The sequence below is a fragment of the Pyxicephalus adspersus genome, chromosome 11 (genome assembly GCF_032062135.1).
Source record: "Pyxicephalus adspersus chromosome 11, UCB_Pads_2.0, whole genome shotgun sequence".
Taxonomy (NCBI): Eukaryota; Metazoa; Chordata; class Amphibia; order Anura; family Pyxicephalidae; genus Pyxicephalus; species Pyxicephalus adspersus.
In genome coordinates, this window is record NC_092868.1 from 42895166 (window position 1) to 43016891 (window position 121726).

At 39.8% G+C, this 121726-nt stretch overlaps 3 protein-coding genes across 10 annotated transcripts; 2 read left to right on the forward strand and 1 right to left on the reverse strand.

The window, feature by feature from the left end:
- The first annotated feature begins 17896 nt into the window (after positions 1–17896).
- On the forward strand, positions 17897–22192 carry B3GALT6 (beta-1,3-galactosyltransferase 6). Its single transcript, XM_072425851.1, has one exon. The coding sequence runs from the start codon at positions 18129–18131 to the stop codon at positions 19167–19169; it is 1041 nt and encodes a 346-aa protein (XP_072281952.1). The 5' UTR covers positions 17897–18128; the 3' UTR covers positions 19170–22192.
- Positions 22193–26069: 3877 nt separating this feature from the next.
- LOC140341372 (uncharacterized) lies at positions 26070–52554 on the forward strand. Its single transcript, XM_072427076.1, has 9 exons — positions 26070–26328; positions 28323–28416; positions 34697–34850; positions 38737–38882; positions 40064–40240; positions 44701–44820; positions 46751–46837; positions 47679–47826; positions 48534–52554. Exons 1-9 carry the CDS (start codon positions 26315–26317, stop codon positions 48563–48565), a joined length of 972 nt encoding a protein of 323 aa, XP_072283177.1. The 5' UTR covers positions 26070–26314; the 3' UTR covers positions 48566–52554.
- Positions 52555–61814: 9260 nt separating this feature from the next.
- On the reverse strand, positions 61815–119428 carry NADK (NAD kinase). 8 transcript variants are annotated; one of them, XM_072427068.1, is made up of 12 exons: positions 119236–119428; positions 105547–105766; positions 96093–96176; positions 80274–80403; positions 78702–78810; positions 74195–74280; positions 72475–72577; positions 71398–71549; positions 70746–70845; positions 70395–70552; positions 69605–69687; positions 61815–67055 (listed from the first exon to the last, which is right to left on the reverse strand). In XM_072427068.1, exons 2-12 carry the CDS (start codon positions 105723–105725, stop codon positions 66902–66904), a joined length of 1338 nt encoding a protein of 445 aa, XP_072283169.1. In that variant the 5' UTR covers positions 105726–105766; positions 119236–119428; the 3' UTR covers positions 61815–66901. The 8 variants fall into 8 exon arrangements, with proteins under 8 accessions (XP_072283169.1, XP_072283172.1, XP_072283171.1 ...); XM_072427071.1 differs by lacking the exon at positions 119236–119428 and adding an exon at positions 115155–115280; XM_072427070.1 differs by lacking the exon at positions 119236–119428 and adding an exon at positions 105977–106159.
- Positions 119429–121726: the final 2298 nt, after the last annotated feature.

Genomic DNA, 121726 nt, shown 5'->3' on the forward strand with positions numbered 1-121726 from the left:
AAGCATTCTGTCCACCTCATCATTCACCACTGCAAGCCTTCTGTCCACCTCATCATTCACCACTATAAGCATTCTGTCCACCTCATCATTCACCACTACAAGCATTCTGTCCATCTCATCATTCACCACTGCAAGCATTCTGTCAAACTCATCATTCACCACTGCAACCATTCTGTCCACCTCATCATTCACCACTACAAGCATTCTCTGCACCTCACCATTGTAAACATTCTCTTCATCTGACAATAGCAAGAATTCTCTGTTGTAGATTTTTGCATTAAGATTTCCACTAAAGACAGCTTCTGCTCATATGTGATATGGGAATAGTTGGATGCCCATAGCATGCATCGGGTGAACAGGAGGGCAGCACAGTTACATGCTGGGCATTCTATAATTGGAAGGTGTAATGCTGATTCCTTCTGTTTAGTCCTCATGGGTAGGAATCGCTAAATGTTGCAGATTAAGTTTTTATGTGCAGAATCCCGGGCTGGAATTATGGTGAACCTTCAATGGCTGGGTCTATGATGAGCCATTGAACCCAAAAGAGAGGCAGAATAGAGAGTCTCTGGGGGCCGAGGTAAAAAGGTGTTGGGTATTACAACAAAGGCGACACTTTTCGCTAATTTGGGCAATCAAGAGGTTGGCAGTGGACAGGGCAGTGGGGGGGGGGGGGGGTCACTGAAGGAGGGCAAAATAATGGGTAGGTCCCATAGTGCCATAGTTTTTCTACAAGTTCACATAGTCTTTCATTCTGCTCTCAGCAGATCCAACTCACAGATCTTTATCTCCTTAAGATCTCCTTATATAAAAAAAAAGAATATAGATTACCTAGAATTGTTTTCTTTATTCTTCATAGATGGAGACAGGTTGGTGATCCCAGCATTGAGAACACTCTGCTCTCACCATGAATTGTGCCTCCTCCCTCCTCTATGCCCTGCAGGCAGCGCAGGAAGACTCATTGTCGCCTCGCATCGGCCCCACATTCTCTCTTTCATTGCCAAGAGGAGGATTTTTGATTCTAGCAATAGAGGATGTAGAGTTTGTTTATGTATTCTGGTTATACAATCACTATACAAGCAGTGGTTGTGCCAGTGGTGTGTTATGATTTATATCAGCATACAATGCTTGGTACACAGGAAATACTGTACACGACTGTTTATGTTTACCAAATAAAGCTTTAATTATTTCAGTTTTCCCAAGCAGATCTTTAACCTATGGCACCATGCCCTTTCCGCCTTACAAGTTTGAGTCAGATATGAAAATTTTGCCTTTAAACTGAATGGAAGCACTACTTGCTGCACGGCTCCAGTTTGCACTCTGAAAGTTGTCATGTGCAGCCATTTGGGTAACTGGATCCATTTGGGTTTCCAACATTTTATTATTCTGAATGATCCTAATTTGTGCCCTGTAAAAGAAAAAAAAGTTTTCAGGTTCTAATTCATGCACACCTATCTCCTAGGGCCATGTTATGTTAGTGGTCCAGACACTTTCGAGATCAGCAACAGATTAGCTAAACACAACAGAGAAAATACCTTCATGTCAGGACCAGTTTTTTAGCAGGGCACAAGCTTTGAAAATGCCCAGGTCCCTCATTCTCTAGTTACTCAATTTATAAAATGGAAGGGTATGGAGGGAGCTGGAATGCTATACATTTGGGATCCCCACTCCATAATTACTCCGGGTTTCATTTGGCATAAAACCATCCCTGTCCTATGTGTTGCTTCCTCGCTGGTGAAGTAAGCAAGGTTCAACTGATGATAATGTTGCAGAATAAATCACCATTGCAGTGTTTAACCCAGAAATTTTTAAAGCTGGGTGAGAAAAAATTGTAAATGGGTTGCAGCCCCTGTATTGTGACCCAACTCTTAAGTAGCCACCCAAAAACAGCCGATGGTAACTAAATATTGTCGGGTGGTGCACCCAGCTGAAAGGGGCCGGGGAGATCACTGCATTGGGAGAGCGACATCCCAGTCATCATAATGAGAGGGTATTTCTCCTACCCTGTTTACCCCTTTATAGATATCTCGTTGCTGACATTTTAGTGGACTCACTGTCATAAGGGGTGAGAGCCACCCAAGGCCTAGCACACCAGCTGATCTGCTGCCAATTCCTAACTTGACTGACCAATCAGATCAAATTTCCAGTTAGGCTAAGTACACATGTGTAAATTGTTGTTAGAAAACGAACGACTAACAACAGATCAACGTATATTCTCAATTATTTTGAATGATCATATTGTGCATGATTCTGTACATGCTATAACGATCGTTTACAAATAATCCACCAATAACGTAAACACACTAGATATGATCATTTGAACCATGCAGAAAGTGACGTGTACCGGAGGAAGTGTACCGCAGAACAATCCACAATTACTGAACGACTGTACACACAATAGATAGGGAACGATTGTCGCCCAAACAGATCCACCGGGACAGTCGTTCGTTTCTAATGACATTTCTGGTTCATCATCGTTGTCGTCCGCTGTCGTGCACTTGTTTTGTTAACGATCATCGAATGATCTGTGGTAAATCGTTCTTTTACAACGACAATTATTGCACATGTGTACGTAGCCTTGGATAGAAGGCCTGTACAGTATAAATTATTATGTGCTGTAAGAGCTGTTCTTTTACTTTGTATTATAATGGTTGGGAATTACAGCCGAGGGACAAAAAGTATATATATACATATAAGGTGATTTTGCTTTATATACCTGAAAACATAAGTTTTAAAAATAACTAAGGATACAAATGAATTGCTATGTACATGGAGGGAGCCCTCCAACTGACCAGTGCACCAGCAATAGGCATATATCTTCCCAGAACATAGCAACTTTCTGTATCTGCTTACCCGGTCCAGGTCCATATCTAAGAAGGACCAGGAAGCCCCAAGCAGCTATAATTATCAGTTCAGTAATGGAAACTACTTGTTTTTTTTTAGAAAAGGTTTATTTTTTGGATAACTAAAGAACGTTTTACTTTGGCACATTTGCCAAGTTCCCTTGTACGTATTGGCAGCTCATGATTGACTTTGATTAATGCCTTGCAAATCTCTATAAATAGGAATATTCTGAATTTCAGAAAACCACCAGACAAGTAAATAAAATGTTCTTTATTCATTTGTTTATGCAAGATATTTTTAGGATTACAAGGTGAAAGCTGATCAGATTTGCAGTATTTGCAGTGCCTCCTCTGACAGGTGCAGTGAAGGGGGTAGTAAAACTAAATTGTACTCCTACCCTCATTTCTTGGCTTATCCTTATTTTACCACCTCCTGGGGAATCATTGGTGTAATACAACCTGGTGGGGGTCTGGTTCTAGATCTGGTGGATTATTGTAGCACAATCTGCTTCTTTGGTTTTTGACTTGAGCTTTAACTGGGTATAGAGCTATTATAAGAGCGGAATTCCCCTAAAAGCATAAAGTACAGAAAGTAGTTCAGTGGTATTGAGTCTACAGGAATTATTGTTAATATCTATACCCTGTATACATGTAAATAAAGGTAGTCCCCAGGTTACATACAAGATAGGGACTGTCTTTTGGTTTGTTCTTAAGTTGAATTTGTATGTAAGTCAGAACAGGTACAATATTTTAATATATGCAATTAGGACAGATGTTTATCCAAACAAAATATTAGGCAGAGTGGTGTCAGTTACTGTATAAAATACTCACTGTGAGTTAATCACAAACAAAGCAAAAAAAAAATATGGAGCCTAGACATTCATTACCTTCTAGAGCAATCTATGATATGCAAAAAGAAACAACTGCAGACTTTGACTTAGTCATTAAAGTTACAAGAGGTTGCAGAAGCGCTCAGTCCTTAAGATTACCCACAACTCAGCTGTGTTTAGCAAAAGATTTCTTCTGCAAGTCATGTAAACCGCCCCCCTCCCCGCCATAAAGCTCCGTCCTGCACTTGTTGGAGCAGTAAAGCCCGGTTCGTATCTAGCAGTCGTCCGTATGTCAGATGTCCTTAACTTGGGGACTACCTGTAGATCTAAAATTTTCACTTATGCTATGTAATGCAGATATTGTAGCTGGAAAGTATCATTAGTGCCTTCTTGCAAAAGTGGTAGCAATGGAGCGCTATTCATTTATTAGTAAAGGAAGGAAGCCATCACTAGCTGTCAGTTGTTCAGTAACCTGTTCTGTTGGATCACTTAGTGACCATGTGTGACCACTATACAGATCATAAACATTCATCTTGAGTGATGAAAATTGAGCATCTGTACAAAGATTTACTTTACAGTTCTTAGCTAAATATAGTTTCTATATACCTGTGTTCAACAAATATATGCACCAGGTTGGAGTTGCCCTTTAATTACAGTAAAACAGAGGTGTGCTGTGGAGGGAAAAAGCATTAAAATTGAAGCATATTACAGGGATTACTGTTCTTGGGAGGAAACTTGAAGGATGAACTGTTTAGATAACATATGTCTGGCCTGACCTGCATAGCAATCATCTGACTATGGAATTTGTGTCAGAGGTAGAACATATGTCATATTTACGGAACATATGAGGTCATCTTTATGAATTTGACAGACATGCTAAAGAATCGCCTTTTTCTTACTCGCAGAAGTAGTTTCATGTGGCATATGTATTTATTTATTTATATATCCCTTCGTAATAAAATATTTGCTATTCATTTGAAAAAAACAGTAGAATATTGCTTTCAAATCAGATAATGAGTTAGTTATTGCAGCCAGATGCCATTGCTTTTTTTTTTGAGAACAGATAAATTTCAGTTTACTAGATGACTACACCATGCTGAACCAAATGTTACCAAGTTATTCTCATGAGTTCAGTTCTAGGAGCCAAAAGGACAGCCTTAAATTAAATCTTCTTCCACATCAACAATCACATTTTTCTTAGTACATCATATATTAAATATTTGGATTTTGTTACCTCTTGAATTCTGTAATTACCTTCCAAGTCAATCCTCTGATCACTTATCAGTGCCCCTAAGAAAAGCTAGAAGGTTGCTATAAGAGTAAACTGTATGCATTGACAAATGGCAGAGCCATTACAAACTTGTCCATCATTCTTAGCCCAATGTCCAATCATAAGATCCTCGTACCTTTACACAGAGCTGTCAGTTTGGCCGTGTAGATGTTTTATCAGCAAGATGTTAGCTTCCCATCAGCCCACTCTATTGCGATTTAAATTGACTCCACGGAGGGCATAACAGGGATCCTTCACATGCTGGCAGGATTTTATATTTAAGCTATGGATGCTTTCTAAAATTAAACTGTTATACTATCTGGATTCTAATAATTACAAATTAAAATTAAAGTTCAGCTGAGCCTTTTGTATTTTCCGCTAACAGTTAAACTGCTACTTTCTAACACTGACTTCTTTGTGAACCCATTACTTTGAAATTACCAACAAAGGGGCTGCAGGTTTTGGGGCAATTAACATTGAACTTATTCAGAAGTCATTTGTGCAATGGAGCCCCTTGTTTGAAGAAGAGTCTAGATTTTTCATGTACTTTACAGACAGTGAACTGTAAGACATTGCTCACATTTTACATCATATAAGTTATATAACAGTTATGAAATAAAACCAATCTGTAATACTCCTAGATTGTAAGCTTTTCGGGGAAGGTTCCTCTCCTCCTCCTGTGACACTCTCTGGGCCTGATTTATTAAAGCTCTTCAAGGCTTGGGAGAATACACTTTCACCAGTGAAGCTGTGTGATCAAGCAAACCTAGAATAGATTTCATCAATGTCATTTGCTATTTGCTAGCAAATGCTTTGAATCCTGGACCGGATCCATCCCAGGTTTGTTGGATCACCCAGCTTCACTGGTGAAAGTGTATTCTCCCAAGCCTTGGAGAGCTTTAATAAATCAGGGCCTCTGTATCTGTCTGTCATTTGCAAACCCTATTTAATGTACAGCGCTGTGTAATATGTGGTGCTATATAAATCCTGTTTAATAATAAAAATGTAATGTTAATATTACATGAAAATCACAAACTTAAAATACCAAAACAAGCATTTAAAATGTATAATACATACATACAAGCTGTGTGCTCAATAAACCTCCGGAACAACCTTAACAAGAAATGCGCTGGGATCAACTGTACTACAGACTATCATAATCTTCAAATCTAAAGACTTCACATATCATCTTTCCAAGTCTACAAACAAACTCAACACATTTCATTCTTGCATAGAAAAAGTATGAAATTTGCAAATCACACATGAGCTCAAATTGATAGTAGACCCTAACATAGCAGAGTGATATGAATGCCATAATTCATCATACACATTTTGCAGATCTAAATTCTCTGCTTCATCAGGATATGGAGATATTGAAACTTAAAAAAAATCAGATAACACTAATGTGGCAATCACATCTTTAACCTTTTACATGGTGGGTATTAGTCCTGCTCCTTTACAAACTACTCTCAGACAACTTTCCCTCAGTTTTTATCCAGTTTTTGATTTGCTGATTTACCACTTACCTTAGTTTGTTCCTTTGGAGTTAAGGTTATCCAGACCTAGGCCACATAGAAGCCCAAATTTGTATCTATGGTATCCTCAAAAGGGTGGCGCTAATAGATATTAGGCCTGTAGATAGGTTGGATATCTGGGATACAAAATAGGACGCATTAAAGGAGTTCACTGAATCTGATAGAACTTTATTGTATTGTATATAGATGATGTGTCAACTCCCCAGCATTCATTGCTGATTCCAAATATAGTCCTACCCAGCAAAGCCCCATGAGGCCACATACATTTTTTAACTATATATATATATATATATATATATATATATATGCACACTTATGTATTGAAAGCCTTTTAAGCTGAGCAAACATACATTTGCAAGATACAATGAACCCAATATGTTACAGATAGGACTTTAGTGATCTCAAATCTGATTGGTTCTTATGGTTAATCTTGTCACCGGTCATCTCTGCTCTGAACTGCTTTGTTACCTATGTAAAGCCCCTTATCAAAAGACTGCCCTTGAACATTGAACCCTACACAGACATGACCTTGCAGAACTGGCATTTAGATCTTTATCTGGTATTTACATAAAATGCAATGTGTGTTATATTTAAACATGCAAAGAAATTTTTTGTTGTTGTAATACATTTTAGCCAATACACTTCCAGGAAATATATTTGTTAATGTAGTATGTATCTTGTTGTATGCTGATATTCTTCATCTAAAGTAAAGTAAATCTGCAACATACATGGTGCACAATGCATATACCAAGTGCGCCACCTGCTGGCCAAATAAGAAATGGCACAAAGTGGTTCTCAACACCTGAAAAAAGATTTTATACCCCTTTCCTATTGATTATTGATATTGTCAGACTCATTTATGAAAATGTCTGGACCAATGCTTCCCAACCACAGTTTCATGAAACCCTAGGGTTCCTCCAAGAGTGCTAGGGATTCCTTGAGCAAAAAGCAATTTGTGCCTCTCAGAAGTTACCACTGACAGCAATGATCTGTTTGGCTATCTGTAAAGGTGACATTCTTAACCCTGGCCAATGTAGGAGGCATTAATCTCATTGACCAACTCGCTAATGTACTACTGTGAACTGGGCATATTATAATTATTTGCAGGAATTCCCTAAGCCCTGAAAGTTGTTGTAAGGGTTCCTCCATGTCAAAAAGTTTGAGAAAGATTGTTCTGAACCCTTAATACGCCATAACAGTGATATGCAACACTTTGTTCTTAGCAAAAGGACAATGCTGATGACATAAAGCCCCACAATTTTCCCTGCTGTGTCCCAGGTACTGTACAGATTGCACCGCCAGTAATACATGAACCATTAAGAACAATGTTCCACGTAGTAAGTGATCAATTGAGGAATTAAATTGACTGTCACCGTACTATGACCTAAAGCTAACCATACTAATAACTATGTGGTTCAATGGCCTATTATGGAGTTATTACAGAATAAATGGGTTGTTTGGATTTGTCTTTATATTCCTTATTATGATTTATTTAAAGAAGATTGTACAATCAGATTGTATAGTGCTTTAAACTGGAAAGATGCTGAACTAAAACAGAGAATGGTCACCATTGATCTAGAATATGTAATACAAGGTCTTCTTTTATTTCTTATATCCATACATCAACAACATGAAACAAACACATGGAGAAATACCCCACCACACTCTCCATTTACTCATCCCATTACCATTTAATCATTAATGAGCAAAGTCCCTGACCTCGCTCTATGATATGTAAAGCCCCCTGTATCTGCCTACATTGCATAGAGGGGTGTAGAGACCCAAGAGAATATAAAACAAGCTATGTAATATAAACAGAAAGGTTTTATTTTATAATTAGGTGAAAGGAAGAAACTAGGAAAAGTAAAGTATAGACAAATCAAACTAGTAGTTAGTAGCGGCAGTTCATTTTTCAAACAAAGTTAAAGAAAGAAGAAAGTATTAAATTATTAGTTACAGGGTTCATATTGGAGCTTTACATTTTATTTAACATTTGGGTGTCCATATACTTTTGAGAGATGTATTTTTAAAACAACCTTCTCTGGTGAAGAATCTTCAGGTCCACAGGTTTCCAATGGCAGAGATTGTTGCTGAATGTCAAACTCACATCTGTATAAATGGACCCCTAAATATCAGTTTTGGGTGTATTTATCCACCAATCCCTACATGGCTCAACGGCCACAAATGATGCACATCTATGGTAGGCTATAAATGTAATATATATGATGCTATAATAATAACCTTGCTGGCCCCCTTGTCTCACCCCTTTTGTATATTTCAGAGGAACACAAGCGTATCCCTTACATGGAAATGAGCTTTCTGATTTTAACTTGTTATTACAACTTAGGAGAGGTCATTATTTCCTGCAATGCACAACTTAAATAGGACCAGAAGTGAATTTATTTTGCACTTAGTCTAAATCCTTCTGAAGCAATTTAGGACTTGGTAACGATCACATAAACAGGTAAAATATGTTTCCAATTTCCAGGAGGGTCTTAGTTCAAGGACCGTGCAATTCCAAGCTAAGTCTATGGGGCAGATTGTGATTGATGTGCTTACAAGCAGAACCCTGGGATAGAATTACAAAGTGATTGTATTATCTGTTGATGGCTCGTATGCTGGAGCATTCAGTTCAGCTTTTATTAAACACTGATCTTGTGTTCAGGTCATTGATCAAAGTCAGATTACCCAACATTGCCGGCTCCAACATAAATTTAGGATGTTAGGAAACAAAACTGTGGCAACAAGCTGAAATTATGTCTAATTACTTTTTTGTAGATCATGTCATCTGCAAGGAACATAAATAGAGCCCTTTCTTTAAAGGAATCTTATCGATCAATCAGTGAAAAAATAGTATCTGGTTTTGGTATATTTCTAAAAAGTCAGGCTAATGGTGTTCAAGTTAGGTTATCCTTCTTAAATCATTTGTTTCTCTTCTTTCATGGTTTTCTCAATATTTACCAACATGTCTAATCTGCCCAGGTCCACTTGGTGACCAGGGCTGGATTTCTTGTAGGACAGTGGCTTAGGGTGGCATGGTCAATATTGTGGCATTTGTACTTCTATTGTGGCTGTAATATTATCATTTATCTATGCAAAAGTGATTAGCGTAGGGCAGGGGTCTGCAACCTGCGGCTCTTCAGCCTCCTTGTTGTGGCTCCCTTCGGCTGCCGCGGGGGGATCTCTGATGGGGGATCCCCTTCCTCCCAAGACACTGCGGAGGAGGGGGATTCCCTATCCGGTGTTCTAATGAAAAAAATCTACCAGTGAAATAAATCTACCAGGGGGCGTGTACAAATGGGTGTGTACAATGACATCCCCCTCCTTTGAACCCCAATTCCTCTGGAATGGGGAGATGTACAAAACCAAAAATGTAGGTGCAAGTGGGGGACACCTTTGACTAACACCCCCTAAATTTAATTGTTAGGCTATCATCAGAACATAAAGAACTCTGCCCATCAAAAAAATCTACCGTTACACATTGCTGGAGGCACCTGAACCCCAATTTCTCTGGAACAGGAAGGGGGTACAGGTGAACAAAATTAGAGGTGCAAGTGGGGGACACCTGCGGCTAACACCTCCTAAAAACTCCACCCATCAAAAAACCCCTACCCTGTTACACATTGTTGGAGGCTTCTAGCACCTAAACCCCAATTTATCTGGAAACGGGGGTACAGGTGAAAAAAATTTGAGGTGCAAGTACGGGACACCTGTGGCTAACACCTCCTAAAAATTCATAAAAACTCTGCCTATCAAAAAAATCTACCCTGTTACACATTGCTGGAAGCATCTAGCATCTGAACCCCAATTTCTCTGGAACGGGGGGGAGGCGGTACAGGTGACCAAAATAGAGGTGCAAGTGGGGGACACTTATGGCTAACACCACCTACAATTGAATCGCTAAGGCATCGTCAGAAAATAAAGAACTCTGCCCATCAAAATAATCTACCCTGTTACACATTGCTGGAGGCTTCTAGCACCTGAACCCCAATTACTCAAGATTGGGGGGCACAAGTGAACAAAATTAAAGCTGCAAATGAGGGACAGCTGTGGCTAACACCCCTTAAAATTTTGTCGCTAAGGCATCGTCAGAAAATAAAGAACTCTGCCCATCAAAAAAATCTACCCTGTTACGTTAGAAGCCTCCAGCTTCTAATGTAACAGGATGATACGTTAGAAGCTGGAGGCTTCTAGGGGCAAAGTTCAGTGTTTAATTTATAAAATATTAAAACTTTTAAAAGTTTATAAACTGTGTTATGTTTTACGGCTCCAGACTATTTTTCTTTAGTGGAAAAGGAGGCAAAATGGCTGTTTTGATAGTAAAGGTTGCTGACCCCTGGCGTAGGGCTATTGTGACCACAACCATCATGATTCCCACCAACCACCCTCCACTATAATCATGGCCGCCCTCCCTCAAGCACAAGCTTGCAGGCCCAGGGGAGAAAAAAGTATAAATTCGGCCCTGTCAAGGACCCAAGAATCAGTTGCTTGTGATTGGTCAGCTGTTAAATTCACTTTATGTTCATATGATATTTTTGTGTGTGAGTAATGTGTACTAGACCTAAGGAAATAGTGGACCCTGATTACCCCTGACACATACGACCTGAATTATTAAAGCTCTCCAAGGCTGGAGAGGATACACTTTCATCAGTGAAGCTAGGTAATCCAGCAAAACTGGAATGGATCTGGTCCAGGATTCAAAACATTTGCTAGCAAATAGCAAATGACTGAAGAAATATTTTCTTGCTAGATTAGCCAGCTTCACTGATAAAAGTGTATCTTCTCCAGCCTTGAAGATCTTTAAAAAATCAGGCCTATAGAAAACAGTGATTTTCCACTTTGTGTCTGTGGTTTTGTTTGCAGACATTTCTATGCTCTAGATCAGCCCATACCATATCAGCCTTTCTCAACCTTTTTTAGGGGGAACCCTTGCAAAAACTTTCAGATCTTACCAAACCAACCTGACGTGTCCAAATTGCTCAGCGAACCCCCTGCTACCTCTGGAGGAACCCCAGGATGCCACAGAACCCTGGTTGAGAAATTTTTCTCTAGATAGATGCAATGTCCTTCCCCATGTGCTGGTGCCATCTAGTAAACTTTGTTAAGAATGAATCAAAGGTAACGTCAAGGATTTCCTAAAACAGCAAGCACCAAATTTTAATAATAATCACATTATTTGATCTAAATATTGTTCATGGGGGTTGTAATTCTAATGACTTGACTTCCTCCATTCAGCTTCCCGGCTTGACCTTTCCCTAGACCATAACCCTGTCTGAACGAACTGTATGTCCCAGTCTACTGGTTTACAATTATCTTTGAATCACATGTTCATTAAATCAGATTGCAGACTTTGCAGCTTGGTAGTTGACTTCAATCTTTGGCCTGGTGTTGCCAATAAAAGAGATTATGGATTATGCCCTGAGAATAAAATCTATATCAGATGAAGATAAATAGTCCCTAAACTGGAAGCCTTAAGAAAGACCACTCTTTTCACTGTATTCCCCCAATCAACACTGGCAGAAATCTGAATATTCTGTCTTCTTATACTTGTGTAGGTTTATTTTATTTTTATATTTTCGCATTATTCAGCTTGATTTGATTCTTCTACTTGAGAACCAGGATTTGGATTTTATATGAAGTATGGAAGCTACTGCCTGACCCCAGCAGTGACTTCCAGATTCTGAAAGTGCTAAAGTGTATTACATATCAGAGGCCTCTAGCTGTTTACATTTCTGTAAGCCACAAGGATATGTTATTTGACATTGTTTTGGCCTCTCAGCGGCTGGGAAGCAGTGTGTGAGGTCAGGCAGATGACAAGGCTGCATCCGCCAAACTTCAGATGACCCCTGCCTCTAAATCATTAGACTGGAAATATGTAAAGCTAAACACAGGATATAAAAGAAAACTCTGTATAAGTAAGCATGCACAAGAAAAATAACTAAATCACTTATTTCCCTGCAAAAGTCCAATTGTGACAAGTTTAATTATTTTAATATAATTAAATCTGAACTCCGGCTGTGGAGTTTTGCACATTTGTACAGGCTCCTCTCCTGTAATGCAACTATGCACTCTGATTTCACGCTTTTTTTTTTCACACATTAGAAGCTGCAGCATTCTCTGGAGAACAACCGGCATCATCTAAACTTTTAGCTATTGCTGATCAGACTAGCAGCAAAGTTTGCTTACCTGTGCAAATAGTTTCACCGTAGCTTTTTGTCATATTTGTCATTATTCAAGTGACAAAAAACACAGGAAAAGGGTTTGTTCTACTTTCCAGGACTGGCTCTTGCAGCGCTGGGTCCCAAGTCCAAATCTTGGCCAGGACACTGATATCTACATGGAGCTTGTATGTTCTCACCTTGGGTTTCCTCTGGGTACTCTGGTTTCCTCCCATATCCCAAAAACATGCATTTAGTTTAATTGACTTCCTCCTAAATTGTCCTTAGACTGTGTTAATGATATATGACTATGGTGGGGACGTTAGATTTTGAGCCCCATTGAGGAACAGTTAGTGAAATGCCTTTGGAATTTACAAAGCACTGCACAATATGTTGGTGCTATATAAATACAAGTAAATATAAATAGGGGTAGTGATGCTTTAGTCAACCAGAATTTGCCCGGCCTCGATGTAGATGGGTCCAAGAGCCTGGAAGACCACTCATTCATTTATAATCTTAGTGCATCACCATCATTGAAATAGACTATTTGGCCAGCTGTTTAAACACTAGATTTCTGAAATGTAATTACTGTTCACATATATAACTAAATTTTGACGAGTATCATGCCACCGCAGTATCATTTTTCTCTTCTTTCCAGACTTTTTTTGATGATCTTTTCATGGCGTTACATTTTTGTCTTTTGGATATCTGATTTTACTTCCAAAACAACTAATATGCATGTGACTTGGACTGTATAAAGTCTATGCATGTTATATTTAGAAACCATTGCAATGTCTTTCATGTCTGAATTCAATAACCTAAAGCTGCAGTGTTGTTAGCTAAAGCCCTGGCCAGATCAGATATCTTCTAATCTTTCCATTCTGATTACATTTTGGCACTAATTACTCTTTTTTTGTGTAAGAAAATCTGCAGACAGTGATTTTCATTCAAAGGATGTTGTTTTTTTCTGTAAGTGCATCAATAATGGTTTGAAACCAAAGAGGGCTGAAGAAACCAAGGTTCGGTACACCCTGCCTTTTCCTAATCTTAGCTGGAAAGCGCCAGTCTGAAGATCATAGTATTAAGAAAGCATTTCCAAAACGGCCTATCATGCACCCTTCTGTTCCAACTACAGATTGTTGAATGCAGATCTTCATGAGAGAGCTGCCTTTTTAAGAAGCTATTTGGATGTTTTATTCATATAGCAAAATAACCATTACACATAATATAGGAGATAGGATTAAACTTACACCTACATTTTGATCACTTTTTTAATGTTGTTGATGCTAAATTTTGACCCTATCATCCAAATGTCATAGAAGAAACCAAAACTCATCAGACCAGGCAAAGTTTTTCCATTCTTTTTCTGTCCAAATTTGGTGAGCCCATGTCAATTGTAGCCTCAGGTGCCTGTTTTTAGCGGACAGGAGTGGCATTTGGTTTAGTCTCCTGCTGCCATAGCCCAACTACATAAAGATTGGATGTGCTGTGCATTCAGAGACACTCTTTTGCATACTTCAATTGTAATGAGTGGTTATTTGGGATATTGTTGCCAATCTATCAGTTTGGACCAGTCTGGCCTTTTTCCTATAACCACAAGGCATTTCACTCACAGAACTACTACTATTTTCCATTTTCGGAAACATTTTCTGTAAACTTTAGAGATGTTTGTCCATGAAATTCCCAGCTGATTCAGACCAGTCTGCCTGGCACCAACCACCATGCTATGTTCAAAGCCACATAAATCACCTTCATTCTATATTTTCATGCAAAGTTTAAACGTTAGCAGGTCGTTTTGACAATGTCCACATTCCTAAATTTATTTAGTTGTTGTTGTATGATTGGCTGATAAGATACTTGCATTAACAAGCAGTTGAACAGACGTACCTAATAAAGTGGTTCCAAAGCAACGGGATCTTTTAAATAAAGAAATTGTACCAAAGCTGTCAACTTATTGCCTTTATTGACGTTACATTTGGCTATATTCAGGTGGTGGATTAAATTTGTAAATGTTGGTTTGCTTTGTTTTTAGTAATACTTTGCAATTGTATTTTCAGATCCTGGTACTTGAACTGATTGAGGCTAACCAAACACGTACTGTATGTGTTTGACCAGCTTTACCTATGTGTGTCCCATTGGTAGATTGTGGTCTCCAGTGTGTATGTATGTGTGTGTTCCAGCACCTCCTCATTATTTCTCCATAATATAATATAAAATTACAAGAGAGCGTAGGATCCTCCTATTATGACCACGGCAGGTGTGTAGACCTAGTAGCTGAAATGTGAAGAGCTCACCTACAGAATCCTACAATACATATGTTGTATAGTCTCTACCAGTGGAGTGATCCTTTAAAATGACATGGTGTAATTTATCATGCCCTTGGGTGTTCCCACATAAAATCAATCTCTAAGTGATTTGTTCTCTGTTTCCGCTGATTCCAGCAGGATGAAACAGATATGAAAGTGTGGTTTGAAAAAAATGCTGGTCAACAAAATGATATGCAGCTGCTTTTCTTCAGAAATGAATCTAGTTATTCAGCCAACTTCTGCGAGCTGATCAAAGAGACACTTTCCTACCTTAACAGAACATAATCACTGATTTCTGTGCTTGGAGCTGGGAGGAAGAGAGAAGTTTACAGCCTTAATCCAAATGACTGTGATGAAAAGCTTAAAGACTTGGCTCAGAATCATACATACAGTATCCTGATACACTGACGTGCAAAAATAATTCTGCATGGCCAAAAACATAAAAGGGATCATTAAATACAGAGGCAAAAAAAAGTACATATGGGGGCATATGCATTGGTGGTCCTACTCTATGTAATAATATGGTGGTCCTACCATCATGTACCACCAATTGTATCAACTGTAGGATATCACTTTGATGCACTGAGGGTCATCTAACTTGGGGGTGTTGTGGGGTGCTTTGTACACAACACATTGGACTTGGTTTATTAAAGTTATCCAAGACCAGAGAAGATAGACTATTATGGTTGAACCTGGGTGATCCAGAAAACCTAGAAGAATCTGGTCAAGGATTGAAAACATTTGCCAAATAATAGGAAAAGATTTTATGAAATTCCTTCCACATTTGCTGGATCATCCAGGTTCGCCCATGATAGTCTATTTTCTCCAGTCTTGGAGATCTTTAAAAAATCAGGCCCATTTATTACTTATAGCCACACATGGCACTGTCTACCCTTACAGCCACACCAACAAAGGTGTGGCAGATAGCTAATAGTCTGAAGGGGAGGGTAATGTATGGTGTGAGAAGGGGGTATAAGCAAAGAGGTAGACTACAGGGTTGCTGAAGCTGTCAGCTATAATTCCAAATGCCAACACCCCCTCCTTTTCCCCAGCCAGATCAGGCCAGCCGATGCTGATCTAAGCTGGCAGTCCAGAGATTACACTGTCTGTGTAGGGCACAGCGGAAGCCAAGGGGGAAAAGAAGATGGTGTGAGATCATAGTGTCATAAATTAGAGGGCTACATCCCTATGCAACAAATACTCACCTACTGTGGGGACTATACTGGAATGCTTCCTGTTGGGTATAGCCATTGTGGATAGTGCTATTTTACATTTCAGTGTCAATACTACCTGACTTGTGGTGGCTACAAAATGTTATGACCTTCCTGCATACTCCAGGTTTGTAGCCTTTTGGTTTATCCCAAAATACACCTAAAGCAGTCCTGGCACTAAGTGACTGTGCTACTGGTCTTCTAAAACCTCCAGTGATCTGTCAAATCTCAGGGAACTCCTGTTAAAATTACTAGATCCACAGCTCACAGTACATTAGTGTGATGTGCAACGGGAATGAATGTTCCGTACATTGTTGGCCATTGGAAGGAATGTCACCCTTACAGATAGCCAAAAAGATCAATGTCAGTGGTAATTTGTCTAAGAGGCACAAATAGCTTTAGGAATTTCTAGTAACCTCTGGAGGAACCCTGGTTGAAAAACACTGGTGTACAGGATCCACTAAAAAGAGCCACAAATAGGTTTGATTGATGGGATATGCATGGTTTGCTGGATGTTGCAATTATCGTTAACCCCGTACTTTTCTCACTATATTAAAATCTCACTTACCTGGTCCCGCTGTGCTCATCCAGCGTCGGGTCCATGTTCCAGCGTCGGGTCCATGTTCCAGCGTCGTCCTCCAGCGTCGATCTCCCTCTCCAGCGTCGGGTGCCGTCTCCTATACCAGCGGGACCGGTAAGATGCCGGCCGGCTCCCTGGTCCCGCTGATCGTCCCGCGTCGTTCTCCTTCCAGCGCCGGGTGCTCTCTGAAACAAGAAGCCGGCCGGCGGAGGAAAAAAAAAGCCGGCCGGCTTCTTGTGCGTGCGTGCGCGATGACGTCGGCGCGTGTGCGGGAAATTCAAATTGAAACTCATTCATTCATTTTGTATTGGATTGAATACAGGAGTTTGTATTCAATCCAATACAAAATGAATGAATGAGTTTCAATTAAAAATAAATACAAAGTATGTATTTTGTATTGGATTGGATACAGGAATTTGTATTCAATCCAATACATAATGAGAGTTTGAATTTTGTTCTCATTTTGTATTGGATTGAATACAAAGTCCTGTATCCAATCCAATACAAAATAATAGAAAATATATTTATGTGGTTTTGTCTATAGGTATGTGACGTTGGACGCTAGGGAGGTGTTTTAGAAAAATATATTACTATACAGTATACCGAATTATCGCATTTTCAGTATTTTTCATTTATTTATGTATTCTTGTTTAAGCTGAATTTTGTGTTTTTCCTTTATTTTAGCAAAAGTTTTTTTTTTTTTTTACATGATTGTGTGTTTCAAACATTTTTTATATTCATTATATCTACTAGACCCCTATTCGGACATATTTCTGTAAGTTACAGGTCCACAATTTAAAAAAAAAAAATTTCATGAAAACCTGTAACGCTTTTGGTACAGAAATCTAGACATCAATGTAACGCCCAGGTGGTTAATAATGATAATAATAATAGTCATTTTTAATGTGATAGTTGTGGCTGGAGTTTTCCTTTATTGCTTTAAAAGATATAGGCAAGTCGCATTTTGTTGCTAAAGTCAGGTCAGTATACTATAGAGGATTTGGTTCCAAAACTGAGGAATAGTTATAAACTAGGAGTGTTGGGCCTGGGGGCTTTACAAGTAGAGTCTTTGTTGTCATGGTAACTAGACCCCGCTGGCTGCCCGAATGATGAGAAAAAACTACATTTCCCACAATGCAGCGGGGGCGTCACCCGGATGTGCTTCTCGGTGGCCTATAACATCAGTTTCCCGGTGATGTCGGATGTGGTTGGTTCTGCAGCTTGGGATAGAAGAGCGCTGACACCGGGCAATACAGGTTTGATGTTCCGATGAGATTTTTGGGCATGGCTCGCGCGCCGGTGCTGGTCACATGACCCGGCGAACAACAGCGCGGGAAATCTAATCGCCTTTGTCGGGGGAATGACCGGCTGAGACCTGAGAGGAATTCGGTGTCCGCCATGAACGTGTTGCGGCTGGTGTGCCGCCACAAGACGGCCCTAGGCCTAGTCGTGCTGGCTCTCTTTGGCATGGTGCTGGTATACCTGGCAAAATGTACCTCAGAGAACCTGAAACCTGTGGGTCCCCGGGGTCTCCCACATCCAGCTCATACCAACCTCCGCCTGCCCCTTCCACAGGGATTCGGTGGGCCTCCGCCTGAGAAGAGTGCCAGCGCCTTCCTGGTCGTGTTAATCGCCAGTGGGCCCAAATACACTGAGCGGCGAAGCATCATACGCAGCACCTGGCTATCGGCTGCCTCCCGCGGGGGAGGGGAGGAGGGCGGTGACTTGTGGTGCCGCTTTGTTATCGGGACGGCCGGTTTAGGGGAAGAAGAGTCCGCTTCATTGGAGATGGAGCAGCGTCGTCACGGGGACCTCCTGTTGTTACCGGAGCTGAGGGATTCCTACGACAACCTGACGGCCAAGTTGCTGCTCATGTACACGTGGCTGGACCACCACGTCGACTTTAAGTTCGTGCTTAAGGCTGACGACGACACGTTCGCCCGGTTGGATGTGTTGTTGGAAGAGCTGAGGAGCAAAGAGCCACGACGCCTCTACTGGGGCTTCTTCTCGGGACGGGGAAGGGTGAAATCCGCTGGGAAGTGGAAGGAGAGCACCTGGGTGCTGTGCGACTATTACCTGCCATATGCATTGGGTGGGGGGTACATTCTCTCCGGGGACCTGGTCCACTATCTGAGCATCAATAAAGACTACTTCGCCTATTGGCAAAATGAAGACGTGTCCTTGGGGGCCTGGTTGGCTCCGGTGGATGTTAAGAGGGTTCACGACACCAGATTTGACACGGAATACAAATCCAGAGGCTGTAATAATAAATATATTGTCACCCACAAGCAGAGCATTGAAGATATGCTGGAGAAGCACCAAACACTGGCCAAGGATGGCAAACTATGCAAAGAGGAGGTCAAGCTGAGGTTATCTTATACCTATGACTGGGGGGTGCCACCGTCACAATGCTGCCAGAGGAAAGATGGCATACCATGAACAAAACGCTGACAATCCCTGCTCCCGTCAAGGGCTGGGGATGGGGCATTTTTCTAGGAAAGTTGTATATGTTGCTTAATCCTTTATTTCAGACTTTGGCCGATGACTAAAAACCAAAGTCCCTCAGCAGCTTTAGTTCCCATTCCAATTGTTGCCAGAGGGAAAGACATGTCATGGATTGGTGGAATGCTGCAGTTGCTGCACCTTATGATGGCCAAGGTGGTTCAATATTTATTATCTGATGCAATAAAGATTCAAATATTGCTGACAATAGTTCACTGTATGGGTGACAATCAAGTTTGTACAGACTTATTTGGGAGATTCAGGACAACAACATTTGTTCAGAACAGAAACATGGGAGAGATTTAGGGCAGAGTACGACATTGTGGAAGAACATATTTGCTGCACACAACAAAATAAGAGAAACATTTAGAACCTAAGCACATTTGTTCTCATACTTCATGGTTATGGTATTTAAGTTATTCTGTACAGAATCCTTTCAACGTGGCCACTAACAAATCCTTCCGTTGGGATGTCTCCTTATGTTTAAACAACCAGTACAGAAAATGATTCCTGGATGAACATGACCGACGTTTCTCCACAAACAAGATTTCTATTGATCCTTTGGAAATATCTCTTGATCAAAGATGTCTTCCATCAACCTGTTCTGAGCTGAACTGAGACTCAAAAAGTAATTTTAAAGGGACACAGTTGCCTGAGCAGTTTTGTTGATGCTTTTTTTTTTTTAAAGAGGAAAATTAAAGGAAGAAAATGAAGAGCAGGTACTAGTATTAGGGTTTGTTAGTCACATAAAGAGGAACTCTATGATTATGCCAAAACCTTGGTTCTACATTACAAAAGTGTATAGACTTCGAGCTTACTATAAAAAGTTGGCTCTCCAGACAAAGCAACAGTATATTTTGTTGTAGATTTATTGGCACCAAGCACTTTGTGTGACTCAGGTCTTAAGCAAATGGATCTGAAAAGGCAAAAACTTTGAATATAAAAGCAAAGTTAAAATATGTAACACAGCAGACTTTACCATTTTCCCTTCTCCTAGGCTATGTACATACAGTGTAAAGCAGTCGTCCGATGTTATTCATGAATCTCTCTAGATCAGGGGTGGGCAAACTTTTTCACTCGGGCCAAAATCCGTTCTAAAATTTGGAAGAGGGGTTATGCCATCATGACGCCACGTAACATGATGGCATAGCCCCGCCCACTCTCCCATTGCAGATCTGGGCCTGTGATGGGAGAGTGGCCGGGTTGTTCTGCCTAAATCACTCTAAGAAATATCACTACAACAGCATTTTGTTTTAGGCTAACACAAAAAAATAAAATACAGGGCAGCTTGAAAAATAACTTATGCACTGCATAGGTTTCAATTCTTAGAGAAAACCTATTATTCTCAGTACTATCAGGATCTCCAAAAAGGTTGAAGGCAGGTTGGATATCTCTGACTTAGTTGCAGTTGTAGTTGAGTGGTTCGTAGCACTTAAGCACCATGTTTAGAATAATAGACCTGCATGGAAAGAATACAGCGCTATCAAGTCTCAATGGTTGATTTGCTTTGTGCTCCTGCAATATCATCATGATTGCAACCATTCTCCTAAAAAAGTGCAGTAAAAGCTCCTGACCAATTTTCTACACTGGTCCATGAAAAACTTACCTTTTTGTAAGTGGTAGCGACTCTTTCAGCTCTCGGGTGTCATTTCATGATGACATAACCCCGCAGTCTCAGATCCGCGATTGGAAGAGTGGGCGGGTTGTGTCCAGAGACAAAACCCCGCCCATTTCCCTGAGCCTGGGACTTGTATAGGGGACATGGTCCCCGGCTCTGGCCGGTGTGCCCCCCCCTGCGGGGTCCTTCTCCTTGAAGGACCCCGCTTGGAGTGGCACCGGCCAAAGCCATGGACCGCCGAGAGATTTAAAAAGGGCCGCATTTAAAAGCCTAATGGGCCTTAGTTTGCCCATGCCTGGTCTAGATGGATCTAGAACCACTGGTGTACAAGTTAAGGGAGGAGAGCACAACTGGGTGCAACTCCCTTTCCTTCCCACCTATCCTCCCCTCTTTATAGAACACAAAGGGAAGCTGTGTGTAGAGAGCTCGTTCATTCATCTGTCACTCATGCTGCCTGTTTCATGATTTTGGCAGCATAGAGCTGAAGTCCATACCATTTCTTGCTCAGTCCTCCGGCTTTCATGTAATTAATAGGCTTGCCTTCCTGTTCCTTGCTCAGCTCCTCAGTAACTGCCAAGTCCGAGTATTTTAGCATATAGCAGTACAACTTCTGAATACAAGAAAGCAGCTATTTGGGGTTTGGAGTGTTTTAGAGGTGTTGCATTTGCAGACTAGCTAACAAGCATATTATGCAGGTACTTGCATCACGCACCAATGTTAATTCCTCTGCAAATGCTGAGTCAACTTTGCACTAAAAGTCAGTTACCTTTACTTGCAAGCCAACTAACCATGCTCCCCCTCCACAATGATAAAAAAGATACTTCTACCAGCTTTAAGTTGGTTTGCCCTGGCACCTTTTATGTTGTGTGGCCTTTCCCACAACCTATTGGAAAATCTTAGAATCCAAGATATAATTGTTCTACACAGTGCAAGGTTAGATTTAAAATACATTCTGGATGTTATCCAGAAAGCTGTTTTCAATTTATATATTAGGATGGTCTCAGGGGGAAAAGTTCATGTATACTTGATTTGATCTGGTAACTTTTTGGTCTTTGTTGTCTGTATTTCTCAACCATACCAACTTTGTATAACCCAGAAATGTGACGGCATGTAATTGTAATTCATCAACATATACGTCTCCATCCTTGTAAACCTATTTCAAATCCAGGGAAAACGTGCAGTTTAACGTTTTGCATGTATGTAGTAATTTGAGTAATTTATTTTGTGCAGCTACTCATTGTACCTCAAACATTTTAAATTATTAAATGTCATTTGTCTTCTTGATATTCATTGTTTTTATAAAAACTGAAAATAAAGCTGGCTAAGAAGTCTTTCAACACAACAGGCAGGTTGGTGGTCTGGCTCATTGTGATGTCATCAAAAAACTATCATAGGAAAAAAATGTCTATTTCCTAAATAGACTTCACAAATTTGTGGCGTGCCTCCCTGCTTTTCTCATATGCTTGAGGTTTATCTTTTAGGCCTCGGATCACCCGGGAGACCGAAATCTAAAACAATGGCCAAGTGGCAGGCGGAAGTTTTTATTACGATAGTAAAAATTACATAATAGTTACATAGTCTCAGTAGAAGTATAGATCCTTCCTCGCCCTGAGACGCCATATCACACGCCATTCTCCTGCATTACTCACATTCTGAAAATAACATGTTTGTCTTAACGAAGCATGAATATATATTCCCTTTCCCAAGTTTCAATAAATTGTCTCCTTTCTGCACCAAATTTTCTCTTGTTGGACATATTGGGAGTGATTACTTTTTTGTTCTTAGCCGAGGTTGGTGTACCTGACCTATCCTAGCCTGTCTTGGTTTATGTGAAGGGAATGGAGCCACTGATTGTTCTGAGGTGGAGGTCTGAGTCTGGAGACCGCTAATGTAACACCTCACTGAGATTCCATACCTGGAGAAGCAGCAGCATTCTACTGGCAGCAGGACTCTGGCTCAGTTCAGCTTAGTGATGGGTCTCGGCAAGTACCGTATTTTTCGCCGTATAAGACGCTCCGGAATATAAGACGCACCTAATTTTAAAGGAGGAAAATCTAGAAAAAGATTCTGAAAGATTATTCCCCTTCTGATCACTCATGTGCCATTCATACCGTATTCCCCTTCTGATCACTCATGTGCCATTCATACCGGTATTCCCCTTCTGATCACTCATGTGCCATTGATTGTCCCCTTCTGATCACTCTGTGCCATTCAAATTCCCCTTCTGATCACTCATGTGCCATTCAAATTCCCCTTCTGATCACTCTGTGCCGTTCATATTCCCCTTCTGTTCACTTACCTTTTTTTCCACTGTACGGCCAGATAACTCCTTTAGGGCAGGGATCAGCAAAATGCTTCCTGGTTCAGAATCGCGGGGGTGCGTGTGCCGGCTTCTTAGTTTCAGTTTGGCTCTGCACTGCAGCCAGGAGGAGACACACACTGCAGCCAGCATCGAGGAAACACACACAGGATCGGCTATCGGGGGATGTCTTATTCACGGGTGAGTGTCTTATTTTAATTATTTTATCAAAAATCGGGGAAACACCGTATTTGTCGTATAAAACGCACCAACTCCCCCCCCCCCGTTTTGGGGAAGAAAAAGTGCGTCTTATACGGCAAAAAATACGATATGTGAAGAAGCAACTGGGGTCCTTCTGCCTGCAGCACAGGCAGATTTTGCCCACAGGCCTTGTGTTTGACACCCGTGGCCTAGACTCATGTTCCTAGGATCCAGCTTCACAAAGGTTTCAGCAAGAATGTAGTGTGAAGCCAATAGATTCCATGTGCCATTGTCTTTTCCATGGTGAAAGTCTGAAAACAAAACAGATTCTCATTGGTTTGTATGGGCAGCAAAGAAAAAAATGCTTACTTTTCAGGTGTAAGCACCAGTCTGTCTGAACAAAATATCTGCAACATATATTTAAATGAAACCTTGATAAAGACATTCCTCTATGTGCATGTAGATTAAGACAAATCTGTAGGTGCAATATTTATTTATAATGATATAGATGCATGGGTTACTAATTCTGTGTGGGCGTTTTCACATGGAGGCTAAAATGAATCACTTGGTATGTTTTAAGCCTGACAAGTGTCATTGAATCACCATGGAGGAAAGGCTTTAATAATGGCATCCTTTATTAGTACATCTGCTTGCTGTTGTGACTCCTAACACAGTACTTAAACCATGTGCAGGATTTACATATCTCTGTATGTGGCAATGCCATTCATGGCACATGGGCTGTGCAGTGTAGGGCTAAAACAAAAAGCCACAAAATGCCATTTTATTGACTTTACTTGTCTCTTTTGCCAGTTAGCTTTACCTCTTGGTAACTTTTTGTTTTTTCAGTTCTAGTCCTTTTTAACCATCCTACTGTCTGCCCATCTGTCTTCCTGTTTAAATACAGAACAACTTTTTTCAGACATGTGGGCAGCAAGATGGTTGTCTAGTACATGTGACACTTACACACAATCACTGACTCATTGGCATAAAGCAGACCTAAACTGAAAAAAACAAAAAGTCACTAGGAGATACATTTAATTGACAGGAGCGATATGCAATTTTTTTTTTCTAAAAACACCTGGCTTCGGGTGGCATTTTGTTTTAGCCCTGGACTGCATGGCCATGTAGTGTAACTTTTGCACAGAGTGACAGGATCCTGGACCTGTGATCACTGCAGGGTGCCTGCAAACAGGTAAGTCTGTGCCATAATCAACAAAGATCATGAGCATGCTTGGTGAGTATAGCAGAAGCTCACCGTGTACATACAAAGATTTAATTTAAGGAGGATGAGAACAAAAGAAGGAGCATGTTGATTGGAGGATGATCATGGGCTTGAAGAGCGAAGGAAAGTGTGCATTGTACAGAGAAGCACAGAGACCGCCTGACAACATAACTTGGTCTTAAGGTATTATTGTAAGGGGGAACCAGGGAAGTCAAAATATAAACAGATTAAACTTTTGATTAACCTCCCTGGCAGTATGAATAATGGGGATTTTTAAATGTAAAAGCAGTACATTTTTTTAAATCCTCATTATTTAAATTTTCCCGCCTGGTCCCACCCTCCAGCCTAAGGCTCGTGAGCAGATGCCTGGCTGGCATCTGCTTCCCCTGTCCTCACGTCCCCAATGTTCACATGCCAGGGGCGCAGATGCCGGGCATCGCTGGAGGACGCTGCTGAAACATGGGAACCAGGTTGGACTTGGTAAACTCCCTGGCAATTCCACCCCGAGTGTGGCTTGGGGTTACCGCTTTTGGCACTGAAAATTAACCCTGAGCCACACTCGGAAATACAGCCATGGAGGTTATTATTTTTGTATATTATGGGAGACGAGCTGCTGTGTCCTGAAGGATCTGTGGCCTCAAACTCAGGGGGCTACCTGGAAGTGTGCAAAGGACACTGAACAGCTATGAGTTTTTGAGAACAGAATGCTTCCCACGGTACATTAAATAGACCAAGAGAGTAAATGCCAAAAGATTGTTAGCATTTACTTGCATTTAAATTAAATACTGTACGGGAGGAACAGATGAAAACAAACCCATTAAAAACCAGGACATTCCCTAATGATGTTGGATTATTAGGTCAGGAATTTTTTTTCTTTGCCTGATGGAGCTCTGCAAATTTCCATACAGCTAATAAAAACCAGCAGGACATGCCCCTAACAACTAGGATATGATGGGAGAGCTCTCTGTTATCTTCTTTAACTTTATTCTAATAAAAAGTGATCACTCCCTTTAATATGAGTTTTAGGTGTTCCTGCTGATTTCCATTATCCTGTTGGATTAGAGGGAGGGAGGTTTGGTATTGATTGGTCTAATTAAAGCATGCACAATGCTTCCACCATCCTATGATGATCATTATCAGGGAAATATCCATCCTTTATTTTATTCTGCACCCGTCTACCTGTGTGTAGCCAATTGTAAAGGTTATATGCCTCACACTGAAAAGATTGTCTTACTTCCTGCAAAGTCTATAGAACAGGAAGTGAAATCTCCTTAGGGGGACACTAATGGCATAAAAGGATTAACAGATTTATTAAACCTTAATTAAAATAAAAAGTGTGGGCTTTACTATAAAACTAAATGTATGAGTGTCCTGTAGAGCTATGTAAGGGTGCACCTAGGGGTCACAACAGGCTCTGGTTTGCACACACTGTAATCCTGTTGTAGGATTGCACCGCCCCTGATCTCAGGAACACAAAGTGTTATTATTTGGATGCAGCACTTCCCCATTTCTCCGGGCTGGCTGCAGCTGACCAGTTTGTGTCACTGGCTGTGAGCAGAAATCATTGTATAGGTCAGCCAGGGGTGAGAGACTACAAGTCCCATGATGCTCTGAGTGCACAGACACGATCCGGGTAACAGATCGCTCTCCCGGGGAAGCCCAATACACAGACGGTGTTTGCTGTCCGTGGAAGTGACGTGTGGCCGAGTGTGATCTGCAGTGAGCGGGCGCCGGATCTTATCATGGAAGATGACAGGTATAGGAGCAGCATAGCCCCGGGGAAGGGCTCATATGGGTGGCTGTGGGGTGACTGCATAGCTCTGTGTACTCAGTACTGCCTGGAACTTCCTGTGTACATATCTCACCGACATAGTCAGTAACCCAGGGCAACCAATCAGATTCCAGCTTTCACTGATGAGACGACAATAACACAAAACCTGATTGGCTTTAGGGTAGCCATAGATACGATTAAAGAAAGGCAATATGGTGGATGCTTTGCTGAAGTTCTATTTACATAATTTGCTTTTGTAAGGAAGCCAACTGTGGCTGCCTAATATGTGACTGATATTATTATTATTATAAATAAACAGGATTTATATAGCGCCAACTTATTACTAAGCGCTGTACATTAAATAGGGGTTGCAAAGACAGACACATAGAATAGAATAGGCAATGGTTCCTAGTGATGGACGTCATTGGTATGGATAGTGTGGAAGGGAGTTCATAGGATAGGCAATGGTTCCTAGAGATGGACGTCATTGGTGTGGGCAGAGAAGAAAGGAATCCAAAGGATAGGTCATTGCCCCGAGTGATGGACATCATTGGTGTGGGTAGCATGGAAGAGAATCCCTAGTATAGGTACATTGAATTTTAATTGGTGATGAGCCTGGAAAAAGATCTGATGGTTCTCACTATGAAGCACTGGCTGGGTGAGCCGCCAGTCATCAGCCGATGGCCCAAGGAGAGTTTGTCACTCGAAAAGATCCCAAAAAGATCATTTTCAGCAGAGAAATTTGAGTCTGTATGGGACTTAACTGGAGTTCTGCTCAAGCTAGGTGAGGAAGCAGCCGTACACCCCTCTCACCCACAAACCGTTTTTCATATTCACTTCATATTCTCCCAAAATATCAGAAAATGAATCATTTATCTATCATGTTGGTCTCCATAATTTCACTTCTGCCTGTCACAGGAAGCGGTGTCTATGAGGAAGAGCCGCATGGTGTGACTGCAATTGTTGGTCACTGCATTTAAGGACTTGGAGAACTTACAACCAATAGGGTGCAGCCTGGGAGAATTAACCCTAGAATATTCCTTTTCTTACCCATATGTTAAAAGTCTGCATTATAGTGTTGAAAAACTAAAAACAAGAACAATATATTAAAAAAAGCAGAGAACCTGTCTTGGCATGATCTCTGCACAAGTTATTTTGAAGTTTATATTTAAAGAAAAAAAGTACACTGATATTTTACTGTACACACACACACACACACACAACATGATCCCCAAATTTTCCATTAAACCCAAACCCAAAAAAACTTACCATGGTTGAAGCAATATAACCATCCCTTTCTTCAAAGAACAAGCCAAGCCATGCATGCTGCAAATCTGCTCTAATACATTAGGATATCATTGTATTTATGTGTACTGCTCAGATGTCAGTGCTAAAGCTCTAAAAGACCTCCGAGCCAAAGTTGCGTCCCCATCTCCCTCTCCACTTGGCCAAGCACAGCACAAACATCCCCAGGTTGCTACAGGCTTCCAGGTTCAGTTGCTTTCCATCAGGAGCCAGATAAATTATGGGGTTGGAAGGAGGTACAATGCTATCAGGTGGCTTTACAGCTACCCAAACCATTTTGCTAAACCTACCTAGGCTGCATTTTTATTGATGCTGCCCTGATTATTTCATAATTATTGGCACCATAAATGATATTTGCTTCATTAATCATTTGCAACCCCTATTTAATGTACAGCGCTGTGTAATATGTTGGTGCTTTATTAATCCTGTTTATGAAAAATAATAATATGTTTGCACATGATGAACTTGCTCCAAGAAATTTGTTCAATTATACTGTGCACAACACTTACATTAGACTTCTTTCAGTAAGGACCCCAAGACACTCCTGATATTGTGTGGATTTTTCCCAAGCATTGTATCTATGGCCATAACTCTGTACAGGGCTGTTCAGTCCATTAGCTCAGATGGTTTTGTATTATTAACATCGTCTGTAGTCATTTATTTCTTTTTTACAGGCCGGTGATGTCACAAAACAGCGATCAATGTGACGTGCCTTTGCCAAATCTTCAACCACGACACCAGGAGCTCATCCCTACACCATTTGGTCCTGTAAGTACTTCTCAAAGGCTTGGAACCTTACATTGGATGAGTAAAGGGGAGCTGCAGGCAGGGCAGTTTTTTCCTGTGCAAAGCTATCGATCACACTGGAAGCTGACTGTTTGCCGTTACAGTCACTTCCCCTTTTTTTTGTTTTTGGACATCAGCAAGTTTGTGTAAATATGATCCACTTGCTGCAAACAAACCTGAAAGCATGTGATAAAGTTTTTATATTCCTTTTTCGTTAATAACAATAATAAACAGGAAAATATATTTGTTTTCTAAATAATTTTATTTATTTTCAAACAAACAAATAACAGTGGAATTTGTAAACCATCAATTACAACATACCAGCAGATATCAACACAGGTGAATCAGCATACCATATACTAACAATTTACCAATACTGAGATACAGACATTAACCTAACATTACTTAACAATTATCATGCAATTACATTCAAGTAAACAAAGTCTTACAATAGAGGATTCATTAGAAAACCATCATAAAGGAGAATATATTTGATTGATTTCCTCTAAACCAGCTTTTCTTGACTTTTTAACATGGGGGAACCCTTGAACAAACTTTCAGGTCTTCAGGGAACCTCTCCTTTATTTATTATATCCACAGCTAACAGTAAATAGGTTTGGTGGGAAGAATGTCACCCTTACAGATAACCAAAAAGATCATTGGTGTCACTTAAACTGATCTGAGAGGAACAAATTGCTCATCGCTCAAGGAACCCCTAGCAACCTCATGACCAGAGAGCAGCATGTACAGAGGGTAAGATAGAGAAGATCTTGTGAGCTTTGACATGTGGGGGTTAAGCAGGGGCTGTGATTAAAAGAAAAGTCCTGTACTGTATTAAAGCGTACCTAAACTCAGAATTTTTACTTTACATAAAAGGGTAACCACCCTTTTATTTAAAGTAAACATTTTGTTTGTTAGTGTTTTTTTAGTGCAAGTGCAAGATCGGGTGACGTAGGAAGAAGAACACTGAAGAAGAGAGGAGAAGATGTCAGAGCCTGCAAGCCAAAGACAGATACTGGAATGACACGGGACCCGATGAAAGAAACCTCCCAACGGATAGACTGCAGCACTGCCCTCCTAATTCGTAGGGAATGGGGCGCAGAGCCCCCAGGATACTTAAGTCATGCATCCCGGGAGGCTCTTGGCTGCTCCTTTTGCGCATGCCCGAGTATCTCGGGCATGTGCGGAAGGAGCCCTTTCATTAATAGGTTAAAAAATTGCAAATCTCGCACATGTTTAGTGAGATTAGCAAGTTTTTTCCCAATCTACGCCACCCAATCTGGTGCCTGCACCGTTGCGAGATCAGGTGACATAAGAAGAACAGTAATCTCCCGACAGACAGACAGACAGACTGATCTGTGGGATTGAAGGTAAGTGTAATTTTATTGTTTTGGGTTTACTTCTGCTTTAAAATTCTTGTTGCTGTCTGGGTGCCTGAGCCATGCATTTCCCCATGTGGTCTGGAAGAGAAACTGATGCAATAGTAACGGGTCTTATTACCGGTATTTACAGCTGCAAGGAAAGGGGGAGTGATTGAACAATTTCACAGCGCAAGATTTGGATTTTGAGACAATTGAGGCCATTAGATTGAGGTGACAGCCAGGTAGTATGCTATTCAGAAGGAGAGGGTTACAGAGCATCCTGAGCATTTCTATCAGTAAAAGTCTCCTTTAACATCAAAGAGAATGTGATCACTTCCCATCACATTCATTGCTTCATTTTGACATGTTGAAAGCACTCTATGCACTGGTTGCAGATCATGCTTTGGAGAAAAGGGAAGGAAGGTGTTTCGGCTCACACAACACATTTACTGCAAGCTGAAATTAAGTTTACAGGAAGATTCAGGAAGCAGAAAGATCTGCTTGTCTTTGTTACTTACAAAGCTAGTTATAGATAGCCCCTCTATGGTGGGGGGGGGGGGGCACACATGTCAACCCTTTGTAGCACTTGGACCCACTGCTGTTTCTGGATCAGCTAATTTGATGAATAACAAGAACAAGCATATAGTGTATATCCAAAGCTGAAACTTTGCAGGGGACACAGATGGCAAAACTGAAATGACAGCAACTTTACCCCTTCCCTACTTATACACCTGTGGGGAATATTTATATATAAGGGTAGTCACCAAAAAAGCACAAAATAATAGCATGAATGAGATTCATTCATAAAATTGGCGATTGGCTGATAAGATTGTTGCTTTTATAAATGAATCCTATTTTATAAATGATCATTCGCCATATTCATGACGATCCTATGATGATCCCAATAGGTAATAGTGGAGGGCAGCCATGTTCGTTTCAAACACCCTAATCACCACTATTGCTGCATTCACCTTTTTATAAAGTATTGGTACGTGGCCCCAATGAATTGGACTCGTACTTTACTTCCAAAAATGGTGATCAGTTACTGTATTAAAGTTAATGAAGCTTCTGAAAAATAAAACTACTTTCAGTGCCTCTGTTTCTCTTTGACAAAATAGGAAGGGATAAGGGTTGCACAGAGATTTCTCAACACTCTGGAACCTTCCTTTGATTACACGTACTCCTATATCCTTTTAGTGTAGCCATAAAAATGTAAAACTTGAAAATTGTTATTATTTTTATTTATAATTATAAATTATTATAATTACTTGGGCTGTGTATGACAAGATCTGCTTTCCATTGTCTAGACCAGGGGTCAGTAACCTTTACTATCAAAAGAGCCATTTTGCCTCCTCTTCCACTAAAGAAAAATAGTCTGGAGCCGCAAAACATAACACAGTTTATAAACTTTTAAAAGTTTTAATATTTCTTTAATTTTACCTGTTACAACAAGTGTGCATGTGTAGGCCTACTTTGAAATAAATTAAACACTGAACTATGCCCCTAGAAGCCTCCAGCTTCTAACATTATCATCCTGTTACATTAGAAGCTGGAGGCTTCTAACGTAACAGGGTAGATTTTTTTGATGGGTTCTTTATGTTCTGACGATGCCTTAGCGATGAAATTTTAAGGGGTGTTAGCCACAGGTGTCCCTCATTTGCAGCTTTAATTTTGTTCACCTGTACCCCCCAATCTTGAGTAATTGGGGTTCAGGTGCTAGAAGCCTCCAGCAATGTGTAACAGGGTAGATTATTTTGATGGGCAGAGTTCTTTATTTTCTGACGATGCCTTAGCGATTCAATTGTAGGTGGTGTTAGCCATAGGTGTCCCCCACTTGCACCTCTATTTTGGTCACCTGTACCGCCTCCCCCCCATTCCAGAGAAATTGGGGTTCAGATGCTAGATGCTTCCAGCAATGTGTAACAGGGTAGATTTTCTATAGGCAGAGTTTTTATGAATTTTTAGGAGGTGTTAGCCACAGGTGTCCCGTACTTGCACCTCAAATTTTTTTCACCTGTACCCCCGTTTCCAGATAAATTAGGGTTTAGGTGCTAGAAGCCTCCAACAATGTGTAACAGGGTAGGGGTTTTTTGATGGGTGGAGTTTTTAGGAGGTGTTAGCCACAGGTGTCCCCCACTTGCACCTCTAATTTTGTTCACCTGTACCCCCTTCCTGTTCCAGAGAAATTGGGGTTCAGGTGCCTCCAGCAATGTGTAACGGTAGATTTTTTTGATGGGCAGAGTTCTTTATGTTCTGATGATAGCCTAACAATTACATTTTAGGGGGTGTTAGTCACAGGTGTCCCCCACTTGCACCTATGATTTTGGTTTTGTACATCTCCCCATTCCAGAGAAATTGGGGTTCAAAGGAGGGGGATGTCATTGTACACACCTATTTGTACACGCCCCGTGGTAGATTTATTTCACTGGTAGATTTTTTTCATTAGAACACCGGATAGGGAATCCCCCTCCTCCGCAGTGTCTTGGGAGGAAGGGGATCCCCCATCAGAGATCTCCCCGCGGCAGCCAAAGGGAGCCACAACAAGGAGGCTGAAGAGCCTCATGCGGCTCCAGAGCCGCAGGTTGCAGACCCCTGGTCTAGACTATCAATGACTTTCAGATGTGAAGCTGCACTTTTACCACATAGCAAATGCACAGATAGACTTTTCAGAGCCTTCCTGGAAATAGAGAACTGACACAATGTTGTTTTATATAATGTTTACCAAGTATTGTTTTTATCAGATGATAGTTATCACGTTCCTGACTGCATGATTTACCAGTACATTATTCAGACTGGCGATACAAACGCAGACAATACAGTATTGATAAATGTTTCACACAAATTTTGCCCAAGATTCACAATTAGATTTAATTCTGTGAATCTTGCTTTATCACCTTAAATTAACCCATACCTGTCCCATCTACTCTAGAATTTGATGATGATTTTCTTAACAGCTGCACTGTATTCTTTGTCCACTAGATGGCACCATCTAATAATATATTTTGTTTTCCAGTGATGAGGTTTTAGGGAGTTAAAAACAAATATTTAAATGTGAAAATGTAATCAAACTTCTTATTTTAGCAATAGCTTTACAGTATGCTGTGTATCACCCATGTTCTCCCATGATAGTCTATCTTCTCCAGACCTAGGGAGCTTTTATAAATCAGACCCATTCTTCCATGCAGTGAGTACTGCCTGCTGCAGCTAAAAAAACTGTTCCACTTGTTATGGTATAGATCTGTTGGTCAAACAATTTAGGTCTTCATCTAGATCAACTGTGCATATTTGGTTCATATGTGGAATATGTTTATCTCCCTAGTGGTTGAACTTGATGGACTTTATTCACCCCGATTAACAATTTAACTGACACCTCACTGCCTAATAATATGTTGAGCCAAACATCTGTCCTAATTGCATTTACAAAAATATTGTACCTGTTCCGACTTACATACAAATTCAAATTAAGAACAAACCTACAGTCCCCATCTCGTATGTAACCCAGGGACTACCTGTATACCCAAAAAACAGATTGTTGCCTGTCAATCTAATATAGGTAAGAAAAAAAGTCAGACATGCTGTCACCATTTTATTCCCTAAAACTGCCCTGGGTTATACTCATGCCAAGCCTATTGGCCCTGATTTATTAAAGTTACCCAAGACTGGAGAGAATACACTTTCATCAGTAAGGCTGGGTGATCCAGCAAACCTGGAATGGATCTAGTCCAGGATTGAAAACATTTGCTAACAAACAGCTAAGGACTTTTAGGAAATCCATTCCAGGTTTGCTGGATTACCCACCTTCCCTGATGAAAGTGTATCCTCTCCAGCCATGGATAACGTTAATAAATCAGGGCCAAAGTGTTTATTCAATAAACCCACTGGTCTGGTAGCTGGTTATGCACAGACAAAATTCCAATTGGACTGTATGAAAATCCAGTAAAGTTATTTTTTTGACCATGTGTATATAAAACAATTTTCAAATCAAGTTTTATATTTTACAATCACACAAACTTTTAAAATGCCACACTTGTCCACAATCCAACATGTGTCATTGCATAGACTGCATTTGTAATAAAAGTAATAATAGTTCCTATCCATTAATCACAGATCACAGCTTTGTATTATGTGTTGTGAAGTTCCCTTGGGACATTAAGTGAAGTTTTATAGTCTGGAGACTTATGAAGTATGAAATGTGATCACCACTCAAAAGCAAAAATGTTCCTCCTCTTTTATGCAGTTAATGTAAAAGTATTGCACCACCTCTGTTTATTACACCAACAATTGCAAAGGATAGGTAGGAGGTTTTATCACTTTGTTAGAAATGCAATCTATATTTTATATAACATGGCACATGTTAAAACGTGTGGATCAATGGATCTGTTGAAGCTGTAGGTGTTCTCATTGGGATCTTTAGCAGTGATCACTTTCCTTCGGTAGCTCCTCCAAGGCGGTTCCTAAAGGTCAGCTCTTTGCTCAAATAGGGATTGCATATGCAAGAAGGAAAGCAAAAGTAATCAAATTCAGATTTTATATAATAAACAGCCAAAGCATTAGGGGGTTCAAAAGGCCTTCATCAGGGCTTAGTACTGTTAAACAATTTTATCCAGTACACGGTTTGTTTAAGAAATGCAGGATTGCCCTTTAAACTTCCAAAATGAATTGCCATTTCATGATACAAAAGATACAAAAGTCTGAATATAAAATCTGGACTTCATGCTTTCTGCTTTGGATCCTTTTTTTTTTCTAGCACACCCAGACAGAGAAAGAAAAGGCTGAGGTTGCTGTCATATTAGCAATGTTTGTATATTTACCATGCCAGCGTGTTTTAAAGTACAAATATTCTTTAACAGATTTGCATATCTGTCTCAATAACCTTTTTACTTCATTATATTTTCCTACAGATCAAACCCTGGGCAGAGTTGCCATGGCCAATAAAGACCTATTTTTGCTTAGCCATCATCTCTCTTTTGTGTGTAATTGGCTTAACCATCTCCAACCTTGTGCAACAGAGTAATGAAGATTCCACTGTGTCCCTCATACAGCTGATTGGAGCCTGTAAGTATGACCTTTGTGCTAGGTGCCTTTCTCACATTGTAATTTTTTATTCTAATTTGACACACATCAGGTCTCCAAATATGATAAATCACAGTGTCTCAGAGGTTAGCACTTTGACCTTCAGCACTAGATCCCAGGTTCGAATCTCGGCCAGAACACTATCTGCATGAATTTTGTAGGTACACCCCGTGTTATTATGGGTTTCCTCCCACACTCCAAAAACATGCAGTAAGGTGGATTGGCTTCCCCTATATTGACCTTAGACTGTGTTAGCGACATATGAGTAAGGTAGTGATATTTGGTTGTGAACCCCCTTTAAGGGACAGTTAGTGACATGACAATGGACTTTGTAAAGCGCTGCGTAATGTTGGCACAATATAGTTACTGTGTAATAATAATAACTACATGTTCAGGGGCTATATTGAATTACGTGGCAGTGCAACTATCATATTGTTGGAAACTTAGTAAAACCCCAACACATTTATATTATTTCTGTTTCTGTCTATTTAGGCTTGTATAATACAGCAGCATAACAGTTTTTAAACTTTTGTTCTATCATTCCTTTCACATCCTATACAGCTAACCGTATATGGACCCTCCTAAAATAGAAAATATTTATTACATCTAGGTGCATGTGGATGACATTTTGCAGGTGGTAAATCATGGCATTTGCAAACCATAAAAATATCTTGGTAAGAGGAGAGAGAAGAGTGGCGGAGATGAGCTCCTTACTTTGCTGCTTCTCTTATACTGTTCCATCACTGGCTGGAGGAGGGACAAGACCTGCTGGTAATTTTTACCTATAGCAGAGAAAAATCAGGTCTTCTGTCCTGTCAGATGACAATGTACTGAGATTTAAAACTCAGCAATGAATGAACAGAATAAATGCTTTGGCAGCTAGAAAAGTTTCTTGTACATCATCTGTCTATTTAACTACCCTCAGTTACACACACGTTCAATAATTGTCATTGGAAAGGATCTTTCACAACCCTTTTCAACGACAAAAGGCTGCTCTATGGAGAGGGGATGGGGGGGAATGACGGAGCGGCACTCCGCTACGCTCTCTCCCCTTCACTTGCATCATGATCGTTTGTGGATCCTCCGGGACACATCCATAAACGACATCGGACGAACGCTGTACACACGTCAGAATCTTGTTCGATACCAGTCCTAAGGCGATTATCGCGTGAGAATCGTCTGACATGTGTACGTAGCCTTAACCTCAGGAGTTTTATTTGCATAAGATTAATAAAATGTTAAGTACAAATCCATACTGAATGTGTGAGAATTGTAAAGCAATGCTTTTAAAAAAATGACTGAACATAAATGATAGAATCCCTGTGTGTCTGTTTTGAGCTGCAGCAATAAATTAGGAAACATATTTCCTTAGTTTGCCTACTAAAGTAAAATTTGTGGTTATTTCACCATCTCTACTACAACATGAATACGCCTTTGCTTGTTTCCTCTTTTCGAAGTAAACAGGTCATATTTCTAGATTACTGAGGAAATCCTGCTCGGCTGTAAAGAAGACAAAATAAAAAGACACATGACACTCAGATATACCTTGCATTCAAATCACCTATTCCCCATGATTAAATCGTTGAATCTTTATACCGAGGGTGGGCAAACTTTTTTGCTCAGGGGCCAGAATGATTTTTAAAATTTGACAGTATTAGTGGCCGGGTCAGTATCCTTGCGATGGAAAGTGTTTATATGAACTGATATAAATTACGTGTAAAAGTCATTACCTAAAAGTAAAAGAAAACTTACATTCAAATTACAATAAATTTGTTGTTGGTCACCTTCTTTGCCAGTGGACAATTTTGTACCAATACTTGACGGGCCGGATTCAAAAGCACAACAGCCCATTCTATACATAATTCACCAATACCTCCCATGTAACCTCCCATAGCTTTTACCTATCTTCTGTGATGCACACCTAAAACAAGAATGTCCCCATGTGCTCATATTTTATTGTTAGGATTACAGGAAAAAGATTATGGAAATTTGTTCTTACTACTTAGAATTCATAATCTCTTTATCGGTGATCTCCATCTGCTTTGTTACCTGGAACATTGGGGGTTCTCGAGTTTATGGAGTTTAAGAATTAAATGTATCATTAAAAGGGGTATAAACATAGCCTTAAGAAAAGCTTATTGCCTCCATAGATGACACTTATTTATTTCTTAACCAGCATATCGGGAACTAGGTCAGCTCAGGAAGTTTACTATTAAGAAATGTGATGTGTGATTTGCTGATAGTGCCTTGAGAAAACTACTTTGGTATATTTCCATTTGATACCTTTATTTTGTATGAGAAATGTAAAACAAAATATGCAATCATAATATACTGTATATATTGTTTTGAAGAGGGAAGAGTGCCATGGACAGACTATTGAGCCCTTATACATCATTATTTGGTACCCCCCAACTATGGCACTAATGGCTTTTAGCCATTACTTGTCTATAGTCATCTGGGTTGATGACTCCCACTGCCAGTTAACCTAAAAGAGTGAGGATGTTTTGTTAGTGCAGGGATCATAAAAAGATGGGGGCTGGAGAGGATACATTTTCATCAATGAACCTAGGTGATTCAGCAAACCTGGAATGGATTTCTTAAAAGTAATTTGCTATTTGTTAGAAAATCCTTGTATCCTTGACCAGATCAATTCTAGGTTTGCTGGATCACCCAGCTTCACTGAAGAAAGTGTATCCTTTCCAGCCTTGGAGAACTTTAATACCTTTGGGCCCATTGTGTAAAGAGAACCCTGCATGCCACAGGAACAATACTTCTTAAATTTATTGAAAAAGTAGCTATAAATAAAGAATAAAGTAAATATAAATAAATATATAATAATAATACACCCAAGTAAGGGGGGTTTTGTTCATTAAAGGACCCCTACCTAGCCTAAATGTATTACAGATAATATTGTCTTTTTAAAACTTCTTTAGAAGAGTGAGAGCAATGTATACTTATAATAATGGGACCTTATCTTAGTAAGTCATGATTTTCATGTACCACACAAATAACAGGCACATAGAAGAGAATGAGGGCAAAGGGGAGATATCCATTTAGTTTCCACTATAATAAATTTTATTAAAACATTTTAAATTCATAAATAGGATGCTTTCCATCAAAAGAATAGTAGTGAAAAGCTGTGATAATGTATGGTGGTCTCTGAATGTTTCCCATCCTAATATCATGCAAGGACCTAGAGCGTTCTTCCACCCCCAAAGGCTTCTAGTGCAAATAACTGTAGGCAAGTGATTCATAAATGAATGCCTCTGTGGGTTAACTTGGGTCATTCGTAATAATATGACTCTATGGGCTAGCCTTGGAGATTCCTTATACTGGGATTACTTTAATGCTCAACCCAAAGGATTTTTAAGCTGGGTGGAAATAAATTGTAGGTGGGTGGTAGCCCCTGTGTTGTAACCCAACTGTTCATTAACCACCCAAAAAGAGCTAGGTGGTTACTTAAAAGTGCTGGGTGGTGCGCCCCCGTAAAATGAGCTGGGGAGAACGCTGTACTTATACAAGACTCTGTGCCTAGGAAGTTTACAAGTGTATGATTAGCCTAGATGCAGGTAAAATCAATTGGTCAGGTTGGAATTTTTTAGCTGGGTTTTTACCTCTAATAAAGAAAATTGGGTTGCTTAAAAATGTTACAATTTTACTTATACACAATAAAACCTAAAAACTGAATTGAAGTTTTTTTCAAGGTATAAAATACCTATCAGTTCTTAAAACCAATAGTCCTGATACCAGACGTGTTTTAATAGCTGTGTTTACTCCTCGTACATGGGCTTACGTCTAAATAAGTTCCTGGAGTTGTGTGAAGAACATCACCTCATGTATTTAACATATATTTTAATCTGATTATCAGTGTTCTGCATCTATTATGTGACCCGAGGCATCCTACAGGAGAACCGCCAGGAACTCATTGCCTTTATACTGTCCATTCTACTGGAAATGATTCGCTCCATCATCAACTTCAGTGTTCTCTCTAAAGATGCCAAACCCGATATACAGGTGAGATTTGCACATTTGTTTGTTTAAATCCTCAGATAAGCCAAAACAATAAACCCAGAAATTTATTTAAACTGGATGGGAATAAATTGTAAGTGGCTGGAGTCCGTTGTATTTTGACCCAACTCTTCAATATCAACCCAGAAACAGCCGGGTGGTTACTGAAAAGTGCCACGTGGCATGCCAAGCTAAAATGGGCCTGGTGAGAACACTGAAAGGCAAATGTGTTGAAAGGGCTAAATTGGGATGGCTAAATGACTGGGACAGAGCATCTCAAAGATGAAAAGGCTTGTGGGTTGTAGGGTAAAACCAGGAAACCAGTAACAGACTTATGGGTGGCCCTGATGCCTGTGATGGGGTAGTAGCCCATCCAGTCTGATCTCACAGCTACTGTAGCTCAAGTTGCTAAATACCTTACCTGGCCATGAGAGAAAAGCTTCAGAATACACAGTGGCAGCTTGCTACATATAGGGCTGCCTTTACAAAGACCAGTCACAGTGCCCATGCTTACCCGTCCACTGCTAAAGCTACTCTAATAAGCGCATGACCAGAAAAATGGAAGGAGGTGGCTAGTCTTCTGAACTGCATACTGGCAGTGTGGACAGCACGGTGACTTAGAGGTTAGTGGTTAGTACTCAGACCCTTGGAGCACTAGGTCCCAGGTTCAAATCTCGGCCAGGGTACTATCTGCATGGGGTTAGGTTAATTGGCTCCCTCCAAAAGTTGACCTTAGACTGTATTAAAGACATATGGCTTTGGTAGGAACATTAGATTGTGAGCTCCTTTGAGGGACAGCAAGTGACATGACTACGGACTTTATAAAGCGCAGCATAACATGTTGGAGCTATATAAATTCTGTATAATAATATTATTAATAATAAATAACTGTATCATTTAAAACTTATTAGAAGTATAAAACCACAGATTGGCCCATAATATATAGATCCTGGTGGAAAAAAACAGCTATTTACTGTTTATACTTATCAATGGGAATGCACAACGTCATGGGGTGAATCTCCTAGGTGTAATCTCCTAATTATTTGCTGCTACCTCAAGCTTTCTGCCACTTATGCTCATATAAAGGTTGAGAGATTATATCTGCCACTAATAAAGCACGTCAAGTTATTTCCTTCCTTTGTGCTTACATTGTAATCATTTTCTGTGACCGTTTTCTTCTCGTCCAGCCACGATTTATTGTGATCCTCCTTGTTGGTCTGTTCCATGTGGTTTGCGCTCTAAGTCTAGTGCTAGGACAGAATATGATGGCATTCCGGGTTGGTGGTGCACTGGAGAGTCTGCAGGTACAATACAACATGCTGAACCTCTGCTTCTCACTGTTGACCTTCGATCTACAAGCACAGGTAAGTAGACTGTATTATTCAGTCTGGCAATTTAGCCAGGTCATTTGACTTTTCTGTTTTTTTGTCCAGGGGTTGTGACCAGATTTCATAGCATTAATACATGGCTTGTTGCTCCACGTAATAGTGGATCAAATATTCTACTATGACACGGAGCAACATTCCATTTATTGATGGTTCAAAGTCCCAAGCAGTCCCAAGTGTTTTATGACAATCCTACTCTGTCCTATGTAGCTGCTGTAAGGCAGTTTATCATTTTACATCAAGCACTGAATTTGTTGTTTAAGTCAGCTCCGTTCCCCATTCCCCCTGCACTGACCGGCAGCCTTCTAAGCTTTTATGTAAACAGAGGAAGAGCTCTGGGAGGAGGAAGCAGAGGAAGCTGAGCTGCAGAGAGAACAACTTTGACAATCTCAGTTTGAAGACCAATTGTTCTATGGTGTTTGCAACTACAGAGGTCAGTAAGGGCATATGTTAAGACAACAGCAATTGGGACAGGTTTCCTAAACCTGTCTGATCATTGTTCTCAGACTGTTTGGCCAGTAGTTCTTCCTGCTCCCCATATGTATGCGATCCCAGACTGAAAACTGCTATATTAGGCAAGTGTCATTTCATCCTAATGGTCCTATCACTTGATGAATATAATAACCTTTTGACTTTTTTATGGTATATTTAGATCTTTTGAGACTTAGCTATTGTATTGGCTGGCGTGAGATGACTTATTACAATCGCATGCTCATGTGAGTTACTTCATCCCAGCACCCATGCAAGTGCAGCTCAGCTCATGGTAAAAAACTTTGCAGAGACTTTGAATATCTCTTTCCTGCTACTAATTTGTATTTTTAGGTAAAGTTCTGCATTAATACAACAATTGCTCTCCACAAAGAAAATATCTGCCCTGTTGTCTATTAGTTTCTCTCTTTACAATATTTTAAGGTGGAAATCCTCCTTAAATATACCATTTAGTATCCATATATTGTAACTAGCAAACTTGGTGACCTCACTGACAGGTAGGCATTTAGAAAAGTATAAACAGAAACACTTTGACAGATTTTTGGCCCTTCAGCTCTTGTAACCTGTCCACAACCCAAAATGACTGACAGGAATGATAAGTCGGCTTTCTACCTAATAATTGCTCCTAGCGCTATTGGTTATTATGTACATTAACTTACGCTTTAGGCTAATGCTGTGCGACTCTCCCCTCTCTGGTATTTATCATAATATATTTATCTAGATTGAATTCCCCATTTTTATGACATTTTTAGTTTTTGACACCTACATGTCTACATCTAACTTATTACTATGCATTACCTGTAATCAGATGAATCAGTGAATTCTATTGTATCTGCTAGGCTTATGCTGGGCAACTAGTCTGAGCCATTAAGAAGAGAAACAGAAGCTATAGGAAATCCTAGAAGGAAACTACCACCCTGTGCCACCACGTTGTCAAATAAACTCATTATTACAGTCATTACAGGTAGTCCCCGGGTTACATATGAGATAGGGACTGTAGGTAGGTTTGTTCTTAAGTTGAATTTGTATGTAAGTCAGAACAGGTACACTGTTTTAATAAATGCAATTAGGACAGATGTTTGTCTCAACATATCATTCGGCAGTGTGATATCAGTTACTGTATAATATCCTCACTGTGAGGTAATCACAAACTAAGCAAAAAAAAAAAAAAAAAACTTTATGGAGCCCAGACATTCATTAAAAAGAAACTAAACTAAAAACTGCCCCCCCAAAAATATACAATTACCTTCAATCCGCCAGGGCAGTCCGATCCAGCCGAAGGTGTCTTGCATCTGGTCCCGCATAATCCCAGCATCCATCCCGCAGCTGGTGCTCCGGACTCCGCCATCTTCGCCCAGGTGCGAGATTGGGTGACGTAGGTTGGAAAAAAACAAATTTCCCCACAGAAGGGCATGTGCAGAAGGAGCACCCAAGAGCTTCCCGGGATGCCTGACGTAGGTACCCCCAGAGGCTTTGCACTCTAGATGGTCCAGTAACACCCTTTTTTTAAAAAAAGGGTGTTGCACCTACAAAAAAAAAAAACCAACAGAATTTTTACCTTACAAAAAAGGGTTGTCTACCCTTTTATGTAAACTGAAAATTCTGAGTTTAGGTACGCTTTAACTTCTGGAGCAAGATGTGCTTTGATATGCAAAGGTGCTGGGATGAAGTAACTCACATGAGCATGCGGTTGTCATCCCACGCCAGCCAATCAAGATGGCTGAACATTTATTATTAATGCTACTGAAAAACAACTGCAGAGTTTGTCTTGGTCACTAAAGAGTTACAAGCGGAAAGAGCTCACCCTCCCAAGATCACCCACAACCTCAGCTGTGTTTAGCAAAAGATTTTTTCTGCAAGTCATGCAAACCACCCCGTCCCCCCTATAAGCCTCTGTGGTGTTGTATGTCCTTAACCCCGGGACTACCTGTAAATGAGCTATGCAAATTATTACCTTCATCACCTGTTGTCTAATACTTCAGAACAGCTCTTCTTCTCCTTCTGGGAGCTGACATCTTCTTTCCACATCAGCAGGACTTTACAGGCTAAATGCCACCACTGCTGTGACACTCTTCACAGGTCCAGAGCTTGCACTCTACAGCTGTGGTCAGAAGTCGCTCTTTTGAGCTTTTGGTGTAGGGCTGCTGCTTGTTAACAAGTTATTAGAGGTGATAGATTGCTGAATTTACCTAACCAGCTCCGTGTTCTCCCCAGACCCTTTTAGCCGGGCGCTACACCCAGGACTTTTCAGTAACCACCCAGCTGTTTGTGGGTGGTTAATGACGACTTGGGTCACAATAATAGAGCTGTCACCCGCCTAGAATTTATTCCCACCCAGCCTAAAAAAAATCTGGGTTGAACACTGCAACTGGGTCTCAGCAAGCAGTGCGCTTCTACACTTTGTGTCTGCAATGTCAGGGGAGCCACTGATTAGACAGCTTATACAGTGAAAGAATAGGGGAGCAGCAGGGAAGAGACCAGAGGTCCAAGATCCCACACTCCTAAAAGTGTCCGATTTCCCTTTAATCCTGCAGCTATTTCAAGTTTTGAAGATCATTTTGGGAAATAAATTGATACACATTTGAGTATGTCACTTACTAGATATAAAGATGAGTTTCATTTAGAAACTTTGATGTGGTGATAGGGTCCTATTATGGTTAGACTGTGTCAGAGTTAGTCAACTCTAGTCCACAAGTGCCAAGATCTGCAAACATTTTTAGCAGTTCTCTAACAGCCAGCAGTACATTTAGTAGGATGTTGTTTTCGGAGAGTCAGAAAATGGCTATATTTGAAAAATCAGACCATAGTCATTGAGGACTGCAGTTGGACAACTTTGAGCTATTTTATAGGTACAGAGGAAATTCTGGATGTGATTTACTATCCAAGCAGGAAGTGGAGCTGCTAGCTTTTTTTACCATGTTTTCCTGGGTCCCCTTACCAACCCCCATGACAATTATTAATAAAGGCCTTTTTCTTCACTTTTAAAAGAGATTTTTTCCTACTTGCTGTTGTGTCTACAGGACGTGACATCTTTATAATGGGACAAAAAAATCTTGAGTGGCTTAGATACCTTACTTTCTGTATTCACTATTAAAAAAAACTATGATGAATCAGCCATGTTTTAGGTGTTTAAATCTTCTTTGATAAAGTTGAACTTTTCCAATGGAACTTCATTGCAGATGCAGCTGTCAGTCCAACTTTTAATGTTGTCTTTCAAATCATTTAGTGTAGATGAAACATTTCATAAAACAAGTTCAACCCCTTTGCCAAATGCGTGTCAGCATTTAGGGCCGGTAGTGTACAATCGGCTACCTCTGGGGTGCCATAAAATGCAGAGGATATATCAGGCCTTAAGGTAAAGGTTGAGGAAGCTAAAGGAAAACTTTTAAGACCTGTGATGTGTCAGAGCCATGGTTTGAAATGGAAAAAAATTGCTATAAATTGACGCAGCCACTTCCTTCGATGGGTAATGGCATGATAATGTGCCGTCCTATCAATAATTCATCCTTGTTTGTATACATTGGAATGTTTGCTCGTCTTATGAAATTGAACTATAGCATATTAGCCGCATTTTGTCTGACACCTTCCAGTAAATAAAGTCTGAACATTGGGATCTCCTGTGTACATTCTACGCTTCATCTTGTACTTGCCCTTCGATCTACGAGGTTCAAGGCAAGTAGATTTATAGGGCCCATTTACCAGGGCAGTTATATAGCAAGAGCAAAACTAGGAGATGGAGGTGTGGTGCCTGATACTCATGGCAGGATCACCAGGTGGAACTGTAATAAAAACATTTGAAATTGCATTACCATGTGAACTTTTAAGTTGGGAAAATGTATTTATTTAAAGAACTGATCACCTTTTCTTTCCCATTTAAAATGTGTAGATCTCAAGAGAAGGGTATGTTTTATACCCGTGTACTAAGGTGACATTTTTATTGTTTTTTCCAGCTTTGTCTCACCGTCCTGGTCCTGTTTTCTGGCCTCTATGAAATCTCTACACTTCATAGCATCATACTTGGCATTGGCTTGTTTTGGGCTTTTCTGAAAGTCACCATTGGCATCCTAGCTGTGAGTATTAATGTTTGACACCTTGTACATACATGTTTTTGGGGGTTTGAAAGAACCATTCTAGCCAAAACTGATCATAAATTTATTGATAGTCTGGGGTAAATCACTTACCAGGTAAGAACTCGTATCTCTTCAAAACCTTGGATGCAAGACATCTCCACTGCCCCCCATGCACACCCTTCATGCAGTGTTTCTCAGCCAGGGTTCCTCCAGAGGTTGCCAATTTGTGCCTCCCAGGTCAGTTTAAGTGACACCAATGATCTTTCTGTAAGGGGGACATTCTTCACACTGGCTAGCAATGTAAGAGGCATTTTTCCCAATGACCACTACAGTAATATACTGTGAGCTGTGGATATAGAAATTATAGACGGGGTTCCCTGAAGACCTAAAAGTTATTTCAAGGGTTGCTCAATGTTAAAACGTGTGCGAAAGGCTGCACTACATACATTACAATGTAAAACAAATTAAAAAGACCAAAGGAGAAAGAGCCCTCCATCATCAGCTTCCAAATATAAAAATATCACAATATTAGTAGATGGCCCTGTAATAAAATGTTTATCACATGTTGTGTAGATGGGCATGGTTGCACAAGGTATAATATAAATGAGGCCCTAGGGTCAGGGTCTGCCTTTCAAAGCTAAAAAGCTTTAGAGTCAACACCTTTCCACCCAGTTTACCCTACAGAACATTTATGTATATATATACAAGGTAATTATATCCCCTTTATTGCCTGTTCTCAGGAATCTATTCAGTTTAAGTATCCCTTCCTCAAAGCTAAGCTTCTACAAGCTTGAATTGCTTTTTTCGGTGCTCTTTCCATTTCCATGACATTTTGTAACCTGGTGCCCAAAACTAAACATCATTTTCAGGATAAAGTCTGGTGTGGCACCCTGGCAATACCAATACATGGGAATGTACAAAGAATGCTGGGAGGAGAATGTAACCTGCCAAGTCACGATGGCTTATTCTAGGCTATTCAAGCTCCTGTGCTTTGCCTTCAAATCCCTTCAAAGTTCTTGTCCAACTTACCTTTCTGACCTGGTAAAAAAATACCCCCCCAGCTGCTCTCTCCACTCCTCCAATGACCTACTACTGACTTCCTCGCTCATAATCTCATCACGCACACGGCTCCAAGACTTCTCTAGAGCTGCTCCAACTCTCTGGAATGGTCTCCCTCATCCTATTTGGCTTGCTCCCACTTTCTGCTCATTTAAAAGAGAACTCAAAACCCATTTTTTTTATACTTGCCTACCCGTCTTCTTCTGTCTTTTGAAACCCTCACTACTTCCCATCACTACATATCTCCCATCCTATTGTGTTACTTCCCCCACCTCCTAGATTGGGTTGGGTTTTATAGAGGCAGGGTCCTCTTCTCCTCCTGTGTCACTGTCTGAATTCGTCTGTCGTTTGCAACCCATATTTAATGTCCAGCTCTGCGTAATATGTTGGCACTATATAAATCCTGTTTATTATTATTAATAATAATCATAATAATAATATTAGCAGGCAGGGCACTAGGACTGCAGAATCATCAGAGAAAACTTTGTGGGCTTCAATGGCTGCACAAAAAGAGGAAGAAAAAGTTATATAGAAAAAGTCTGGGTATTACAAGGCTGAACAATGTTTATGGAATAAGTTACCATTTTGTATTTGCAGAATAATAAAAGCAATATCTTTTTAGCATTGGTAACCTAAACATGTTTGTAGATGTCTCATGATTGCTGACCTCAGCCCTCTGGACTTCTAAATTGGGACACCAAGTGAGGAATCGCCTCCCAATCATATTGATTAGCATCCAGAGGTCATGTCATGGGGGACCAAAAGGCTGCATTCGGCTATTTATTCAATTTCTTTGTGTTTAGATTCTCAACTTTGTACAACCACAAATCTCAGAAAAAGTCACATTAATAACTTAGGTTTTGTTCTACAGATTCTGAAAGAATATAAGCCGCTGGTGTGGGTATTTGTGCTACAGAACCTTCCTGAAGTGGCCTATCTAATTTATCTCCTGTACAAGGTAATGTACATCATTTTCCTGTGCATGTCCTGGAAATGTTTGGACACCCAGTTCCCAGAACCCTTTTCAATTGTAAGGCATGGTGACCTTCGTGTACAAAACTGCCTGGTCTAGCAGGAAGGGTACAATGTGTATAAATGTTTTTTCTTTATCTTAACAACCCACACTTACCCAGTGATGCCACAACAAAGTATGCTGTATAGCCAACAATTTGGTGACACCTCACTATAAAGGCTCATTGGACCTTTCACTTCCAAACTTTGGACAGCTCTCCCCTTAACCCCCAACCATCTTTGTGGCTGTTACATCCTTTACCCTTCTGGGAAAGCTTTTTACATGATATTTCTATGTGATCCCAAGTAAAGATGTAAAGGTTACCTGGCTCGCAGTCAGCATTCCATCTGATCTCAATAGTTGTCAGTTGGGTTGAGGTCAGGGCTCGCTGCAGGCCCTTTTAGTTCTTCCACAAAAGATTTGCCAAACCTGCTTTGTGCACAGGTACGGTTATGTTGAAGTAGAAAGTGGCCTTCCACTGACTGTCACCAAAATGTTGGAAGCATACAATTCCAAAACTGATGTAGTAATAACTATACATACTCTGAACTCCTGAAGTGCAGCCAACATACCTTTCATCATATACCATGTGGCAGATGTGTTTTATAGAAACAGCAGAAGGTTGTATTGAACTCTATATTTCTGTATACAGAGGCGTTATACTATTTTATTTGCAAACTGTTCCCTCCTGGTATATTTGCAGATACTGCAACACAGATCATTAAGCTCTATCTTCAGTGTAATATTCTATACAGTATTCATCTTTATTCCCTTTTCTTTTTACCAGGTGGCAACAGAATGGGGAATAGGAGACTCCTACACCTTAGAAGCTGCAGCTGTGACGGGTTCCTTCATCTCAGTGGTCATTAAGTCTGTCCTGTTTTGGTCTCTGTTCAGTGTGTATCGCAGCTTCGGCCAGGGACTGAGGGAGAGAAGTAAGCATGGACTGGCTTTTATTTGTGTGATGTGCAATAGTAGAAATGGCTGGAGTATGACAATATTTGTGCTATTGTTGCAAATGTAATAAGACGTTGACACAGGTGGAAAGTAGCTCCAATGCTGCATGATATGTAAATGAACACCCATGGGTATACAGTGTAAGCAGCAATCACCCAATCTGCAGCTACTTTTGCTGTGTTGGTGCTTTCCACCTGCTCACCCCCTAACACTTAACTTTTATCTCAATGTAAAATTGGAGCGACTCTTACTAAAGTCAAATGATCATTCACACTGCTTTAAAAAAAAGCCAAAAACAATCAGATGTTCAGGAAATAACATTTCTGTATTGTCAATGTAATACATACATGAATGATTAATTCTGTGCATTATAAGTAAGTGATAGAAAAACATTGATAACTGCAGGTTGAAATGGCAAATAGGTTATTTATAGCTGAACACTCCAGCTGCATCCTCATCCTGGGCCACTGATTCACAAGGAGGCACAAAGCATGAAAGTTTATTTTTTTTAAACCAGGTCAGCAATGGCCACTTACACAATCTCCATGAAGATTTTGCTTTAATGGAGCTCCAGTGGAAGCTTAAACTTAACTCCACAGACATTCAGGTACAATGTGTCTGAATATACAGAACAATTTCATTATGAAAATATTAATCCTATTTTGTGCAATCTTTTGTCTTGCAGTGTTTTCTTCCTATGGAAGGATTGACTCCTAAGAAGGGACTGGCGATATTCCCATAGCCATTATTTCAATGACCTACAAGGACGGACTTCTCTACTGTGCTGAGAGGTTGACAGTAACTTAGAGCTGCACTCTGGAGGTGTCTCTAGAACCAGAAGGGAATTCTCTACATTATATCACCAATTTCTACAGTATTTTACCTTTTTCACTCCTCCGGCTTAGGACTGCCAATGTCCAACCCTTGCCAAGCACTGCGGTGCCATTTAGGCTCCACCAGGTGGTGACACATATTTCACATATTCCTTCATTAGGTTGCCAGCATGCAACAAAAAAAGGGATCCAAGTGTTTTTAGACTTTAATTTCAGACCAAAGACAGAGTTTCATGGCTTCTGTCAGATTAGATTTTGATAACCCTCAGTTCTGGACGTGGCAGTATAGGCTCTGCTGTCAAAGTGGCACCTTTTTGCATATTTTGCACTACAATCTCTAGGCAGTTTTTTTTCTTTGGTTTACGGTCAGCCAAAGCCAAATCTGGTACTTTAGATGTGGATCCTGACAGGTTGAGTTTAGTCCCTGGTGACCTGGCCATGAGATCTCCCCACCATAGTTCATGACTCTGTTCCCCTTTTTTTGGATTTACTGCCTATGTATAAATGTTACAGCTCATCTTATGAGATATTATTTTTAATAAAAACCCGGGAAAAGGGGAACTTAATGAAAACAACAGAAAAGATTTCACCAAGAGTGCCCGGGAAATCTAGAAAATGGTCAGGTGGTTTATCTGTGGAAGACCTAGAAAAGACATTACAAGTTTTGTGCCTCAGTTTTCTTTTTATGATTTTTCTTGTGTGTTGCTTTAGTTTTACCTTGTTGTTGATTTGCAAGATTTACTGGTGGAGTTTTCGTGGGGCCTATTCAGTAACATTCTGTTTTACACTCCTATAATGAATATGCATACTTACCATTATACTTATCATAAAAACATGGCTCCTACCCATCCTCTTCAGTCAGTGCTGGGGAAGCGTGACCAATGCTGGGATGTCTTCTGTGTATGAGCACCCAGCTCAGGGCCATTCTCCAAGGAGATATATAGAGGGGAGAAGCATCACCCAATAGGAACACTCCCTTACTCGTTACATTCTTCTTTAAAGTGTGCAGTTTAGGTCAGAAGTGTACATACACTTATGATGAAGTTTTAAAACTTATTTATAGCCACTCCACAGATTTTCTACTAAACTATCATTTTGGCATATTGTTTGAGATGTCCTCTTTGTGTAGGGTGTAAGTAATTTCTTCTAGCCATATTCACAGATCGATCTTTTCACTGACTACATCACAATTCCAGTTGTTACACATATACATTCACTTCTTTCATTGTTGGCAGCATTTTCTTTAAATTGTTTACCTTAAGCAAAATATTTTGTGTAGCTTACAATTCTGGTCCATATCTCCAGACCAAGTTGGTGTTACTGGGACATATTCAGAGGCCTCCTTGCCTGCACATTGCATTTTCAGTTGTGTGAAACCTCTGCCCAAATTTTCAGTTCATTGCAATTAGGTAATTGGCTATCATAAACTAAATTGTCTGAAAACTCGATGAAATGTTCTCGTGTTTTCCAAGAAAATGTGCTATTTAAAGGCACAAAGTGTAAGTAAACTTGTGGTGACCCAGTGAAATTGTTGTATAGTCATTAAAAGTGAATGAATCTGTCTATGAACATTGTTGGAAAAATAATTTATTTACAACAGGCCTTTGTTGAGTAACTTTGGATAAATAAACATGTTGAACTTACATAGCAGTCAGGGTGCCCCGACAAGCGCCGGTTCTGTTGGGGTGGCAGAAGTGGTACAATTTTTGAACATCTGAAAATTGAGCTCCAACCAATCCTACCTAAAGTCCCCTCTTATTTTTGTTCAACCCATAAGGGCTGAAGACCCGTTTTTGCATAGCAAACATTTTAAATGCGGGTGTGATGAGGATTAATTATCTTCATATTGAAGGAATTATTGCAGGTTGATATGATTTCAGGATGATTGGGTTACCATGGCTTGTGTATGGAGTGGTAGCAGATACCATCAGATATATTTTATCACCACTTCTGTGGGTTGCTAGCAGTCAGTTTTGTACTTTGAATGTTACAATTATCATGTGTGTATATTGATGTGTACAGCCCACTGTAATGTAAAATTAGACCAGTGGCCCCATGGATGTTACAGGCTGTATATTGGCACTGCCAACCATAACATAGGGAGAAGCTCATTATTGGAAGCAGCAGGTCACAGTATTGCTGGGGTACCCTGCAGGAAGGCTTTATTTATAATTATTTATTTGCAGGGGATTAGTGTTGTGCCCATGCTAGAGTAGGAAATACATGTGCAGATACATCTGCAATTACTTTCACATTTTATGTACCCTAATGACTGGCAGGGCAGATTAGAGGAAGATGCAGATGGGATATCCAGTTTTAATTGGCATTTCTTGGGTCTACTATGTTGATGTCATACATTATGATTGCCATTTTTTAATGTCCTAAACACAGGTCAGATTTCTGTTGGCCTGAGTTGTTTCAGTCCCAGCACCCAAAAGGAAAGCCAGGAGTGCCCAGTATTCCTGGCACCTAACATTGGGCTGCTCATGCACAGTGCAGAGAATTTTGACATATGGGTGGTGATTAGGCAGGTAGGAATACTTATTGCATAGGGAGACATTATCTATCTCTTTCTGCAATAACAATCTGTACAACTTTACAGTGGGATGCTTTTGCACTGAGCTGGTACCCTCCATGAGTGAAGTGGGAACCTTATTACATATGTTGACAAATGTACAACACTGAGACCTCTACTTTCATTAACCACTATAATGGAGCTTTTTATAGTTAGGTCTCAGTAGAGAATTTGTGTATAAGTAATGAAATGCTCCTGGTGAACCAGCATTTGCTAGTTATGAACCATTGAGCCGTTGTTCTGTTTTGTCTTCCATCTAAACAGGAAGATTATTATGCAGTTCGATCAGCCTTACAAGTGTTTGATGAGGGAATGTCATTCAGAGGCTGATGTGTGTGGATGGAGCTTTACAAGCAAATGCTGCTGTGCCCACTACAATAGTCCTTGTTAGTGGCCCTCATTTAGTGGGTCTGGCATGATAGATTCCTAAGATCCCTTTTAGAGTCAATCGGGACTCTACAACCAAGCCTAGCATCTGTACAGGGGGTAAATTAGATTTCCATTGAACAAGTAAGTACTTATTGGTTTAGAAAACAATATGGCAGCTTTTCATGTACTGGGGTTAATGCTCATTGTGTTCAGTCAGGCAGTTCATCTTAAATGGGCTTTCAGCACACAAGAGAACCATAAAATACATTTAAATAATACCACACTGTGTCGCTATGCAGTGTGGTGCACCGCAACTCCTTTCATATCTGCATTGCCTTGGGGTGTCATTCAAAAAAAATGGCAGTGGACCCGGCCTATTGACATAACATGCACCAGGGTATTTTACACATGCACAATGCAAAAGTGCGTTTAAACCTTAAACATGTTAACATTTGTATGATCATCTCGATCGGCTCCCACTACTTTCATCACTTTGCAGAACACAAAAGTTGAACTTCTCCCCCCATTAGTGGCGCCCACATTTTGCCGTTGTCTCTATTTAGTGGACCGAAGTCCAGTCTTTTATATAAAATGGTTCTTTAAGAATCATTTCCATATTCACAACACACTATCAGATTTCAGATGGAGCCATAGTTGAAATCTGTAATAATTGGTGACAAATATATTTGGAATTTGTTGTAATTGTTCCTCTCCCCTCATTACCAATCTATTCTGCTGCACTGTGTTGTTCTAACATGTATGTTGTTTAACCTACAGATTGTTTTTTTTATGCCATTGCACTAAGCTTACGCTGTTACATTATCTCAATGCCTGAGCTATGACATACGGATATATGTTGTACTGGGATGGATGTGTAGAACTTTTTTATACAATCTGTTTATTTTTAATAAAATGACAATGATATTACATTTATCAGAGTTGTATTTCTTTCCTGCACTACTGCCTACTGAATGGTAATGAATCAGAAAAGACAGAACAACTATATGAAGCCGGATCTAGACTCATGTCTGTGTGTAGTCCTGAAGGCAGACCGGTGAATATATCCCAGTCATTATTGTTTCACTATGTAACAAATGTCTCAAACCCCATATCTTTATTTTCATACACCCACTTGTAGGCTTCCCAGGGCTGAGCTTGTGAATTAAAATGCTTGTTTGCCCTGAATGGAGGTCAGATCTTACCCTTTAAACTTTATGGCAGTTGACAGTCTCTATTGCTAGGAAAGCAAGGTATAAATTCTACATTTCGGAGGATGTTGGCCCCTTTTTCAGGTCTAGGCCATGTCTTATATTCAATTTCAGATAGCACTTGGAGGTAAAGGCTGCCATGAAAATGTGATAAGCTGTTTAAGTGGTAATTACTGTGCTGAAGGGAATGGCCAATACCGCCCACAAATATCTATCAATCTTTTTAACATGGGGGGGGGGGGGGCCCTGAAATAGCTTTTATGTCACAGGGAACCCCTTGGTAATATTTATATGCCCAATGCATAGTGTATTTGCCTGGTGGTCAGTGGGAAGAATGCCTCCTATGTTGCTGGCCAGTGAGAAGAATGTCTTACAAATTGCTCATTGCTCAAGGAACCCCTAGCAACCTCCGGTTGAGAAATAATGACCTAGGCAAAGTAATATTTGTACAAGGCGCTCCTTGCCACACTTCCATATACTAATCATCTTATAATAGGGAGGTAAGCAACCTGGAAGCAAGAAAAAGGAACCAGCTACATCACAATTCCTGCACTAGACTACAAACAAGGAATACAACCCAAAATCCACAAAGCTCTAATTCCTCCAGTGCAGCACTACCACACATCTGCTACATGTGCAACCTACTAGAGAGCTGCCTACTGTGCACATTAGTCTTACCAAACACAGGTAGATCAAGGTGTAAGCAAATACTGGACAAAGTCTGATGGCAAATCTCATTAATATTAGAAACTTTTTATTTAGTGTTAACATTTTACGCATTGCTGTACATTAAATAAGGGTTGCAAATGACATAAGGAGGAGAGGACCCACACAGAAAAACGTATTAATCAAGTACATGTGTATGGCCCTACACTCCAACCTTTTTAGCTTAAAATAGCCTTCAAGTCTTAAAGAAGAATTAAACTAAAAACTGCCAAAAAAATACACTTACCTTTAATCCCGCAGGGCAGTCTGATCCATCTGGGGGTGTCTTGCATCTGGTCCCGTGTTGTCCCAGAGCCGGCACTCCAGACGTTGCCATTTTCTCCCCTTCTTCCTGGTTCTTCACCCTTTGTCACCCGACCCATGCGCGAGATCAGGTGACGTAGGATGAAAAACAATTTGCCGATCTCACTGCGCATGTGTGAGACATGCAGATTTTTCTCCTTGTACGAAAAGGCTCCTTCTGCGCGTGCCGAAGACGTAGGCATCCCGGGAGGCTTTGCGCTCCCGTTCATTCTCGATCGCCTTTGGGTGACGGTTGCTGTAAAAAAAAAAAAATGGTGTTGCACCTACTAAAAAAAAAAAACTATTTTTACCTTACATAAAAGAGTTGTCTACCCTTTTATCTGAAGTGAAATTTCCGAGTTTAAGTACGCTTTATGGAACTCCCAGCTTTAATTACTACTACAGTTAGGTCCATAAATATTTGGACAGAGACAACTTTTTTCCAATTTTGGTTCTGTACATTACCACAATTAATTTTAAATGACTCGGATGCAGTTGAACTGCAGACTTCCGGCTTTATTTAGTGGGTTGAACAAAAATATTGCATAAAAATACGAGGAACTAAATCCTTTTTTTTTTTTTTTTTTTTTTTTAACTCAATCACTTTATTTCAGGGGCTCAAGAGTAATTGGACAATTGACTCAAAGGCTATTTCATGGGCTGGTGTGGGCAATTCCTTGGTTATGATTATCAGTTAAGCAAATAAAAGGCATGCAATTGATTTGGGGGGGGTGTATGTGGAAGATTTTGCTGTGAACAGACAACATGCGGTCAAAGGAGCTCTCCATGCAGGTGAAATAAGCCATACTTAAGCTGCAAAAACAGAAAAAAAAAACCATCTGAGAAAATCTACAGTTTGGTACGTTTGGAAAGAAACAAAGCACTGGTGAACTCAGCAACGCCAAAAGACCTGGACGTCCACAGAGGACAACAGTGGTGGATGATCACAGAATCACAACAGCCAACCAAGTGAACAACACTCTCCAGGAAGTAGGCGTATCGATATCCAAGTCTACCATAAAGAGAAGACTGCATGAAATACAGAGGGTGCACTGCAAGGTGCAAGTCACTCATAAGCCTCAAGAATAGAAAGGCTAGATTGGACTTTGCTCAAAAACATCTAAAAAAAGCCAGCACAGTTCTGGAAAAACATTCTTTGGACAGATGAAACCAAGATCAACCTTTACCAGAAAGATGGCAAGAAAAACGTATGGGGAAGGCGTGGAACAGCTCATGATCCAAAGCATAGCACATCATCTGTAAAACATGGCGGAGGCAGTGTGATGGCTTGGGCGTGCATGGCTGCCATGGCACTGGGACACTAGTGTTTATCCATGATGTGACACAGGACAGAAGCAGCCGAATGAATTCTGAGGTGTTCAGGGACATACTGTCTGCTCAAATCCAGCTAAATGCAGTCACATTGATTGGGAGGCGTTTCATAATACAGATGGAGAATGACCCAAAACATACAGCCAAAGCAACCCAGGAGTTTATTAAAGCAAAGAAGTGGAATATTCTTGAAGGGCCAAGTCAGTCACCTAATCTGAACCCAGTTGAGCATTCATTTCACTTGTTGAAGACTAAACTTCGGACAGAAAGGCCCACAAACAAACAGCAACTGAAAGCCGCTGCAGTAAAGGCCTGGCAGAGCATTAAAAAGGAGGAAACCCAGAATCTGGTGATGTCCATGAGTTCAAGACTACAGGCTGTCATTGCCAGCAAAGGGTTTTCAACTAAGTATTAGAAATTAACATTTTATTTTCAGCTTTTTAATTTGTCCAATTACTTTTGAGCCCCTGAAATGAAGTGATTGTGTAAAAAAAAAAAGGCAATCTTTTTTGTTCAACCCACTGAATTAAAGCTGAAAGTCTGCAGCTCAACTGCACCTGAGTTGTTTCATTTAAAATTTATTGTGGTAATGCACAGAACCAAAATTGGAAAAAAGTGTCTCCAAATATTTATGGACCTTATTGTAAGCATGCTGACTAGTGGAAAGAATGTCATCCTTTCATATGGCAAAAAAAAAACCATTGGTGTCACTTATACTGACCCAAGAGCCACAAATTGTTCATCACTCAAGGAACCCCCAGCAACATCTGGTTGCATCCCAGGGTTACACAGAACACCAGTAAAAAAAAAAAAACGCCAATCTACACCATCCCTCCAGTGTGAAACATTGATGACATGCAGTGTTAGTACAAAACAATATTTTACCCTAGATATGCACACTTTTATCTTACCTGCTCTCAGTCTTGACCTCATCTTTGCAGGAATAAATCAGAAAAATCCAACATAATGATGAAAATTGCCCAGCTGAGATTATTTAGAAATTAATTGCCTGATGAAACCTCTATGTTTGTGGACATTGTCATCCAGTTCTGCCTGGAAAATAACCTGGAAAAGAAAACCACTGCAGGTCATATAAACCCATAATCACTCTGTGTATGATGTGTGTGGGGCAGAGTCAGGATCTCTGTTTTTGTAATCCATTTTGTGTCCACATGCTGAACACAACACAAAGCCACCTAATACACAAAGCCACCTAATACACAAAGCCACCTTTGAGTAATATACAGACATTCTAACTTTCCAGGATCTTCTTCGGAAGAACAAAAGGTGCTGTACAATAATACACATGGACAAGTATAGTCCCCATGGGGGTAAATTCTCTTTCCTACCTCTTTTAAATCAAAGGGTATTGAAAACAGGATAAGTTGGTCAAGTTTATTCCATAAAGAACCTACAGTGGGGGAAGAAGTATTTGATCCCCTGCTGATTTTGTACATTTGCCCTCTGACAAAGAAATGACCAGTCTATAACTGGAATATTAGGTTTATTGTAGGTGTGAGAGACAGAATAACAACAAAAGAACCCTCAAAAACCCAGTGCTCAAAAGTCAGAGCTTGATGTGCATTGTAATGTGTGAAATAAGTATTTGATCCCTTTGCAAAAGATGACTTAATACTTGGTGGCAAACCCCTTGTTGGCAATCACAGAGGTCGGACGTTTCTTGTAGTTGGTCGCCAGGTCTGCACACATCTCGAGGGATTTTGTCCCACTCCTCTTTGCAGATTCTCTCCAAGTCAGTAAGGTTTTGAGGCTGATGTTTGGCAACTCGAACCTTCAGCTCCCCCCACAGATTTTCTATGGGATTAAGGTCTGGAGACTGGCTAGGCCACCTTAGGACCTTCATGTGCTTCTTCTTGAGCCACTCCTTTGTTGCCTGGGCCTTGTGTTTCGGGTCATTGTCATGCTGGAATACTCATCCTGACCCATTTTCAATGCCCTGGCTGAGGGAAGGAGGTGCTCACCCAAGATTTGACGGTTCATGGCCCTGTTCATTGTCCCTTCGATGCGGTAAAGGTGTCCTGTCCCCTTAGCAGAAAAACACCCCAAACCATAATGTGTCCACCTCCATGTTTGACAGTGGGGATGGTGTTCTTGGGGTCATAGGCAGCATTCCTCCTCCAAACACGGCAAGTTGAGTTGATGCCAAAGAGCTCAATTTTTGGTCTCATCTGACCACAACACTTTCATCCAGTTCTCTTCTGGATCATTCAGATGTTCAATGGCAAACTGCAGACGGGCCTGTACATGTGCTGTCTTGAGCAGGGGGACCTTGCGGGCTCTGCAAGATTTCAGGCCTTCACGGCGCAGCGTGTTACCAATTCTTGGTGACTATGGTGCCAGCTGCCCTGAGATCATTGACAAGTTCCCCTGTGTAGTTCTGGGCTGCTTCGTCAACGTTCTCATGATCATTGAAACTCAACGAGGGGGGAACTTGCATGGAGCCCCAGACTAAGGGAGATTGACATTTATTTTGTTTCTTCCATTTGCAAATTATTGCACCAACTGTTGTCACCTTCTCAACAAGCTGGTTGGTGATAGTCTTGTAGCCCAGTCCAGCCTGGGCTGGATCAATCATTCCCCTGACATCCAACAATCTTGTCCCTGACATCCTTGGACAGCTCTTTAGTCTTGGCCATGGTGGCTAGTTTGGAATCTGATTGATTGGTTGCTTCTGTGGACAGGTGTCTTTTATACAGGTACTGTAACAAGCTTGGATTAGGAGCAGTCCCTTACAGAGGGTGCTCCTAATCTCAGCTCGTTACCTGCATACAGTGAAGACACCTGGGAGCCTGAAATCTTGCTGATTGATAGAGGATCAAATACTTATTTCACTCATTGCAATGCACATCAAGCTCTGACTTTTGAGAGCTGGGTTTTTTAGGGTTCTTTTGTTGTTATTCTCACAGCTACAATAAGCCTACCATTACAATTATAGACTGGTCATTTCTTTGTCAGAGTGCAAACGATCAAAAATCAGAAGGGGATCAAATACTTCTTATATACCATTACAAATAATTGCATTATACACAAAAGGTACAAGCATGGGGAAATTTTTGTTCCTTAAAGCGGAAAAAAAAAACTCACTTACCTTTACTTTTGCAGATCCGTCGATCCCTCCAGAAGTTTTCTGGTTTGGGTCCCGCGTCATTCTGTAATCCTCCTTTGTTCCAGCTTGAAGGAAGTGCTGGGCACCGCCATCTTCTATAGCCTTCTGCCTATGTCACCCGATATAACACTGCACAGCCACGAGATCAGGTGATGTAGCCTACTGTATATGGGGGAAAAAAAAGTGCCTGAGATCAGCATTTTCTTTTTCCCCATTTAAGAAAAAGCTCCTTCTGCGCATGCTCGAGACCAGGCATGCGCAGAAGGAGCAGCCAGAAGCCTCTCCTACAATAGGCCAGGTTGTCTACCCCTTTATGTAAGGTACAAATTTAAGACCTAGCTCCAGGGAAAAAGCTACATACAGTGATACCAGACAGCACACAGCCAGATCCTCAACCTCTACTACAGTAACACAGATTGGACAAGAAAACCAACCCCATCATCACCATACCCGCTGATTGGATCATGATTGAGAGGCAGCATGGCAGGTATTACTGTCTCCTCCTGTCTGCATGTTCCCTGTTAGCACCTGATTGGCTTTTAGCGCTGCCCCACCTCCCAGTCAGAGGCTCATAATGCAGCAAGTTGATATCAGGACAAATTCACATACCTACAACATCTGCATCTAAATTCTATTTACTTACTTGCAATCAATATATTTTTTGTTCTTTGTATATCTGCTTTTATGAATACAGCAGAAACAACATTATGCACCGAGTCATAAATGAGATTGTGCTCCGTTCATCTGCCTACATTTCTGCTAATCAAAACATTAGGGTCACTGGGTACATTTCAACTTCCAACTAATTACAAATACTGAACAACTTTGTTATATTGCTGATTTTATTGCTGGATACAGCAAAAGCTTTATAACAGGTCCAAGGATGGCTGATTCTACAAAAAAAAAAAAAAAAAAGATATTTATAGAGGTGGTCAAGATCTAACGGATAGTAATTAGGATTACTTTGTATGTTATGGATCTAGTGAGGATTGCTGATGGAAAATGTCAGAACCACAATGAAAAAATTACATAAAAACCAACGAGCATGGTCATGAAGATGCAGATAATGGCTCCTAAAATATTCTCTGAGATAGAAAAATGTTCTGGGTCTTCTATGAATTCGGGAAATTGATGGCCCTGGAAAATCTAATTCATTTCTACAAATAACTATTACAGAGCTCACGTTACTCTCTTACCCACCCCATGAACATTGAATCATGTTCAGTAATTTCTGTTAGGATTTTCATTTTTTCCGGGTCAGGTTGGAGCTATGAGGCTATGAAGCTGGGATAAGCTCTTGATATTTAAAAATGAAGAATCTACAGGTGCATCTCAATAAATAAGAATATAATTAAATAGTAATAATAGTAATAATAAAAGTTATTCAATTAAAAAAACAAACACCTGGTTTAATGACCATGATATCGCTGTAGTTGAATGTGACCAACCATATCCAAATATGTAGAGAGAATCTTTATAAAATGGCATCATAGACAGATAGCAAATGTAATGTAAAATGTAAGGTTAAATAACCTACGCCAGCCATTCTCAACCAGGGTTCCTCCAGTTGTGGCTGATGGACCTCCCATGTGATGATACCTGCAAAGATCTGGTGCCAATACCACTTTTGCCAGCTACATGAAACCATAAGCCTTTTTCAGAGGTCAGTAACCAACCCAAATTTTTCTCATCAATTGAATATAGCAGGGGTTCCCCAACACATGAAAATTATTTTAAGAACTCGTCAGGGGTAAAAACATTGGGAAAGACTGATCTGGGCCATAATATATTTTAAATTGGATTAATGACAGAGAAAAACATAGGCCTCTGAAATGGAATAGTGGTAACAAGCACAGCCCAATGTTATACAACAGCTGCAACAGCAAACAAACTTCTAGAAATCAGCATTGCTCCTAAATAAAACCACCCGTGCAATTAAATCCAAGATAGAGTGCAAAAGTTTACACGCCAAATTGTACAGGAAATACGCTTTGAAGGAATTAAAGGTTGGAAACCAACAGATAAGTACATTCTTAGTAGTTATCCTTTATGAACTGACCACTTTACTCCCAACTGCAAAAAAAAAAATATATTTAAAGGAACATTTAACATTTTAAACATTTTCTTATTCCTGTGCAATTATCAGTTGGCCATACCTTCTATGTAGAAGATTCTGCAGTACAATCTTACATCTAATGGGTGCCAGGGTTATCTATTTCCATTGTGGATTCTCATCTTATATGGATATCCAGTGTTAGTGGGTCACTGCTCTTCCAAGCCCAGCTTATATGATAGCAGACCTTACCTGTTTACCCAAAAATAAGCCATAGCATTATTTTTCCATATTTTTGAGGATACTCGAAATATAAGCCCTACCCCGAAAATAAGCTACAATACATATGAATACATGGACAAGAGGTGCTCATTTATGGAAAGTGCTATGGCTAGACATGAGAAATTGGGGCCAATGGTTCCAAAGGAACTGGAGTCACAAGAAATTCAAGATGGAATTCAGGGTATGGAGAGTTAGGATGATGTTCCAGAAGATAATGACATGACTGTATTTGAATAAATGTTGATTTTTGTTCCTGAATATCACAAGAAATGCATGATGGATTTCAGGGTTTGGAGAGTTATGATGATGTTTCAGAATGTGATGACATGACTATATTTGAATAAATGTTGATTGTTGTTTATGAAAAAATAAGACATTCCCTAAAAATTAGCCCTAGTGCATTTTTTTGAGCAAAAAATATTATAAGACGCAGGCTTGGCTTCTCCCAAGAATGACCTTTGCCGTCAATCAAAAATGATTGATACTCTGTATAGACATTTACAATCATACTGATCTTTCCTTTGGAGTTGGGGAAGAGGAGTAGGTTTTAAAAAGCATAGCTTTCTTTTCTAATTTTGAGTAGTTAGGTTATTAGAGCATGGTGTGTGTGTGTGTGTGTTATACTAAGGGTATGCATGGTTTCCAGTGGTACATTTATATGAAAACCAACAAAAAACACTATATATACTCCTTAACATAAAATATGTAAAAGAGGCCTAAAATATACAGCTCAGTGAAAATAATTGCAAGCCAAATCACTTTTTAAACCTGCAGCTTTCGTTGAAATAACAGCTGGTGTCCCAGACTTAAAGATCCTTATTCATGCATTTCCTATATGTGACAACACTCTACCAGTTGTACTCCTGTGCAAGCGCCCATTACAAAGGCATAGACCACTGTTGTTATACCTGTCTTAAGAAATGCCATGCAGCCATCGATGGAGAGCATCCAGACAGTAAGTGGCTGCAGGAGATAAACAGTACTAAAAAGGCAAAAAAAAAAAAAAAAAGGGAAAAAAGCATTTTCCAAAACACCCTGGCAATTAATAATGATGCACAATGCTTTACCAGTTTGTCATTCATTAGGGCTTACACTTACTTGATTGAAGAGTCTGATCACAACACACCTCTCTCAGCCACTTTCACACACAAATCCCAACCACAAAAACGCCAAACTCCATTTGGGGTTTAACAATTTTTATAGCGAAGTCACTGCACCAAAAGTGAAGTTCTAGAATAGAAAAATGTTTAAACAAAATAAGTTCTATACATGTTATGCAAGAAAGCATATTATGAAATTGCACATTATAACAGGTTGTTGTGTACAATGAAGAATTTGCTTACAGGGTCTGTATGAAAAGAGGTGAAAGATCACTATAATCACATTCACATTGTTACAAAGAATCTCCCTACACAGTACCAACTGTACTGAGCTGAAGAACCGGCACCAGGTAAACAGAACCAAATGGGAGGACTTACCTGGCTTTGGACATTGAGATGTCCTGTAATAAAATCTCTAGCTCCATGCCTGCTGCATGCTTTGTAAAGCCCAAAGTAAATTTATTCCAAACAACTGCATGTAAAGCAATGTAAAAAAAAAAAAAAAAAAAAAAGACCAAACCCAACCTGTGGGTGAATATTGTGTCGATCCTGTGTCGCCCAAGAAGGTGTTCGGTCAACTTGCACCCATTAAACTAGGACTGGACCATCAGACCCATTTGCATACCCAAATGCAATTGGTTCTAGTTTCCTTTAGATTAGAACTAAAGACAAAGTTATATTTGCCACTTTGAGATCAGAGGGATTAAAGGATCCTCCTGCAACGTCGTCCTCTAACGTCTGTTGTGTTTTTTTTCTCAGCTAATACCAAACCCAATGCGGCTTAATGTAAAGAGACCTGGCCATGATGGAGCTTGTGGGATGAGCAGCTGCTACTCTCCAACTCTTGGAACAACAGTTATATCAGATTTACAGTGCTGTGTGTGAGTTAAGACAGCCCGTTCTAATAGGCATTTTAATGTAAAACTGCACCTTTATTTGTGTGTATTGCACACATGTAAACAATCTAAAGGCTCTGAAACACATGCATTGTGGTGTTCTGGGGTTCCTTTTATACGTTCTCTGTACAAATGAAACCAATGCTGCCACGTCATTCATTTCTAAAGGCACCCAAATGCACTTTGCCAGCACACCACAGTCCACGTGAATTTAATTTAGATGACACATTTCAACCACTACCCTAGAACAGAAGACAACCTCGGGGTTGCAGAGTTGTAGCTGCTATGGGGGAGAGAGCACACCAGGAGTACAATGATTGCCGGGGCTCGATCTACACAGTGAGCTGGGATATATATATATATATATATATATTTATATTTATATATACTATGACATCCCACAAAGTAGTCAGTCTGAGCATAACTAGGAATTTTAACACACAAACCCTAGAGCTGTAGATTGGGGGACCACTTAGTAATGGTGCTGGCCATATACCCCATATTATCTATATATGTTACCATTTAGAGTACTGATCCTCTAGAGATGTTTCTCGCACTGTCCTCCGAAAGGATAACATGGTTTCAGGCCTGCATAAAGAAACAAGCTGACTTTGGTATCAAAATGATATCCAAATATATAGTTTTAGGTTGAGTTTACTATACTCAAACAAAAAAACAACAGACATACAACCATTATCACAACACTGCAGAAGAAATCTTTCTTACAAAGCTAGTAAGTATTCTTCTGTATCTGAGTTCTAAAGTTCTCAATAAAGCAGAACTCCAGCTATTATTTTCTTCTTAATTCGGATATGTAGGAGAAGGGTTAAAATCAATCAAGTTTTATTGCTTTATTGATTTCTACTTTTTCTACTATATTGTTGATAAGAGCACTGGTGACTGATAACTCCTCCCACTCTGGGGAGACTTCCAATCATTTCTGGTCATGACCCTAGCCAAGACAGCAAGTAAAGTTTGGCAAAAGCCATAACCCTTCTGCAAAATGTAAAAGAAAAGTTTTAGGAGGAGCTTTACTGCTTTTAATTTGCCCATAGGAGCACTACTGAATATCTATAAAATCTCGTCAGACATTTCTCATTTTTATGGTAATAAATTCATCACGATGAACATAGGTGATGGAAATAGTGGACCATCTGTGAATGCTAGTCACCTGGCTGTTATAGTGACACTAAGAATTTAATGCTTCTGTGCCACTGACCCAGAGAAGAAATGTCAGTCTTCACACTTGTCTCTTCAATGTGAGATTTTTTGTGGCAACCCTTGGCTGGCACCTTGGCAGCCACTCCAGCACTCACCCAGCAACGTTGGTTTAAAAAGAACCAATGTCTGCACATGTGACAGCTGGCGGGTGTCTAGTACTGCTGCAGCTCTTACTAATTCTCTATGGAGGCTGCCACATGTACCATCATCCTCAAGTGGCGTTTTGTGCCCTCAGGGGCAACGCAACCTCACTGCCAGTGTGAATTATTCCCAAATCTGCATACCTGTTATAAATCAACGATTGAAATACTAAAAAAAGAGGGTCAGCATGACAACCAGAAAAGCAGCATTTTCAGATGGATGGCTCTTTGATGGAACCCATCAGTTTTCTATCCTGTAACAATATTACAATCCTCAATGGTTTTATATTCTTATCATACCCACACTAAATGATAAAGTATGTGGGTATTTCTTCAGGTTCACCCAGTATAAAAAAAAGACCATTTATACCAATCTATGCTTAGGTCTGTGATTTCATCCAGCAGCCCCTCTATCAGTGCAGGGACACTGTGGTGACATTAGGGCCTCTGAAAACAACCACAGCTCATGGCAGCCATCTGACACAACCAAAGGGCTCTGATGATAAAGATACTGTTAGTGGTTTTGCTCTGCAGGAGAGCAGAAATTGCTGGATGGGGCAGTGGAATAGAGAAGTACAAATGGCCTTCCTTTAGTTCTTTATTACTATCATTAGTGAAATGTACAACAGAGTAAAATGAGTGGAACCGTTTCAGTAATTTATAGTCACAAGTTTACAATTTGTTCTTTCCTTTAAAAGATAATAATTAAATTAAAAAAGAAGCAGCTGCCTTTCTATTGCTTAAAATCTAGCATATTAGTAGATACATATGTTGCATGATCGATGGGGAATATTTGCAAATATGATCTGAATTGTAATCCAATTTAGAAGTATGTGTCCAGCAAGAAATAAAGCATTTAGGTATGGATGAGACCTCTCCATGACAGTTTCTTGCTCTTTTCCCCTTGTCCAGTCCCACATTTTTTGCTGTATCCTATATGAGAGTGGATTATCCTGGTCAGGTTGACGATATACATGGGCATAATTGTGTGAAGCAAATGGCCAACAGACTTCAAAAGGACCATCCAAAGCTGAAAAAAAACATTTGGGGGTGGACCAACCCTTTAAGACATTTATTTGTTCTGTAAAAAAGAAACTGAATAGATTTTAAGGCATGACTCTACATTTCTGAATTGTTTGATACGGCAGGATATTAAAATACAATTGTGATCTATTTGTTACCATGCTTGGCTTTTCAAATTAGTAGCCCAACAGAGAAATCCTGCATATCGCCATGGAGGAATTTGTAGAGCGCGGTGTCTACGGAATGCACTAATAAAAGTTTTTAGCATGCATTTATATATATATATAAAAAAAAGTCTATATACAAAAACTCACCCACAGCTCCCCTGTGGCAGAAACTAAACTCTGAATATTCCCCATTGGCCACACTAGACACTTTTAAAGCCTAGATAGATGTAAAGGAAAAGTTTTCTACTTCCCAGCCTGACAGCATGGTGTTTATCAGTATTGTAGATTTGGCCTTACGCAGATAAGCTCCGCAGGTCTGGCAATAAATGGAGCCGGTACAAAGGGGGTGTTGGATTGTTAGTAAGGTGCAAGGACAAGTTATTTCCAATGAATGCACAGTATGTAAATCACAAATTCTCAAAACCTCTGGAGATAGTAGAACACATATATTTTATAGAATGCATCTGCTAGGAGACAATTAATTATAAAATGTAAACAACTCTATATAAATGCTTTGCTGTTCGCATCAAACTGCACAGAAGTGGGCAGTGGAGGCCAATTTATTAAAACTGGAGTAAAGCTGGAATTGTAAAACCTTAGCAAGCAGCCAGATTGCAGAGGTAGAGCTACTTCAGCTGTGGGTGTCCTATGGAAGGGTAAACTATCCGCTGGCTTCCTGTACTGTCTTTAGGATTCAGGTGGTGAGAGATATTACTCATAAATCCATCTCTGATAATTGCCGATTTAGAAGGAGTCAGACTGTCGCTGGTGGATTTTCACCAACACTTCTAACTTGCTTTGTAATGCGACTCAAATGCAACTCAGAGCTGGCAGCACAGGGTTTACATTCTCACCTAAGGAGCACCTTGACAGGTGTAGGAAGTCTGCAGGTAATATGTTGTTCCAACAATCACCCAAAAATATATTATCAGTGTTGGGTTAGCTTGGTCTTTAAACTAACTAATCCCAATAGGAATTCCTTTAAAGCATAATTTACAGCACAGCAAGGAGAGATTGGAGGGGAAGGCTAGCTATACTGCAGTGCTGTCATTCTAGCACTGGGAGCTTGCTGACAAGAATAGAGTGATAACCTCACCAGACAATCAGCAAGTTGCAGAGGAGTGCAGTGACCAAGTTGCATTGCTTAACTGCAACAGTGTGGTCACCAACTGGACTGGCAGGGGATATTTGTATCACAAGATCAGCAAAACAATTACACAAATGTTTTGGCAGGTAAAACAAGTTACATTTCTAATGTAGCTGTTTGCCTAGAGATCAGTTCTAGGGGTTTTTGCCTAGAAATCAATTCTAGGGGTTTTTGCCTAGAAATCAGTTCTAGGGTTTTTTTCCACTAATTTAGAATCTGATTGGTTGCTGTAGGAATCAGAGTTTTTCTTCTTCGCTTTCTTTCCAATTTGTTTAATAAATTAGGCCCTATAGATTGCCAGCAGCAAAACATTATTAGATTTTATTTATAAGTTTCATTAATAAGAAACACAAATATAAACTTCTGTTGTAAAATTTTAAGAGAGAACGTTAGGTTTGATAAATATAGGGAGCTGGTTGTCCGTCGGACCAGTACTTTGCAGCTGGTAAAAACATGTCTGTACGATTTGGTCTATTGTCCATAAGTAGAGCCTGAAGAAAAAGGTGAAAGGATCGCAGTGAATGGAAACTGTTGTGGCCCTGTTCATTTTAGTCTCTGAGTCATGGCCAGGGCTAGAACTCCTCCTCTTCCTCCTCGCTTGTGAAATGGTTCTGTTTCTTGCGAACGTTCCAGTGCAAACACTCAGCCAAGCTATCGAACCAGTCATTAATCGGATCCCGGAAGCAGATGGAGGGGACAGGGTAACAAGAGGTAGTGATGCTAATACTGTAATGACAGGAGAACAAATGTTAGTCAGCAAGCTGAAATAGAAGTATCCTAATATACAGCACATATCTCTACATGACATTACATCAAATCTGTGCTTTGCCCATATTGTAATGACTGCCAGCACTCCCAGCTCCTGGTTTATATGATCCATCATGCACAGAAAAAGACAAATGCAACACAAGGCTGTATGCTGCAGCAATGCACGACAACGGATTTCATTCTATTGCCGGGAGAAAGCCCGAACATGAGCTCTAGCAAATTATAATCGTTTGCCACTCATATCTCTACACAGAACACTGCCACAATGATGAACAACTATTATTATGTTTGTATTGGAGATATACAGTACCTATAGATAATAAAACATCAGCCTACAGATCCTGATTGTTACCAATTTATTTAAAGAAAACCTCCAGTACCCAGAGTGAGAGAGCAAGATGGAGCACAATACAGTGTGGTATTTATGACACATGTAAGAAATAAAGATCATTCTATACATTTTTTTCACATCTGAATACTTCACAATAACTATGGTTGACCCTTTGTTGTTGTAACTAGTTCTATATATATATATATATATATATATATAAATTTTTGCTTATGCTGGAGTGACAGATATTAGCTTTGCCTCTACCAAGATGGCCGCCTTCACACTGAACATAAATACGGACAAATCAAGGCATGGTAAGATGGTATTGGGTAAAGATTAGCTGCAGGAAGACTACAGGCAATGCTGGAGACAAGGCATTTACCCTTCCCACCAGGAGTTTTTTAGGCACAGCTTTCAGAGTTGATTCTCTTTAATGAACTGGTCTCAAAGAATTGTGCAAAGGCACAACATACCCTAGGACAGGGGTCAGTAACCTTTACTATCAAAAGAGCCATTTTGCCTCCTCTTCCACCAAAGAAAAATAGTCTGGAGCCGCAAAACATAATACAGTTTATAAACTTTTAAAAGTTTTTTTTTTTTTTTTTAATTTTACCAGTTACAACAAGTGTGCATGTGTAGGCCTACTTTGAAATAAATTAAACACTGAAATATGCCCCTAGAAGCCTCCAGCTTCTAACGTATCATCCTGTTACATTAGAAGCTGGAGACTTCTAACGTAACAGGGTAGATTTTTTTGATGGGCAGAGTTCTGACGATGCCTTAGCGATGAAATTTTATGGGGTGTTAGCCACAGGTGTCCCTCATTTGCAGCTTTAATTTTGTTCACCTGTATTATTATTATTATTATTAAACAGGATTTATATAGCGCCAACATATTACGCAGCGCTGTACATTAAATAGGGATTGAAAATGACAGACTAATACAGACAGTGATACAGGAGGAGAGGACCCTGCCCCGAAGAGCTTACAATCTTGAGTAATTGGGGTTCAGGTGCTAGAAGCCTCCAGCAATGTGTAACAGGGTAGATTATTTTGATGGGCAGAGTTCTTTATGACGATGCCTTAGCGATTCAATTGTAGGTGGTGTTAGCCATAAGTGTCCCCCACTTGCACCTCTATTTTGGTCACCTGTACCGCCTCCCCCCCGTTCCAGAGAAATTGGGGTTCAGATGCTGGATGCTTCCAGCAATGTGTAACAGGGTAGATTTTTTTGATAGGCAGAGTTTTTATGAATTTTTAGGAGGTGTTAGCCACAGGTGTCCCGTACTTGCACCTCAATTTTTTTTTCACCTGTACCCCCGTTTCCAGATAAATTGGGGTTTAGGTGCTGGAAGCCTCCAACAATGTGTAACAGGGTAGGGGTTTTTTGATGGGTGGAGTTTTTAGGAGGTGTTAGCCACAGGTGTCCCCCACTTGCACCTCTAATTTTGTTCACCTGTACCCCCTTCCTGTTCCAGAGAAATTGGGGTTCAGGTGCCTCCAGCAATGTGTAACGGTAGATTTTTTTGATGGGCAGAGTTCTTTATGCTCTGATGATAGCCTAACAATTAAATTTTAGGGGGTGTTAGTCACAGGTGTCCCCCACTTGCACTTACATTTTTGGTTTTGTACATCTCCCCATTCCAGAGGAATTGGGGTTCAAAGGAGGGGGATGTCATTGTACACACCCATTTGTACACGCCTTGTGGTAGATTTATTTCACTGGTAGATTTTTTTCATTAGAACACCGGATAGGGAATCCCCCTCCTCCGCAGTGTCTTGGGAGGAAGGGGATCCCCCATCAGAGATCTCCCCGCGGCAGCCGAAGGGAGCCACAACAATGAGGCTGAAGAGCCGCATACGGCTCCGGAGCCGCAGGTTGCAGACCCCTGCCCTAGGACATTCTCTAACTATTAACTAATAGTTAGACCTTAAAACTCATACTCATACAACTGTGCTCTGTTCTGAATTTGAGATACCAGCCTAAGAGGGGAAAAACACACTAGAACTACAACATAGGTATTAGCATACAATCAATTTATTTATTTGTGTTTAAAGAACATAAAAAATCCATTCAGTAGCTTGTATATTTAGACTGAGGTCAACAATGACAGCCATAACTCCCTCATTATTCATTAATTACTTTTCTTTTTTCAAATTCTATACCAAGACTCACCTGTCTCCATGGCAAACCTCCTGCCTCTTTCTGCCATCAAATGATACCCAAGCAGTGTTTCGTGCATCAGGAGACAGCATAATCTGGAAACATTAAAACCATGTTAGGAATATGTTATGAAAAAATAATATCATTAAAACAGAAAAATTAATATTTGATGATACATAAATAGCAGTTTTATGGAATTCATACACCAAAATGTATATTCTGTATTTGTGTACAGTTCATCCAGCCAGGTGTCTATATAAATTGTACTATGAATAGGCTTTGCCCTTGCAAACATAGAACCATGATGATAGCTGTAAACATTCAGAATGCCTACAAGGTCATAAGCCACTGGTATAAGGGAGATAAAATAAAAAGAAGGCAATGTTTACATTTTTCTGGATAAATGTAAGTTGGAACTCAAGCCAAGAAATTGTCTCCATTACTTTGCACATATGCAATATGTGTATGTAACATGCTGAAAGAAATGCAAAGCATTTATAATTGTTCATTATGAAAAACAAAAGCAATCTTTTGTAAAGCCGGCACATATTTGACTGAACTGATGACGCAATTGCTTGCAAATGCTTGTAAAGATTTGCTTGAGCTCACCATTTGCATTAGTTTTTAATAGTAAAGAACGATGTATTTGTATTGCAATGCTTTGATGAAAGGCTTATAGTAAAGACAATTCTCATCTTTTAGCTGTTAGTATCAGGACCAAAGTGATAACATGACCAAGAGTTTTACAAGTAAATTATTCAATCAGATACAAAAAAAAAAAATGGAAAAAAAACAAACATACTTTTAATTCCACTCCTGCAGGGACCACGATTGGCCGGAAGGAAAGGGAATGGGGACAGATCGGTGTGATCATGATGGCAGGTACATTGGGATGAATCATGGAGGCTCCGGCTGCAGCTGCATATGCCGTGCTGCCCGTTGGCGTGGACACAATGACCCCTGCAGAGGACAAACCACACACAGTGATCGCAGCAATCATTACATTGGCCCATTTAATAAATATTACCCAGACTGATTTAGGGGGCCACACGGACATACTTATGGTGGAACAAGTTAATAGATCAATAGGCAGCAAGACAGGAGGAAAAAAACAAAAGAGAGAGGCCAAAAGCACAGTCCACAATGCACTTACCATCCCCCTGAACTGTAGTGATGAGGTGCCCATCTAGGAAGACATCTACATTGGAGAGATAAGAAGAAGGACCTCTGTCCACCACCACTTCATTCAGTACCTGAAATGTACACATTACAAATTATTATTATTAAAGAGTATTTATATAGTGCCAACATATTATGCAGCGCTGTACAATAAATAGGGATTGCAAATGGCCGACAGACACCAACAGTGACACCGGAGGAGGAGAGGACCCTGTCCAGAAGAGCTTACAATCTAAGAGGTGGGGAAGCAGCATACAATAGGAGGGGGGATAACAAATCATATTAAACCAAACATGCTGTTTCATGTGTACTGTGATGTTCAGCAGCTGCTGGTGCATGCACACACCCACAAAAGGTTTTTAAAAGTCTGCAAACTTTATACTTTCTTTGTAAATCCAACTATTCCTTGGTTAGTTTTTAAATTTTAGTGGACTTTTCAATTACATTGAGCTCAATGGTTTGCTTTGACCCAAAAGTTTCAGCCCCTCAGCAACTGACGAAGCCTGTCCATCCATTAAAAGTACTTTAATGTCTATGGTTATTTATTTTTGGACCTAAACTTTAAATACCCTTGATTGTAATCAGGAAAATAAATATCAATAGCAAGATTAATATAATGTACCCACCTGATACTTTGTTTGCTTGACCATTTCTCTCTCAGGTTTGCTGACAATTAGGCCATTCTCTTCCACTCCATTCTGTACCAAGGACTTCTTCTCCTTGTGCTCCTTGAACACTTTTACCTTTAGCCTGCTGCGGAGGACCAGGGCTGCATTTCCTGCATGAAGATATCATTGTTATTGCAGAGAAATCTAATAGGACGGTATACCTACATACTTAAATCCAGGTACAGTTATAAGTTTAAAAAACCCTCGTCTCATTGAAAAGCAAAGCATTGTTTTGAAATGATGAGCCGGTAACAATCCTCCCAATGAGAAAGCCAACATCCAGAAGCCAATTTAAGAATTTTATTTTGAACACAACACCTCAAAAGAATGAAAAACTTTTATTGTACTGCAAAAATAAGACTTTGCTTAAGTTGTTTCTCCTGTGCTATGAAATGGAGTAGCAGCTATACACAAAATAAAAAGCCCAAGCTCTCTAACTTCCCTTGTCATCTACCACATTTTCTTTGTGAGCATCAGCAGCTCCTGTTTTGACTAGTGTCAGAGCTTAGAGTTATGTCATGGAACTCCCAGCACGCAGGACTAAGGTCGACTAAACTATCACGTATTAGGGACTGCACACTCCCCCATTCCTAAAGCCTTGCTCTATGGACATTGGCAGTTTGGTAAAATGAATGAGCTAAACGACAGGGTCTCCTTTAATTTTTCAATTGTTTAAGGAACCACATTTAACCGACTTCAATATCTTTTGAATTCATATTTACTTTTGGTTAGAGGTTATCATGTTTACTTTCCTCTTTTGTGTTTAAGCTCTTTTTATTTTTTCCCATGTAAACAAAAGATGAAGCCTGTTTACTGGCTGCCAACTTGTCCTCAGTACACAGATCAGCAGAGGTAACCGGCCTTCTTTTCAGCCTGCTTAGCAAATTGCTCTCACACAAAGCAACATGCCAATTGCAGCACACGCTATTCACTGAATGATCATTAACTCTGCTGAGACAATAGAAGAATGCCAGGGCTTTGCCCGCTGAAGAGGAGTTTGGCTGCCCGTGTGCTGACCTCCATGGTTCTTCTTACCTTCTATAACCTGAGTGACTTGTGTCTGGAAATTGTCAAAGCTGAAAGGGGTGAGAAACCCTAGTGATCCCAAGTGAAACGCCATAACAGGAGGGACACTGTCCTGCAGGGAGAGAGGGAGAGTCATTACTAACTGGAGACAGCATATAAAAGCTTTGGAGAAAGAAATACATTTGTATTACAAACTTTGTAAAAAGTGGCTTCCTTTACAAGTGCATGTGGTGAAGACTCAACAGAATAATGAAGTGTATCATTCCTATAGGAAAACTATAATTGGAGGGCTAGTATGTTTTGATTTTTGCAAATAACCTTTGCTTTACAAACAACTAATGAAACATTATCAGGGCAAAGACAGTTTCTGCAAATGGCATTCCCCTTGCCAACTAATTCCTTACCTGAGAGAAGGAATTCACCAATTTAATCTAACTGAGTGAGATTTTAAGACTGAGCTATTGAGCTTTGTAAACAACAGGAAGATAAGAAGAAACAGGAAAATATGAAAATACATTCTAAGATTTTCCTACTGCCTGGCTAAATAAACACATACTATCCCTACACAATATTTCATTTCCGAAAAAAAACTAACTAGTATATATCCACTATATAATTTATAAAGTCATTTCACTCATTTACATACTTATTAGTTGCTACAAGTGTATAAAAAGCAGCTTGTCTGGGCAAGCATTAAGTGACAGGACTGCCTGCTAGATAAACAGGCAGTGGTGCAGGTATAACAGTACAGAATTTGCCGTGGGCCAAGCATCTGCCTCGGGATGAAATCTCTAACATTTAGGTTTGTAGAGTAAAAAACAGCTCAGACCAGTTCTATTTGTACAGAGTGAACACAGGTGACGACATTTAAGGTCAAAAAAGGCAACAAAGCGTTGGACTAGAAACCTCTCTAATTATATTCTTGGAACTATCATCTTATGATTCCTAATTCAAGCCTCCAGCAAACAGTAACCTTAAAAAAAAAACATATGCTTTTACTCCCATGCTTAATTGGCAAATTGTTTTATTAGAATCAAGCTGACATCAATTCAGCAGGTTCAAAGTCACACAAACTTGTTTTAAATGTATATCTAAAACCAAAAGTATTTATTTTTTTTTTTGTTACACTAGAGAATGGTTAAAACCTCTTTTTTTATAATTGGTATCTATGTCCTATTAGGCAGATTTGTCTTCACTTCCCGCACTGCAGACCAAGTACAAAGTGAGAGGAAATCTTTTTATACGTGAGTGAAAGAGGCCTATTTAAATTGCAGACAAGAGATATTTCTCTTTAAAATAATTTAAATATTTGCCCGCAAAGCCCCATAGCCTTTTTTATGCGCAATGGAATTGGAGGGGAGCTGATTTGGTAGACAGACGTACTAAGGTACTTGTAGACTATCATCCAAAAGCAGATAGTCTACAGTCACCAGAGGTATCGGAATCTACACAAATGTTTTCTTAGCAACCAATATCACATACCTAGGGTCAAGTAAGCATTGGTTGACAAGAGGAGATCTTGAGAGAGAGATTTTTGAACAAAAAGTTTTTAGGTTTTTAAACACATTTTCACATTCACTGCTCCTACTGTTATAACTGAACAATGGTGGGAAGACAAATGGATTTTGTTGAGATATCACCCTGTGGCCATCATATGGAGTACCTATATCTGCACATCAATTTCTTTTTCTATGGCTATCCCACTATTGTTCCATATATTCCCTCTTACCTGGAAAAGAGATGATGCATACAGTAAGGTCCCATCTCCCCCAAGGCAAATAATGAAGTCAATCTGATTGGAGATGTCATCAAAATCTAGAAAAGCATAAAATAATGAAATGTAAGCAAACAAAAATATTTAGAATTCTTACTTCTCAGTAAGAATTCTTACTATTCATAGAAATCAATTAGAGGGCATTTGCCCAACAAATCAAAGCTTTTGAAACTGGAACAAAAACATTACTGGATGTCTTTTCTACCAATTCACATTCCTACAAGTTGTACTTAGATGGTTAACATCCCTAATAAAGCTATCAGTGCATTCGGAGGTCACGCTCCATATTTAGGTAAACATGTAAATCAGAGTTGGAGAAAATATACTATATTGTGGCTAGGGAGAATTTCTCCCTGCACGATGAGCTGGCTCCCAAAATTTAATACATTCCAATACCTATTTATGAATTCCAAGAATGCAAAGAATGCAGATGCTAACAGCTTTACACAGGCAGGGAAAATCTCGAGAATTAAAAGACAACTAATGTTTAGATGTAGACAGAAATGCAACAGTCAACATTTGTAGATGGGCATTTTACTGAAATAAATAGTAACTCTGGCACACAAGGGGCAGGGGGGGCATGGTGGTCAGCCTGCAGGCCAATTAGTGCCAGAATGATCATGCACTGTTTTGGGGTATCTCAATACATTTATCAAATTATATTCAAGTATAAACATGAAAACAACTTTGGGTGGTCCACTAAAGTCTTGTTGACACAGGTGTATAGAACAGGCACTTGTACCATGTTAAGAAAAGCTCTTCAAATGCATTGCAATGCCAAAATTTTCAACACAAAACACATTTTGTGACACACATTTTAAAACCTGAAGAGTGTGATAATCAATAATGCAATTTTCTTGGCACTAATGATGATCCCCTGATTTTAATACATTTGCTCACTGACATGAAGCAAGTAAACAGCAAGCTGTGAAAATACACCTGGTCTGCATATACTAGTGTTCTCTCCAGACTATTTTAGCTGGGTGCACCACCCAGCACTTTTCAGCAACCACGCGGGTGTTTTCGGGTGGTTACTGAAAGGTTGGATTAACATACGTTGCCTGTCACCCGCCTACAGCTCCTTACCACCCAGCTTAGAAAAAAAATTCAGAATACTAATTTACTGTATACTAATAAACTGGAATAGTTAACTGCTATAGGTAAAACCATCATGCTTGTTTTATAAAACCTCACTCCAAAACATTCAAAATCATGTATATTATTCACTTTTTGTCCTTAAGGTTATGTTGATTTACTTCCCCACTGACAAAGGAGGTGAAATTAGAAAGAAGACAGTATAACAAGCATCTGCCAACGTTCTCCTCTACTCTGTTAAAATCAACGTCCACACTTCATTTACCTTGAAGAGGTTACAAAGAATTGTCCACGTTCAGCATTTATCAACACTACTGCAGTGCAGCCTAGAATGCTGAAAAAGCACAGGCCAGATCCAGCCCATGCACTGTGTAAAGCAATGTGGAAATTGCCAGAAGTTTGTAAATTCAATTATAGAATTACCCATAAAGAAACAAGGGCTATTACAGAACTTTTATTGTGGTTCAAACAAGGTTACATAAAGAGTGGATGGAGTGTAGGCAACTTTAAAAAAGAGAAACATTTAATCTGTAAATAAATAATTCAGATTGTGTGTACAGGAAAAGTGGCAGAAGAAGGAAGTGCCTTCAAGGAGGTCAAACAGTGAAGACGGGTAGGGCTGAGGCTGATTTGGAACAACATAGGAGCAAAATAATTGTAATGCCACCAATCGTGGAATAGCATTTAAAGCAGTAAAGTTGCTCTATAAGGCAGTACAAAGCAAGTCAACCACCATGTAAGGTTATACAACCCATTCTTAGGATCACCCAGCCAGGTCTGTGAAATATTTGGACCGCCAGTACAGCAACCTAATCAGCACTATTGGAACATTTATCACAAGCAGTAAATGTCTGCATCGTGGAAGAGGGAATAATAAGAGGGAATCCCGATGCACCCAATTTTGCTTAAAGCATTCGTCTGCCAATACATTTGCAACGCGTGCGTTTCCCATCTTGTTCCCCTTTAAAAACCCTGCAAGTACAGAAAATACCTGTTGATTTGCTAGCTATGCACTCAGCACCTAGGTCCTGCTATGGGCTGACAACACACCACATTTTTGTGGACTGAGCATACTTACATAGTAGGTTAGGTTGAAAAAAGACACAAGTCCATCAAGTTCAACCACTAGGGAAATAAACATATCACACATTCAAAACCCTATAACACATAGTTGGACCAGAGGAAGGCAAAAATATCCTGGTACAATTTGCTTCAACAGGGAAAAAAAAGTCTTCCTGATTCCATGAGGCAACAGTCACTGTTATTTTTACTTTAAAGCCTTAATACCCAGTTATATTCTGTGCTTCTAGAAATCATCCAGCTTTTTTTTTAAAGCAATCTATAGTAGTTGCTGAAACTACTTCCTGAGGGAGTCGATTTCACATTTTCACAGACCTTACAGTGAAGAATCCCTTCCTTATCCACAGCTTAAACTTCTTTTCCTCCAGACGCAAATAGTGCCCTCATGTTCTTTGTAATGATCTCAAAGTGAATAATGGGGAAGAGAGTTCTCTATATGGACCATTTATATATTTATACAGGGTGATCATATCCCCCCTTATACGTCTCTAGGTAGAATACATTCAGTTCAGCTAATCTCTCCTCATAGCTGAGCTCCTCCATTCCTTTTATTAGTTTAGTTGTCCTTCTCTGCACTCTCTCCAATTCCACAATGTCCTTTTTGTGAACTGGTGCCCAAAACTGGACTGCATATTCCAGATGTGGTCTGACCAATGCTTTGTACAGGGGCAGGAATATATCTTCATCTCTGCAGTCTATTCCTTTTTTTAATACAAGACAGTACTAAACTAGCTTTAGATATTGCAGATTGGCATTGCATGCGGTTATTAAGTCTATGATTTACCAGAACTCCCAGATTCTTTTCCATTTCTGACTCCCCCAAATGTATTCCCCCTGGAAAGTATGAAGCATGCATGTTGTTAGCCCCCAAGTGCATAACTTTACATTTATCTATATTAAATCTCATTTGCCACTTGGCTGCCCAATCAAACAGTACATCCAGGTCTGCTTGTAGATTATAAACATCCTGTATGGACATAATTCCATTACATAGTTTGGTGTCATCTGCAAACACAGAAATGGTACTTTTAATCCCAAACTCTATATCATTTATAACGATGTTAAACAGTAAAGGTCCAAACACTGAACCTGGGGTACACCACTAATAACCTTAGACAAGTATGAATCATTAATTACAACTCTCTGGATGCAATCTTTAAGCCAGTTCTCTATCCATTTACAGATTGATTTTTCCAAATCTTTTGACCCTAACTTGCATATTAACCGTCTGTGGGGTACAGTGTCAAATGCTTTAGCAAAGTCTAAGTACACTATGTAGTTACCTGGTAATGACTTTTCTCCCTGTTTGAAGATAGGAACCACATTGGCTTTACACTAATCCAACGGTACCTTGCCAATTACTAGAGAGTCTCTAAAAATCAGAAATATTGGCTTTGAAATAACCATGCTCAGCTCTTTGAGGACACGTGGATGTAATCCATCGGGTCCTGGTGCTTTGTCAACCTTAATTTTTCCCAGCTGTTTCTCAATCATATCAATTCTAAAACTTGTGACTCATTTAAGGCATTCACATTGCTATTATGAATTTGGACTTGAGCTCTGACATTTTCCTTTGTGTACACAGAGCTAAAAAAAAGTGTTTAGTAAATCTGCCTTTCCTTTATCCCCAGTTACCAACCCAGCGACATACTTCAAGGGGCCTACATGCTCAGATCTGATCTTTTTGCTATTATTATATTTAATAATACTTATTGTGTTCTTTGAGGACAATATTGTCTCCCAGTCCAAGTCACAGAGAGCCACCCTTTATATTGGAAAATTTGCTCCCTTAAAATTAAATGTTTTTATCCTTGCTGTTTACAGCTTACTTTAATGAAATCATATCATGGTCACTGCTACCCGGATTCTCTATTATATACACATTTGTTATAAGCTCTGCAATGTTGGAAAGAACTAGGTCCAGCAGAGTATCATTTCCAGTTGGGGCTTCTATAAACTGTACCATAAAATTATCTGAGCTGAGCGTTGTCAGCCTTGCTGTATTCTCATGTCAAACTACACAGGTCAACATAAAGGCCACTCATTTTGTAGTCCCAAGTCTGGAAAGGTTATTTATACTGCGATAATATAGTGTGAATAGGACAAGGGGCAGCTCAACTTACCAAACAAATATTACAAAATACATTATTGGTATATTTACCAGAATGAAACAGAGCAAGTAAGAAAGGTTAAAAGTGTTTATAGACTAAAGGCTGAAGTTTATTTATAATGGATTATGTCCTGATCACTGGCAGATTTGATAACTTATTATGAATTCTGGTCTCACCTTCTCGAAAAGTGCAAAACTTTTTTTTCACTGGTCCGAAATTTTCATCGTTCACAATGGCAGGGTCTTCCAACACTTTCTTTTCCACATAGACTATCATGTTCTTTTGCTAAATAAGAGACAGTTGGTAAGTATAAATGTTGAAAGAAAAAAAAGTCAGCAACGAGAGAACTATAATCACAAAATTTAGTTTTGGGTGCAAAAACATTAGCAAGGACAAGAGGTAAATGTACTTTATAACCACAACAGAAAAGGATAACGGAACTCCGACCCTTCATTCCCTTGTGCCAGATGTGAAGACTTCTCTCCTATACCGAAACTGTTGACTGAATTCACTGCAAACTAAGAATTTGCACAGCGTGCATTAGAAGATGCAGCAATTCTGATAAACCCTTCTGGTCCAGCATTGCCTAGCCCATTCTCCCCTGACACTTTTTATTCAATAGATTTTAGTAGTGCATGCTGGTTTGTAGAGGAGATTCTCTTCCTAGGCAAATTTTAAACAGGGAGTTGAGGGATAATCCCTAATAAAGCTATTGTAACACTAACACCTGTCAAGAAAAGGAAAAACAGACAGACAGGTATAAAGGGTTATAAAATACAACCAGCCTAAACAAAGCCAAAAATGCCAATTATATTGCAATTGCAAACAAAAATTTTATCTTTTGCTATCCCTCCTTTCTCCTGTGTCACTGTTTGTATCTGTCCATCATTTCCAACCCCTATTTAATGTACAGCTCTGCGTAATATGTTGGCGCTATATAAATACTGCTTATTAATAAAAATCCCATTTACAAAATTTACAGTAGGTAAAGAGCGGAATATGGAGCCATTACTGCCAATATAAATGAAATAACCCAAAATATTCTGCATCTCTATTAGACAAACAGTGAGGAAAAACAAGAAGGGAGTGTCTGAGGACGCCAACTCTACCAGTAAAACATCATGATATGAACATTTTAGCGCAGTTTGGGCCCTGCACCCTTGCCCAAGGGACTTGCTCGGAAATCCATTAGTGACCCCTTTGTATTGAGAGCTGCTAAGATTTTCAACTTCAGATGCTTGTCAAAGCCAATATTGATATACTGATGTAAGTGGCTTGCTAGATATGAGGCAATACAAGAGGTGTTGCAAGACATTTTCCCATTTTTTTAAATACTAATAAAGCTCTGTCTGACTGGATTTCTTGGAGAGATGAATGGCACTCACACCATTTTACTGTGGAAACTTGTTCTGTGAAAATGAATGCAGTTTTTCCTGAATTTTACACTTGCACATGCTTTCAGCAATAAATATTTAATATTCCACATATTAAGCTTCTAGTATTTATTTAAGGATATTTACTTCTTATTTTTAGATTATACCTACATCATGATCACTGGGTCACAAGTATCTACAAAGAGCTACTGGAAGAAATCATTGCACTACATTTCAAACTATATGATGGTGTAAGTATGCATTCTTTTTACGTGTACATAAAACTATTTAGATACAGAAAAAAAAGTTTTACGTCCTCTAAGTATTGATTTATGTGGCTATTCAATTGAAACGTCAGGGGAACCTCTCACTTACCTCTGTAAGGAACACACACAGCTCCTTGAATGGTTGCAGTAAACTTGCATCTCTGACTTTCTTGATCACCAGCACACTTTTAGGTGGTTTGTTCCACGTTAGTAGCTGGCTCGCTGGGTCCTGTATATGCCTGGAAATAAACAAAAAAAACAAAAAAAAGCCTTCATTTTCTGAAAGATACTATTCCAATGTCTATTACTTCTCGGAATATAAAGTTTTCTTATGAATTTTAGTCTTGCATATTAGGACACTGCTAACAGCAAGATAGAATCAAGACACCGATGTGGCATTTGCAGCATGCAACCAGATGCATCTGTTACCTCTTAACACTGGAAAGTAGAAAAAGATTGGTGGCAACAAAGTGAAAAATTAAACAAAATGTAATTCCCTGTACAGCAAATATTAATAATATCTGATTCCAGCGTACATTTTCACCGGCTGCTCATTCACTTTGTCAAAGAGCCTCGAGCAGTGGCAGCACAACGAAGTGACCCGTCTTATGAAAAAGTCAACATATGTGGCTGAAAAATAGATGCTGAACATCTTCTCAAGGTAATGAGAGCAAGTCAAATCTTCAGAAAAAAACACAATAAGAAGAAAAAACATTCAGGCCAAAGCCAAGGCAAAGTATAGGAGGACAGGCAGCAGGTTGAATGATACAAGGTATGAATGTGATGGGCTATGTGAGTCCATCCGTGCTTGGTCCTATTGGACTCGTAATGTGGGATGTTCAGTAGAGGCTTCATGAGCCAATTGGAAAGCAGAAAACAGTCAATGGAGCACTTTTATAGCCAAGGCTTGAAAACTCTATTTAAATGAGAACACACTGGAGACTACTAGATGTCATAATCCAAAAGAGGAAACCACTGAAGGTGGCACTGAAACTTCTTTATAACTGAATATATGGAACAATAAACAGGCATTCAAATATTTTACTATGTTAAACACAGATAAGCATCACTGTCTAAAATGCCCAACAATATAGATTACTAATTGGATTGCCAATGTACAGTGGCATGGATTTTACAAACGATTGTACACTGCAAATCTACTGAATTGGCATTGCAGCTCACACTGCAAGGTGAAGGCTTGTCAATGCCCCCAGGTACCCTCACCAAATCTCATACAGATATCTATTCACAAATGTGGAAGTGCCCCAAGCACTATTATGGAATTGACAAAATCGTCCAATATAAAGGGAATCCACACATACATTTATGAGATAAATTCATGGGAACAAACCAAGGGTACCTATAAATCCCTGATTTCCCAAAGCTGACATTTTACATAGGATTGACAATTAGTACATTGCAGCCATACACATACATACTACTAAAGGCCTGATTAGTCAGATTCTGGTTAAATATTTTCAGACTGTGGAATGAAACCAGAGCAGGCAGAGGACACCCATATAAATGCAAGGAAAACACAAAAACTCCTAGCAAGTGGTGTCCTTGATAAGAAACCAGGACCCCCGCACTGCTAGCGTTGTGGCAATGAGAATGGAACATTTTTCTCCACACACAGTATAAATAGCTGCATTCATAACAGATATAAAAGGGATTATGGCAGATCCTGCTTTTGTGCACTACAATGGACTTTAGTTTTAGCATTTATTGTGCCTAAGTTGTATTCACACCTCTATTACAATATCTAATGACCACTGTATTAAAAATCTTGGAATAAGATTGATGTCCCTGCACTGGAAATAAGAACATTCTAAGACTACAACACAAAACACAAGAGACCTTTGATAAATAACGTAAAGCAGCTCTAACTGGAGTGGCACACTTGGCAGCTGGCGGCTTTGATGTGCCGAACAGCACAAAAGAAAACAGAACTTGTCCGAGAATTTTCTGACCCGTCCAACTGATGCTTCAGTGGTCAGCACTGCGCTGATGTGAACATTTCCACACACTGCTGGACTGTCATACCATTGCATAAGCAATTATTTGACTTTCTGTATAGGTACCTTATACCTGGTAACATATGGTGGGATCTGGCTGTCTGCAATCAAAGTTTTGAGTCCTGCTAGATCCACTTCATCCACTTGTGCATGCTGGAAACTTTGTGTGTATGGGCTATTGTTTGTGTCAGAATTACTTCTCTCCTTGAAGCAATCAGTTGGAACTAAAAAAGCAGACTGAAGTGGATTTATTGGGAAGGGGCCCAATGCAAATCAAAAGGAACTCAACTGCATAATGTGAAAGAATTTTACATGAACATAGAATTGTCAAACCGATATAAAATGCAAATACATCTTAAAGAACGCAGCCCTGGCTCTTGGACCACAAATCAAAATACTGCTTAGAAGGTAGCAATGAAGAACATGATGCCTAGATGGACCTAGCATGGCATCATCTTCAGTGCCATGCAATGGATCTACCAATAGACAATAATCTTCTCACGAACTGATTTGTGCTGCAGGATTCTGCTGCATCCTTTATGCAGCACAACTGTTGGCAGATTAAATCTAGTCAATCTAATCCCCCTGATAATCTGGGATGTGTTTGCGAACCACCTTATTCGATTACCAGTACCCATGTATGCCCATGTGCCAATGCATGACAGATATTTGTGTAGAGCAGAGTCGCCTAAACAATGCAGGAAACAGCTGCAGCTCAATAAACCTCACACTTAATGCCACAAGCAGAAGCTTCTCATTTGGAGAGGACTTTGTGAGATGGACTTGTCATAAGACCTCTTCAAAGGGACAAACCTGAACTGACATAACCTGCTGTAATTACAGTGATGTGATGTCAGTGCTCTGCATTTCTGGATCCATACCGGAAAATTAGAACGCTAATCTAGAGCTCATTATTGCTCATCATCAAGAGATCCTCCCTGCCGCAACACCCAGGTCCTCCCTTCGGTGGTGGTCATTGCTTCTCTTTTCACTTATGTTACACTAAACAGTAAAAACAGTAACAAATGAAAAAACACACACACACACACATAATGGGAAAAGGTCAATGAGGAAAACTCAGTCCCATCACTGTTGTCTTCCAACTGTACAAATTGTAAAAAATGGAAAGAAGATTCATTTTCATTAAAATTAGTTTTGGGTAAACAAGCCCTTTGCAATAGGAAAAAAGTCCTACTAAAAATAGATGGATATTCAGGTAAATTATAGACAATTAGTGAGTGGAGGACTTGTAAACAGTAGATGGATAGAATTGCACAATAACACTGTAAACTATAACCTGTGTGGCATGTGTGTTTAATATATATATATATATATATATATATATATATATATATATATATATATATATATATATATATATATATAAAAATTCCCTTTAAGCAACCCAACACAGGTACTAAACAAATAGGTCTTAAAACATTTGCACAAGATATGTTCAAAATTATTCCCAACTTTTTTACTTCAGCAAGATCTAGAAATTGTAATCATCGTAGTCCCTTCTAACTTAAAAATCTAAAAGTATATCTGAATATTGATGACATATTTCATATTCAATGGCAGTGAGAAAGTCAACAGTAGTCCATACTAATAAACACACCCGGGGTACAAATTTATGCAAAGTAAACATCAATTGATGCAAAAGCCTAGAGGGGCATCTGAAAGGCTGACTTAATAAAGTGGTGTAATAAATTATGAAAATAAGCTAAACTATATCTCATATGATTTATCCTAAATTACAACTGTTACCAATTCTCAACATTGGGTCCCCTTACATAACACAATGCCTGCTCACCTCCACAGTTGTGTAATAATACCACTTTTCTCTCTAGTTAGTATACAGAACTGTAATATTATTCATCTTTATCCAATTCTGTCAATGAAAACATATTTTCTGCTTGCTGGTTCCTAACACAGGACTTACATCTCATCATAAAACAGTAACTAAAACTCTATAACCCTAATCAACACAATAAAGTCATTGCATGATTCTGGCAAAAAACTTTCAAGACCTTATTAAAAAAAAAATGGCAACCCAAAATAAAATTCACACACACACAAAGCATACAAACACATTGCTGCCCATCCCTTTTCAGCAGTTCAATTTCTGGTTAAATCAGATGTTTTTGACAATTGCAGAATAAGCAGTGCCCGAGCAGAGATAACCCAGGCTTGGATAGCTGCCCTGATATCCATGTATACCCCCCACCGCTTCAATACAACAACTCTGCTCACATCATGTACTTGTTAAAGCTGATGAGGCAAAACCCAGGGCTCCTGAGTGCGGAGATGGATACTAACCATTGCCAGTTATTTCTGGGCAGGTTTCGGGGGTTCAGCTTGTCAAGAATCTTCATGGTGCTTTGCATAAACCGTCTGTGAAGCTGCGGATTCCTGATAGAAGTGGGATGCTACAGGCTGCACAACATTATGAAGAAGTTGGAATGAGAAAATAAAAAAAAAGAAAGGAAAAAAATTTGCAGCGGAACACAGAGGGCAGGAAAAGAGCCTGGAAGTGGCAGCAATCCCAAGTCATTGCTAAAACCAGATTGATTGTAGTGGTCTGTCCCACAGGACTAAGTGAAAACAGCTTCACGTGTTCCTATGTCGTTGAAGGATTGAAAGATTTTGCTTTGAGAAAGTGCAATACTCTGCCATTCCACTCCGGTACAATAGCCGTGGAAAGCTTCAAGTAATAGAAAAAGTCTGAAGAGCTTTAAAAGTTCCAGCGGACAGGTGTGACCTGCAGCCCTGGGGCTCGTCAGGTGTATCAGACAGTTGCTGGGTGCTGGAATCCGGCTCTGAAGCCACAGCAATGCCTCTTAAGACTGACAGAGCACATTACATAAAACTGGACCTGCCCAGTAGGAGGAGGAGAGCGGCTGTATTAGTCAGGTGGGGAAAACATGCATTCACCGTACAAAAGGATCATCGCACCAGCTGATTGGCTGCAACGCACATCAGGAAGTAAGTGCTTTATCTATCCCACACACCTGTACTCTGCATATCCAGACTGAATTCTAGTGTAAGAAGATGTAGCCTGGTATTATATCCGTGTAGGAGATAAGATTCCCTGTGCACACAGATCTACTGCCTGGGCATGCTGGAAGAAGTGCTCACAGCAAGCAAACCAACTCATTTCTTATGACATTTACACTAAAGGGAAGCAATTTGTGATCACATTTTTCAAAAACATCCCGTGAAGCAAAGAAATAAACAAGATGAGTGTTTCAGAGGGGGTATTAAGTTACATCCACAGGCTAGATAATTGTTCAAATGAATGATCAGATGAACAGATGTTCCCAATGAACGACACACAAACCCACAATGCTAAAACCACAGCAATGACGCAATCGTTACAGAGGTCGTAAGTACAATTTACTTAACTGATCATTGAAAGATCAGGTACATTTCACCATTGACCACCTACCCCAGAACACTGAATGCCATTATATTATTATTATTATTATTATTATTATTATTAATAAAAAGGATTTATATAGCGCCAACATATTACACAGCGCTGTACATTAGGAAGAGGTTGCAAATGACGGACAAATACAGACACAGAGTGACACAGAGTGACACACAGTGACACAGAAGGAGAGGACCCTGCCCCAAAGAGCTTACAATCTAAGAGCTGGGGGAAGTATCACACAATAAGAGGGGAGATATGGAGTGGTGAGAAGTAATGAGGGCTTCAAAAGACAGAAGATGGGTAGGCAAGTAGGAGCAAGCCGAATAGGACGAGGAAGACGGTGCAGCTCCAAATAAATATTGGAGCTGTGCATGTGATGAGGTTATGAGTGAGGAAGTCATTGGAGGAGCGAAGAGAGTGGCTAGGGGAAAAATGCCATGTGTGATTGTGAGTATGATCAGTCATTGCCTATTACACATACAATAGTGGATGACAGACAGTGAATACATCCAGATGGATTGCTTGTTGGAGCCGAGAATCACAGTGATCAGTAATCACTTTCTGATTGATAGTCACAGTGATAATCAATTTCTGATTGATATTTTAAACAATAATCTAGCATGTGTACATAGTTGTGGGCTGTTTGCTGATTTACAGCTGGACTCCAGTAATCCCCTTTACAGCAAAGCTAAGACTAGTAAAAGAAAAGGTCAAAACTGGAAGCCAATCTGTTGTGCTGCAGGCAAATGTACTGACATGCTAAACGAAGGGCAGATTGAGTAAAGGGGTAACTTTTTCCTTCTGCTGATGTTCCGAAGAGTTACCATCTGTTGACGTTCTTTTGCTGTCCAGTCATCTACCTTGCTGTGGTGTCTGGTAGGCTTTTGGATTGAACTGACAAAAACATATTCTTTGAACAGTAAAACTTTTTCCCTAGCATGTATTTTATCTCTGTATCTAGATGTGGGATTCAGCCACAAAACAACTTCAGAAAGATGACAACCCAGTTTGTTAAAAAGTAGAAGTTCCACACATCTGCAACACGTAGGTTCACTAGGTTGCAGGAAGGGATAGAGAACATTCGGATTTGTAGGGTATTGGACACTAAATTAGTAGAGACAAATTACCTTTTTTAATTCAGATTTTTGGAGCACTGTTACATAATTTGGAAGGGTCAGAGGCTATTTACCACTTGATACCCTGCAGATATAGATCTCACATAGATAGAGTTCTGGAGATGCTCAACCCCACCATGAAGTCTTAACCCTCCTGCAGAAATTTGTAAATAATGGAATACAAGGGGGAAACAACAGACAGCAGAGTTCCCCCATAATCAGTCATAAAACAAGGGACATGAAGTAGCAATAAATGCCACGCTTAACACGGGATAGAATAGCCGTACTTTACCTGGTAGTATCACCCTAACTTCACTTCTAGGTTCTCATCATGCGGTCTCATCAATGCAGTCTCATCATTCAGCAAGCTTCCATATCGTTACTGGGATAAATCAAATCTATCATGACCTCAGGGTTACACAGATGTAGGCAAAATTAAACCAGATTTTATGCCGTCTAATCCGTATCCGAAGAGACAACAATTTTTTTATGATGTAAAGAGCCCTGAGAGCCTAGTGATCACCAAGGGTGGGTGGTAAGAGACGGGCGCTCAATCTGCAGGGTGTTGAAAGGTAAAAGTGACTCTAACACTCCCAAAATCATACCATTCCTGTGTCATGTTATCAGCATCCATTAATGAAGTCAAATGTTTTATGTCCTGGTTAACATTTGGACAATCTGGAAATGCCGCATTGAGGAAGAAGAAAAATCACACCAGGCTGCAACATTCAAATTTCTGAAAAATTTATTAGTGTTATGAGGTCATTATAACAGTAATTACTGGACTCTCACACAAGTAATATCCTACAGGAAGGTAGTGATGTATTGTTCTGCAATAACAGGAAGTGAGCATGAAATTCCAGCAGCAATTTACTGAGATCCAAACTAACAACACTGAACAGGTGAGGCAGCACAGACACACCTTTGTTCAAGAAGTTAGACTAAAAATGGTCATGAACCTGCCTTGCCTTTTACAGAGTTACTTCTAACCCAATGTAAAACAGGAAGTAAAAACTATAAAATGTTCTTATTGACCATCTCCTGGCACAAGATACACAGATGAGATCAGAGTGACACGCATAAAATACGACCGGCATTGGTTACTTTGTCAACCATACATGGCAATTGTTGGCCATCTGATTATTGGGAAATACTTTTCTCCATTTGGATCTCAGGCCCTTTACACATGACCAAATCAGAAAATACAGGAAATATTTTCTGATCATCAGTCAGAAACCCCTAAACATGGCACATACATGTATGATATTCACACAGCAGATTCTCGTCCGATATCAACCCTGAGGCAATTATTAGAGGAGAATCATCTGAAGCACGTATGTAGCCAAACTATGTGACAGAGAAGAATAACCATAACATAACCATAAACATATAAATGTCCACAAATTCTTTTATTTGTCCTATTCGTTTCAATAGGGGTGGTTGGAGTGCCTACATTTTTAGGAATTTTCATGTTTTTTGGCATCCAAAAATGCTCTGATGTGAAATGAATGTAAATTTCAAACATGAGTGCTAGCGAATCAATCTGTGTAGACAAAGCAATGTTATCGTTCCAAAGGTTGAATTAACAAGAAGTAGGACTACTCATATTACAAAAAAACATGTTGCTGTAAATGATATTCTTGGAATATTCAGTTGCCTCTAAACTCTGACCCTGTTTAATAAACTCAGGGAGATTTCACCTTACTTCCTGTCTCTGTTTACTGGGGGAGGGGGGGGGGGGTATTGTGGCAATCTGTGGCCCACTGGAATGATTTCCCATCAGTCATCTCTTCACACCAGAAATTCTAATTGTGGTTACTGTTGTCTTCAATCATGAATTGCACCCTAAAAGCACAAATATAATTTAAATCCAACCACGTGTATATTCAGGCACGGTATTCCTAAAAACACCTATTGCAGGTTGCCAGCCATCTCTCCTATGGAATGATCAGGCATGCTGGGTGACCATGCGGGCCAGTCACATGACCATACTTGCCCAGAATTTTAGCCATGTGATCTCAAACGAGAACAGTCGACTGTTATGTGATCAGCACCAGTCGAAGGGGAACTTTATTTCTTTTGATCTTTAATCATTTAGCATAAAAGGAATGGGGGATTTATATTTCCTAAGAACTTCCACTTCTAGATAAATTGACCGATCATCCCATAATGCTGATACGGTCGCCAAATAGCGTTAACAGTTCACTGACTGATTTCACCTCTTGCTTGGAGTTGCTTCTCAGGAATGTGTAAGCTTGTCCTTCACTGATTTTAATGAATATGAAACAGAGCCTAGGTTTCCATTTCAGTGGAAGGAATTCCACCTAGCAGCCAACCCTTTCATCAACGCCTTGGATCTGTCCTGCTGTAGCACCAGGTGGGGTGACTCGGTTCTTACAAGGAAAGCTTTCAATAAACACCTGGACGAAGCTTAGTGTACATTATAAATCAGATAAGGTAATGGCTCAGGATCTCCATCACATAAAAAACCTGGGCTGTCCTTATAAGGACCAGAAGATCACTTTATAAACTAAATACGGCAATGACAAGGGATAGTGTCACATGGTATTTTATTATAAGGAAATGGTAACATCAAATAATAGGAGGGCAGCCTCATCTGTATTAGCAAACTAACCCCAATTTATTAAGGGAAATGCAACCAGGAAATGTCATCGGTGCTCATGTGAAACCTATTGATGGAAACCAAGTCAATATAATGATGGTGAAAATTCAGTGGAAAAGTTTCTTTTATTATCATTGAAAAAAAATCTGATATACATCAACCAGAAAAAACATAAATGATGACACGTTTTAGCATCCCCCTACACTAAAGGAGTGCTAGGATTGGGTAAGTACTTGCGGCCAGGTATAGCTAGGTGTAGGGTACACGTATAGTCACACAGTAATCCCCTGCTAACCTATGGTATGAGCAGATACCTAAAGCATTTTGAATTGACATTGCTGTGCACTTAAGACACTAAAAGCAGTGTTCAGCACAGTTTTTTTGAGCTGGGTGGGAAGAAATTGTAGGTTAGTGGCAGCCCTTTTTTTGTGACCCAACTCCTCAGTAACCACCCAAAAACAGCCACGTGGTTACTGAAAGGTGCCGGTGGTGCACCTAGCTAAAAGGGGCTGGGTAGAACACAGGAAAGGGATGCATTAAGAAGTTTAAAGGATAAAAGACTTTCACTCTAACCCAGTGTTTCCCAACCAAGGTTCCTCCAGAGATTGCCAAGAGTTCCTTGGCCAATGAGCAATGTGTGACTCTTGAAGTTTAAGTGACACCAATAATCTTTTTAGCTGTAAGGATGGCATTCTTCCCACTGGCGATCAATGTAGGAGGCATTCCTGCCAATGATCACCAAGCTATTGTACTGTGAGCTGTGGATAAAGTAATTATAGCAGGGGTTCCCTAAAGATCTGAAATTATTTTAAAGGGATAACCCATGGGAAAAGGGTTGAGAAAAGCTGCTGTAACTAGTACCATGGAGGCAATGCAGAAATGTACATCGTGGTCTCAAATACCAGGTTACAGAGTTTTTTCTATCAAATAGTTTTTACTTGCAAACTTGCTCTTTAAACATTACACATTTGTATACACCCCTCTCATACTATTTGCCTTTTAGAAGAATTTATGATACAGAAGCAAAGGAGGAAAGACTGATTGGGATTTTATGAGTCAAGATAATTGTAGGTTTCAATTAGAATATATAATTTACACATACACTCAATCTAAACCATTCACAAAGGTGAATAGAACACAAAGTGTTTACCTCTCTGTAAGTTGATTTATGACTAACTTTTATGCCTTACTGCACTTATACATTAACATTAACATCAATGATTTTTAAAAAAAATAAATGTATTGCCTTTTTTATTCCCAGCATGCCATAGGTCCGAGTCTGGAAACAGAGCAGGGAATTCATGATTAATCAGTCTTTTTGTGCTTTGCTTCTGTATAATTGGTGCTCCCAATAGCACGTTGAAAGGGAGGGGTGTATACAAATGTGAAATGTTTGAAGAGCATTCTCCCAAATAAAAAATAATCCGTAGCTGGATCCTACATATATGACTGGCCAACCTCAGGGGCCTGTGGTCATGTTCCTGCCAGCAACACAATACAACAAAGGAAAAGATGAGAGGCAGTGTGGACAAACAATACAATGTTTAGAAAGCACCACAAATCAGACAGCTGGAATCAATCCTAATACATGAACCCCGTTTATTTTGGGTTGGCAAATCTTCAGCAGAATGTGGTAGTAATTCCCATGCGTCACGCCTGTATATAAACCTATATTAAGTTTTGGATTCAAAACAAAAGAAAATGTCTGGGCCAAAAGCTTAGCCAGCCAGACATGAAATAAACATATGCAGGTAAAACATCATAATAAAGGGTCCCACCAACATATTTTGTAAGGATACCAACTACAGGATCAGTGGATCTAAAGTAAATTTACATCGGATGAGTAAACGGGAAATAAATAAGTTTACTAGTAAAGACCCAATTAATCCATAAACAAAGCACACAACTCAAGACAATTCAAGACAATTGTTGTGTTACTCTACAGTGAGTCAAGCAGCTTTGGGGTAAATCTGTGATAAACTTTAAATTCAAACAGAACAGATGATGATAAACACAAAAGCAGAGTATAATCAATGCCCATTGGGAAAAGTTGAGGGGGACCATAGACTTTTATAGGTCAAGATTTGCATTGGTTTTGGGCTGCTTTTATCTCTAGATCTGCCAATTATTGTGACTGTAATATTTATAGGAAGAACCCTGCTTATGTAAACTTTTCAACACAGTGAAATTGCCCAATTTTGTTACAAATTTACTTCAAATGTAAGTTTTACTAATTCAATTGAGACTGCTGACATCAAGCACACATGTCCTAAAGCAATAGAAATTCAGTATTCACTGACTGTAGAATGTACAGCTTTTGTGGTACCTTGATGAAGAGCAACTGATAAAAATAAGGATTTGGTTTATTTACCTAGGGGTATACATAGAATCTAATTACAAGAGAAAAACAGAGGGATATGGTGAGGGGGCGCAGAGGACAAAAAGTGGTTCTTTTCTCTAAAACTAGTTAATGACCTCTCTCATCAGAGGGATGTCAATAAATTTGCCCCCATACTTGAAGGATCAACAAAGACTTGTTCAACAAATCATAAAACTGATTGCCGCCCCCAGTCCTATTCATGTAGTTTCAGATGTACTTCTGTTCTTGGCCCTGGTTCCAATAACTTCTGTCCTCTTAAATATACCAGGGGATCATAATGAACATTTCCAAGAGCCAGATCAATCACTGGTACTGCTAAAAAAAATCTTGCTTGGCTGTTTTATGATTATTGTCTAACACAAAATTACTGCAGTCTGCATAACAGGAGGTAAATGTTGGCAAAGTTGCAGAGGTACCAGTTTTGCCAGCTACAACACTAACTTCCTTAAAATATTAGCAGACCTGTCACAGACCAGCAACAAGTATGTCACCTTCCAGACCAATATATCAGCAAGGCAGCCAGGAACCTAGTAAATTTAGGGCCAGCAATGACAGCCTATCCTACTACAAGTTGAAAACTTTAAGTTTATTTTTACATTGGGGAAAAAAACAATAAATATACATGGGTGATCTTTTAAGACTCAGTCCTGTGTGTGGTAGCTTCTCCTCCTAAACAGGTCTAACCTGACAGGTTTAAAAAAAAATCACTCATATTACAATAGAAGATTCCGCCATTTGGACAGATATGATATGATGGATAAGTGAGCTGCGCTATAGCTGGTCAAACAAACAGATTCTGCTACATATTTGACCTATTAAAAATGTATAAATAACTATATAGTTTTATGTACAACCTCAATACGTTACAACATCACACTATCATCAAAGGTTACTAATGTATCATCTGGACAGGTTATGTCTATCAAATTTGATGCAAAATTTCTCTAATAGGCTAGAGGACCAACAGTACCGTCACCTTTATTATAAAAGAGTGATCATAGTTATTGGGGACAGCAAGGTATGCAGGCACAACAGACCACTGTTGCCATCTCTATAGAATAGGTCTATGGTCTCTTCATATCAATTGTAGTTTCTCCTAATATCTTGTCAGGGTTAGGCCTTAGACACTGGAAAAAAGGTCTGTTGAAGAGTAGATGAGTAAAGCCCAACTTTGCTCATGAATACCTTAAAAAGTTTACAACAGCGAAACCATTCTGTTCATCAAATGCCAATAGCCTCTGTGCAGGCACACGTCTCACTGTGCTTCCTGACCATTTCGGATGTAAAAGTTACCGGGCGCATACACCACAGAGCTCCTTTATGCTCCTCACCATTTGCAAAATGGAGCCTAATACTGTGTGTTTATTGAATTGTGAGGAGGGGAAGGAGGCGGAGGCAAACCCCTAATTCGGGGGTTTATGAGACTCGCAGTGTTTATATCCGAACAGGTCAGAAAGCACTGCAAAAGCTCCACTAATTCCAGCACGTAAACTAAAGAGATTTGCAGGAAATACAAGTGTGTCTGCATTGTGACCACTTGCTTCCAAAGAACAGGAATGTTTGGCTGCTGTAAATTTGTTAAGCTAATTATGTTCAGAGCTTGACTTTACTTACTGTGCGGAAAGTTCTGACCCAATTTTTTGACTTTACTAGTCATGTGTAGGATGTCTGGCTCTTGCTGCCCTTTATGGCTCCATAGGCCATCCTCACCTCACTATTGTGCCCTATAAAATCAAGCAGGTTTTGTTTTGTGACTATCTCAATTTTCCCCCCATGTATGCTGTAAAAAACCCATTGAAAAACCAATAAAATTGTTTTAAATACAAAATCAAGCAGGAAACAGTAGTACCACAGAAACACAAAACTTATTATGGTTTTGTGCCAGTATCTTTGCATTTGTTGTATACTTGTATTGGATGACATCACCTTAAAGTGTACCTGTCACAAATATGTAAACTGATATTAATGTATCAGTGCAGACACCCTAGGCAAATGAAAATTTGGCTGGAGATCATGTTTCTTCATACCACTATATCTACAGCTCTGGAATCTAATAATATATGATCCACCAGCTTTAGTGTACAGTGGAGCATGTCAGACAAGTCCACTCCCAAGCCTATGTTTGCTGTGTTATACAATAAGAAAGTCTACACACCACTGACTACTGGGAAGTGTCATTTACTTTCATTGCCCCAGCTGTTGGAAAACAGTAATATTCCCAATACAAAGCAAGTTTCTAGGTGAGCAAGGCCTAAACAATTATTAGTGTGCACATGACATTGCACTTACTACAAGATTGTTTCTTAACTTGCAAGTCATGGTTAAGTCAACAAAATGAATGCGAAAAAAAAAATGGTAATAGTAAATTGACATTATCTACAATCACTGCATCACATGTCCTAATTTTGTAGAAAGATCTTTCAGTCTTATGTTTTTCCCCAACCCAAGACAGATTTTTCATTAATATGTTTCTTTTTTAAAAGAAATCCTAGAGCAAATAATTAACAAATCGTGTGGCATTACGGTTCCTTTCACCTTTGCGAACTGTGTGCCTGTGTTTACACCATCATCTACAAGATGCTAACAGCAATGCAATTCTGTGACAATGTTTATCACAGCTTCAGATAAACTCAGAGGAATAGCAGAAAAAAATCACATTGGTGCATAGCAGTCTTTGCATTGTGATGTCCCTGCTATAGGGTCTATTTCCATGCCCAGCTGCAGAATATTCTAGAGGAACCAGCTGCCTTAGTTTACTTTTAGCTGGTAAATATATACAAAATAATACTTTTAATATAACTATTTAAAACAGAAAAAATTAAACTCTGCTCAGTTACTTTTCTGCTTCTTTGTGAAACAGCACAGGCACTATGTGAAGTTGTTAAGGAGTGTCACCTTCCTGCCTGCAGCATGGACAGTAAAAGTGTGGGTTCTCTAGGACAAGCCATCTATTCTGCTCACATTCATTCCATCACCACTTTGTTTGATTCTCCTAGTGCTGATCCTCTCTCTCAATCTGAGGGCTGCTGTGTAGGAGAATGGAAGAAGCCTAATGTAAATACAGATTCAGATACAGGTGTTGCTTGTCAAAAATTTAAATGCATTGAGTTGTGGTTTTTCTATACCTGCTTTGAGCTATTTATCCCCCCAATAAACTACTTTCTCCAACAAATAATATTCTGATTTTCGACTGTGTGCATTGCAGAACAAACCTCAGAAGCATAAAACGGTCACAAAAGAAAACAAGAGCCAAGCGCATAAATGTCATCTCTTCCTTTATACTGACTGAAATTGATAATCAGTTAAAAAGTAAGAAGCAACCACGTCAATCAATAAATAGGATCGTCTAATGTCACAAATCTTCCAATAAGGAAATGTTAACAGGAATTGTAACTCTGAGATAAACTAAAGGATAACTCAGATAATTGTATGTCTATAACAATGTTTCACAATCCGGCTTCCATGGAAATCTAAGGTTCATCCAGAGGTTGTTAGGGGTTCCTTGAGCAAAGAACAATTTGTGCTTCTAAGGTCAGTTTAAGTGACACAAATGATCATTTTAGCTATATGTAAGATTGGCATTCTTGCCACTGGCCAGCAACGCAAGAGGCATTCTTTCTACTGACCACCACACTAATGTACTGTCAAGCTGTGAGTTTAGTAATTGAAGCAGAGGTTCCCCCATGTTAAAAATGTTGAGAAAGGCTGATCCATAAGTACTACTTTAATATTTTTAAAAACATACATGCCCAGTATTTTTCTGTATTTTTGTAAAAAAAATGATGGAATATGTTGATGACTATAATTAAAGTGGAAGAATCCTAGCAATTCTAATTTACTTTAAAGCTGACAACAAATATAAAGTAAATATTCTGATTGGTTACTAATTGTTAGTGTTCCTTAGACAGTAAGGACTTGTTCACATTGGCAGTAGGTAAGTCATGGGACAACCAGTTAAGTAGTGCCAAATTTGAACAGCTTTGCAAAAATGCAAAATGCTGGAGCATTTGTTTAGGGTTGCAATTGTCTTGCACAAAAAATGGAAGGGTACAGGAAGCAGAAACATGTCACTGGTTTGTACTTCTTCCTCATAAATGCTCCTAAAATATTATTTAACTGCTTACTGTTCAGAAGGTGTTTGAAAAGCATTCCCATTCAAGTTTATAGAAGCAACTGATAGGACAAATGTACATGAGATACAGAAAAGCCATTTGTGGAATGTTCCCTTACTGTACCTTGCATTGCATTACTAAATAAAGTACTTCTAGAATTAAGAACAAAGCGGACATAAAGTATAATACAGATTGTATTTAGATTTCTAATCATGTTTTTTTTTTTTTTTTCCCAGTAAGGACTCACATGATCGCTTTTGGATTCTGCAGCATACAGGCTTTTGGTCCAAACGTGGTTACTGGGCATGGTCCATGCATGGATCGCGTTCTCCTGCAGAAAATAATGGGGAAAAAATTAATATATCCACACAGGATGTATTCATCAACTATTTATCAAGAAATTAAAAACTGCATTGAAATAAATCAACATCCTAAAAATAAATATTGTAAAGACTTTGTAGTGATTGTTTTATTTCCAACTTGACATATTTCATACTTAAATGGATTTATGTTACACAAAGTTTGACAATAAATGCATTCTGATTCATAGATAATTTATTACACTGCTACACTTTTTTTTAGTTTTTTTCAAACTTTCAATACTTTTTCTAATGCATGGAACAAAAGAAGTGTCCATATACAGTACCAATATATACCATATATATGATTCTATTATATATACATATATATTATGCTATGTATAGTACCATATTTGTACTATACATATTGTACCTTGTAGCAACATTTTCAGTGAGACTATTTTGTTTACAGCATCATCTATCCTACTCAATATGCATCTGACAGATCGTTGCAGGGAACTTCTATTTTTCAGGTGATTATGTTCATGCACAGACACGCAGAAGGAGCACAGAGAGGCTGCATGGTTACAGGATATCTACATTGCTTTGATTTACAGCTTACCCAACAGTACAATGTTCAAATTTTTAGAAGACCTGTAAATCTATTGAAGAAATTGTTTTACATGGTTAATAAACCACAAAGAGAAATCACTGATAGAAAACCTGCTGCTAAAATTAATCTGACCTGGACAAAAAAAACTGTAGTGCAAAGAGTTGCGCCCGGGCAAGCAGCAAAATGAAGCAACTTCAGAGATCTTGTTTGCAATGAGAGTAATAAGGAATACTCTTTACCCCGGCTCAATAGACATCTAATCCATACAGTGCAGGGTTGAAGTTGTTTGCCTTCCACCACATGCCTAAAGTTTAACAGGAGTCAACAGGCGAGACTTTAAAACACACATTTGTTATTATTAATAAACAGTATTCATATAGTGTCAACATATTTTGCAGCACTGTAAATGAAATAGGGTTTGCAAATGACAGACACAGTGACACAGGAGGAGAGGACTGTGTCTGGAAGAGCTTACAATCCCCTAAACCCCTGAATAAAAAGATACACCACTTACACCAAGCCCGGAGCAGGCTCCCCCATAGACCCAGTGACAGACAGCTTAATTCCCTGTTCCCTCTGTTAGCTGTAGGTAGTAACAGACCTGGATGCTCTGTGTAGATGTCCAGACAAGAAGAGGGTTTTGGGAATCCAGCTCCACTGCAGCCCCCATAGCACAGGCTGCCAGACAGAAGCTGTGCAGCAGTGCTCACATAAATGAAGTGACCTTAAATACTTCCCCCATGTTTCTTCATATGAAACAGATAGTTGCAAACAGAAAGTTTAGATCAGACAGTTTCATACATATTGCTGAATGCTGGGTGTGGTGTCCCAATCCAATTTAAAGTGTACAAGAGTACAAAAAGTACTTTAATAAAAGGTGTCAAGTCATTATTATTACTATTACACAGTTTTTATATAGCACTGACAAATTATGCATCACTAAACAAAGTCCATGTTACTAACTGTCCCTCAAAGGAGCTCGCAACCTTAATGTCCCTACCATAGGTCATATGTCTTTATCACAGTCTAGGGACAATTTTTTGGGGTGGAAGCCAACTAACTTAACTGCATGGTTTTGGAATTTTAGAGCAATACATTCAACAATACAAGTTTGATCTTCTTGGTGCCCTCACTAAAAGGGCTTATTCTTTTTATCTAAGAGGATTAGAATATGGTCACTTACATTATTTCAAGTTTCTCCAGAAGTGAGGGGGGAAAAAATAGGTAATTAACCTTGATCTTTATCCTCTAGACAAAAACAGAGCACCTAAGGCTACGTACACATGCACGTGCAATAATTGTCATTGCAAAACAAATGATTGACGACCAATCAACAATTACTTTGAACCATCATATAGTGCACGATTCTGTACATGCTGTAATGATACGATCGTTCAAATATAATCCACCAATAATGAACACACTTGATACGATCATTTGAACGACCGTGCACACAAGATATTGCAAACGATTGTCCCCCAATCAGATCCCTCAGGACAGTCGCTCATTTACAGCAACTTTCCTTGTTCAACGGCGTCGTTGGCCAGTCGTTGTGCACTTTTTTTTGTTAAAGATTATGGGCCGATCGGTCGTCAACAATTATTGTGCATGTGTACGTAGCCTAACTCTTGCAGTTTAAGTGCGTTGCAAGGCTAATTTTGTCTCCAGCCTGCAGTAAGCCTTATTGATCCAATCTGATTAGGAAGGTGGTTTAGTTTTAAACAAATCCAGACATAAATGCATAAAACAGAATACAAAAGATAGTGCCATTTAGTTTCAGGATTAGGTTCTAGCCGTAATCCCACCAGAGCAATATTAGAAGGAGCAGGCTTTGTACCAAGCACACCACATATTATATTGGTGTTGTGAGATGCACATTTGAGGTTTTTTTCAAGGATTATGTATGAATGGCTCCTGTAATATAACTTTAATTAAAGGCATAATACCAGGTGAAAACTTGCACTGTAACATTATACAATGCTAGATGAGGCAATAGGTCTAAATAATCAAGCTCATTAACGAAAAACGTGTGAAACGCTAGGATAATGACATCTTGAAAAGTAAATAATTACACTCAAGCATTTCAATCAATTAATCAGACTTTCCATGAGTCAGGTGTGGAATTGCCCTACCTAGGAATAATAAAAATTGTAGTCTCAAAGTTTTGGTTATATGATTGAATGCAATACTCACTGTCTTCAGGGGACCAAAAAAAAAAGTTGTTTAATATGGCTGGAAAAGGCTACAAATAATTCAGACTTGGCTCTTTATCTGTCAAGCACAAGGCAGATACTTTATACATTGAACCAATATGGGTTCAGTGAATATGGCTGCAATGAATTGTGTGCACGCCATACAATCAGCAATGTTTAGGATCTATAGGCTTTTCTTACACTTAACCTGGGTTCCTAGCAGTTTACCAGATTTTTTAGGTCTACCAGGGGCAGTTTTATGTTCTCCTTATAATTGACTTAAAGAAAATGTACAGAAAGAATTATAGAGGGGTCATTAATGTTCTCAAGAAAATGCTATCAATGGTTTAAAAGTCACCAAGTAGGCAAGTATGTGGCCTAGGAAAGTTGGAAATCCTGATTTGTTCCTAACCAGTTATTCGTAAAATATTTAAGCCGTTATTTAACAAGACAGCCAAGCAGCCATCATTTGAGAAGGACAAAGTAGCAGCCTTGAAATTGCTATACTACAAGCTTTTTTTTTTTAAATGAACAGTCCAGCCCAAATATTACTGTCTACATGAACCAAATATTGATGGGAAATATGTCGAAGATGTCAGAAGTGAAGTCGTCACTCTGAAACAAAAAGTAATACGCCAAGAAATAGTACAAAATTGTAGTGGGGGGAGGTCTCAGAGCTGAAGTTCCTATGAATTCAAACCACTTCTACCAACTTTTTACTGAAACGTGAGTTTTAATGAGCTGCTCGTTGAGCACTGGATTTGACAATCTATGAATGTTATCTGTAGTAAAACCACAAGCACTAATATTTTATATAGAGGGTTAAAGGGGAAAAACAAGTACAAAAGAAGGTATGAGTGCATGTTCATGGACCCAGCCAGCAAATATTGATATTTTAGGTATGAAAGATGGAAGCAAAGGTCTTACTAGTTGCTATAGACATGTACATTTTCCTGCATCTGTTTTTCATTTGTAAGCCAACATTAACTAAACAGAACATGAACCACCTCTGAGTGGATACAGCAGGGACCGGAGACAACAAAGGAATAGTGAGCAGGAGTGACACAGGGACTTGCAGAGTCATGCTTACTCAAAAGGCAGCATTGACCTGAGCTATATACGGCTGGATGTAAGTAATAAAGCATTACTAATTATAACAACATGTACAAGGCTGAACATAAAACCCCGATTTTAGGGAAACATAAATGTGCAATCGCACTGAGCTTATGAGAACAACACAAAACAAATGGTAAATGTTTGTAAAATAAAATGAATCTATTGCACACATATATGTCCAAACACCTAGATGTTTCACCACACCAAACAACTGCTACAGGATAGACAGTGCTGAATTTGGTTAAACATGACAAACTTTGCAGTAACGTGTGATTTCTTGCAAGTTAATGTGTGTTCTGCAGTATGATCAGTTGTAGTGCCAACTTAAAAATGGCTCACTAACACACATGAATTTCAGAACAGCACATGGTGCACTGCATTAGGTAAAGGTTTTATTGTTTTATTAGGATTTTTTGTGGTGTAACACATAGGACAGGTGAAGGAAAGCATTAAAGATGACCAAATGTGTTCTGTAACATTTTTAAATAAGTTATCATGCAATGAGATTTTTCATTCTACCCAAACATCAGAATACAGTTTATAGCTTCTCTGAATTCTGTCATATCTATAGAGAAGGCCAATACATTATTTTAGGGTTGGTTCACACCATTACACTGACCATAGTGCAACATGACCAACATGTGCATTAGGTTTGCATAGCAATGCTCCAAAAAACAATCTAATACAGCGTGCTGCAAAGCAAACCTAATAGCACCCAGCATACCTGCAGTGTAGTGCATCACAACGAACAGATGAATAAGCTTTAGGTATTATGTGGCTCTGCACTAAAACAAAATTATGCTGGACCTTTTATTTTTGGAAGGTGCACTGACAACCCAATCATTCAAAAACAGGATGTCTAATAGAACAAAATACAAGGAACAGAAATGCATTTGTTGCAGCTTATTGCATTATGGTGTTAATATGCCCTACAACTACCATGTGAGCAGTATTTGGAAAAAATGTTTACTTACAACAATATCAATGAAAGTTTCACCTTACAGGTCCATATAGATCTACAGATGGCATTCAATAAACTTTAACATAGTCCTGGTTACCTATTTGTACACTCAACTCATATTAGAGCAAATGCAGGACCATCACAGAGTGTAGTCTGTGTACAAAATGTCATTATCAGCTATAAATTATTCACACTAAGGTTCTGTCATTAATCTACTTAGGCCATTCATTATTAGTGAGGGAGATCACAGTACAGAATCATTGTATGATGATATAACAGGTTCGCTATAAATTATATAAACTTGCTGGACAGAAAAACTTGATATCACTAATTAAAATTGGCCATAATATTTGGATTTGCAAAAACGCTCACTTTTAATGTTTGGTCATTGTTAAAAGATTTTAGAGAGAGAAGGAACAAACTGCTATTGTTCCATGTAGTGGGGGGGGGGGGGGGTGAGCAATAGGTGCTCTGCTTTATCATCCCCACCTGTAACCTGTAGCGTATGTTAGAGGTCCAGTGGATCACTAAACATGATAAGACAGCTGCACTGACACCAGTTTTCGTCCGGGAGGATCATGAATAATTGCCTTGGGCTATGACAATTTAGCATGTGTAAGCAACATATGGGAGCTAGATTTTCCTACCCGAGATGATCACTTATGATTGTATCCGGTGAAAATCTAGTGCTACCATAGCTGCCCTAATAACACAAATGACAACTTATGTTTTGTAATGGTGAGTATACAGAAGGGCTCATCCTCCTCTTCGTCCTCCCTCTCCCTTGGCTCCCTGTTTATTTGTACACAACTTACTTCTACCATTACCAGAAATTATCACCTTTATTCATAGTGTTTGGGTGACTGTATGATGATTATGACTCTGCTCCCGTGTAAATGCTCCTTGGCTCTTCATTGTAATATGATCATTTTAGGTTCTTCCAGCAATACCTGTTATTCAAATTAATCTTTTACAAAGCACAATTTTTTCACAAGTTTATAGCAAGTTTTATTATACATTGACGTATTTTTACACTGTACTCGTATGACACGGCTTCTCAGCAGACTGTGTATAATTGTCAAATTGTCCTATCTCTGCTAGGAAATAGGGAGGCTGTGTGTCCCACCACCACCTCTTCTTACAGCAGTCTGTGAGATCTGATCTTTCCTGCCATTCAGTTCTCCTTCAAATTAGTTATATGCAGTTAGAGAAAGTTACTCTTCCAGCTTTCAGTTATCTGTTGGCTACTATTGGTAAATATTATTACCCTCAAAGCAGAAGTTTTACATTTCACTTGTTTGATCGAGCAGGGCATTATTGTAGAAACGGTGAGGCGATATTCTTTCTGCAATATACATTCTTACTATCCAGATCACTCCAGAGAACTGTCAAAAACATTGGTTGCCACGATAACAGGCAGTCCTGGCTTCCCCTGCTTATGTTGGGACCAAATGAACTCCCATTCACCTGCATGGGAGTTACATCACCCTGGCCTAGCCAATAACACAGGTGAAGATTGAAAGTAGAAAGTGACAGGGGAGTTTAGCAGAGTTGAGTCACTCTTTAAATGTATTCTCCGAGAGGGAAAATCTGTCACGGAAGAATATTGGAGGCAAGTAACATACGAAGGATGTAAAGACTTTTCGGATACTTTCACAGGGGCTTCAATAGTTCTCATTCGGTGCTCACTTGTTTAATGATCCAGCATGGTGGCAGGTTAAAAAACATCCAGGGACATCTGTACAGATGCTAGAATGTCATCCTAGAGCAGTGTTTTTCAACCAGGGTTCCTCCAATGGTTGCTAGGAGTCCCCTGAACAAGTTGTGCCAGTTTACATGACACCAATGATCTTTTCTGGGTTTCTGTAAAGGTACAATTGTTACCAATGGCCAGCAATGTAAGAGGCATTCTTCCTTTGACCATTATGCTTTTGTACTGTAAGGTGTTGATATAGTATTTATAGAATGGGTTCCCTTAAAACCTGAAAGATATTTCAAGGGGTTTCTATGTTAAAAAAGTTGAGAAACACTGGTCTAGACAATACAACTTCCACTTTATAAATATGGGATCAGGTACGGATTTATTATATATTTATATTTATTTATATATATATAAAAAAAAAAAAAGAAGGGTCGGGTGATGTCCCTTCTGCAATAAGTATTTTTACCTGACTGATTGCCAGCCATCTGTTAAAATGAGCTGTGTATGTGCAGTTCAGCGTTGGTGAGTGAACTCCTAAAGGCCTGTGCAGGAGTTAGGTCATACTGACCTAGCCAATTAGGTTGACCACAGACTGGAACACCAAAGAGAAGAAGAAAGAAGATGGCAGACGGTGAGTGATAAAGCATTCTGATTTCTAAGCAATTGATTTTGAAAATGCAGACATCAGAACAGTGTACAGTGCTGAGTGACTGAGAGGTAGGAGGGCTGAAGATTTAATGTAAATTCAACCAATATCTCCATTTATATTAACCGCTTCACAAAATGCCTGCTTTTACTGAGCCTTTTTGTTGAATGCAGCCTGTGCAGAGTATACTAGAAACACTTAGAATGCTTCCTTTTAGAAACTTGCATTATTTATGCCTAATTCTGTTAGCTGCACACCCTGCACAGGGGACCCGGACTTCATTAAGACATGTATGTGTGAAAAGTCGCTGACAACACCGAACCTATGCACTTCATATTACATGCAGCCGCTGAGTTGCATTTCATAAAAATGCCCAAAAACATTTATATACGTAGTTTGCCCCTATGCACAGCAGGAATTCTTTCTGGACAGCAATATTAGATATTTAGTGACCATTCAGACTTTTCTGCTTTGCTACACTCAATGTATTGTATCATTACACATCAATGTATGTTGGCTTAGGGAAGCCTATTCATAATTATAAATTGACATTTTTGTTTCATCGCAGCATACCTCAAGGCAAAGTATGTGCCCCAATTATGTTTTGCTGTGTTTTCAATGCTACTGTAATGTGTGTTGTGATGCCATTCACATATATGCAGCATGTGCATTGCAGTAACAGACATCAAACCATGCATTGTTATGCATAAGGAAGACATGCACATTGACAAACTCCGAGGAATGGTAAAATATATATGGCAATATTTGATATTGCAAAACAGAAGAATGACTAGACTTCTAATGGTTTCATCTGCTGGCTTATTCTTGTAGCTAAATGCTACATCGATTATCAGGAATTTATTCATATTAAATATGTGTCCAGTGTGACAAAAGGAATGAATGATCTGAATTTATATCATACACCCACTATACTAAATCCTATTTGCCAGGGGGTTCATCTCCCGAACACCCAATATTTTTGCATAGTTACCACTGGGCCTATTTTTGAGCCTGCATTGTTTAGTGATTATTTTGTGACTTCAGGCTGTTTATAAACAAGACAAGGCCCTGTTCTTCTTTTAGAAAGTCCTCTCTGTATCTAAGGCATACACAGATGTAACAATTGTTGTTGGAAAGGATCTTTCAAGATCCTTTCAAATGACAAACTGCTGCACGATGCATCAACAAGTGCTGTACATACAGCACTGTTCTTCTATATGGAGAGGGGAGAAGGAGAACGACAAAGCGGCACCCTGCTGCTCGCTCTCCCCCTTCACTTCCCATTAGGAACCTTCATCGTCCATCGTCCGTGAATGTGCCAGGATGGTCGTTCGGACGATGGACGACAGGCTCTGTACACACACCAGATTCTCGTCTGTATCGGTCCTGAGCCCTAAGCAGAGATAAAATAAGTAAGCAAAGATAAAATAGAAAACAAATGTTTTAAATGTCTTTTAAAAGTTGCCTTTAGGCTCAAACCTAAACAATAGTGTGTACGTATCCTTATGAGTGCTGATGTGACATGAAGGCGTGTAGGGAGGAGATTATCAGATAACAGCAAAACCAAATGTCTTCATTGTCTTATCTTAGTGCATACAGGCTATATAATTTCTTTATTGAAAAGGGTGTAAAGCCCCATACAGACATCAGATTTCTGTTGCTGGAAACAAACATTTGTGATCGTTTTCATTGACAATGAATGAGCATTGAACTCACAATCATTGGAGAATACAGTGGCCATTCTCAATTTGTCAGGGCGGATTGATGAACAATATTGGGGGACCTCTGTACACAAGAAGAACCATTCCGGCATGCGCAGAAGGAGCACCCAGGAGCCTCCTGGGAGGCTTTGAGTTCCACTGATTAAGAATTAGGGGGCGGCGCTGAACCCTTTTTTTGATTTTAAAAAAGGGTGTTGCACTTAAAAAAAAAAAAAAAAAATTTTTACTCTACATAAAGGAGTTGTCTACTCTTATGTAAAGTGAAATTTCTGAGTTTAGGTGCGCTTTAAGTTTTTATTACAAGCTAGCAAAAGCTAAAGGTGAATAAAGTATACAGGATCAAAATAGGAAAAGGTGCTGGAAAATCCCCAGCTCACCAGACTCCTGTAACCAAACTGTATATTTGAAGGGTGCTGACCCTTTAAGAACTAGGCACAATAATAGCACCCACCTGAACTCTTTACTACTTCCAGGTCCCGGAGAAGCAGACAAGCTGCGGGACTTTGTCCTCCCTCGGAGGGGTTTCCCGCGACTTATGTCCTCTTCGTAGTCACAGGGTGCGAATATTAACGCCTCGTCTGAGCTCACGCTCTTGTCTTTGCCGCAAACCTTGCTCTGAGATGTCTCCATTGTGCAAATAGGAATGCCTCACTCAAGGAGAATGAAGTTGACTGTGAAGAAAAAAAAAGTATACAATTAATACTAAATGACACAACAGCATTACATAATAGTTTATTTTTGTCAAAACGCCAATTCTTGCAGGCACATCGGAGGTAAGACTGACACCTGTGAAGGTAGTTTGCACTGCTTTCTCCACCCAAGCAATCAAACAGAAAAAAATACGAGACACACCATTCTGAAAGAGGAAGTCATACAAATACCTGCCTAAAGTAACAAGCTGCTAATCCTCCTTCACTGTGCAGTCGGAGAATGGAGGAAACCCCACCCGGTTTCCTAGTATAGGTTAACACTCCGGGACAAAACTAGCTGGGAAAGAGACGTCTACTCAGTACACAAACAGGATGCTGTATTGCCAAAGGAGGAAGAATATCGTATCAGGTTGTCACACAGCAGGATTGCAATAAAAGCTGTAGAAATGACATGATGAAAGCCCAATTTCTTCTCCCATGTGTGTATTACAAAACCCCTCTCCTAATGATGTAAGGCTATTCACAGACATGATATAGAAGTTTCAAAAAGGATAATTTCAGCCAAAATATATACATTTAGGCATTACCCGTCCTGTTTATTGTTCTACCCAAAGATGTGATAGGGCTACATTGCTCAGAGCAAGAACAAGGCAATCCGCCCTTTAAACCAATTTGTCTTTTGTCCAACGGCTTCAGTTCACACCAACTATTACAGTATGCTGCTGTACACATAGCAGAAGCAAACCATCCAAGCAAATTGATGGAGAAACCAAGGGTAACCTTCTGTGATTTGCATCCAATCAATCCAAAATATTGCATAGTTTACCGATAGAAAACAGATATGTAAAATCACAATCAGCTGGCAGGAACAAAGATCGTAATATTGTACACGTCACTAACCAAACATAAAACAGATCATGTTTTCATTTAATCAATCATTCCAATACAATTTTTCAAGATTTTTTTTGCAGCCAAATCTATGTAAAGGAAAGGTGAACCCTTAAAAATAAAAAGTGTACTAATTCAACTAATGCAAACTAACCTAGAAAGCCTCCACCAAGCTGCTCAGTTATCTCAGCCCCATGACAGCCATAGTATGGCCTCATTCAAGTCTATGAGGCACCGCGGCATAGCGGAGGTGAACAGAGGAGGAGGACAGAGCTGGTACTTTAAGATAAGTTACCAGCTGGGTGGGGGGATTGCATCCTAGATTAGAAAGATAGTGCCATTTTACTGATAGAGTGCTTGTCTTTTAAAAGGCTGCCCTTGTCCAGGCATCAGCATTGACCACCTAAATATACAATTGTTTGGGGTATAGAGGGTTCACCGAAAACTTACATTCCATTTACAAGTTTAAATAAAAAAAAAAGTATCTCCTTTTTGTTTAAACCTTGCAAAATCCACAATCACAGGCTAGCTCACATGGTCTCTGGCAACATACAGTATTGTAATATGCCTATTTTTTTCTTTACACTAGCATTGAAATAAAGAGCATCAAAAAGAATGTCCTGTGTACTTAGACAGCTACAAATGATGATGATAGAGAGAAATATAAAATTTAAAGCTGTTAACATGGTAAATAAAAACAAAACTCTGCTATACTCACCTGTCCCATTGCAGGGTGCCACTATTCTCTTCTTTCTGCTCTTCCAAGTTGTAACCTTCTGCCATCTTGATTGGCCAGGCCGGGATGACGGAACACCCGCACAGTCCCGGAAACCGCAGGGGAGGCTGGGATTGCTGTGTATTCTGCCAACCAATGTTCAGCTGTGCACTTGCAGCTCATCGGTTTTGACATCTTCACAGAGCAATAAGGCAAGTAAGAATACTTAATGCAGAAGGTACATCACTTAATCCTTTATGCAGCCCGGCCTGATGACAATTTTTGTAAAGTGGAACTTTAGTTCACTTTAATATACAAGAAATGTTTAAACAACGTGTTTTTCTTTTTAAAGAGAAAAAGAGCAAAGAATGCTTACCTTCCCCATGCTTTGTTCCTCGCTGGGAAAGATTATTACACCAACCTTTTTTTTTTTTTTCACTGGTCAAAGAGAAAGAAAAAGCTTCTTTTTTTTTTTATTAGACTTAAATGCTCTAATTATGTTTTTGTTATTATTACCAGTATTTATATAGAGCTTTACAAAGTCCATAGTCATATATAGTAGTCAAAAACACAGGGAGAACATACAAACTTCTTGTAGATAGTGTACTAGCCGAGATTTGAACCTGAGACCCAGCACTGCAAAGGCCAGAGTGCTAACCTCTGAGCCACAATGCTGCCCAATGGGCAAGGCAATATTAAAAAAAAGTCTTGTTTGCCAGTGGGAAGAATGTCACACTTACAGATAGCCAAAATATCTTTGGTATCATTGGTAACAGACCTGAGAGGTACATCCTGCATATTGCTCAAGGAACCCCTAACAACCTCTGGAGGAACCCTGGTTGGGAAACAAGGCTATATGTAGTACAAAGCTATTGATGAATACAGAAGCTGCTCCATAAAGATTGCACAGAAGTGATAGCTGAACTGGTTAAATGTACATTAACTGTGTATTATTCTGAACCCCTAACTAAGAAGTTTTGTTTCCAAACAGCCAAACATGTACCAAAGATCCTAAAGCACACTCAATCTTAGTAAGCAGTGGCAAAAAATATACAAAAATATAAAACCCAGCACAAACTTTCTCAGTATCCAAACTACATACAAGTGAAGGGAGAAATTAATGGAATCAGGGTATAATCAAAGGCATTACATGATTGTACACAAGCTGCAGAATTATATGTACACAATTACAAGAGTTACAATCTTAAAATCGACATTTAACAAAATAGTAGTTACCATTTAACAAAATGTACACCGATAAATATGTCACATGTGCTGGGGTTATGACTGATGCTGCAGTAATAGAAAAGCTCTAATGAAAAGATTCTATTAAAAATTGATGCTCCATTTACTTTTAATGAGCCATTATTGTTCCAGACGCTACACTAAAGACTATGCCTTTCGGAGGCCCAAAGAAAGCAGTTTCTTACAGCAGCATAAAAGGAGAGACTTTGCCAGGACCCAATATCCTAATAGGATGTCGATTAATAAAATGCAAAAATTAAAAAAGTGTTTTGAAAAAAATATAAAGACTTTCAAATTAATTTGTAGACATAAACTTGTTGTAATGATTTTCAAGGGTCACAAAGTACTTGCAATATGCCATTCAGCGTCATTAGTTCCAATTTAACTAACACAGACCAGTGTTCTCCCAGAAATTTTTTTAAGCTGGGTGGGAAGAAACTGCAGACGGGTAGTCAAAAAGTGGATGGGGCAACACATAAACTCAGTGCTCCCAGTTGTTTGTGCCATAGCAGTGTTCTCCCCAGCCCCTTTTAGCTAAGCGTACCAGCCGGCACTTTTCATTAACCACCCAGATGTTTTAGGGTGGTTACCGATGAGTTGGGTCATAATACAGGGGCTGCAACCCACCTACAATTTTACCCCAGCCAGCTTAAAAAACTTTCTGGGTTCAACACTGCATAGGAATCCGGTAACCCCTAGATGTCTGTCATATTTCTAGCAACCCCCTATACTTAAATCCAAATTTTTTAATGCCAACCTCTGTAGTATATCCCATTTTTCCATCCTCTGTATTTTACCCGAATTGTCCAGTGCCCCTACAACTTTTCAATAACCACCCAAAAACAGCTTTTTTTTTTTGCTTTGTTTGTGATTAACTCACAGTGAGGATTTTATACAGCAACTGACACCACACTGCCTAATAATATGTTGAGACAAACATCTGTCCTAATTGCATTTATTAAAATAATGTACATGTTCCAACTTACATACAAATTCAACCTAAGAACAAACCTACAGTCCCTATCTCGTATGTAACCCAGGGTCTAACTTTGTAAGCCTTCATGTAGCTGTTGAGGATCAGCAGGATCAGCTAAGGTGATTGTCACTGATATGACAGCTCTTACTTTGGTCTGCTAACTTCACATCCAAGATGGCGGCGCCATCAAGACATCTCAGAACTTTTTAATGTCTACACAACAGATGCGGTTACATATACAATAGCGGGCTCAAACTACATTAAATCCACATCCAAATAAAATAATAAAGGAGCAAAGCAGGTGAGGTATTGTAGATGCTGGACTTTGGTTCCTTCAGCAATCTTGTGTGTTTTGGAAGAACGGCTTTAGTGCTGAGTGTCGATTACACTGCAAAGAAAGGCTGTGACAGAGTTAGGTGTGCCATGTTCAAACAGCATTGAGCATCTCACAATAACTAAGCAATAGTCAAACTTTGATATCCGTAGATCTGCCAAAAGTAAACCTGTGGAGGTAAATAATAAAATATGGGTTTTGACACTCCCTTCTACAAAACCATTGCAAATGGAAAAATAGGCAATATTATACTATAGAAAAATAACTTATCTGATTGGATGTAAAAAACTTCTGTTTGCCACCACATGCCTGTGGTTATCTTTTTTTGCATATGGCATTTGAAATGGGTGAGTAATTGAGTCCTTTGCCAAGCATGGCAATGTGTTTCTGTAAACAAGACCTTTATGGCTGCATTTCAGTGGCTTTTCTCCCTTCATGTCAATCTGAGCAACTTTTTCATAAAGTCACATGGATGATATCCAAGTGGCTCCTGAACAGCTGGCAGCGTGTAAGCTACCTGCCCAAAGTTCATACAAAAGGAACAAGTTTCCAGTTGGTTTTGGTGGGTGGGTAGTCAACCTGGCTTTATTTTAGACCCTAATAAAGTGTCAGGTGAAAAGCGGTAACCTCTCCAGTCCCAAACACCTGTGTGATCTAAATTTAAATAATTTACACATTTTGAACAAGCAGTAAAATCAATTTCAAACAAGCCCTTATATATCTCTGTATCCATGGGCATTGTGGAAAATGTCATTTATTTTACCCCATTACTTTCTGGTGTATCAGAATCTTACAAATCTTTGTAGACAGGGAAACTTTTACTTATTTGCCCGATAAAGTGATTGCATCTCAAGTGTATTCAACAGCTGATTGTCTAGTCATCAATTAGAGGATAGCAATATGCAAAAAGTCTATAGTTGGGCACAGATGCACTTTATAGGAAGAGGGTGTATGTGATCCTCAGGTCTCCTTTATTTTATAACCAGAAATTAAAGCAATCGTTCTAAAATCTTAGCTCACAGTGTTGCATAAACTCTACTTCTGCATTCACAGGAAAACTTATTTCTACTTCCCTACTCTATAGTTTGAATCTAGTTACATTCACATTTGCTGCACCATTATCTGGTCCTTTTGGGGATTGAGAAACTTTGGAACAAATACATAAATAATAGGGTTTAGTTCAGCTTTAATGAAGAGGGGTGGAGGAGCTGGGGAACTTAGACAAAATTCCAATGTTCTCCCCCGCCCTTTTTAGCTGGGCGCAACACCCGGCACTTTTGAGTAACCACCTGGCTGTTTTTGGGTGGTTACTGAACAGTTGGGTCACAATACAGGGACTGCCACCCACCTACAATTTCTTCCCACTCACGTTAAAGTTCTGGGTTGAACACTGCATTTGAACACCCCCTGAACAGGAAAGGGCCACAACAGGGCAGTAGAAGGGGCTGTGCAGATATAACCTGTATAGATATAAACTGGAAATCATTTACGGGGGAAAAAAATGCATGCAAGCTTTAAAAATAACAGATTATTTTGTGTTACCCTGCAATGTTTAGGTAAGTGACAGGGTCTCTAATGTACAGATGGAAACAAAAAATACTAGCCCTTACTTTCTCTGTTCAAGTGAACCATGAGACAGTCTTAGCACGTTGGCTCAGAGGTAGCACTCTGATCTTTGCAGCGCTGGGTCACAGGTTCATTTCTGTGCCAGAATCTACATGGATTTTGTATGTTCTTTCTGTGTTTGCGTTAGTTTCTTCCCACATTCCAAAATTATACAATTAGGCTACTTGGGATTCCCCTCCAAAAAAAAATGTTCTTAGACTGTGGTAATGACAAATAACTATAGTTGGGACATTAGATTGTGAGCCAGTTAGTGACATGACTATGGGCTTTGTAAAGTGCTGTGTAATATTAAGTTAATATTATTAGTCTTCTACAGACTGTATCTGTGCTTGGGTTCCAAAAGCTGGAAAAAAAAATAGTACTGAACCTGGTTATAGGACGATGGAGTGAATAGTTGCTTAGCTAAGTACAAGAATTAAGGTCCAAACCTGTATCCCCATCTTATGCCCGAATGCTGTTGCTGCTACTTATTACTTTACCTTTGAAATAATTACGTAAAAAAAATTCAAACAATATCCCCATTATGTCCATAAGTCACCATAGCTCAGTTTCACATAACTTATTGGAGAAAGTGATTTTGTTTGCTTCCACATAGAGGAATATTTGAGGCTTTAATAATCATTACCAAGTTTCTATTAAGAAAAATATTAAACAAGGTTACATAATACACAATACAATATAAAAGTTGGTTCCTTTCCGCAGAACAACCACAATCAGAACCACAAAAATAATGTGATGAGTACATTGTTAAGCCATTGTAGCATTTGAGGAAGAGATCTGTACTTTGATTATTCAAAGTAATTATAAATGAGTCACACATGATGTCCATAAAATTTGGGAAATACCTGATGCTAAGAAAAAACCCCATAGATGAGAATGAGGAAGGACAGCATGAATTACAAAAGAGATAAAAAGCCACAATAAACCCACCGCTGACCAATTACACCATGTAGAGTGGGTGTTTTCTTAGAAGACATCTTCCTGTTGTCACTCATGTGGATTGACAAGACTGTGGAGGAACATAGGTGGGTGATGTAGATTTCTTTAAACACAGTCCATTGAAATTGAAAAGTTTCCATATTCAGTAACAGGGTAAAGTTATCTTTCAGTTAGTTATGACTTCAGAAAAGGAGAAGCCATGCAGACATTGTCCTAGAAGGAACAATATTAATCTTAGTTGGCCAAGCTACTACCCTCTAAGCAGGTTTGACTAAAAAGCATCAACAAGAGTTGTAGGGAGCTAAGGTTTTTTTTTTTTAAAGTTTGCCCACCATTAGGCTGAACTCCATGACCTGTGAGTGTATGGTAATGAAGAACACATATGTGTCAGCACACCACTGTAATCACGAAGTTGTGGGTTGTATGTTCTTGCATTTTCATATTGCTGGAGATTTATCTACAGGATGTGCAGTACTGTGCGGGGAACTACATAATAAGAGCATCAGTGGAGAAAAGTTTTGTGAGACAAGATTACATAAATGAAACCCGCAGAACGAGCAGAGGGCAGTATTTTCAGAGTGCTGATAAAGCTTATCGCAATTCAGCTCAGGTGACTAACTTGCACTAGAGGTCACAAGTCAAGGTTTGCACACCTTTCAGGGCCATGAACCCAGTGTAGACAGTTAATTTAAAAAATAATACTAAAAGAAAATATTCCCTCAGTTTCAGATATGTGTGATGACATTTTCACAAACTTGTTGTGTATGCTGCATGTACTGCACCGGAGAAAATAAAGTAACAGAGGTGTAGGAGATCTTCTATCCTATTTTTATTATCATAGCTTACCTAAGTTGGGCCATTGGGGGTTGTCGCAACCAATTACCGAATGATAATAGGTTGCAAGGGTAACTACCATATTTACTTAAAGCGGACCTAAACTCAACATTTTCACTTTACATAAAAGGGTAGACAACCTTTATATGAAAATGTTATTTTTTTTTTTTTCTTTTAACTGCAACACCTGCTGCGATCAAGACTGAATGGGAGCGCAGAGCTCCCCGGGATACCAATGTCACACATGCTGGAAGGCTCTGGGTGCTACTTCTGCGCATGCCCTAATCTTGGGCATACGCAGAGGGCATGGAAAAGAGATGCCAACCTGACGCATGCACAGTGGGATTGGCTCCCTTTGTTTTCCCCTTTTACAGTGGGCTCCGTAACCAGATCTCGCACTGCACAGGTGCATTTGGTGACGTGCCAAGAAGACAGCAAAGAAGAGAGAAGCTGGCTGCCCCGGGACGGAGAGGAATTATAGGGCAATGCAGGACCGGATCGAAGGATCTGCGGGATTAAAGGTAAGTATAATTTTTTTTTTCAGTTTAGTTATGCTTTAATTTCCACGTTTCAATAAATTTATTCAAGCTCAGTCTCTTTCTGGGTTCATAATCCCCAACCATTAATTGGCCAGCCCAGAATGATGTTAGCTCTGGTGCATGTGCACAAGATTTAACTGGTTCCACCAAAGGAGAATGCCTTGAATGTAATGCAATGAGAAGCGTATAACTTTGGGCTACATTTAGGCACCCAACTAAAAAGGGCTGAAGGGGAGGAAAAGTTAATTAGAAAAAAAAATAGGCTATATGAACTTGACCCAAACTGAAATGACTTGCAAAAGCATCCTTTCCAAATTTTTCAGTTCGCTGGGTTGAGTAATGTTTAAATCCCATCTTTTGGGAAGTCAAATTTGCACCTAAACCTTCCTCCCTTCATTACTACTTCTATTAAAGCGAAACTTTAGTTGTGATTAGGCAAGGCTTTATCGTAAAAAGACGGGCAATGCTCATGCACAGCTCAGCATTGGTTGCCAGGATACCCGGCAAATCCCGTGGTTGCTACCACTAAATGAACTGCCATACAGGCGTGAAGTCGTCCCAGTCCAGTCAATCGAGATGGCCAAGGAGCACAGAAAGAAAAGAAAAAGGAACAATATTGTGGCGCCCTACAATGCAATAGGGACAGGAGAGTATCACTGGGTTTAGTTCCGCCTTAAGATTTTGGTGATGCTATTACCCACTTTTTGCCATCGTCTTTTCCCAATGGCACAAACCAATAGAGCTATGTCATAAAACTTGCAGATCAGAACTGGAGGCTTGAGATGACAGGTCACTGCGGTTATCGGTTTTTCCACCAGGAAATGCTGACACTGCAAGAGTTTCTGGTTAAGTAACAGAAAAAAGGACAGTGACTCAATCAATAAATTTGTGGCACATTCTTCCATATAGTCACCCAGACCACTTAAAAGTGGTACAAAAATAAAAACTGCTTAGGGACCCAAAGTAAAAGCAAAGTGGAACATTGTCCCTTAAGGCTTCCTGTTCAACATTTACCACACTTACACAACATCATAAACCTTCTGCAAAATGCTATCAAAAATAGCCCCTGGTGTCTATGGAAGGGGTAATTGCATTGACAAATTTCCTGTGAAAGCTGTCATTACATAACACATCAATACTTTTATTTCATCTGAGCAAAGATAGTTCATCCAACGTAATTGAACAGGTAAATGTGGTCACTGATTGGTCAATGTGGACGGCTGGTAAAAGGAAAGGGGAGGTAAGAAAAGATATATCATGTATCCAGAAAGGTGTAAACATGCAAAACATTAAAAGAGAAACAATATTATTACCTTCTCCCATGAATATCTGCAGCAACAATTAATAGAATCCATCCCATGCTCTTTAAAGCTTCCAATGTATAAAACGTCTGTCTAGTTCCACCTCAGCAATGACAATTGCCTGATCACGCTACTGCAGTGACACTTTGGTCACGGACGTGAAAGCTGTCAATGGTTAACCACACTCAGAACGAAAATAGAAAAAAAAATCACTTTACCAAATATCACAGCTTGTAATCAAACACAGTCCACAGAATCTATGAATATATTGTGGAGATCAAAAGTGTGCAGATCAAAATGAGTTGATACTCCAACAATAAATAAAAGGAAATCTATAACACGATAATCAAAGAACCTTAAAATAATGCAGAAACAGAAGCTGCCATTCCCTTTATTCATACACAAACTAATTTAATGGAAGTAAGACTGAATATGTTCAGCTTCACACCCCTTGTTTTAGTATGCAGGCCTGGAATCCAAGAATGGAAGCTTTATACATAGGGTATGTCTTGATCATTGTTCAGCTCAGTTTGCATGTTGAAGTCATCCTTTTCAATCACTGTTGTTTTATTTTTTATCTTATTTAATGAGTTTATTCCTCTTTGCTTTACAGCCTGCACTTGAGATTCCAGTGTAAAGACAAATGTTTGTTAAAGGTGACATCTACCAATATTTGACAGCGCTCTAAGGCCACATGTACACACGTTAGACTTTTGTCATTGGATAGGATCTTTCACGATCCTTTCCAACAACAAAAGACTGCACGATGCATGAATGAGCGCTGTACATACATGCTCCATGGATACGGGAGAACAACGGAGCGACGACTCTCTGTGCTCTCTCCCTTTGATTTGTATTGCAGTCATTCATGGACCTGCCAGGACAGATCCACGAACGACATCTGACGAACGCTTTACACATGCCAGATTCTTGCCCGATACTAGCCCTGGCAACAATCAGACAAGAATGATCTGACATGTATGTAGAGTTACAGAAATCAGCAGGCCATTGCCTTCTGCATTAGGCATTCTTACCTGCCTGATCGCTTCATAAAGCTGTCAAAATCGCTGAGCTGCAAGCTCAGCATTGGTTGACAGAATATCTGGCAATCCCAGCTTCCCCTTAATTTACCGGGACTGAAGGAACTCCCATGTGCCTGCATAGGAAGTACATAATCCTGGCCCAGCCAATCAAGATGGTCAAAGATCACAACAGGGTAGAGAAGGAAGAAGATGGTGGTGGTGGTGCCCTACAACGGAACAAGTGAGCATAATGGGGTTTAGTTCTCCCAGTTCATGTCCCTGCAGTATAAAATTGACTTTCTATCGCAGTTCAATGCAAATATATCCAAAACCAAAATACTGTCTAAACAAGATGCATAAAATTTTTTTTTTAAAAAACAGACAAAAAAAAAAAAGAGCTCTACACTATTTTTGCAGCTTTTTACAGAGGCTCCTAAGACAAAAGGCAGCACATAGTAACCTATATAGTAAAAAGTGTGTTTATATATATATATATATATATATATATATATATATATATATATATATATAGATAGATAAACAAATATGATACACACAATACTACACAAAGTGAAAACATTGGAACTAAGTGGCCTGAAATGTGTAAAAGGTTACCAAAGGAAACAAACATATGTGACTAACACAAAATATAAATCAGCAGGAAGACAATAAAGGAGCCAAAGGTCACCTGGCTGTAAAATACACCAGCAATGTGAGAACATACCAATACACGGATATTACATTAGTTCACAATCCCCTCCAGTGATGTCAGACATAACAAAGGTCTGGATGATTCCTTCCACCAGTCCAATCGTTGCTCCATTCAGAGCCCAACACTTCCCGTTCCACCCAGCTGTGGCTTCAGACTGACATGGAATGCTGACCGGCTGGTTTTCCCAGCTTGAAATCACTTACATTTTATTTGTAGAGGCAACCCTCTAATACAAGACCGGCCTCCAATGTAACAAGGCAGAATTCATTCTAAGAATTGGTGGGAGCCTAAATTTCTAAAATATTTCACATATTTAAAGCTAAAGTTTATTCTGCTTCGAGTTTAACGTCTCTAGTTCATCAATTCCCTCTTTATCAACATGCTAATGACATTTGCAAAGCAAGCAGATTATAGCAGAGGGAGGAGCTGGAGGGGTTCCGTGCATAGCTTCCACCCCTCAAAAGCCCTAAATCAGTAAGGCTATGCACACACGTGCAATAATTGTCGTTGGAGGGGATCTTTCACGATTCTTTCCAAACGAAAAACTATTGCACGAACAAGTGGTGTACATACAGCACCATTCTGCTCTATGGAGAGGCGAGAGGAAGAAAGACTGAGAGGCACTCTGCTGCGCTCCCTTCACTTCCATTATGATCGTTCGTTGTCCATCGTCCGTGGATCTGTCAGGACAGTCGTTCGGACGATGGACGGCGAGCCCTGTACACACGCCAGATGCTCGCCCAATATCAGCCCTGAGACGATTATCGGACGAGAACCGCTGCAGGTGTGTACGTAGCCTAGTAAGGTCAGTGATCCCTGGACTGGTGACCAGCAAACAGCAGATTGTACAATCAGACTGTAACACACATGGCTGCCTGAAAGGAAAAAAAAACAATTCTAAGTTACACAATCAGGTGATCAATAAATAGCTGCCCTGCAGAACCCTTTCAGCCAGCAACAGGGGCCCCAGCAGGTGAGGGAGCCAAAATTCACTCAGTTAAGATCTTTAACCTTCTGTAGAATTATTATTACACAGTATTTATATAGCGCCAACATACTATGCAGTGCTGTACAAAGTCTATAGTCATGTCACTAACTGTCTCTCAAAGGGGCTCACAATCCAATTTTGGGAGGAAGCCAATTATCCTAACTGCATGTTTTTGGAATGTGGAAACCAGAGTACCCAGAGAACCTGCAAACTCCATGCAGATAGTGCCCTGGCCGAGATTTGAACTTGGGACCCAGCGCTGCAAAGACCTAACCACTGAGCCGCCATCTTTACACTTGCAAGGGTAGTGCATGTCTGCATTCCATGTGACTATGTGTCACTCACTACAGGAACCACAAAGTAAAGCAGGGACTGGGCATCTAACACAACCAAACATAGCAACTGCCCCCCCCCCCCTTCCTTAGTGACAATCCTAGAGATGCTCTGCATTCTTCACCCCTAGCATTGTCAACAGGAGCCCTGGAAAAGGTGTGGTCAACTTTTAAGTTCGAATGATCAGGCCGGTTAATATTGCAGAAAGTGACAGGCAATGTCCGCTTCTACAATCATGCGATTTAGCTGCCTGATTGCTCTGCGTTTCTGGCAAGAAGCTGAGCTACGCATGCGCACCAGGAAAACCCAACATTTCTGGCTTCCCTTGCATCCACCGCGATCATTTATGATTATGTAATCATGGCACGGCCAATCAAGATGGGTGAAGATCACCCAGACACGTATAAATAGATAGAAGTTGGGGATACCCGGGGCTGGTAAGTTAGACTTTAGAAAGATCTTTTTGGAAGTTTTTTTTTAGATTTATGTTTTAGCACGGTGGCTCAGTGGTTAGCACTCTGGCCTTTGCAGCGATAGGTCCCAGGTTCAAATCTCAGCCTGGACACAATCTGCATGGAGTTTGCAGGTTCTCCCCATGTTTGCGTGGGTTTCCCCTGGGTACTCCAGCTTCTCCCCAGAATTGTCCTTAGCCTGCAATAATTACATATGACTATGGAGGGCCATTAGATTGTGAGCCCCCTTTGAGGGACAACTAGTGATGAGACTATGGACTTTGTACAGCGCTCCGTTATATGTCGGCACTATATAAATACTGTGGTGTAATAATAATCACTGAATAAGCTGGGCAGTACAAGTTTTTAGTGGGTTAAGAAGCACCAGGCTGCCTTCCATCATTATTACATGTAAACACATATAAGCCTCTCATACACTTTGCCAGGGGCAGCCTGCCACCCTCCAGCTTCTGTCATGGCATGCTGGTGTTTGTAGTGCCTGGCACACGGAGGGCTGCAGGCTGCTCAGGGCCTAGTGGTGCCTTGGCACAGACCGGCTAAGCAGCTCTGCGCACACGTGACTCACTGTCAGTGCCCCGGTAGTGGGTACTCAGCAGGTTGCCGCCCTCTTTCCGGTCCTACATTGCGGGTAGTGTCTTTCCAGGTGGCCTGCGTCTATGCCGGTGCCATGGTACCCTCAGAGCCCTCTCCCCCCACCCTCTGCTCCACAATAGGGCCCTTGAACAGCAGGTTACATTATCCGTGGCAACGCATCCCGCGAGGACCCCTGTACGCATGCGTCATCCTCCCCGGCCACGTACACCTACGTCGTTCTCCGGGGGCCATGTTTGTTACTGGCAAATAGTAGGAAGTGCTGGAAGATGACTTTTCCTAGACAGCAAATGGAGCCGACAGCTGTCTGTGATTTCCAGGGATGGCCGCAGATTTTCGATTTTTTTCTGCGGATTTTTGTTACTTTACCCGATTTTTTTTCAGACTAAACAATAAAATAATATTAGGCTTTGGTAAAACCAAAATTTCAGAATAAGTCAGCTAAATTTAATAAAGCATCACAACAAAGTCAGACAATTCATTTTAAAGATAAACTATACTCAAAAACAAAATAACACTTACCTTCAATCCCGCAGGGCAGTCTGATCACTCTCGGGGGGTCCAGCATCAGGTCCCGCGTCCCCCCACATCCGTGTCCCAGAACCAGCCCTCCAGGCGCCGCCATCCTCGTCTTCTCTTCCGAGTTCTTCATCCTACGTCACCCAACCCAGGGGCGAGATTTGGTGACATAGGATAAAAATAACATTTTCTCTTACAGCTAAAAGGCGCCATCTGCGCATGCCCAAGATGCTCGGGCATGCCTAGAACGTGCGCCCAAGAGACTCCAGGGATGCGTGACGTAGGTATCCCGGGAAGCCCTGCACTCCCATTCATTCTTGGCCGCCTAGGCGGTGTTGCACCTAAAAAAATTTAAAAAACAGAATTTTTACCATACGTAAAAGGGTTCTCTACCCTTTTATGTAAAAGTGAAATTCTGAGTATAGGTACCCTTTAAGGAAAGTAGCCACAGCCTGAATAGAAAAGCCCAGCCAGGATGCCGCTTTCTGTATGGAAGCAGTGGTCTCCCTGTCTGGTACTCCCAGATGAGTCAGAACTGGAGCTCTCCAATCAGAAGAGCACATGAACTTTGCTGGTTGTGACATTATAAGTCTGACCCAGCAAGGCAAGTGTCTGACCTCTGCAGAGAGACCACTGCTTCAAACAGAGAATAAGGGTCCTTCAACTTTTCAGCTTAGCTATGGATGCTCCTTTTTATTTAGATGTTATGTATATATGTGTTGTGATAACACACATAAGACATACATTGCAATGCATCACATCACATGCTAGATAAAAGGGTCCTCTGCGCATTGGGGGTGCTTGTCTGGAAGGGTGCCGGGGATGCGGCAATTCATGCACATCCCTAGGGATGCTGAGGATGCCACTTTTCAAGTAGCTGGCCCAGGTTGTATCCAGGGAAGGGGAAGAGCAGGAAGAATGGTCTGATGTGGCCTTATGTGAGGCAGTGAATGGGGGGTGGAGAGCCTGGGTGCTGTGTCTTGTTTGAGGCACCTAAATGGCCAGAAAGGCCCCTTCCTCTAAGTGTGTTAATAAGTCTGTCTGCCAGGACCATTGCACATGGTTTACATGTGTGTTTCACCTCCTCATATGGAAAAGTGTTTTGTTGTTAACCTGACAGCCCCTGTCTGCTAGATTTTAAATATATATTAGCATTTGCAGGACAATATCTGGAAATGGAGCATGTATACATAAATATGGTTAATATAAGCACAAATGTTATTATACTCCCTCCTGGTAGGAAATTTAACACAATGCTACCATTGTTTCCCTAACTCCTACTTAGGATCTATTGCCCCCAGTACCAAGGTTTTACCATACCCCCCCCCCCCCCCCACACCACCACCTTTGCTACCTCCATCTCCAACAACATTTTCTCCCATACTCTCCACCAGGTAATATTGTTATACCACCCACATTTTCAGACTTTTGTTCTAACCCACCTTCTATTGGGCACTATTGCTGGGCAGAAACTGGGCACTGTCGTTCCCCTCTATAAGCCCTATTAGTCCCCCCTACTCCCTTGACACCATCATCAGGGTATTCTTCCTCCTTCAAACACCAACACTGGCAATTTTTTCCCACTGACATCCAGCTCCAGATATTCTTTTTTTCCCCACTTAATGCCAACTTCAGGCATTTTTCTTCTCACTGACCACCAAGATTGGGCATTTTTTTTCTCCCATTGTTCCCGAGGCTTTTTCTTTGTTTTCCCAAGATCAGCAATGTTAAGGATCTGAAAATACGCACTCCTTACTGCTGTACTTTGTACTCTATGTTGTATTGTCCTCACCCCGCACTCTATGTACTGTGTAGTACATTACATAGATCTCACCCCTGCGCTCTGTGTACTGTGTATTATGTTACATAGACCTGATCCCTGCGCTCTGTGTACTGTGTAGTATGTTACATAGACCTGACCCCTGCGCTCTGTGTACTGTGTAGTA

Excerpts from the sequence above, each read along its gene's own strand:
- B3GALT6 (XM_072425851.1), top strand. The coding sequence starts at position 18,129 with ATGAACGTGTTGCGGCTGGTGTGCCGCCACAAGACGGCCCTAGGCCTA.
- LOC140341372 (XM_072427076.1), top strand. Across the intron at positions 44,821-46,750 it reads TCACCATTGGCATCCTAGCT|ATTCTGAAAGAATATAAGCC; the intron begins GTGAGTATTAAT and ends TTTGTTCTACAG. Across the intron at positions 46,838-47,678 it reads TAATTTATCTCCTGTACAAG|GTGGCAACAGAATGGGGAAT; the intron begins GTAATGTACATC and ends TCTTTTTACCAG.
- NADK (XM_072427068.1), bottom strand. The coding sequence starts at position 105,725 with ATGGAGACATCTCAGAGCAAGGTTTGCGGCAAAGACAAGAGCGTGAGC. Across the intron at positions 78,811-80,273 it reads TGTGTGTGTTCCTTACAGAG|CAAAAGAACATGATAGTCTA; the intron begins GTAAGTGAGAGG and ends TCTCTTATTTAG. Across the intron at positions 70,846-71,397 it reads TCAAGCAAACAAAGTATCAG|GTACTGAATGAAGTGGTGGT; the intron begins GTGGGTACATTA and ends TGTACATTTCAG.